The following is a 144,179-nucleotide window of genomic DNA, read 5'->3' on the forward strand; positions in this document are numbered from 1 at the left end:
ACATTTACCACTATAAATAAGGTTTATGTAAAAAGATATTCAATTTTGCTGTCTGTCTAACACAACCAACAAATAAATACATAGAAGAAATTTCTTTTTTTATTTTTATTTATTTATTTGTTTGTTTGGTTGGTTGGTTGTTTATTATGTACACAGAAGAGGGCGCCAGATCTCATTACAGATGGCTGTGAGCCACCATATGGGTGCTGGGAATTGAACTCAGGACCTCTGGAAGAGCAGTCGGTGCTCTTAACCTCTGAGCCATCTCTCCAGCTCCAGAAATTTCTTAAGGTGAAGGGAACATATGGTGTGTGTGTGTGTGTGTGTGTGTGTGTGTGTGAGAGAGAGAGAGAGAGAGAGAGAGAGAGAGAGAGAGAGAGAGAGAGAGAGAGAGAGAGAGAGAGAGAGAGAGAGAGAGAGATTAGTAGTTAGTTGACTGGTATCTTGAGTGGTGGATGACAAGTGTACCTATTTCCAACATTTTCCAATTTTTGTGTTCTTTTCTATGAGTCTTGAGATATGACTTGTTACCACAGCTTTGTGCTAACAGAAATGGCTACTTCTTTAAGTCAGGCCGCAACACAGTGAACTATGATCCTTAATTGCCACCATGACCTGAACAAAAACCATAAATAGCTACACTTGAATACTGCTAATCTATTTTATTATCTGAACTTTGAATTATTATAGTAATTTTGGTGAGTTCATTTCATGGAAACTCTTGTTAAGGAGCTTGTTTTAGTTTCTTAATTTATCCTCATGTGAGCCTGCCTGGTACAGGGTCTCTCCTCAGAAGTTTCAAAAAACCCTATCACAATCATCCTTTGTATATTAAATGATCTCATCACAGAAGAACAAAAAAAAAATGAAGAACATGTAAGGAATCATCAAATTAACTTGACATTGTGACTTTCAGATTCCATACTGAGACCAAACAAGTCATTATGATGGTGACAGAAAGAATTGTTGGTGCCTAGGGTTTTGATTAATTCTTAAGATTGAGAAGCTGACCCAAAGGATACGTATGTTAAATTTAGTTAAATTTGGCCTAAGATTGTTTATATATGTAGCAAACTCTAATCTAACAACATGTAAACATACTGCAACCTATTTTAATATACAAAAGTTCTCTTTAATCCAGTCTTTCTTTCAAGTTTTAGTCAGCTGCTGTCCAAAAACATTACTGTGGATGTAACCAACTGTCTTATTAAAATAAGAAACACAGAACCAATGTAAAAGAGAAGGCCGAGAGGTCAGAGCTCAGAGCTAAAATCTTTTGATACTTTAAGAAAAGTTTAAAGAATCACATTACAATTAAAATTTTAGGAATGAGCATTTTTAAAGTTTTTAATAATTAATATTTTAATTTGTCATATCATTTTAATTGTTCTATGTTACCAATATATTTGATTAGTATTAATTATCAATTTGATTGGATTGAGAGGTGCTTGGAGGTTAGGAGAGGCTAGACGATTCTCTGGGATCATCTGTGAAAGTTCTGACCTAACCAATGGCTTCAAGGATTCAAAATTTGAAGACAATTCAAATTTAATTGGAAGGTCAAAAAACTGTAAAATGGTGCCTAGTTGGAGGAAGTAGGTCACTGAGGGTGTCGCTGTGGAGGGTATATCTTGGCCTCTGTCTGGTCTCTTTCTTTCTCTCCTTCCTGGACATTATGAGGCAAGTGGCCTCTGCCATATGCTCTCATTTCCATAATACTCTGCTTTGTTTCATGTCCAAAATACTGGATCCAACCAACCATGGGCTGAAACCTTTGAAATCATTAGAAAAAATAAATATTTCTTTCTTTTGACTCTTCCCCTTAGGTTGCTGTTAATGACAAGTGTGACAACATGTATAGTTTTGAAAATACATAGAAACTATATATATGGTATCTGTCATCCACTGGGGATCTTGGAATACATCCCTTAAAGAAAAGGAAGACAACTGTAGTAATTTCATTCTTGTCATACCAGCTGAGGTTCAGACAGCTACAGGCTGTAAACTGCTCAGACAATGCCTGAACAACATAAACCACAAGCTGTAACCAAACATGCTAATTTTGTACATCACTCTCATGTTCTATTTACAAATAACTGATTTCCCATGTGGTGGGGGTAGAGCTCTCTATATCTTTCCTGATACTGAGAGCTGCCATATTCATGAATTGTTCTTCAATCAAATAAACAGTCCTAAACTTATTTAACTCTTTTATTTTAACAATTTTAAGGACCATTTTGACTAATACAAATGCAAATCAGCATATACAGCTTGAACTTTTTAAGAACTCTTAAGGTAGGGCAAAGGACATGGTCAATAAGACAAAACAACAGCCTATAGAATGGGAAAAGACCTTCACCAACCCCACATCTGACAGAGGGCTGATCTCCAAAATATATAAATAACTCAAGAAACTAGACATTAAAATCCAATCTAATAACCCAATTCAAAAGTGGGCTACAGAGCTAAACAAAGAATTCTCAACAGAAGTATCTCAGATGGCTGAGAGACATTTGAGGAATTGCTCAACATCCTTAGTCATCAGGGAAATGCAAATCAAAACGACTCTGAGATACCATCTGACACCTGTCAGAATGGCTAAGATCAAAAACACTGAAGACAGCTTATGTTGGAGAGGATGTGGAGCAGGGGGAACACTCCTCCATTGTTGGTGGGAGTGCAAACTTGTACAGCTACTTTGGAAATCAGTATGGCAGTTTCTCAGAAAATTGGGAATCAATCTTCCTCAAGACCCAGCTACACCACTCTTGGGCATATACCCAAGGAATGCTCAATCATACCACAAGGACACATGCTCAACTATGTTCATAGCAGCATCATTCATAATAGCCAGAACCTGAAAACAACCTAGATGCCCCTCAACTGAAGAATAGATAAAGAAAATGTAGTACATATACACAATGGAGTACTACTCAGCAGAGAAAAACAATGACATCATGAAATTTGCAGGCAAATGGATGGAACTAGAAAATATCATCCTGAGTGAGGTAACCCAGACTCAGAAGGACAAACATAGTATGAACTCACTCATAAGTGGATACTAGATGTAAAGCAAAGGATAACCAGACTGCCACCCACAGCTCCAGGGAGGCTAGCTAGAAGGGAGGACCCTAGGAAGGACAAATGGATCACCCAGCGAAGGAAAAATAGATGAGATCTACATAAGCAAACTGGAGGTGAGGGAGGATAATAAAGGGCAAGGGAAGGGGAATGAGAACATAGGGTAACAGGAGGTTTGAGCTGGAACAGGGACAGAATGGGAAAGCAAGGAAAGAGACACCATGATAAATGAAGACATCATGGGAAAAGGGAGAAACAGAGTGCTAGGGAAGTTCCCAGGAATCCACAAAGATGACCCTGCCTTGGACTACTGGCAATAATTGAGAGGGTGCCTGAGCTGGCCTACTCGGGTGATCAGATGGCTGAATACCCTAACTATCATCATAGAACCCTCCTCTAGTGACTGATGGAAGCAGATGCAAAGATCTATGGCCAGGTACCAGGCTGAGCTCCAGGAGTCCAATCGATGAGAGGGAGGAGGGATTCTATGAGCAAGGGCCATCAAGATCATGATGAGAAAATGTACAGAGATGGCCAGTCAAACTTGTGGAAACACATGAAGTGTGGGCCACTAGCTGAAGAGCCCATCCATAGTACTGGACTAGGTCCTTTGCATAGGCGAGACAGTTGTTTAGCTTGAACTGTTCAGGGGGCTCCCAGGCAGGAAGTGGGATCCGGACCCATCCTTGGTGCATGAGCAGGAATTTTGAAGCCCAATGCCTATGGTGAGACACCTTGCGCAACCTTAGTGCAGGGAGGAGGGGCTTGGACCTGCCTCAACTTAATGTATTAGGCTCTGCTGACTCCCCATGGGAGACTTTGCCTTGGAGGAGGTGGGAATGGGGGGTAGGTTAAGAGGGAAGGCCGAGGGGTAGGAGGAGGGAGGACAGGGGAATGTGTGGTTGATATGTAAAATGAATAGAAAATCTCTTAATAATAATAAAAAAAGATGAGCCGGGAAGTGGTGGCGCACACCTTTAATCCCAGCACTGGGAGGCAGAGCCAGGTGGATCTCTGTGAGTTCGAGCCCACCCTGGTCTACAGAGGAGATCCAGAACAGGCACCAAAGCTACACAGAGAAACCCTGTATCAAAAAACAAAAACAAAAACAAAAACCAAACCAAAACAAAACAAAAAGACAATTGAAATTTCAATAAGATGCTAATAAAATTAACATGTTAAAACAATACAGAAATAATATTAGCCACAAATAATGATCCCCATATATCATTCACTACAGTAGTGCATACAAGATATGATGGTAATTTTGCCTAGATCAAAAGTTGGCAATTTTTAAAAATCTTTTTTTTTAAGATTTGTTTATTCATTTTATGTAGGAGTGCTCTATCTGCATGTACACCTTTATGCCAGAAGAGAGCATCAGATCCCACTATAGATGGTTGTGAGCCACCATGTGGTTGCTGGGAATTGAACTCAGGACCTCTGGAAGAGCAACCAGTGGTCCTAACCACTGAGCCATCTCTCCAGCCCCCAAGGCAAATTAGAATCCATAGAACCAATCTTGCTTCCTGTTTCTGTAAATAAACTTTTACTATAAAACCTCCACACACATCCACTTATGTATTTTCTGTGACCCATGGCTACTGCTACTTTATAAATTAGAATTTAGTTACAGACAGATTGTATATGTCTCAAAAATAGCTGAAAATATTTACTATATGACTTTACAGAAAAATAGTACTAACCCCCGGCTTGGACTATAAGCAGTGAAGGGAAGAATAAATTAATGTGCATATTATATCTTGAAAGTTGAATACAAACAAGCTTAGTATGTTCTAGAAACAGAAGAATATAATTGCGGGAAATTTTTCTATTTAATATCCTACACATTATTTCTAGGTTGTTTGTTTGGACTTTGGTCTTTTGTTTTAGACAGGTTCTCATCATGTAGAAGTGACTAATCTCAAACTCATAATGTTCCTGACTGGGTCTTCTTAGTGCTGAGATTACAAGTATGTAAAATCATGCCCAGCTGTTCCTAGGTTTTAATCCATCCATATATTCACTCATTCCTAAAATATGCTCTGTGTCATACACTATGTGAGTTGCTTTACACACACACACACACACACACACACACACACACACACACACACAGAGAGAGAGAGAGAGAGAAGTCAACAAGTAAATAATTTCAATGCCTACTTTCTTTTCTTCCTTCCTTCCTTCCTTCCTTCCTTCCTTCCTTCCTTCCTTCCTTCCTTCCTTCCTTCCTTCCTTCCTTCCTTCCTTCCTCCCTTCTTCTTCTCCTTCCTTCCCTTCTTCTTCTTCTTCTTCTTCTTCTTCTTCTTCTTCTTCTTCTTCTTCTTCTTCTTCTTCTTCTTCTTCTTCTTCCTCCTCCTCCTCCTCCTCCTCCTCCTCCTCCTCCTCCTCCTCCTCCTCCTCCTCCTCCTCCTCCTCCTTCTCCTCCTCCTTCTTCTTCTGAGACAGGGTCTCTTTATGTAGCCCTGGCTGTCCTAGAACTCACGATGTAGACCAGGCTGGCCTTGAATTCACAGAGCTCCTTCTGCCTCTACCTTCCAAGTGCTGGGAATAAAGACATATGCCACCATGCCCAGGTGAAAATAAACTTTTCAAAAATTCTACTATCCATTTACTATTGATCAAATTGTACCTGGACTCTATCTTGCCTTCATACTTCCTCTCTTTCAGCCACTAAAATGCAGTAATCTTAACAACAGATAATACTGACACTGCTTGACAGGCAAAACTTTATATGGTCTCATTTAATCATTATAGTCTTATAAGATAGATATGATTATTATACCCATATATGAAGGAAATTGAAGCTCAGAGAAGCAAAGCCTTTTGATCAAACTTGTAGGTGTGCTCCACATAGTAGCATTCAGGACATCTATTTTTCCTCCCTTATTTGCTCTGTTTTCGGGGAGCATCATATACCAAAGGCACCCACCATCGTTGCTGCTAAGACATAGGTTTACAATAGTAATATTTGAGTCCAGTGTATTATTTTCTTGAAGCTCTTAGTATGATTTATTATAGATGGATGTCAAGTATCTAGAGCCAGTGAACATATTTTGTTGAAAGAACACTTTTTAGGTTTTTACTTGTGTTTTTATTATAGTTCTCATTTATATTATTTACTTAGGTTTTAATCTTATCTTGAAAACTTAACTTCCATGTGATCTTGGTAAGACTGACTAACTTATATGTGCGTTAGTTATCTTACCCCTAAAGTACAAATAATATAATCTGCCTTAAATGTTTATTATAAAACAGGTCAATATTCAGCAGTTACTGTAAGTTTCATAAATGTTCTTTACTATTATAATGGAAAAATTCTCTGAATTAAACCTTATCAACATCTTGCCTTTTCTTGGGGGACTTTATAATCAATTTCCTCTTATCTTTACTGATCTCATTTACTATTATCATGTTCCTTCATATCACTAGACATTAGATCATGCTTCCCTTCTATCTGGAATATTTTTCTTTTTCCTATTTGCCTGATCATCACTGATTTGTTCTTTAAGTATAAAATTATATAAGCATGAATTATGTACTGGTTTTGATCATCATTTTGTACTCAGAGATCAGTGCAAAGGTTGACATATAGTAAGACTCAATATTTGTTGCATGCATGAACACCAGCCAGATTAAATCTAGATTTTCATTTTATTTATCTATTCTTCTTGGCATTAATTCACATTTTGGGTATAATCTTTCATGTGTACATTCAGTGGTCTTGGGCAATTCTTAGACAAATATTCATTAAAGAATACATCTTATGCTTGAAAATTAGGTTTGAAAAATAAAAACGTTCTTTTGTATTTGAAAAATACAAAATTTCAAAATGCTGCTTGTTCACTGCAAGGTAGAGATATACAGAAAGAGAAATTATAATCCAGAATAATAGGTAAATGAGGCATATGGACTCAATGGAAAAGGAGAATATACATTTATATAGAAATTATAGTGCAGGAATCACAGAGGAATATCTAAATTGAGTTAAAAAAAGACTATCAATTTTTCAAATAAACAACTGTAGACAGGAAGAATTCCAAGATAAAAACCATAGAGGAATATTAAAAGCCTCAGTCATAATGAAAACTTTTTCTTCTTCTGTTGATGTTGAATCCAAAAACTAATTTCTTTCGTGCCTTTATGACAGATTACTTTACGATCCATTTCTTAGTTTTTTGATTATGCAATATTATTAAATTTCATTCTCACAAGGTTGTTCATTCCTTGTGGTTTATTCCTCTTCTAAGGCTCACTATATTAGCACTGTAGCTGGGCCTTTGATTCAAAATGTTCATCTGAATCTATGGAAATCCAGAAGTGAGGGATATGTGACAATGTGGAAGGTTAATGTAAGAAATTTAGTTCTGTGGAAAGTTAATGTAAGAAATTTATTTCTTAAAAAAAAATCTCAGTAAGTTACCGTTAAGACAAACAGCCAGAAGATTATAGAAGAGCACAGAAATAGCAGGCAGTCAACCCGAGTTTTACATGCATTTTAATATCCTGGACCCATCTTTCTCTTATTATACCTCCAAAATTGTTCAATGAAACTAGAGCAGTTGACTGATCTTTCTGGAACCTAGTCTTTAAATACGCCCCCGGTGACGCTCCCACTGTGCACGGGCCGGAAGGAGCGGGGCGGAGCCTTAAGGTTCTCTGCAAGGCTACAGTGGCATGGGGGAGGGGAACGGGAGCCAGACTGCCTTGCGGACTGGGTAGTAAAAAGCAAAAGGAGCGACAAGGCTTCACTTCAGCCTTCTTTGCTTGCTTTTGTCTCCGCAAACTTCTGAATCGCGACCTCCAGCCCAGGTAGGTGCCGCCCCTCGGGTCTGTGAAGGGGTGGGTGTCTTAGGTGGCCAGGACCCACGGGTTAACCTAGTCTTGTGCTTTGGGGCCTGGCACAGTGGGCAGTGGTGGCTTCAATCCCCATCCCAGAATGATAGTACTCACCTTACACTGGCTGAGGGAGACACTCCTGGCTTGCCGCAAGGCTATCGTCACGATTTGTGCTAGTTTTGCGATACAGTCCTCATGGAGATCAGTATAGGGCCAGTTGGGCCTAACTAACACTGTGAAAGAGCTGGAACAATCTAGGCTTGAGACTGACGCTCAGTATACATGGTTTCAAACTCGGTTAGACCTTCCAGCCTTGAATCTGTCACTCAGTTGGTCTCTAGAGTTCAGCATGCCTCACTTTGCTCAGCCATGAAGCTGAGGGAGGAACCCTGCTTTTGCAAGAATTTACAGCGCTGTCTTATTTCTATCTCATTTTTACTAATGTTCTCTGACCAGATTTTACCCTTAGTGTGCCCTCTCAGAGCAAGGCTGTCAACGTAGTGGCAGAATAAGTCTTGGGAGAAGGTAGGTTAGAAACCTTTCTTTCTGTCCCGAAAAAAAACTCTGAAGAACCTTTTAAAACTACTGGAAATGACATTTATTTAGTGCACGAATTGAATATTAACTCTGAATAATGCTCTTGTGAATACTTTATTAGTAAGGATTAGTAAGGATTTAGACAAAATTATTGTCCAAAATGTTATGTATTAAATGAACATAATACACCACCAGCAAGTTTCATGAAAAAAAAAGTTGGAAATTTTACTATTTCATTACTGAATAAAAACTCTGAGCTCTCCTATTTGGGAACACTTCAATAGTCTATTCCCATACAGTGGTCTTATTTTATTGTTGCTTTTTAGTAAGATGTTGACCTTGTCAGGATACACTGTGGTTAAAACTTAAAAGCAGTTCATTTTACATTAGGTAAGTGACTACAAAGCAGAAATAACATAAGCACTTTGGGCCAATATTGGGACTTCCAAGTCTTCCCTATTATAGAACAACCATGAAAAGAAAATATGATTTACCACAGTATTAAAGAAGTCATACATACATTGTCTCATAAGTAATGTGATGAACAGAATGTTCACTGGAGTGGTAGAGTCTGAGGACTTCTACCGTGTGTTCCTCCCAGTTCTTACTTGAAAATACAAAGCTGGGACAGATAGGTAGCTTCCTTGTCTTGGTGTCTGTCTCAGGAGTCTCAAAAGTAAAACTCTGCCCTTGTTTGTCAACTCTGAGAATAACAACAAAATATCCATTCAGTGTCTGTTGTCTGGCAGCTGTGTTTTCTGCCTTTCAAATCTAGGGCTTGAGGACTAAGCTCTGGAACAATAAACCTCTTTGCTCTTAGGATTCTTTACCTGGTGATCAGAGATCCACCAGTTGAGTCCCACTATGACCTTTTCTACAACACCAGATACCCCTCATGTTTATCTGAGCTGTACATAAAACTTCTATTGTCCTATGCAAAGACTAACAGCAATGAAAAAAATCTTGGAAAACCTATCCTGTGCCACACCTGCGGGTTCTAGGCAAGGAGTGGCTGATAATGAAGGAGGTGTTCTGAGTAAGAAAGGAAATTGATGGCTTCTCAGATGGTCTCAGGGGGTGTTGTGCATCTGTTGAGTGGCCTTGAGGGTGACTTTAGGCTTAGTTGTTTGGCAGAACCCACTGGTGACTGCTTTGTTAGTCATATTTTTGCTCTATTAATCTGTTTTCCTGTATTCCTCATACTGTTTAGTAATGTGCTAGGAGGACAACCCATTTGCTGCCCTTAGGAGCATAGAAACATAACATAAGAGGGAGACAAGAATTGAACTTTAAACATGCTCAGTTATGAGGCATCCTCACCCTTCTCCATCATATGTTTCTAGCTAGTATAGAGTCTTGTCACTTCCATATCATGAATATTTTAAAAATCAATCCATTTTTCTTCTATCTTCCAAATTTCAAGACATTAAAATGTAATCAAAATACATTATATTCATGTATACTTATATCGTATCGAAACCCCTTTGTATAATTTAATTCCTTGAATACCTAACTGTGGGTTATCTATTGCTTGTTCATATTATTATTATTGTTATTATTTATGTAACTTTATGTTTAATATTTTGCCAAACTTTTTGAAAGGGCTGTACCATTTTACATTCATCAGATTCACATAAACCACCATCCGTGTATGAGAATTTTGAATTAATTTCACCCTCCTCAATCTCATTATTTTTCTTTTTCAAAAACAATTACAGTTTTTCTTGTAGTATGAGCTATTTTACAGACAGATATGTAGACCAATGGAATATAATAGAGGATCCAGAAAGAAACATCTAAATTTTGCCAAAGGGATCAAAAACATATTTGGAGAAAAGACAGCTTCTTTGACAAATAGTGCTGGAAAAACTATCTGTTCACATGTAGAAGAATGAAACTAGATCCATATCTCTCCCCCTGTATGCAAATCAATTCAAAGTGACCCTAAAACCTTAAATATAATGCCTAAGAATTGCTGGAGAAAAACAAAGGGAAAATACATCAGGATACAGGTATAGGTAAGGACTTTCTGAAAACGACTCCAATAGCACAGGGAATAACTCCAGGAATTGGCAAATAGGATTACATGATACTAAAAAGCTTCTGTATGACAAAGGAAAACAAGTCCTACTGTATTTAGAAGGCCTTGTTTCCTTGGTGTCGTCTATCCTGTTGGCTCTTAGATTAGTGGTTTTACCCTAGCTCTCAGGTATGGGTTCCATCTCATGGAATGTGCCTTAGTTAAATCAGCTATTGGTTGGTTACTCCCACAAGCTTTGTGCCACCGTTGCCCTAGCATATCATTCAGGCAGGATACCATAGTATATCAAAGGGTTTGTGGCTAGATTGGTAATACATTTCTCTTTTGGTAATGTGCAGAGTGCCTTCCTGTGCCAAAGATGCTAGAACATAGGGGTGAAGGCTCTCTGTAGGCATCAGCTCACTTCTTCATGTTCAGTGAGTTGTGTAGGTGTTGTCTTCAGTAATGGGGCTGCTGTCAGTTTGTGGAGAACAACAAATAGCCTTGGCAGCAGCCTGGGTTGTTTGGGGATTCAAATGAGACCCTTTGGCCAGCAACTCAGTTAGATGTAAGCCAATCGCAGTACTGGAAGCTTTGGTGACAAGAGATGGCCAGTTGGGGGCTCTGTTTCCCCATTATCTGATGATTTCCTTTAGATAGCTTTCATTTATGTATATGTTTTAGGAAGTTTCTATTATATGAAGTGTCCATACTGTCCCTCAAATAACACTTAATTTTAGCTGTCTTTCCCCATATTCCTTCCCTCAGCCCCCTTGATCCTACTGTTCCAGCCCCAACCCTCAATCATAATTTTCTATTCTATTTTCCTTTTCTAACAAGAGCTATCTGTACTGTACTCTCTAGTTCCTTCCTCTATACCTAACCTCACTGGGACTATGGATTGTAGCTTGGTTATCATTTACTTAATGGCTAATATACACATAAAAGTAAATACATACCATATTTATCTTTCTGGGTAGGGGTTACCTCACTCAGGATGATTTTTTTTTCTAGTTCCATCCATTTGCCTGTAAATCTCATGATGTCATTATTTTTAACAGCTGAGTAATACTCCATTGTATAAATGTGTCAATTTTTAAAAATCTATTCTTCTGTTGAGGGACATCCAGTTTCTGGCTATTATGAATAGAGCAGCAATGAACATGATTGAGCAAGAGTCTTTGTGGTAGGATAGGTAGTCTTTGGGTATATGCCCAAGAGTTATATAGCTGAACCTTGAGGTAGATCTTCCTGAGGAACCATCACACTGATTTCCATAGTGGCTGTACAAGTTTGCATTCCCACCAACAATGTGTGCACTGAACAGCAAGAGACAATAAGACTAAGCACAAACCCTCACATCAAGGCTGGGCAAGGCAACTAGGAGAAAAGGATCCCAAAAGCAGGCAAAAGAGTCAAAGATACTCCCACTCCCACTGTCAGAAGTCACCCCCAAAACCAAGCCAACAGCCATAACATATATGCAGAGGACCTAGCATAGACCTGTGCAAGCTCTGCAATTGCCACTTCAGTCTCTGTGAGCTCCCATGAGCCCTGCTTAGTTGATTCTGCTGGCTGGGCTCTCCCAGTGTCTTCAAACCCTCTGGATCCCACAGTTCTTCCTCACCCTCTTCCACAGATGTACCCCATTTTTAATTGGATTCTTTGTTTTCTTGATATCTAAGTTTTTGAGTTCTTTATGTATTTTGGATATTAGCCTTCTATCAGGTGTGTAGTTGGCAAAAAGTTTTCCCATTCTGTAGGCTGCCACTTAGTTAGAATGACAGTGTCCTTTGCCCTGCAGAAGCTTCTCAGTTTCATGAGGTCCCATTTATTAGTTGTTGATCTTAGTGCCTGTTCTAACAGTGGTCTGTCCAAAACATCTTTTCCTGTGCCAATGAGTTTGAGGCTGTTCTCCACTTAATTCTTCTATCAGGTTCAGTGCATGTGGTTTATGTTGAGGTCTTTGATCCATTTGGAGTTGAGTTTTGTGCAGGGTGATAAGTATGGATCTATTTGCTGTAATGCTCATTATTTGTTGGGTTTTTATGTGGTTTGGGTATCAGGGTATCTGTGGCCTCATAAAATGAATTGGGCAGTCTTCCTTCTGTTTCTATTGTGGAATAATTTGAGGAGTATTGCTGTTAACTCTTCTTTGGAAGTCTGGTAGAATTCTGTACTAAAACCATCTGGTCCTAGGATTTTTTTTGGCTGGGAGGCTTTTAATTGGCCAGTGGCTAGGCAGGAAGTATAGGCGGGACTAACAGAGAGGTGAAAAGAAAGAACAAGAAGGCAGAAGGAGTCACTGCCAGCCACCACCAGGATAAGCAGCATGTGAAGATGCCAGTAAGCCACGAGCTACATGGTAAGGTATATATTTATGGAAATGGATTAATTTAAGATAAAAGAACAGTTAGCAAGAAGCCTGCCATGGCCATATAGTTTGTAAGCAATATAAGTCTCTGTGTTTACTTGGTTGGGTCTGAGCGGCTGTAGGACTGGCGGGTGACAAAGATTTGTTCTGACTGTGGGCAAGGCAGGAAAACTCTAGCTACAGGTACCTATCAAGAAAATTATCCATTTTTTTTTTTAGATTTTTTTCAATTTGATGAGGTACAGGTTTTTAAATTATGTCTTCATGATTCTGTGGTTTTCCATGGTAACTGTTCATTCATATGTTCTCCTTTTCACTCATAATTCTATTAACTTGGATATTCTCCTGCTGCTTTTTAGTTAGTTAATTTGGATAAGGGTTTGTTGATCTTATGATTTTCTTGGAGAGCCAACTCTTTGTTTCATTGATTCTTTGTATTTTTTGTTTGTTTTTATTTTATTGATTTCAGTCCTGAGTTTGATTATTTCTTGCCATATACTCCTTTTGTGTGTGATTTCTTTTTGTTCTAGAGCTTTTAGGTGTGCTGTTAAAATACTAATATGAGATCTCTCCAATTTTTTTTTATACAGGCACTTAGTACTATGATCTTGCCTCTTAGAACCACTTTCATTGTGTCCTATACATTTGTGTATGTTGTTATTCATTTTCATTTAATTCCAGAAAGTCTTTAATTTCTTAATTTCTGACTTGACCCATTTTTCATTGAGTAGAGACTTCAGTTTCCTTGAGTTTGTAAGCTTTCTGTTGTTTCTGTTGTTGTTGATATCCAGATTTAATATGTGGTTGTTAGATAGGATACAGAGTGTTATTTCAACTTTTTTGTGCCTATTGAGACTTGTTTTATATCTGAGTATCTGGTTCATTTGAGAAAGTTCCATGAGGTTCTGAGAAGAAAGTATTTTCCTTTGTATTTGGGTGAAATGTTCTGTAAATATCTGTTAGGTCCATTTGGTTTCTAACATTTGTTAGCTCCTCCATTTCTCTGTTTAGTTTTTGTCTGGATGATCTATCTATTGGTGAGAGTGAGGCATTGAATTCTCCCATTATCAGTGTGTGAGAGTCAATATGTGATTTAAACTGTAGTAGTGTTCTTTTACAAACTTGGGTGCCCTTGTATTTGGAGCATAGATGTTAAGAATTGCAGTGTTCACTTGGTGGATTTTTCCTTTGATGGTTATGTAGTGCACTTTCCTATGTCTACTGATTAGTTTTGGGTTGAAGTCTATTTTGTCAGATATTGCAGTGGCAACCCTAGCTTGCTTCTTAAGTCCATTTGCTTGGAATATCTTTTTCCATCCTTTTACCTTGAGGTGATGTCTATCCTCAGTGTTGAGGTGTGTTTCTTGGATGTAGCAGAAAGATGGATCCTGTTTTTACATCAATCCTGTTAGTTTGTGTCTTTTTACTGGATAATTGAGACCATTAATGTTAAGAGATATTAGTGAGCAGCATTTGTTGATTCCTGTTATTTTGTTATGGTGATGTGAATGTGTGTGTGCATGTGTGCATGCATGTGTGTGGTGTTTCCCCTCTTTTGCTTTGCTGGTCTGGGGTTATTTTTTTTCTTGTGTTTTCTTGAGTGTAGTGAACCTCTTTAGGTTGGAGTTTTCTTTTTAGCTCCTTCTTAGGGATGGATTTGTAGATAGATAATTTGTAGATTGCTTAAATTTGGTTTTATCATGGAGTATCCCATTTTTTCCATCTATTATGATTGAAAGTTTTGCTGGGTATAGTAGTCTGGGTTGGCATCTGTTGTCTCTTAGAATCTACAACACATCTGTCCAGGCCCTTCTGGCTTTTAGAGTCTCCGTTGAGAAATTGGATACAATTCTAATAGGTCTGTCTTTATATGTTACTTGTTCTTTTTAAATGCAGCTTTTAATATTCATTCTTTGTTTTAACTCTTATGTGCTAAGGGGACTTTCTTTTCTGATTCGATCTATTTGGTTTGGTGTTCTGTATGCTTCTTGTAAAGAAGGCATCTCCTTTATGTTGGGGAAGTTTTCTTCTATGATTTTGTTGAAAATATTTTCTGTGCTTTTTACCTGGGTTTCTTCTCCTTCCTCAATTCCTACTTTTCTTAGATTTGGTTTTTTCATACTGTCCCAGATTTCCTGGATGCTTTGTAGGATTTTTTTTTTTTTATAGATTTAACATTTTCTTTGACTTGAGTTTCCATTTCTTCTGTCATGCCTTCAATGCCTGAGATTCTCTCTTCCATCCCTTGTATTCTGTTGGTGAGACTTGCCTCTGAGGTTCCTCTTCAAGTTCCTAAATTTTTCATTTCCAAATTTCCCTCAGTTTGGGTTTTCATTACTGTTTCTATTTCCATGTTCAGGTCTTGAGCTGTTTTATTCATTTCCTCCCACGGTTTGTTTGTGTTTTCATAGATTTCTTTAAGAGATTTATTAATTTCCTCTTTAAGGACCTTTACCATCTTCATACAGGTGGTTTTAAGGCCTTTTTCTTGTGCTTTAGTTATGTTGTAATATACAGGGCCTGCTGTGGTAGGGTTGCTGGACTCTAGTGAAGACATATTGTCCTGGTTGTTATTGTGTTTTTACACTGGAATCTAAGCCTCTGAGTTTGGGAAGATTGTAATTCTAGGTGCTGACATCTGGTCTTGTCTTTGTTTGGTGGGTGTTTTTGTTCCTTAGTTTCTGTTTCTTAGGAGAGTATAGTTGCTGTGTATTGCCTGGTAGGGAATTCTTTTTGGGTCCTCATAGGTGTGGCCACTGGGGTTTCTAGGTAAAATTTGTTTCTAGGTATTGGAAACTGACACTTAACAATGGGGGTTGGCTGGGGGTGGGAAGCTGAGGGGGACCACAGGAGGGTGGAAATCAGGGTGTTCTACCTGGATCTTCTTAGTCCCCTGGTAATGGGAGCAGAGAGTGAGGAGAAGCCACAGCAGGTGGTATCCTACAGAGCTGGGGGTGAGACTTGGGCATTAGACTTGAAGGAATGGAGGGAGAGATAAAAATCTGCTGACAGGCTAACTGATTACCTGGAAAGAGTGGCCTGTCCGTTCAGAAGGATTGCCTGCTGGAATTGGGACTGGGACAATGGGATGAGTCAAGGGAAGGAAGTTTGAAGAAGGAGTTTTTTGTGATTTATTGGAGGTGGTGACAGAGAAGTGGAGGCCAGAGCAAGTAGTATGCTTCAGAGGTGAGGATGAGTGTGGGAGATTGGATTTTTATTTGAAGCAGAGGTTTAAAAACTGAGTATCTGCACTTAGCCTACCTGCTTCCCTGGCCAGAGTCTAATTAATGCTTCTTCGTTTATTGTTTCATTTTGGCTTATAATCTGATGTCATGAAGGGGTATTTTTGACAACTTTTCATTTTGTCTTTGCTTTTGGATAAGTGATTTTGCCAGGCTCTTGACTAGGCCACTCCAAAGCCCTTCAATAATTGCCTAATTTGAATGATTTTCAATTTCTTACTCTTATTCTTCGCTGTCCAAAAGTAGAATCTGTATTATCTTTACTACAATTCCTAATGCAGTCTGCTCAGATTTAACTATATCATTCAGTAAGTAAAATATTGTAGTTGTTGGTTAGCAACATTTCAGAAGTGGCTGTTTCTTTGTTGTATCCATGATATTGATATTGGCTCACGTGTGATTACATGTTCTTACTGGCATTTCCAGATGTTTATACTTTGGTATTTCTGTTTATTCTGTAACCAATAATTGTTGGAATTTTTAGTCACTTTTGTTTTATTAGCACAGTTTAATTATACATAAATGGCTTTTATTATGGTATTTTCATATTAGCATACAACATATTTTTAGTCTATCCACTTCCATCTGTCCTCCCTTCTCTTTTCCCTCCTCCTCTTGACTACTTTCTACTTCCATAATAGTCTTCCTTCTACTTTTACATCATCTTCTTTTCTGATACTAGAGGTTGAACCTAAGACCTTGTACATGCTATAGTAACATTAAAATACATCTCTAGTCCTTCATTTTTCCCCTAGATATCTCATATGAGAGAAAGCATATGCTTCATGTTTTTCTCAGTATTTATTATTTCACTTAACATGATGTTCTTCAATTCTAATCATTTTCCTAAAAATGCCAGAATTTTGATCTTTGTGGCTGAATTTTACTACATTGAACACATATGCTACATTTTTTTCATTCATTTACGTTGATTAGCATCTAGATTTATTCCACAACTGGGATGTTGTGAGTAGTACACCAATAAATAAGAATGTATAAGTATCTCTTTTGAATATTGACTTTGATTTCTTTGGTATATGTACTTGAATGATAAAACTATTTTATATGATAGTTCTATTTTTAGGTTTGTTAAAAATATTTTTTAATTGAAATAGAATTATATGATTTTTCCCCCTTCCCTTTCCTCCCATGACCTTCTCTCTCAAGGTGAAAGCTTCTTTTTCTTTGGTTATTACTGTTACATACATAATACATATTTATATATGCAGATGCACAAATATATATAAATACAACCTGCTGAGTCTGTTTTTGTTGTTTATGTGTATATGGTTTCAAGACTGACCACTGTGTATTAGACAACCAATAAAGGGGCTTGTCCCTGAGAGAGGCTAATTCTTAGTTGCCTGTAGTTCTTTTTCTAGAAATGGAACCCCATGAAAATTCTCCACTTCCATGTTGACATATCACTTAATATTGCCATTGTTCCAGTCTTGTTTATGCAAACATTTCAAGGAGAGACTTCCTGATATTCTGGGTCTTATAATCTTTCTTTCCCTTCTGCCATATTCTCTTGCTATAGATGCAAGAGCCGTGGTGTAGATGTATCCACTAGGAATGAGCTTCTCAAGATCTGTTATCTGTACATTATGTCCAGTTGTGGTTTTCTGTGATGGTTTCCATTTGCTGTAAAGAGAAGCTTCTTTGATGAGAGATGGTAGTTACACGTATCTGTGGGTATAAGGATAAGATTCAGCATGCAGTAAGGAACTATGTTTGTCTGGCAAAGTGGTGGTAGTAGATTCTTTTATCTAGCCCCAAACATTTAAAGGAGGTTTCTCATGCCTGGTACAGGGATTTTGTTAGTCTATGGTTCTTGTGGGAAGTATTGTCAGCCCAAGTGGCTTAACTTCCTTCACTTTTATTTTTAATTTTTTTTTAGAAATCTTCCTCCTGATTTATGCAATGGCTAGACTAATTTACATTTCCACCAACAGTATAAAAAGCACCCCCCCTCAATATTCTCACCATCATTGTTGCTGTTTGTTTTCTTCCTTTCTTTCTCTGCTGTACAGAAGCTCTTTAATTTCATGTCAAATCTCTGGGCTTTCAGAGTCATATGAAGAAAGTTACTGTGAATACTATATCTTGAAGTGCTTTGCTTAAGCTTTCCACTAGTAGTTTCAGAGGTTCATGTCTTATATTAAGGTCTTTGGTCCATTTTGAGTTGATTATTGTACATCGTAAGAACTAGTTTTATTTTTCTATTTGTATAGATCCAATTTTATCAGCAAAACCTATTAAAGGGGCTTTTTTAAAAAATGTGTTTTAGCATCTTTATCAAGAATCAGATAGCTGTAGCTGTGTATGTTTATTTCTTGTTCCTCTATTCCATTCCATTAGTTTGCATATCTGTTTTAATATCAATACAATGCTACTTTTGTTATTATTGCTTTTAGTGTATTTTAAAATTAAATATTGTGATTACTAGAAAATTACTCTGTTTGCTCATGATTGTTTTAGCAATCCCTAAATAGGTCTGTATGAATTTTAATATATTTCTTTTAGTTCTGTGAAAAAGGTCATTGGTATTTTCATGAGATTGCATCTGATCTGTATATAGATAGCTTTTTGTAATATGGTCACATTTAAATTCTTAATTCTGCCAATTTATGAGCATGAGAAGGCTTTTCCATTGTCTACAATCATCTTTGGTTTCTTTCTTCAGTGTCTTAAAGGTTTCATTGTATAGGTCTTTCATCTTGATTATATATATTCTTAATTTTAGATTTTTTTTCTTCAGTGCTCCAAACTGAACCCAGGGCCACAAAAATACCAGTAAGAGCTCTATAATTGAGTCATATCCCCAACCCATTTTTATTTTCAGGTATTGTGTGTGTATGTTATTGAACATTCATGCAGGTAGGTGTGTGTGTGTGTGTGTGTGTGTGTGTGTGTGTGTGTGTTAGATATGTAACATTATGTTAAATTTGTTGATTTGCATATGTTGAGGCATCCATCCATCCTGGGAGTTAAACAACTTGATCATAACATGTAATAGTTGCTGTGGGATGCCCTATATGCTGTGAATATATGTTGCTATGATTGACTGATAAATAAAACACTGATTGACCAGTAGCCAGACAGGAAGTATAGTGTAGGTGGGACAAGGAGAGAGGAGAATTCTGGGAGGTGGAAGGCTGAGGCAGAGAGACGCTGCCAGCTGCCAGGAAGAGAAGCATGATGTAAGATACTGGTAAACCATGAGCCACGTGGCAAGGTATAGATTTATAGAAATGGGTTAATTTAAGATATAAGAACAGATAGCAAGAAGCCTGTCACGGCCATACAGTTTATAAGTAATATAAGTCTCTGTGTATTTACTTGGGGAACGCGAGTGGGAAAGATTTGTCCCCACTGCTGGCAGGCCGGGACAAAAGAAAACTTCAGCTACAAATAGTTTTAATGTGTTATCAAACTTCATCACTATGTTATTGGGGATTTTTACATCTATGTCTACCAGCAATAATGCTCTACCGTTTTTGTTGTTCTTATATCCTTACTTGATTTTAATATCACATATGTACTAGACTTAAAGAGTACAGAAATGTTCCTTTCCTTTCTATTTTATGGAGTATTTTAAGGTGCATTGGCATTGGTTCTTCTTTAGTAAAATTGAGCAGTGAATCATTTTGATCCTGTGATTTTCTTTTTTCCCCAGAATTTATTTTTTAATGTTTTTAATTGAAATAGAACTACATCACTTTCTTCCCTCCAGCCCCTCCATGCTCAAGTTAATAGTATTTTTTCCTTTTATTTTATTTGGGGTGTGTGTGTGTGTGTGTGTGTGTGTGTGTGTGTGTGTGTGTGTGTGTGTGCAACTATATATACAAATACTACCTGCTGAATCCATTTTTATTAGTGGTTTTTTATATCATTTTACAGCTGACAACTCTGAATTGAACAACCAATAAAGGAGCTTATCCCTGGGAAAAGTTAATTCTCCTCCTAGAAGTCATTAGTTGCCTGTAGTTCTTTTTCTAGGGGTGTCACCCTGTGAAGTTTCCCCCTTCCATGTTAATATGTCTATTGATATTACCATTGTTCCAGTCTTTTTTATGTAGACATTTCTAAGAGAGACTGTTTCACAGCAGACTTCCTAGTATTCTGGTGCTTAGTCTTTCTGCCTCTCTTCTGCAATGTTCCTAAACCATAGATGCAGGAGCTGTGATGTAAATGTACCCACTGTGGCTGGGCTCGTCACAATCTGTTGATCTCTGTATTATGTCGAATTGTGATTTTTCTGTGATGGTCTCTACTTGCTGTAAAGAGAAGCTTCTTTGAAGAGGGGTAGTAGCTATGCTTATATCTGAAGATTTAGAACTAGGAACTGCAGATGAAAAAACTGTAGTGTTTGTCTTTCTGGATGTGGATCACCTCACTCAATATAATCTTTTCTAGGTTGATCCATTTACCTATAAATTTCATGATTTCATTTTTCTTTACAGTGAATAGTATTTCCGTTGTGTATATGTACTACATACTCATTATCCATTCATCTGTTGAAGGGCATTTAGGTTGTTTCCCTTTCCTGGCTATTGTGAATAGGGCCTCTGTCCTCCACATGTGCCCCCCTCACCTCTCTCACACACACATACAAAATAATAAAATGCATTTTTAAAATGTACCATTGACCATCAGGAAATATAAAAATCTGTGTAGTCCATGCAAGGTGAGGTTTGGAATCATCTTTGAAGAATGGAAACTTTATAAAGAGCAAACAGTAGGGATGAAGCTTCCAATAGAGCAACAGCTAGATTTCTTCATATTCTATGACTCAGGTATGTGATGTCTTCAGTACTATCTTCAGTAGGTCTTACTGATAAGTTCTGGGGAATAGGGGTTACCAATAGCATTGGTGAAATATAATGTTTGGGGATCTATGGGACCTCATTGGCCAACAGTTATAAAAGAGGTAACTTATTCTTGGTAGTAGGGGTTTCATTTGGTAGTGTCTGCTGTCTAGTTGTGATTGGTCCCCTATTATAGGGTAACTCCATTTAAACTTCATATATGAATATTTATTCTATCAGTTCTGTTCTTCTAGAGAACCTTGACAAATATATTTGTTAAGAAAGTTGTCAATTACCTATCATCTGTAAGTATTCTAAATAAAACATACATATCCAAATCTTTAAAGATAACATCCACATTTGAAGGAAAACATGATATGCTTGTCTTTCTGAGTCTGTGTTACCTCTCTCAGGATGAACTAATTAAGGGACCATGGGGGGAGAGGGAATCTTTCAAAGAATGGGAAATAGAATAAATATAGTGTTATAAAGGGGAAAGTAGGAAAGAGAACAGGAAGTATTAAATAGGATAGGGATGAAATGGCAAGATAGAGAAAGGAATATGGAGAGGTCTAACTAATACCAAAGGCCTTTTGAAAAGGCCATATGGAAATATAGTACTGTAGAAGCTTGTGTGGGGGGTTGAGATTTATTAGAGTAGCTTATGGGCTGTGGTCCTGCTAGTCCAACAATGGCTGTCTACCAATGGAAAGTTCAACGATCTAGTACTTGTTCAGTCCACAAGGCTGGATATCTCAGCTTGTCTTCAGTGTACACGGGAATCCTGAAGAAGTAGGCTCTAATGCCAGTGAAGAAATGGACTTGCTAGCCAGAATGAAGACAAACAGGCAAAGAGAGAGATAAAGAGCTTCCTTCTTCCAAGTTCTTTATATAGACCATCAGCAGAAGGTATGGCCCAGATTAAAGATGATTCTTCCCACCTCAAAGATACAGATTAGAAGTGTGTCTTCCTACTTCAAATGATTTAGTTAAAAAGTTTCTCACAGGTATACCGAGATGCTTGGGTTTTAGTTAATTCCAGATGTAGTCAAGTTGACAAGAATAGCTACCACACCATGCTTCAGTTGCCACTGCTTTTCACACCCATTTTTTTTAGCTGATATACAAAGTAATGGGTATTATTGTGACATTTTTATACATATATTTATTTGGACTTTGTGTTCATTCTCTTCCCCCCATGCTTCTTCCCCCCACCATTGGCACCCTTCATCTCTCAAAACAGTTCCCTTCTGCTTTCATAGTGTGTGTATGTGTGTGTACTCTTAAAGTACTTCTCTCATAGTAAATTCTCCTTTAGAATGAAAATTTGCATTTTTCTAAGGATGATGAACATTTTTTAAAAGAGATTTCTTAGATGTTTTTATTTCTTATTGTGAGAACTATGTTCATATTTTTAAGTTAGGATCATTATTTTCTAATACTTTGGGGTTTTGTTGTTCTTTGTATAATCTATATATTAATCTCTATCAATATATAGTTGGTCAACATTCTTTTCTACTCTTTGGACCTCCTCTTGACCCCATTGATTATTTGCTTTACTTTAAGAAGCTTTTTAGTTTTATGAGGTCTTATTTTTCAATTATTGGCTTTAATTGCTGAGCAAATACAGTTCTATTCAGAAAGTTCTTTCTTACACCTTTATATTATAAGGTCCTGTCTATGTTTTTTTTCTATCAGTTTCAGTGTTTCAAGTTTCACATTGAGATCTCTGACCCATTATCCATTTGGAGTTGATTTTATGCAAGGTGGTAGACATGGTTTTAATTTCATTCTTCTACATATGAACATCCAGTTTTCCCAATATTATTTGTTGAAGATAATGTGTCATTCCTCTAGTGTGTATTTTTGGCATCTTTGTCATATCAGAGGATTCTAATTACATTCACTCATATTTGAGTATTCTATTTTGTTCCATGGATCTACATGTCTTTTTTGCTACTACAATGCTCTTTTTTTCTATATTATTACTATAGCTCTGTATATAGCTTGAAATCTGATATGGTAATCCCTCCAACATTGGTCCTTTTGCTCAGAATTGCTTTGGCTGTGCAGGGCCTTTATTGCTTCCATATGAATTTGGGTTTTTTTTAATTTCCTTTTATATATTTTATTTTTCATATTTGCTTGTGTGATTTAATTCCTCTACTTTATCTTCAAGTACTAATATTCTATCTTCTACCTGATTGATTCTTGCAAAGCATTCCTCTGAGTTTTCTAATTTAGTTATTGATGTTTTTCAACTTCTTCATTTCAGCTTGAATTTTCTTCAGTATTTCTGTCTCTTTATTGAATGCAGTTTTAAACTCCTGAATTGTCTTTATCATTTCCTGGTGTACATTTAGGCCAGTCTTTCTCAACCTTCCTAATGTTGCAACCCTTTAATGCAGTTCCTCCTGTTTTGGTGACCCCCAACCATAAATTTATTTCATTGCTACTTCATAACTGTTTGCTACTGTTATGGATTATAATATAAATATCTGATATGCAGGTTATCTGATATGCAACCCCCAAAGGGGTCACAACCCACAGCTTGAGAACCATTGATCTAGAAAATTCTCATTGAGGGATATTTCTACAGGACTGGTGGATATAGAGATGAGCATACTATCTTGTTCTTTCAGTGTGTGTGTGTGTGTGTGTGTGTGTGTGTGTGTGTGTGTGTGTGTGTGTGTGTGTGTTGATCTGGGCATGTAGACTTCTTTCATTGCTTGTATGTCTGATGTGAGATTCTAGGCTGACTGTTGTGTGGAAGTTTGGTTTGTTTTTGCTGTTGTCCAAGCTTGGATGATTTCAAATCTGGTATGAAGAGTTGGTACATTAGTCCTTTAGGCACTTAGTGCTGATTTTTTTATTGGAGTGGTGGGAGTCATTCCAGTTCAGTAGTAACCAAGAAAGCATACAAATGTGACTCCCGGGTTGTTCTGCCTGGGCTCATGCACAAGCTGTGCTATATGATCTAGGCTTGGGAGTGTGAGGAAAGTTTGGGTAGCAATCTGGAACACTCACCAGGCTGAGCTGGTACATAGTGTGTGTGACCAGGGCTAGATCTGAGAATGGGGAAACAGCTCAGGGTTGGGATATGGCATTGCATTTTAAATCCAAATCAGTTAATGCTTTTTGTGTTCTAATTTTGTACCTTAAACCTTACTCCTTGTACATTGATGGTGAAGCATTTATTAGTGGCAAGAACAGAGGTTGATAGCTACCCATATTAGCTATATATGCATATAGCTTTGAAGATATGCTTTTGGCCCATAGTGTTCTGGCAACCAGTTTTAAATTTAGTTATTGTGGTGTCCACCACAAAGTGCCTCTAAAATGTCTAACCAAAAGGAGTGTAACTGGCCAAGTGCCCAACTGCTGCATTCCTTAATCCATTATTATTTTTCTGCCAAAGCCACAGTTCCCATGGACGGCTCCCAAGTACTGAATGAACAAGGCAAGAATACTAATGAAGACCATTCCATGGAGACCTGGATTCTTCTAATGGCCATTTTTGGCTTGAGGGCTCTCCAACAATTTTGCTGAAACTGTACAACTGCATTGCAGTCTAAGATCTTGCTTACATCTCCTTCTTCAGGAATTAGTCCTGCATCGTGATATGATAGTTGTCCCAGTTTTTTAACTCTCTCTGCATATTCCTTCACATGGGTTTACCCCAATAACTTTCTTGCATATGTATTTCTATCTTGGCAGCTGTTTGTTTTGTTTATTCCCCTTTTTATTATTATTAACAATTTTTCTATTCATTTTACATACCAACCACAGATTCCCCTCTCCTCCTTTTTCCCACTCCCCAGCCTTCCCCCTTAACCCACGCCCCTTCCCACCTCCTCCAAGGCAAGGCATCCCATGGGGAGTCAGCAGAGCCCGGTACATTCAGTTGAGGCAGGTCCAAGCCCCCCCCCCCCGCACCAAGGCTGCTTAGGCTGTCACACCTTAGGCACTGGGCTCCAAAAAGCCTACTCATGTACCAGGGACAGATCCTGATCCCCCTGACTGTGGGCCGCCTGAACAGTTCAAGCTAAACAACTGTCTCACCTATCCAGAAGGCTAGACCACTACCATGGGGGCTCCACAGCTATTGGTCCACAGTATATGGGTTTCCACTAGTTTGGCTGGCCATCTCTGTACATTTTCCCATTGTGATCTCAGTGTCCCTTGATTATAAAATCCCTCCTCTCTCTCATTGATTGGACTCCTGGAGCTCAGCCTGTCGCCCAGCTGTGGATCTCTGCATCTGCTTCCATCAGTCACTAGAGGAAGGTTCTATGATGACAGTTAGGGTATTCAGCCATCTGATTACCAGAGTAGGCCAGCTCAGGCACCCTCTTGACTATTGCCAGTAGTCTAAGGTGGGGTCATCCTTGTGGATTCCTGGGAACTTCCCTAGCACTCTGTTTCTCCTTATTCCCATGATGTCTTCATTTATCGTGGTATCTCTTTCCTTGCTCTTCCACATTTTTCCTGTTCCAATTCAAACCTTCCATTTCTCCTATGTTCTACCAACTCACAAACCCCTCACTCTATGCAGCCACTCATACTCAAACTTACTTTAATAATATTCAGTTTGGATAACAGACTGCAGTCAGCCAGTGTTAGTTGATCTCCATCCAAGAACAGACTTCTGGAAACTGTGTGCTTCCCAGCACTGTCTTGATCAATTTTGTCCAGAAGTGGAATATTTAAGTTGTCATTCAGATGTTTAAATTCTCTTAGCAGAGATTTTTTTTTCAAAATTTGAGGCAATGAAGTAATAAGGTCACTTATAAATGTATTATCTTGATAACTAAATATGTTCTTAATAAGCTTTCATGGTGTACATGCTGCTTGAACTAGCTCTTTTCCACTAATACCCTGATGAGACAGAGTCAGCTCAAATGGTGAGTGAAATATCTTGGACATAAGGTCCAAGAGAGGAGACTATGTTTTTATGACTCAGAGGAAAACAAACCTATTCAAGAATGTTTATTGGAGATGCTAGGTCCTTGGGAATTGAACTCAGGACCTCTGGAAGAACAGTCAGTGCTCTTAACCTCTGAGCCATCTCTCCAGCCCCAGTTTAAAGAACTTCAAAGGCATAGTTCTTCAGCTAGTTCACAGCTAGTCAACAAATGTTCGATTTGTTTTTTTTCTTTTATATTATTATTAACTTTTAAAATTTATTTTACATACCAACCACAGTTTCCCCTCCCTCCTCTCATCCCATTTCCTCCCCCACCTCCTTTCAACCCCTTCCATCAACTCCTCAAAAAGGGTAAGGCATCCCATGGGCGTCAACAAAGCATGGCATATCAAGTTGAGGCAGAACCAAGTTTTCCCCTCCCTAGATCAAGGGTGAGCGAGGCATCCCAGCAGAGGGAGTAGGTTCCAAAAAGCCATGAATTCTGTATTTGAACTGTGTTGGTAATTAATATATTGAATCTTGGATTCTAAATATACTAAAACTCAATGCAAGCGAATTTCAGAGGACAGAACAGAAAATGAAGGGGGAAGTGGGCTGTTCCCTAAAATGCACTATATTTTTGTGAAAATTCTGTTTTAGTTGAGTGATGATGGGAGAATGAGCAAGTATCTGAGAAAAATAGAGTTTGAAAAAGAATTCTTACTCTTATTTGCTTTCTTTTTGTATATTCTTAATATATGCAGAAAACTTGGCAAAGAGATTATAGCCCATATCAAAAGATTCCTTGTACTTGGGACTCAGGTGAGGATATCTTAAAAAGGAATGCAGGTGACTATAATTCCCAAACTGTATCACAGATCCATAGTGTCCTAGACTTTACAAAGAATAGAAATTTTCTAAATTTCTAAATTGTACTGAAAATTTAAGGTATTCAGAAACCTCTCAGTAGAAATATATTTTTCCTCAAACTGAGAATATTTTAGTTTCTAAAATTCAGAGGAAATTATGGCCTGGGATTTAAACCTTATATACCTATAACAACGATGCTTTAGATTCTTGATTATGTTCCTATTTGGTGCAAGGAACAAAAGCAATACATTTTCAGAAAGTAGTTGGGAAACAAGCAGGTATAATGTCTTGCTTGTAGACTCAAGTACATAAAAGGCATGTTCATCTCATTAGGCACAGAAAAGACCTTTGACAAAAATCCAAATCCCTTCATTATTAAAGTCCTAGAGAGACTAGAGATAGAAAAGACATAACATAATAAAGGCAATTTACAGCAGCTCCATAACCAATATCACGCTAAATAGAAAAAAAACTCAGTATATAACAGTTTAATCCAGGCAGGATGACAAAGGGCATAGAACCTTTAGGAATGGAGGTATGGGTCACTGCTCCAGGAAAAGAACCAAGGTGTAGATGTAACCAACTGTCTTATTAAATAAGAAACACAGAACCAATGTAAAAGAGAAAGCCAAGAGGTCAGAGCTCAGAGCTAAAATCTCATCCTTCCTCCTGCCGTGGTCCTAGCTTCCCGAAAGTGAGCTACTTCCTGTGTGTACGTCTTTTCATAGTCTTTTTGTTCTGCCTTCTCATTGGTTGTAAACCCAAACACATGACTGCCTCATCACTGTCTGTATGTACAGTCCCCCAAGTCTTAAAGGCATATGTCTCCAATGCTGGCTCTATCCCTGAACACACAGAGATCTACCTAGATCTTCTACCAAGTGCTGGGATTAAAGGTGTGTGCCACCACCGCCACATTCTTGCTATGGCTCTAATAGCTCTGACCCCTGGGCAACTTTATTTATTAACATACAATCAAAATCACATTTCAGTACAATTAGAATACCACCACACCAAGACCTGCTGGGGTGCTTGCCAAGGGTGAAGGAAATACAGAATGGGGTAGTAGAGGAAGGTAGTTCTAAATACCAACTAAAGCTATGTGACCAGTTGCAGAAACAAGGATTAGAATGGACATGAGTGTTTCTTTCATATTTTGTTAAGGATATGTTTGCACAGATATTTGTGTTTTCTTTCCTCAATTGCCTTATCATGTAATGTAACATCAATTAAGAGAATACCAGTGATTATCATATTTAAATTTTGAGATACCAAAAGAATGTCCCTCAAGGGACATTGCCACTTATTCTAAAACTTATAATGTGTTGGTGGTTGTACGTGGGATAGTTATATCATGTTAGGTGTAATTATGACCTGGATATTGTTTTCATTTGAAAACAAAGCATGACATAAGAATATTGGTGAAATTATTAAGGCCACTCAACGTAGTTAAAAGGGAGGCTTATTTTGTGGGGTAACTTACAAGTGAATGGATAGTTTACAGAGTCTGGGAAAGGGGTAGCACAGTCTGGCGGTGTTCTTTCGAGAACTCCAGCGTCCAGGGTCCAGGAACCAAACAAGAGAGCTGGCGCATCTGGATCTCAGGTCTTCAGGCTCCTCTCTTGGCCCTGCCTTGTAGGCGTGACAGTTACCGAAGCTTCAATGGGGGTTGGAACTTCCAGATCAAAGCTGGAATGGCTACCCACTACATAAGAAGATATGATTGTGTGTCATGTTTACAAGAGGTGGACTTGTAATAGCTATTCTTGGTGTCAATTTGACTACATCTGGAATTAGGTAAAACCCAAGCAGCTCAGTACACCTGTGAGGGATTTTTCTTATTAAATCATTTGAAATGGGAAGACCCACCTTTAATCCAGATCCACTTTTAACCTGGGCCACACCTTCTGCTGACAGCCTATATAAAGGACACAGATGAAGGAAGCTTTTGCTTTTTTCCTACTTGTCCTCACTCTCACTGGTGAATTCACTCCTTCGCTGGCACAAGAGCTTACTCCTCCAGGATTCTGGCATATACTGAAAGTTAGCTGAAGCATCCAGCCTCATGGTCTAAAACCTACTGGATTCTTGGACTTTCCTTTGATATACAGCTATTGTTGCAGTAGTTGGACTACAGCCTGTAAGCCATGCTAACAAATCCCATATATTCTGTCACTTCTGTTCCTCTAGAGAACCCTAACTAATACACCCCTGAATAATCTATCTCTTTGCCTCTGTTAGCTCTTTCCTCTTAGCTAATGAATACATTCATGTCCTGTTAAACCTAAAATCATCTTCCCTTCCTCTCCAAATATCCTCTCTTAAAGTACCATTGGGTCTTATTCCTTTCTATGCTGCAAGTTTCTTCACAGGGGAACCCTCTCTTTTCTTGCTCTGCTTATTCTCCTAAGCTGATTCCATCCATTTGCACATCACCAACAATTGTGACATTCCTTTGTCATCTATTCCCAAGGTGCTTCCAACATCTCCAGTTTTATGCACATATACCAACCAAAGAGCATGGTGTTCCTCCATGAACCAGCTAGCCTTCCTCCTGTCCCTCTTCAATGCTGGATAATGCTGTCATAACATGCAATCTGCCACTATGCCTTTGCTCTACCATCATCGACTCTAACCCTCTGAACTGTAAGCCCAATTATATATGTTCTGTAATAAGTTGCCTAGGTAATGCCATTTTGTCACAATGGTAGAAAACTAATTAATATGGAGGACAGTTTCATATAGAGAGGGATGGATGAGGGATAAAAAAGAAATGATACTTGGAAAAGCCACTGGGGAAACCTATTATATTTATATTGTAAGATTACTTAGAAGTAGTTATTCTATGTGTTAGGGTAATGGTCTCCCCAGGAGTGATGGACTATCGAACAAAAATGTCTGTGCTAGGCAGATGATTAATACTTCTCTTCAACTTGTTGGTCACAGGAGTCCAAAATACTCTCCTAAGCCAGATGACTAGCACTCATGAATTATACAGTGTTAGTACTCTGTCTCCTCACTCCCATCCCATGAGTTCTTTATTTCAAGTTTATAGAAAATTTCCTGTTTTGAAATATGCTATGAATTTAAAAAATCATTTGGATCATTCTATCTATTATGTATTTGAAGTTGAAGGAGGAGGTTTATGTATGTGTCTTATTGTAATCCCAGATTCCCAAACCACTTTCGAGTTAGCAAGAATCCACAATCTGGAACTGGTAAGATGGCTCAGTGTATACAGGTACTTGTCACTGAATCTGAGGACTCGAGTTTGATCCTTGGGACCCAATTGATGGAAGGAAATATCCGACACCCACAAGTTTTTCTCTAGTCTCCACACATGTGCTATGGCATGCATGTGCATGTGCACAAAAACATGCACACACACACACACATACACATCAATTAATCAATCAATAAGTGTAATTTTAAAGATGAGAAAAATCAATCTGGAATAAATAGACCAAAAATTATCATAAGCATAATAATATCCTATAACATGTTGTACCTTGGAGGAGCCAGTGTCTGCTCTAGAATTTCCTCATTTTTAATGAAGTCTGTTTTCAACTCCTTATTATATACCAAGAATGGAGGATTGGTACCTGGGGCTAAGTTCTTCAGTTCTTCAGATTTTCTATGATCATTGAGAATAAGAAGAGTTATATCTCTATCAAATACTATCAAATACCAACATTATATTGTTGTCTATCAATATCAAGCACTAGAATCCAATATATCCTGATTTATCTTACCTGGTCATGTCAATAGTAGTCACATTAAATTTAACTCCTTTAAGCCAGAGTATCATAAAAAGGCATTGGCAAAAGGGACAATTTCTGATACTTTCCCCATCACTTCCAGCCTAGTAAGATAAAGAAAGTCCTCAATGTACTCATTTTCTTGTTACACAAGCATGTATTAAGTGCCTATTGAGAAATTGGAAGTGCTTAATCTCCTGGATTCTGATAGAGACAATAAATGAAATAATATAAAATTTTCAAATGTGATCTTATACTACCATAATTTATATAACAATTTTCCTACTGTGTATTTTAGCAAGAAACATGAGCATATAACTTGTCTCACTTTTGAGATTTAAGTAAAAATATACATTTTCTTATAGATCCTTTCTAATTTTCTTCTTGAAAAGATTCTTTCAATATTTCTAGTAACCATTTCATTTATTTTTTGTGTGAGTTATTTGTTCATAACATTTTTCCATTTTTCTTTTTTTTACAGCATAACATTTTTATTTTTTATTTTTTATTTTTTTGTCATTCAAGCAAGAGCACCAATTATCTTTCTTTATTGATACAATTTCAATGGATTGTATGAACACTTTTACAACCAGTTTTACTTCATTTTTCCCTTTTTCTATTAAGGTTATTTTTTCCAGATCAATAAGGAAAATATTATACACATGAATGAAACTGTACAGCAGCTAAATAAATAAAAATAATGTTATTTAAAATTTAAACTTACTCTATCATGGTATCTCTTTCATTGCTTTCCCACTCAATGCCTGTTCCAGCTCGACCATCCTGTTTCTTTATGTTCTCATCCCCTATCCCCTACCCTCTATTGCCCACCCCTCATGCCCAGTTTACTCATGGAGATCTCATCTATTTCCTGATAGAGGGAGATATCATGGGGATAGAGAGAAACCGGGTACTAGGGAAGTTCTCAGGAATCCACAAGGATGACCCCAGCTTGGACTACTAGAAATAGTGGAGAGGGTGCCTGAACTGAACCGGCTTACCCCAGTGACCAGATTGGTGAATATCCTGTCATCACAGAGCTTTTCTCCAGTGACTAATGGAAGCAGATGCAGAGATCCACAGCCAAACACCAGGCAGAGCTCCAGGAATCCAGTCAAAGAGGGAGAAGAGGGATTCTATGAGCAAGTATATCAAGAGTGTGATGGGGAAACCTGAGGAGATGAAAAAACCAAACTAGTGGGAACTGGTGAAATTTGAATCAACAGCTGTGGAACCTTCATGTGACTGGGCTGGCCTCTCTGCATAGTGAGACAGTTGTGTAGCTTGATCGGCTTAAAGGGGCCTCCTGGTGTAGGATCAGAATCCATCCCTGGTGCATGAGCAGGTTTTTGGAGCCCACTGCCTATGATGGGACACCTTACACAGCCTTGAGGCAGGGGGAGAGGCTTGGACTTGCCTCTTCTAAATGTAACTCTCCATGGGAGGCCTTACCTTTTTATAGGAGGTAATGGGAGGTGGGTTGGAAAGGGGAGGCTGGAGGGGCAGGAGGAGGGAAGAGGGGGATCTTTGATTGGTATGTAAAATGAATAAAATTTTTTCTTAGTAAAAAAATTTAAATTTACATAAAATTTATTATTATCTATTTCTATACAGCCTGTTTTCCTGATCTGCATATTGAAGATTTAAAAAACTTCATAGTCTTACCTTGTTTAACCATAAGTATCTTCTATGATATTTTCCTCTAGGAACTTTTATTGTTTAATTTTACATGTGCTTTATCTATTTAGAATTTTTGGTGTAAGGCATAGCGGGACTTCTGCTGTAGTTTTTTTTAATTATTTTATATTTTTTAATACAATATATTTCAATTATATTCTTCCCCTCCCCCAAGATCTTCCCCACCTCCCTATATCCACTCAACTTTGTGTTACTTCTCTCAAAAACCTCCCAATCTCCCAAACTCCAATAAAACCAAGACTGAAAAGACAACAAACACCAAATCCTATCAAAAATAGGCACACACAAAATACATGGAGTTTGTTTTCTGTTGGTCAACCACTCCTGAGTATGAGCCTGCCCTGGAGTGTAGCTGATATACCCAGTGCCACTCCACCACAGAAAAATAAATTTTCCCTTTCCCATTAGGTATAAATTATAAACAGCTTCTTGGTTAGGGATGGGACTTTGAGCCCAGTTCCCCTTCTCCATCTGGGTATTTTTGTCTAGTTTGAACTTGTGCAGGTTTTGTGTGTACTGTCATAGTCTCTGTGAGTTCATATATGCACCAGCCTATTGTGTCTGAAAGATGCTATTTCCTTAAAGTCATCCATTACTTCTGGTTCTTACAGTCTTTCTACCTCTTCTTCTGAGTAGATGTCTGAACCTTCAAATGAAGGGTTTGATAAGACATCCCATTTAGGATTGAGTTCTCCAAGGTTTCTCATTGCATGTTGGCCATTTGTGGATCTCTGTGTTAATTACCATTTATTGCAAGAAAAAGTTCTCTGGTGTGGGTTGAGTGATGACTGGTCTACATGTAAAGCAATATGTCATTAGAAGCCAGATTATTACTATGTTTCCTTAGCAGAATAACTGTAGCAGGAATTTTAAAAGTTCTTATTAATAAAATCAAATCCCGAGGTGAGTAATTGGGGTCCATGCTGGTAGATCAGAGAGACAGAACAAGCCACAGCTATCTCACCTCGCCGGATCCTCAGCTGGTCTTGTCTCCTCAGACTGGAGGCCTCTGAGTCCTCATCCGGAATGGGTCTCAGCTGAATTACTGCTCAAAAGCCTGAATGCTTAACCAGCCAAAATCTTAACCAGCCAAATGCCTCTAGTTTCTGGTCCTCACGCCTTATATATCTTTTTGCTTTCTAGCACCACTCCCTGGGATTAAAGGCTGGCTTTCTGGGATTAAAGGCGTGTGTCACCATGCTTGGCTATTTCCAATGTGGCCTTGAACTCACAGAGATCCAGAGGGATTTCTATCTCTGGAATGCTAGGATTAAAGGTGTGAGTGCCACCATTTTCTAGCCTTTGTATCTAGTGGCTGTCTGTTCTCTGACCCCAGATAAATTTATTAGAGTACACAATATTTTGGGGAACACAATACCACCACAGAATAACAGTATCAGGTTTTTCTCCAAGGCCCATAATCTATATAGTCTTCAGTGAAAGATGTGAGTTCCATCACACGGAGTGGTCCATAAAATTCAATTTTATTTGTTGTATTCTTTTTTCATTTTTTTATTATTAAGAAATCTTCAATTCATTTTACATACCAACCACAGATTCCCCCACTTTCTTCCCACCCCCAGCCTTCCCCCCCAAACCCTCCTCCCATTCCCACCTGCTCCAAGTCAAGGTCTCCCATGGGGAGTCAGCAGAGCCTGGTACATTCAGTTGAGGCAGGTCCAAGCCCCTACCCCTGCACCAAGGCTGCACAAGGTGTCACACCTTAGGCACTAGGCACTAAAAAGCCCACTCATGCATCAGGGACAGATCCCGATATCACTGCCTGGGGGCCCCCTCAAACAGTTCAAGCTAAACAACTGTCTCACGTATCCAGAGGGCTAGTCCAGTCCCATGGGGGCTCCACAGCTATTGGTCCAAAGTTCATGCATTTCCACTAGTTTGGCTGGCTGTCTCTGTACTTTTTCCAATCATGATCTCAATGTCCCTTGCTTATAGAATCACTTCTCTCTCTCTCTCTCTCTCTCTCTCTCTCTCTCTCTCTCTCTCTCTCTCTCTCTCTCTCTCTCTCTCTCTCTCTCTCTCATCAATTGAACCCCTGGAGCTCAGCCTGGCACCCGGCCATGGATCTCTGAATCTGCTTTCATCAGTAACTGGATGAAGGCCCTATGATGACAGTTAGGGTATTCATTAATCTGGTTACCAGAGTAGACCAGTTGAGACACCCTTTCAAATATTGCCAGTAGTCTAAGGTGGGGTCATCCTTATGGATTCCTGGGAACTTCCCTAGCACTCTGTTTCTCCTTATTCCCGTGATGTCTTCATTTATCATGGTATCTCTTTCCTTGCTCTTCCACTCTGTCCCTGTTCTAGCTCGAACCTCCCATTTCCTTATGTTCTCATTCCCCATTCCTTGCCCTCCATTTACCCCCTCAATCCCCAGTTTTCTCATGTAGATCTCATCTAGTTGTCCTGTGCTGGGCTACATGTTTCCCTCTTAGGGTCCTCTTTGTTAGCCAGTTTCTCTGGAGCTGTGGGTTGTAGTCTGGTTATCCTTTGCTTTACCTCTAGTATCCACTTATGAGTGAGTACATGTAGCTGAATTTTTCCTGTGTCCTACCCGGTCTGCAGCTGCTCAGACCCAAGTAAACACACAAAGGCGTATATTAATTAAAACTGCTCAGCCATTAGCTCAGGCCTACCCTTGACTACCTCTTACACTTAAACTCAGCCCATTTCTGTTAATCTGTATGTCACCATGTGTTCCTTTACATGTGGCTTTACCTTTGTGCCATTACATGCTGGTCCCTGGATGGGGGGCTGGTGTCTTCTCTCCCACCCTTCCTGTTCCCAGAATTCTCTTCATCTGCCTATCCCGCCTATAGTTCCTGCCTGGCTACTGGCCAATCAGCATTTTATCAACCAATTGGAGCAACACATATTCACAGCATACAAAACATCCCACAGCACCTCCCCTTTTCTGTTTAATTAAAAAGGAAAGTTTTAACTTTAACATAGTAAAATTATATATAACAAAACACTTATCAAGCAAGAATTACAGATATAATATCTAGTCTATTTATATTTGGCAAATCCAAAGAAAATATTCTATCTATCTTATATTTGTGAGTCTAAAATTTTATATCTAATTTATCTTTTATCATAACCAAGGAAAATTATAACTATTTAGTCTTCAAATACATCAAAGACCTCAGAAGGATATAATATTACCTAAGTAAACAGGAAGAGCATTGTAAGCAACTTCCAAAAATCTAGAATAACAGAGACAGCTGCCTGCCAGGACAGATGTTCAAAGTTCCTCTGCAATGTTGGAGCATCTATCTTCAGCCCATTGGTCTAGTATCCCAGTCATTTTTCCTGTGTCCTGTAGAATGTCTGGCAGTTTCTTCTGTGAAGGAGGAACCTGAAGGGCCATCTTGCCTTGCAGAGTTCAGGGGTCACCTTCCTATGGGTCTTGCATGTCCAGTTTATGCAACATGTTATCATCAGTCAACACAAGGGCACTTTTTTTGCTCAGTGGTTAACTTTTGCCACAAAGAAAGCAATCTCCATAATGAGTTTCTTCAATGCCCATTATCTTCTCTGAAGTAGACTGGTGCTGCCAGGAGCTTACATGTCTCAATGTTGAAAAAGTCAAAATTCTTAAAATATTTTAAATGCCATATTCTGTAGGTCTTTGAAGTATTTGAGGATTACCTACCTAATTGAAATATATTTATGTATATCTAGAAAACTTAACTAACATGACTATGAATTTGATTATCATAGGTGATTAACTATTAATCTGTATTTCTTAATTATCCATTACAATTTAAATGAGTTACATAAACATAATACCTTAAACTAGAGTAGAAATATATATACAGTATAACAAAATTAACTTTAAATTTGTATCAATAAACTAAAATTTATAGAGACATAAAATATTTATCATGTATTTCTATACCAAGTACATACCATGTTTGTCCTTCTGAGTCTGGGTTACCTCACTCAGGATGATATTTTCTAGTTCCATCCATTTGCCTGCAAATTTCATGATATCATTGTTTTTTTACTGCCGAATAGTACACCATTGTGTATATGTGCCACATTTCCTTTATCCATTCTTTGGTTGAGGGCCATCTAGGTTGTTTCCAGGTTCTATCTATTACAAATAATGCTGCTATGAACATAGTTGAGCATGTGCCCTTTTGGTATGATTGAGCATTCCTTAGGTATATGCCCAAGAGTGGTATAGCTGGGTCTCGAGGTAAATTGATTCCCAATTTTCTGAGAAACTGCCACACTGATTTCCAAAGTGGCTGTACAAGTGTGCATTCCCACCAACAGTGGAGGAGTGTTCCCCCTTGCTCCTCATCCTCTGCAACAGAAGCTGTCATCAGTGTTTTTGATCTTAGCCATTCTGACAGGTATAAGATAGTGTCTCAGAGTCATTTTGATTTGCATTTTCGTGATGACTAAGGTTGTTGAGCAATTCCTTAAATGTCTTAAATATCTTTCAGCCATTTGAGATTCTTCTGTTGAGAATTCCTTGTTTAGCTCTGTAGCCCATTTTTCTAATTGAATTGTTTGGTATTTTGATGTCTAGTTTTTTGAATTTTTTATATATTTTGGAGATTAGCCTTCTGTCAGATGTGGGGTTGGTGAAGATCCTTTCCCATTCTGTAAGCTGTTGTTTTGTCTTACTAACCATGTCCTTTGCCCTACAAAAGCTTCTCTGTTTCAGGAGGTCCTATTTATTAATTGTTGCTCTCAATGTCTGTGCTATTGGTGTTATATTTGGGGAGTGGTCTCCTGTGCAAATGCATTCAAGACTACTTCTTACCTTCTCTTCTATCAAGTTCAGTGTGACTGGATTTATGTTGAGGTCTTTGATCCACTTGGACTTGGATTTTGTGCATGGTGACAGATATGGATCTATTTGCAATCTTCTACATGTTGATATCTAGTTATACCAGCACCATTTTTTGAAGATGTTTTCTTTTTTCCATTGTACAGTTTTGGCTTCTTTGTCAAAAATCAGGTGTATATAGGGGTGCGGATTAATGTCATGGTCTTCAATTCAATTGCATTAGTCCAAATGTCAGTTTTTATGAGGTAATCTTGTTTCCTGCCACATTACTGAAGGAGTTTATCAGCTGTAGGAGTTCCCAGGCAGAATTTTGGGTGTCACTTATGTATACTATCATATCATCTACAAATAGTGAAAGTTTGACTTCTTCCTTTCCAATTTGTATCCCCTTGATCTCCTTTTGTCTTATTGCTCTAGCTAGTACTATTTTGAACTACTATAATGAATTAATATGGGGAGAGTGGACAGCCTTGTCTTGTTCCTGATTTTAGTGGAATCGCTTTGAGTTTCCTTCCATTTAATTTGATGTTGGCTGTTGGCTTGCTGTAAATTGCCTTTTTTGTGTTTAGGTATGTTCCTTGTATTCCTGATCTCTCTAGAACCTTCATCATGAAAGGGTTTTAGATTTTGTCAAAGTCTTTTTCAACATCTAATGAGATGACCATGTGGTTTTTTTCCTTTCAGTTTGTTTGTATGGTGTATTACATCAACAGATTTTCATATGTTGAACCATCCTTGCATCCCTGGAATGAAGCCTACTTGATCATGGTGGATAATTTTTTAATGTGTATTTTATTGAGTATTTTTGCAGCAATGGTCATTAGGGAAATTGGTTTATAATTCTCTTTCTTTGTTGCATCTTTGTGTGGTATGGGTATCAGGGTAACTCTAGTGATGTGGATATCACTCTATATAAATAAATCACTGATGGCCAGTGACCAGACAAGAAGCATAGGCGGGACAAGGAGAGAGGAGAATTGGGGAAACAGGAAGAAGGAGAGGAGACACTGCAGCCACCACCAGGACAAGCAGCATGTAAAGACGCCAGTAAGCCACCAGCCACGTGGCAAGGTATAGATTTATAGAAATTGGTTAATTTAAGATATAAGAACAGTTAGCAAGAAGCCTGCCACGGCCATACAGTTTATAAGTAATATAAGCGTCTGAGTGATTATTTTATACGTGGATTGTGGGACTGCGGGACTTGGTGGAACCTGGAGAGAAGGTCGCCGGCAACACTCTAGCCTCATAAAAAGAGTTTGGTAATGTTCCTTCTGTTTTTATTGTGTGGAACAATTTTTAAGGGTATTGGAATTAGCTCTTCTTTGAAAATTTGGTAGAATTCTGCACCAAAACTATTTGGTCCTGGGCTTTTTTTTGGTTGGGAGATTTTTAAAAAATCTTTCTATTTCCTTAGGGGTTATTGGTCTATTTAAATAGTTTATCTGGTCTTGATTTAACTTTGGTATGTGGTTTCTAACCATAAAATTGTCCATTTATCTCAGGTTTTCCAATTTTGTGGAGTACAAGTTTTTGAAGTATGACCTGATGATTGTCTGGATTTCCTTGTTCTCTTGTTGTTATGTCTCCCTTTTCATTTCTGATTTTGTTAATTTGGATGCTCTCTCTCTCTGCTTTTTGGTTAGTTTGGATAAGGGCTTGTCTATCTTGTTGATTTTTTTTTTTTTCAAAGAACCAACTCTTTGTTTCATTGATTCTTTGAGTGTTCTCCTTGTTTCTATTTTATTGATTTCAGCTCTCAATTTGATTATTTCCTGGCATATATCCCTCCTGGGTGAGTTTACTTCTTTTTGTTCTAGAGATTTTAGGTGTGCTGTTAAGTCACTAGTGTGAGATTTCTACATCTTCTTTATGTGGGCATTTAGTGCTATGAATTTTCCTCTTAGCACTGCTTTCATAGTGTCCCATAAGTTTGGGTATGTTGTACATTCATTTTCATTGAATCTAGAAGTCTTTAATTTCTTTCTTTATTTCTTCCTTGACCCATTGGTGATTCAGTTGGACATTATTCAGTTTCCATGAGATTGTAGGCCTTCTGTAATTTTTGTTGTTGTTAAAATCTGACTTTAAGCCATGGTGGTCCAATAAGATACAGGAGGTCATTTCAATTTTTTTTTGTATCTGTTGAGCTTTGCTTTGTGACTGAGCATGTATTCAATTGTAGAGAAGGTTCCATGGGATGCTGAGAAGAAGGTATATTCTTTTGTGTTAGGGTAGAATATTATATAGATATCTATTAAGTCTATTTGACTCATAATGTTTCTTAGTTCCCTTATTTCTCTGTTAATTTTCCGTGTGGCAAACCTGTCCATTGGTGAGAGCGGATGTTGAAATCTCCTACTACTAGTGTATGGGGTTTGATGTACGATTTAAGCTTTAGTAATGTTTCTTTTACAAATGTCGGTGTCCTTGTTTTTGGGGCATAAATGTTCAGAATTGAGACTTCATCTTGGTCGATTTTTCCCTTTGAGAAATATGTAATGTCCTTCCCAATCTCTTTTGATTGTTTATTTTATTATAGAATAAATCGATTTTATAAGATATTAGGATAGCTACACCTGCTTGCTTAAGTCTGCTTGATTGGAAAGTCTTTTTCCAGCCTTTTACTCTGAAGTAGTGTCTGTCTTTGAAGTTAAGGTGTGTTTCTTGTATGCAACAGAAGGATGGATCCTGTTTTTGTATCCATTCTGTTAGCCTGTGTCTTTTTATAGTTGAACTGAGACCATTTATATTAATGGATATTAATGACCAGTGATTGTTAATTCCTGTTATTTTTTGGTGGTAGTGTTTTTAATTCCTTCTTTGGTATTTTTTTGGTGCGGGATTATCTATTGCCTGTGTTTTCATGTGTGTATCTAACTTCCTTAGGTTGGATTTTTCCTTCTAGTGCTTTCTGTATTGCTGGATTTGTGGATAGATATTGTTTAAATCTGGTTTTATCATGGAATGTTTTGTTTGCTCTCTCTATGGATATTGAGAGTTTTGCTGGGTATAATAATCTGGTTTGGCATCCATGGTCTCTTAGTGTCTGCATAACGTCTGTCTAGGATCTTCTAGCTTTTAGAGTCTCCATTGGGAAGTCAGGTGTTATTCTGATGGGTCTACCTTTAAATGTTACTTGTCCTTTTTCCTTTGAAGCTCTTAATATTTTTTCTTTATTCTGTATGTTTAGTGGTTTGATTATTGTGTGGTGAGGGGACTTTTTTTGGATCTACTTTATTTGGTTTTCTGTAAGCTTCTTATATCTTTGTGGGCATTTCCTTCTTTAGGTTGGGAAAGTTTTGTTCTATGATTTTGTTGAATATATTTTGTGTCTTTGAGTTGGTATTCCTCTTCTATCCCTATTATTCTTAGGTTTGATCTTTTCATGGTGTTCCAGATTTCCGGGATGTTTTGTGTTATGACTTTGTTGGCTTTAGTGTTTTCTTTGACTGATGAATCTATTTCCTCTATTGTATCTTCAATGCCAGAGATTCTCTCTTCCATCTCTTGCATTGTGTTGGTTATGCTTGTATCTGTAGTTCCTGTTCATTTATCAGATTTTCCATTTCCAGCCTTCCCTCAGTTTGTGTCTTCTTTATTGTATTGATTTCAGTTTTCAAATATTGAACTGTTTCCTTCACCTGTTTAATTGCTTTTTCATGGTTTTCTTGGCTTTCTTTAAGGGATTTATTGATTTCTTTCAATTTTTTGTTTGTGTTTTCCTCGATTTCTTTAAGGGAATTTTTCATTCCCTCTTTAAAGATCTCTATCATCTCCTTAAAGTCATTTTTAAGGTCAATTTCTTCTGTCTCTTCTGTTTTGGGTTTTTCAGGCCTTGCTGATGTAGAACCACTAGGTTCTGATGGTACTGTATTTGTCTTTATGTTGTTGACTGTATTTTTGCACTGGTGTCTACCCATCTCTTTCTCCACTTAGTGCAAGTGGTGTCTGTGTCTGAGGGAACCTCTCTTGGTCCACTTGATACTCTTGTTCCAATGGGAGCTCTTGGTCTAATCAGAGTTTTTGGTCCAATCGGTGCTGATGAACCCTGTGTCTCAGGGAGCAGCTCTTAGTCCAATTAGTGCTGGCAGGCTGTGTCTCAGGGAGCAGTTGCAGTCTCCAAGGAAGGGTGGGATTTGGGGGAGGTGGGACTTGAGGGTTACAGGGTCTGGTGGGGGATGGTGGTATTCTGACATGTCTGCAGGAAACCTGTCTACTGGCCTGAAACTGGGACTGCAATGGGTGGTGGTGTAGGGACGCAGGGTTGTTCCCCTGGGCCCAAAGCCTAGAGGAGGCAGAAAGATTGTAAAAGTCAAAGGATGGGAAGAAGTGATATGAAACACTGTCTTCTGGATATCATGTTGCCATTGCAATCATAAAAACATAGTAGTCATGGCTATTTGAATAAGATATGTGCCAAAAGAAGAAAAAGACATGAAAGTAGGATAACTAGTTGAGATGAAGAAAGAATTCAGCAGGAATGGGCAAGGAATAAGAAAGAATGATATGGGGTGAATTTGATAATAGTACATTGTATACCTGGATGAAATTGTCAAAATTTTAAATGAAAAATTATGAATTGTCTTCAATTTTTTGTAATATAATTGTATGGTTCTCAGGTATAAACTTTATAGATGGCTAAGAAAACAAGAGTTTATATCTGTTTTATTCACTGATATATAGCAAGTGTTAGATGGAAACAATACTGGATACTATTTATGTACCTAGTAAGTTAAATTAATTGACTAATTTTATATATTTATTTTTAATTTAAATTCAGTTTCAATTATACATAAAATACAAAATTGTACATAATTGAGTGGAATACTATGTGATATTTAAATACATATTGATATTGTGTAATAAATTTAGTGAAGAATATTTTCTCAAATAATTAGTTAATGAGAGTGTTAGGGAAAGTTTGTCAGTAAATTGATGTTTAATCTGAAACCTGGAGGATATGTAGAAAGAAAGAGAGAGCAAGATAGGTACAGTAAACTGTAGCAGAAATCTTAAAAGTCTTATTAATAAAATCAAACCTGAGCCCAGTTATTGGGGTAAACACTGGAAGATCAGAGAGCCAGAATAAGCCACAGCTACCTCACCTCGCCGAATCCTCAGCTGGTCTTGTCTCCTCAGACTGGAGGCCTCTGAGTCCTCATCCAGAATGGGTCTCAGCTGAATTGCTGCTCAAAAGCCTGAATGTTTAACCAGCCAAATGCTTAACCAGCCAAATGCTTCTAGTTTCTCGTCTCCACGCCTTATTATCTTTCTGCTTTCTACCACCACTCCCTGGGATTAAAGGCCTGCTTTCTGGGATTAAAGGTGTGATGAGTCACCATGCCTGTCTGTATCTTTAAACACATGGATTTCTGCCTCATGGAATGCTAGGATTAAAGGCGTGTGCTACCACTGCCTATCCTCTATGTTTAATATTGTGGCTGTTCTTTCTCTGACCCCAGATAAGTTTATTAGCATGCACAATATTTGGGGGAATATAATACCACAGTAAACAATATATATAATAGTCTTGAGATGGGCCGAACTATGTGAACTCTTCAGTGCCATTGAAAAGGGATAAACCAAACCTTGTGTCCTCTCTCAAGGATCTCACTGAAAATGGCAAAAGAAAATTGGGCAAATTATTGTTGAATAAGTTGAAAGTTCAGTAATACAAGTGTATGAACAGAAAGTCCTGTGAAGACACTGAGTGGGGAGTTACTTTTCCTAAGAGAGCTGGGAATATGTTTTAAATACGGTGACATCTAAGCTAGTTCTTAGGCAGGAGAGTGACATGATAGAAGTGTTTTAAGAAGATTAATCTGGCAATAATATAGAAAATGGATTGGAATGTGGATGGACTGGAGGCAGAAAAACCATCTAGTTTATGGCAGTAGTCCAGGTATGAGGTGATGAAGGTATCTAGAGAAATGGAAAGAGAAGGGCAAATCTGAAAGACGTTTAGAAGAAAAAAATTGACAGGAGTTAAATGGTTTCTTGGCTTGATGCCTTTCAGGAGATAATGGTTCTTCCTTCATAATAACCAGATTGACCTATTATGTAATTGCCTACCCTGACTAGAATTTCTAGCTATGGCTATTTTCCAAAAACTTCTGTTATTGTGATTGATATTTGTTGGACCTTAATTTACATCAATATGATTTTAGTCCCCCAAGTTAAGAAGATCTCAAAAATAATTTGGAATACAAAATAGAAAATCATTCCATTAAAATAAAAAAATACAATTATAGGATTGGGTAGGAAGTTTATAATAATCTCATAGTTCCATGTCTGTGCGTGTGTGTGTGTGTGTGTGTGTGTGTGTGTGTGTGTGTGTAAACACAAAGATGTAAAATAAGGATAAATATAAGTGACATGTACCCAAATGATTAGTATTTGGAAGAATAAAATTCCAAATTACCTCATGACTATAAAAATACAGATTTTAAGACAACAAGAAATATTCTATGATCTTGGAAAAATTACTAGTATATTTACTAGTATATTTACATGGGTAACTTTTAACTCATATGATGCTATTAAACTACTCTTATTGAGCAAAGGAATTAAGTAAATGAAGAAATGTGCTGCATGACTGGATTTCTGTAAACATATTACCAAATCTAACAAAAAGTATGAATCTTCAGTCTGTTAACCAAGTGAGCTGAATATCACCTGATTTAAATTTTAGAACATATTTTCAAGTAAAAGTTACAAGAGTATTGACAAAGTCAATATAAACCTTATTTTCATTTGTGACAAGTTTACTATAGATTGTTTATGGAAATGTGGCATAATATATATGTATATACATATGTATATATAATGAATAAGTAAACATAATTTCTTTAACATGTCTTTCATGATAACCCTCTACGCAACAGAATACAGATTATATAATTGATATAATTGTGTGTTAATAAATTATTATATTCAGATTGTGCTAATTAACAGCCTATAGGCAAAAGAAGAATTTGTTGATGACCTGTTGGAAACCTTACCTTGGCTTGACCAGTATTTTTTATCACTTTTAAGGTAAAGATTAGTGCAAACAGTCTATCAGTTTTAAAGAGACCATGAAGCGAGAAGAAGAGTAATTCAGTCCAATTCCCATAGACATATTAATTACTAGAAACAACGTTAGGTGTTTGAGTACAGAAATGAATGAGGTGCTGAGGAAATGGATCAGTAAATAAAGTGCTTGCTGTACAAGCATGAGAACCTGAATTCAATCTCCAGTATCCGTGTTAAAGGTTAGGCACAGTGACGCCTATCTGTAACCCCAGTGCCACATATCTGTAACCCCAACGCTGAGGAGACAGAAACAGGAGGATTTACTCACGGGCCAGCCATTCTAGACAATCAATGAGCTCCAGATTAGTGAGTGGGAGACCTAGTCTCAAAAAATAATGTAGAGAGTGACTGAGGAAAACACCTAGCATCCTCACAGGCTTTGATTGTAAGAAAGCAGGGATTGGGGTACTTGGGAGGGGTTAGAGGGAGAAAAGCAGAAAGGAAATGATATAATTATAATTGCAAAAAGTTATTTTTAAAAGAAAGGCTATAATGTATCTTGGGATAGGTAAATAGGCATAATGAGATAATTAGAAAGATGTGAGGCTTATAGTAGCCCTGGGCTATGTAGTAGGTGGTACTAAAAAGATATAAGAACATTGCCGGGCGGTGGTGGCGCACGCCTTTAATCCCAGCACTCGGGAGGCAGAGCCAGGCGGATCTCTGTGAGTTCGAGGCCAGCCTGGGCTACCAAGTGAGCTCCAGGAAAGGCGCAAAGCTACACAGAGAAACCCTGTCTCGAAAAACCAAAAAAAAAAAAAAAAAGATATAAGAACATTGGATCTTATCCTAAAGGGCCTAGGGATCCCTTCAGGGGGATCTATTTTAGTTTAGTTTACAATTCCTACATGTATCTGTTCAAATATATCTATTTTAGTTTAGTTTATACTTCCTATATACGCTATACAAAATAAGAAGGAAAGAGTGGGTAATAGATCAGTTTCAGCCTTTTGGGGTGAGAAATCATGATGACTCTGGACTAGTATTATGACAAGTAGTGATATAAAGTACTGTATCAGGGTTGAGAATCATTCAATGGGTAAAAGTTCTCATAACTGGATAATTGCTTTACAGAAGAAATTTTAAAAAAGAATGTTCCAGGTGTGAAGAATTGATTTCTGACTTATATGGCTGATTGAAATGAATTATAATTTACTTAAGGAAGAATTCTGTGATGATGCCAGTTTATATGTAGAGGAGATTATTAAAAGTTATTTCATTAGTGTATGTATATTTGTTTTACTTACTGATGTAGTTCCAGTAGCTGTAATGGTTCCTAGCAACCAGTATGTCTAAAGTTCTGATATATTTGTAATAGATGGCTAGAACTGACAGGAGAGAAAATGGTATAGAAACAATTACTTGAAGAGGTAAGTGGCTGCATTATCAAGATATCGCCAAGGATTCAAGGATACAGGATTACATATTACATTAACATTTAAAAATCAGTTCAGTGCACCAATTCATGTGAAAAGGAAACATGTACCTCATGTTCTGAATTTTATTTCAAGTCTTTTATTAATTGCTTTCAGCCTTAATTTCTTTGGTTCTGATGAATTCCTAATGTGAATTCTGAACCAAAAAGACTAGAATGTAGGGGATGAAGGCTCCATGCAAGCACGAGCTCAACCTCTCTATGTTCAGTGATCTGTGTGGATGTTGTCCTTAGTAATAGGGCCCTGCAGTCAGTTCTTAGAGAGTGATTCTCTGTCCTAGCATCAGCCTGGGTTGTTTAGGTATCTCTTTGGGACCCTTTTGGCCAACAGCTCAACCAAATGAAACCCAAGGCTGCCACTGGAAGCCTTGCTTGTCCATAAAAATGGACAGTTCAGATTCTGTATCCTCCATTACTAGGAGTCTTCACTGGGATCACCCTCATAGATTACTAACTCCATATCTGATAGAGGTCCAATATAAAGAACTCAAGAAACTAGATATCAAAAAATAATCCAATTTTAAAAATGGGGTACAAATCTAAACAGAGAAGTCTCAATTGAGGAGTCTCAAGTGGCTGAGAAACAAAGAAATGTTCAACACCCCTAGCCATCAGGGAAATGCAAATCAATACTAGTCAGATTCCATCTTAACACCTGTCAGAATGGCTAAGATCAATAATACAAGTGACAGCTCATGCTGGTGAAGATGTGGAGTAAGGGTAAGGAGAACACTCCTCCACTGCTGGTGGGAGTACAAACTTGTACAGCTACTTTGGAAATCAATATGGCAGTTTCTTAGAAAATTGGGTATCAATCTACCTCAAGACCCAGCTATACCACTCTTGGCCATATACCCAAAGGATCCTTAATCATACCACAAGGACACTTGCTCAACTATGTTCATTGCAGCTTTATTCATAATAGCCAGAAATGGGAAACAACCTATATGTTCATCATCATTCTTTCTTAAAGTAAACTATGCCATATACATGACCTAATTATGCAAGTGAGATCTCATATTTACAGTCCATCTCACATTTCAGGGGTAAGTATTATACAAGGGTAAGGGACACTGGAAGTCATCTTTGAATTCTACCTATCACAAATATGAAATCATAAATTCAAAAAATTCTATAACACAAAGCAGAATAAATGTAAAGAAAACTTCATCTGGTTGTATTTATTTTTAAGGTCAAGCAAAGAAATCTTTTATTCAGCTGAATCCCAGTCACAATGGGTCGGGGAAACCCTGCATTATTTTTTTCAGCTCCTCCATATAGCTAGCATTCTTTCATATTGTTGTTCAAGACTATGTAATCACTTTGGCAGCTCAGACTGGAAGGGACAGTGCAAACAGGTGGAGGTGAAAATGTCACCATTGTTGTGAAGGTTTTTTTTTTTTTTCTTTGACATCCCCCACCCCGCCTTTCCCCCAGCCCATCCCCCATTCCCATCTCCTCCAGGGCAAAGATTCCCCTGGGGATTCAGTTCAACCTGGTAGATTCAGTCCAGGCAGGTCCAGTCCCCGCCTCCCAGGCTGAGCAAAGTGTCCCTGCATAGGCCCCAGGTTCCAAACAGCCAGTTCATACACTAAGGACAGGTCCCTGTCCCACTGCCTGGAAGCCTCCCAAACAGATCAAGCTAATCAACTGTCTCACTTATCCAGAGCGCCTGATCCAGTTGGGGGCTCCTCAGCTACTGGTTCATAGTTCATGTGTTTCCATTAATTTGGGTATTTGTCCCTGTGCTTTTTCCAATCTTTGTCTCAACAATTCTCGCTCATACAATCCCCCCTCTTTCTCGCCAATTGGACTCCTGGAGCTCCACCTGGGGCCTGGCCATATTTTAATAAAATTTCTGGAAAATAAAAAAATTAAAAGCAGTTAGAATCTCAGAACCATGCACCAACCTTGCAGTGAGGTAGTACCCTTTCCTTTCTATTCCCTGGCCTTCCCAAGACCTCATATGCCTCCCTCAAGATCCCAGAGCAAACATCATGTATTTCAGAAAAAGACTAGTAAGAGAGGCATTGATTGGGATGGGAAAGAGATTAGAAAGAATAAAAGGAAGAATAATCAAATGCATTATATGCATGTATGAAATTGTCAAAACAAACTTCATAAAAAAGCAGTTAGAAAAGAAAATATATATTTCTATAAAAAATGACAATTAATGACTTTTTGAGTTCTCAGAATCAATATGAAGATAATAGAGCAACACTTCTCAGCATATGAAAGTAACTGCAAACCTACAAGTCTATCTATGCCTGGTGAACTTTGTATAAAGGCTTTAAATACAGATGTAAAATGGATGTTTTTTAGATAGTCCTTAATCTGTGGAACCTATAACCAAGAACTGAAGAAAATATTAAAGATCCTCAGGCAGAAAAACAAAATGATCCTAAATGAAAACTTAGATACATAATGGAATGAAATACAGTAGAGAAATTGCACATCGATATAGACATGAATGCTTAATAATTGTATAAAGTGTCAGTAACATATGAGGTATGTGTATATGTAATTAAAAGAGAGAGATAACATGAAGTTGGGTGGGTAGGGAGTTTGAGAGCATAGAGGAGTTAGGGGAGCCAAAAGAATATAATCAAAATACATTGTATGAAAAAAGCATTTAAATAAAACAAGACAATAATAGCATTTGAGGAGAGGAGAGTAAATGGAGTTAGTATAAATTTTCTAATTTTCATTACATTTGATTTTTATTAGCACATATAAATGTTGTATATAAATGGGATTCACTGTGATATTTCCATATATGAATACAGTTTGAAATGATGAACTCCAACCTTTCCTATCCATCTTCCCCTACATATATACCCTTCCAAACCTTAATTAATCACTATTCTCAAAATTTAGATCAACTATGTTTGGCCTCCACATATCAGAGAGAACATGTGTCTAGTTTTACCCATTTTTCCCAAAATGACAGAATTTCTTCCTTCTGTTTGGTTAAAAATATTCCTCTGTGTGTGTATAGTAGGAAGGTTTCTCTGGTCCTGCCAGGCCCCCACAATCCTGTGGCCCGCTTACAAAATAATCACTCAGAAGCTTAAATTAATTATAACTGCTTGGCCATTAGCTCAGGCTTATTACTGACTAGCTCTCACACTTGAATTAACCCATAATTCTTATCTATGTTTAGCCACGTGGCTTGGTACCTTTTCTCAGTTCTGCCTTGACATCTTGCTTCCTCTGTGTCTTCCTGGTGACTCCTGACTCAGCCGTTCCTCTTCCCAGAATTCTCCTCATCTGCTTATCCCACTTATAATTCCTGCCTGGCTACTGGACAATCAGTGTTTTATTTATCAACCAATCAGAACAACACATATTCACAGCGTACAGAATGATATCCCACAGCATGTGTGCATATCTGTCTGTCTATCTATCTATCTTATCTATCTCTCTATCTATCACATTTGCCTTATCTGTTCATCATTTTAGGACCACACAGTCTGATTCAATACCTCAACAGTTTTTAATAACTGCAGCAATGATTGTGGGTATGTAGCTATATATGTTGTGTGCTGACTTTAGTTTGGAGTTTCATTTTTTTAGTAAGCATAAAAATAAATTTCATTAGATTTTAATACATATAAGTCATTGTACCTTGTTCTTATTTACCTCATTACCCTTAGACATACCTACTAATCCCCTATATTTAAACATAGAGTCAGCATATAAATATAAACAGAATATTTTGGTTTTTTCTAAAATGTCTATCATGTTCTTCCTCCCTATTGCTTTTAAGCCTCTTCTTGTCCTACTGTTTAGTGCTCCTTCTACCTTCCTGTCTTATGTGTGCATGTCCGTGTGTCCATGTCTCTCTGTGTGTGTCTGTATCTGTGTGTGTGTGTTTGTGTGTGTGTGTGTGTGTGTGTGTGTGTGTGTGTGTGTGTGTAAATATAACAAATTCAAGGGAGTTTGCTTAAGAGTGATAAGGAATTTTTAGGAGACAAATCGGAAAAGACACCTCACTAAACAGACTAGGTGAATCATCGCAGGGTTCTGGAAGGCTGAGTTATTGTCCCCCACTGCTCCCACTGCTCCCACTGCTCCCACTGCTCCCACTGTTCCCACTGCTCCCACTGCTCCCACTGCCCCCACTGCCTGAGCCAGTCCCACTATCCAAGCCCATGAGGGAGAGAAGAGTGTGGCCTACATGTGTCTCAGGTCTTAAGGGTAGGCCCAAGGCCACGCCTCAGGGGTTGGTACTTCAAGGTCATAGGTAGGTAGATCATCCACTACATGTAAATATAAGAGAAAACATGAAATATTTGCCTTTTTTTGAGTCTGGCATATTTTGCCTAACATGATTATCTTCATATCTATCCATGTTCCATAAGCAATGTTATATGTAGCTGTGTAGAATTACTTCTGGTCCTTCTATGCTATCCCATTACACTGTCTGTTTTTCCTGTCAGTGCAATGCTGGTTTTGTTACTATGACTCTCTGGTATATACATCCTTGGATGGACATGGTATGTAATATTAATATGTTTTTAATTCAGTTTGTATTTTATTGAACAATTTTCATCTATATTCATCAAGAAAATTGGTTTACAATTTTCTTTTTTGTTGTATATTTGATTTTTATATCATGTTAATGATGGGGATATCTCCTGGAGCTGCCCCCTCCAAACCCCTCTCTCAGAAAGCCTACCAAGAGTTAGCCCCTCCCCTGGGCTGCTCAAGGCCACACCCACAGATCTGGCCACCATATTTGCCATGTGATTCCTCCTCTGCCCTCCTGTGAGTCACCCAGGAGTTGCTTTGCTCTGTTCATTAAACCTGGATTTATCAATTTGGCCTGATCTGTTTTAGTCATCGGCAGGGGCAGATATCCAATAACCAGGGAGTCAAAACTTATCAGTTAATATTGACTTCTTGGAATTAATGCATTCCTTTCCTCTGTTTTATGGAAATTTTGAGAAATGTTGGTATTAGCTCTTCTTTAAAGGTTTGGTAGAATTTAGAGGTGAAATCTATTTGGTCCTGGGTTTGTTGTTGTTCCAATCTCACTTCTTTTTAGGGTCTGTTTAATATTTTATATCTTCTTGATTTAATTTTGGTAGTTCATATATATCTTGTATTTTATCAATTTCTTCTAGATTTTCTAGTTTTTAATGCAGGTTCTCAAAATACTCATGGTATGCTGATTTCATTGAAATCTATTATAGTGTCCCATTTTTCATCTCTAATTTTCTTAATTTGTGTCTTCTCTGTTTTCTTTAGATTCACATCCTAGTGTTTTCTGTTACTGTGACAAAACACTATGACAAAAAATAAGCTGGAAATAAAGGGTTTATTTGGCTTATACTTTCCAATCACAATCATGGTCTATCATTGAAAGAAATCAAGACAGGGATTCAAGCAAGGGCAGAGTCAGGAACCATTTAAGAAAACTGCTTACTAAGTTTCTCCCACTGGCTTGCTTGCTCGCTACCTTTCTTGTATAGTCATTGTGTAGCATGAATCTTAAAAGTTCTTATTAATAAAATCAAACCTGAGGCCAGTTATTGGGGTGAACACTGGAAGATCAGAGAGATAGAACAAGCTAACCTCACCTGGCCAACTTCTCAGATGATCTTGTTTCCTCAGACTGGAAGCCTCTGTATCCTCATATCCAAATGGCTCTCAGCTGAACTGCTGCTCAAAACCTAAAAGCTTAACCAGCAAAATGCTTAACCAGCAAAATGTTTCTAGTTTCTGGCCCTCACACCTTATATACCACCACTCCCTGGAATTAAAAGCTCGCTTTCTGGGATTAAAGGCATGAGTCACGATGCTTGGCTGTATCCTTGAACACATGGATTTCTGCCTCTGGAATGCTAGGATTAAAGGCATGTGCTACCACTGCCTAACCTTTATGTTTAATATTGTGGCTGTTCTGTCTCTGACCTCAGATAAGTTTATTAGGGTGCACAATATTTTGAGGAACACAATACCACCACATCTTTGCCCAACTGCCTATGGATAACACCACTCACAGTAGGCTGGGCCCCCCATATCAATCTTTAATCAAGGAAAGTGCCCCCACAGACATGCCCACAGGTCAGATGAAGATAATTCCTCAATTCAGTTCTCATCTTCTAAGATCACTTCAGTTTGTATCAAGTTAACAAAATCCTATACAGTTGACCCCTTGTCAGCTTGGTACACAAAGACATTGCTATTCAACCTTCAACTTCTTTGTCCACAAAATCTCATGTTAATATCATAATCTAGGGCACAGTCCAACTTTAAAAATCCAGGAGTCTCTAAAAATTTTAACACTTTAAAAGCCAAGTTCTATTTTAAAAGTAAATCTATCACTTGCAGGATCATCAAGTGCTTGGCATCTGGGACTTCCTCACAATCTTCTAGGCCTCAAAAGGTTCACTTTTCTGGCTCTGCCATCCACAGAACACAGCTTGTCTGGTAAGCTCAGTCTGGCTCCACTCCATACTTGCTGTTGTCTTTAGTGGTCATCTCATGGTCATGACATCTCCAGTATCTCAGTCTCCACTGCAACTAAATATACACCTTCATCAGTGGCTTTCTGCTCTTTCCAAAGGGGCTACAACCCTGTCGTATGGTTCCAAACTTCAGTTTCTTGCAATGACCACTTCAGTGCTTGTATCTCTACTACAGCTAAGGTTGCACCTTCACCAATGGCCTCTTCTGGCCCCTTGAAGTGCCCAGCCTCAGCTGTTTTCCATGACCCCCTCACTTCTGCAGCTTTCATGCCACCAAAATCAGTACCACTTGGGAAAATTCTTACAATATTTGCCAAATTCTACTGCCATTTTGATGTGCATCCTTGCTGTTCCTTTCACACCCCACCACCACTGAACTGCAGCTTCTTTATACAGACCCTGAAGAAACAACTTCCCAGAAAATTTTGCCTTGGTGATACTGGTCTCTTATTAATTACATCTGATTTTTCTACTCCAGCTGACCAGCATCCATTGTCACAGTAAAGCATACTTCCATAGACTGTTAATTCAAATATATCATATAAACAGCCCCAAGGAGTCTTTAAGGAACTCTGAAACTTCGTAAACCAGACCTCCACAATCTGCATTTTTCTCAGCATTACCTTCCAAGTTCCCATAACAGCTTATTAAGCTCTGATCACTCAGTAGCTTTTCTTTCTTTTTTTAAAGGCTATGTATAATTTTATTCCAATAAATTGAAAAGTTAGATGAGCTATTAAAATGCCTTTGAAGTCACAAACTACAAAAGTTTGCCTGAGAAGAGACAGGCAACTTGACTAGCCTATTAACACCAGTGAGAGTCAGTGAAGCATCTTCCCTTGAAGAAAACCCCAAACCTGGACAACATCCCCATCGAGGCCACCACCAGGCATGTGATCTAAGGAGACTGGACACTTCCACACAGACTTTCAGAAAATCAAAGAGGGAACGTGGCTGAACTCATTTGGACATTAGAAGCAAAACCAAGCAAAAAGCCTGAACTCACTCAGTAGCTTTTCAAGACAAAAGCTCCAAACTCCTCCACCTTCCTCCCACAAAACAGTCCAAGGCATAAAAGCTACATGGTCAGGTCTATCACAACAACCCCCAAGTTCCTGGTACCAACTTCTATATTAGTTACTTTTTTGTTACTATGATAAAGTGTCACGACCAAAAGCAACTTATGGAAGAGATTATTTTGGCTTACAGTTCCAGAGATAGAAGAATACATCAAGTCAGGGGAGAGTCATGGCAGTGAGCAGCAGGCATGGGAGCAGGAACAGGAACAGGAAGCTGAGAGATCACTTTAACTGCAAACATGGAACAGAAAGTGAACTAGAAGTGAGGTGAGACTATCAACTCTCTACCAGTGACTGTATCCTCCAGCACAACTCTACCACCTAAACCTGCCCAAACAAAACCACCAATGAAGCATCAAGTGTTCAGACATTTGAACCAATGAGACATTTCTCACTCAAACCACCATAGATTGGCTAGGGTGTTTGTCACTCTTGAATTTTCAAAGAACCAACTCAGTTTCATTAAGTCTGTGTATTATCCTTTTAATACCCATTTCATTAATTTCCACTGTGATCTTCATTATTTCTACTATTTTTAAAATGATTTTTATTGTTTTGTGTGTGTGTGCATGCGTGTGTGTGTGTGTGTGTGTGTGTGTGTGTGTGTGTGTGTGTGTGTGTGTGTGATGCACGGGCAACACACACACACACACACACACACACACACACACACACACACACACACACACACACACATTTGTGCCTGTGCCTGTGAAGGCCAGAAGAGTGCATCAGATCCCCTGGAACTGGAGTCACAGACAGTTAAAAGCCACCTGATGTGGGTGTTAAGAACCAAATCCAGGTCCTCTGTAAGAGAAGAATGTGCTCTTAACTGCTGAGTTACTCTCCAGTCCCCTACTTCTACTGCTTTTGAGTTTTGTGACATGGATCCTAATTGGTCTTGATAAAGACCCAGAGCCTGATATCAGGCTAAATGCTGAAAGATCAGAGAGAAAAAGGAACAAGCCACAGCTACCTCTCACCTCACCAACTCCTCAGCTAAAAAGACTGAGCTCCTGTCTCCTCCCACCTTATGTTCCTATAACACAAATCTTAAAAGGTCTTATTAATAAAAAAAAAAAACCTGGAGCCAGATATTGGGGTGAAAGCTGAAAGATCAGAGAAACAGAACAAGCCAGCCACATTCTTACTTCTATGAAATCCTCAGCCTCGAGAGTTCTTGTTTCCTCACACCTTATATATCTTTCTTTGTCCTGCCATATTACTTCCTGGGATTAAAGGCGTGTGTCCTTCCCAAGCAAAGACATGAGATCTCAAGTGCTGAGATTAATGGTGTGTGCAACCATACCTGGCTCTATTCCCAGTCTGGCCTTGAACTCACAGAGATCCAGAGTGATCTCTGCTTCCCTAGTGATAGGATTAAAGGTGTGTGCCACCACTGTCTGGCCTCTGTGTCTAGTCTATTAGCTGTCTGTAGCATAAATCTTAAAGTCTTATTATAAAATCAAACCTGAGGCCAGTTATTGAGGTGAAAGCTGGAAGATCAGAGAAGCAGAACAAGCCACAGCCTCACCTTGCTAATTCTTCAGCTGATCCCGTTTCCTCAGACTGGAAGCTTCTATGTCCTCATCTCAATGGCTCTCAGCTGAACTGCTGCTCAAAACCTAAAAGCTTAACCAGCCAAATGCTTCTAGTTTCTGGTCCTCACACCTTATATACCTTTCTGCTTTCTACCATCACTCCCTGGGATTAAAGGCTTGCATTCTGGGATTAAAGGTGTGAGTCACCATGCTTGGCTGTATCCTTGAACAGATGGATTTCTGCCTCTGGAATGCTAGGATTAAAGGCGTGTGCTACCACTGCCTATCCTAAGTATCTAATGGCTTTTCTGTTCTCTGACCCCAGATAAGTTACACAATATTTTGGGGAACACAATACCACCACAGTTGGCTCTGTCCTCTGATCCCCAGAAAAGTTTTATTGGTGTACACAATATATCACCACATATTCCTTTTTTCAACCAGCCATATTACTTTCTGTCTCAACCTCCTTAGTGCTGGGATTAAAGGCATGTGTACCTCCCAAGTATCAAAGGCATGAGACCCCAAGTGCTGGGATTACAGGTGTGTGCCACCACTTCCTGGCTTCTAGGGCTAACTAGTAGCTGGCTTTGCCCTCTGTTCTTCAGGCAAGATTTATTTGTTAGAGCATACACAAAATATCACCACATTTCCCCTTTTTTGTCTAAAATATAAAGGTTATAACTAATATAAGAAAAACTATATACAATAAGTACAATAACTATATATAGTATATACAAGCAATAATTACATCAATAATGTCTAGTCCATTAACATTCGATAAATTCAGAGAAAATACTGCATTATTTATCTTATTTTGGTGAGTCCAAAGTGTTGTACCTAATCATTTCACTTACTATCCAAACTTGTATTACCACCCGAAAACTGTCTTTTGATGTCTCTCAAACTTATACACTTTACACCTCTTTAGTGAACTTCTTTTCTGAATCTGGTAATAAAGAAGACTATAAATATAACTATCTAATCTTCAACCCCATCAGAGACCCAAAAAGGAAATAATATTAATTGAGTAAACATGAAGTGCAAGCAAGTGACTTCAGAAACATGTTAGAAATTACAGAAACAGCTGGCTACTTGGACAGTCACACAAGGTTCCTTTGCAATAGTGGGGCATCCATCTTCGACCTACAGGTCTAGCATATCTGAAAGACTTTTCTGTGAAGCAGGATATTCTGAAGGGCTGACCTACCTTGTCTTGCAAAGTCCAGTAGTCCTTTTTTTTTTTGTTCTGCTTGTCCCATTTGGACAGCATACTGTCAGCAGTTGAGGCATTTTCTTGCCCAGTGGCTAACTTTTGCCACAAAGAAATTAAACTCTATGTGGAGTTTCTTTGATGCCCATTGTCTTCTCTGAAGTAGATTGGTGAGAGCAGACACGTCTCATTATCATAAAAAAAGAACGTATGTTTTTAAAACATCTTAAATGCCATATTCTATAGATCTCTGAAGTGTTTGAAGATTACCTGTCTATTTAAAATATATCTGTTTGATCTTGAAAACATACTTAATATGACTACAAGTTTAATTGTAATAGGTAACTAACTACCAACTTGCATTTTTTATATCTCAGTTTAGTTGGTAGTAATAATAACTTTAAAGGACTAGCAATTTGTATTACATTGTTAAATACGCTCTATAGGTACAATATCTTGAACAAGAATAGAAATGTATGTACAGTATGTTCTAACAAAAATAATCTCAACTTTGTATCAATATACATACAAAATTTGTATACAATATACATAAATCCAATCCAATGTAAAATATTTAAAACTAGTAGTTGCTTTTTAAAAGTTTCAATAATTTACTTTTTTTTTTTTTTTTTTTGGTTTTTCGAGACAGGGTTTCTCTGTGTAGCTTTGCGCCTTTCCTGGGACTCACTTGGTAGCCCAGGCTGGCCTCGAACTCACAGAGATCCGCCTGGCTCTGCCTCCCGAGTGCTGGGATTAAAGGCGTGCGCCACCACCGCCCGGCTTAATAATTTACTTTTTATCTTAACATATCTATATTCTCCCTTTTTCAGAATAGATTCAATAATCTACCCTTTTATCCTATCATATCTGTATCTATTTTTCCAGAGTAGAATCAATAATCTACCCTTTTATCCTATCATATTTGCATTCCCCCTTTTTATTTTCAAAACAAGAACCCTGAATCTAATCTCCTTTGTTTAGTTTTTTCCTTGACCATTACTAATAACAACTACACTAAGCAATGACAATTATCTATGACCCATTGAAAGACCGAAAAGCACGCACCCCACCTCTTGGGAATGTGGGTGTTGTGTTCTTAAATTTACTTCCTGCTGTTTAGAGGTGATGGCATCTTTAGGGGATTCTGAAAAGAAAACTTTGAGTTAATTGTCAGGTCTTGGGAGAGGTAGCTGCATTATTTGTTGTCCAATCTCTGGGTAATGGGAAAGTACAGGGCTCATCTCAAGTCCTGGCTAGAATAGTCTGTGAGGCTGGATCATCTCAGCTAGCCACCTTGAAATTGTCCTGAGCAGTTTGTAGTACAAAGCTGACCTTTGGGTGGTAGTTGTCAGCTTAGTGGCATTATCATAGTCCATGTGGAATCATTGCTGTGGGTCCCCATCATCATTTTTGAGACTATGAAGGTTGCTGCTAGGCATGGTCATGGTTTGTTGCAGAAAACTTAAACATTTTAAATGTCAAATGCAGTAGATCTCAAAGAGGGTAAATGATCAATATTTGTTATGTACATACAGAGTATAAAAACTTAATTCCTAGTTACCTGATAGAGACTCAAACCTGAAATCATGTACAGGAAGCTTGATGAAGCCTTCTTCTAGAATTAGTTAGTGCTTTATATGACCAGTAATATCATGACGAAAAGTTTAAAATATATATTATTCTTATAAATTTTGAGATAATATTCATCCCTTTTAAAGAGTCAAAATAAAACCAAAGGATTATGAAGTTAGTGGCAATAAATTAGTTCCTTAATTTTTGTTTTTCTTCTGTTCCATGTCAGGTGGCTCTTTTGATATAAGACAAGAGATTTTGGATTTTCCTTTTAACAAGCATGCTTGAGTTTAGAGAAGGAGTGAGCCACAGTCCAACTTTAAAGCTAGCTTTAATTTTTAATTGGACTAGGACTTCAAAAGACCATTTGCATTGTGTCTATAGGGAACAGCAGAAACAAACATTTGGGAAGATTTATGAAATTTTATCCTGTTGGAGAGGTGATATACCAATAAGCCAATTTACTCTTTTCCTTGGGACATTTTTTTCTGGATGATTTTTCCTTTTTTTTTTTTTCAAATATTTCATTTGTCGAGTATTCCTCAGATTCCTTAGCCTTCATTCTTCTGAAAGGCAAAAACAAAAACCCTTCCTCCACCTTAACTTTGAGGAGGCTCCCTTTTTGCAAGTTGTATCTGATCAGTTGAAAAGCATTTGTTAGTGGTATAAGTTAGTTTACACTGAATGGTCATGCTGGTTGATGAACTATCACCTCTTCTAATTAAGAGGTCTCTCTTGTTCAAATCGAACCTTTATCAATTTTGATGTTATCCATAACTTTTCTTCTCCTGTAGAAACAAAAGCAAAACCTTGTCCCCAATATAACACATATCCTGGTTTCCATTCTGAGGTCAGTACATCTTTAAATTGTATAGGCTGACTTAATTCTGAAGGGTTTTTTTCTATTATTCAGTGTCTCTCTGCAGCTGTTGTTCCTTTCTCATTAGCATTTAGAAAATTCAAAGTTAATAAAGCAATATGCAATCTATTTCTTGGGGTCTTTATTACTCTTTTCTGTTTATTTAGCATATCCTTTAGAGTTTGATTTAATCTTTCTAAAGTGCTTGGCCTATAAGACTATGTGGTATACCTGTAATATGCTTCATATTGAAATAAGCAAAAAGCTGTTTCATTTTACTAGAGATAGATGTTGGAGCATTGTCGATCCTAATTTGTACAAGTATACCCATGATGGCCATAACTTCTAGCAAATATGTAATTACAGAATCAGTCTTTCAGAACTCAAAGCAGTTGCCCATTTAAATCCCGAGTAGGTATCATTGGTGAGGTGGACATATTTCATTTTTCCAAATTCTACAAAATGAAAGACATCCATCTGCCAGATGTCATTCCTTTGAGTACCCTTTGAGTTACTTCCTGCAGGTAGTGGAGTTTGGTTGTATAAAGAACAAGTAGGACATTTCCTAATAATTTCCTTGTTTCCAAGTGATAAAAAAAATCCTTTTTCAAGCCCTTGCTATTGACATGGTGTTTTTTTATGAAACTCTGAGGCGTCCAGCACATTTCCTATCAATAGTTGATCAATTTTATCATTATCTTGTGTTAGGGGGCCTGGAAGACCCATTTGGGATTGGATGTGTGTTATATATAAAGGATGATTCCTATTCCTGATTATTTCTTGTAACTGAATAAATAACAAAGTTAATTCTGACTCATCAGGAATAAATTCTACAGTTTCAATGTGTAAAACAATTCTTCCTGCATACTGAGAGTCAGTAACTATGTTAAGAGGTTCTGTAAAATCAATTAATATCATCAAAATAGCATAAAATTCTGACTTTTGGACAGAATCATAAGGGATTTGAGCCACCTTACTTAAATTTTCTGATTTGTAACTTGCCTTTCCTAATTTATTTGCATCAGTTTAGAATTTAGGGGCTCCAGATATTGGTGTTCCCCATACAATGTGAGAAAGGATCCAGTTAATTCTCTTTATAGATTGAATTTTCTTGCTTTTGGGATGTTTGTTGTTAACCTCTCCCAAAAAATTACTGCAAGATCTTTGCCAATGTTCACTTTCTGCCAATAATTTGTCAACTTCATCATTAGTAAAAGATACTACAATTTCTGCTGGGTCTATTCCTACTAATTGACAATGTCTCAATTTTCCTTTTGAATCAACTTGGAGACCTTTTCCACATAAGTTTTTAATTTTTTACTCTGTTTATATGCTAAAAAGATCCATTCTAAGATAATATCTTTCTTCTGCATTAATATTCCTCTAGAAGTGTAGCTAGAGTTTTCCTGCCTTGCCCACAGTCAGGACAAATCTTTGTCACCCGCCAGTCCTAAAGCCACTCAGACCCAACCAAGTAAGCACAGAGACTTATATTGGTTACAAACTGTATGGCAATGGCAGGCTTCTTGCTAACTGTTCTTATAGCTTAAATTAATCCATTTCCATAAATCTATACCTTGCCACGTGGCTTGTGGCTTACCGGTGTCTTCACATGCTTTTTGTCATGGCAACAGCTGGCAGTGACTCCCTCTGCCTTCCTGTTCTCTCAATTCTCCTCTCTGTTAGTCCCGCCTATACTTCCTGCCTGGCCACTGGCCAATCAGTGTTTTATTTATTGACCAATCAGAGCAACAGATTTGACATACAGACCATCCCACAGCACTTCCCCTATTTTTTTTTTCAAAAAGGAAGGTTTTAACTTTTACACATCTACAAAGCCAGCTTGGTATATTTGGGAATTTGGGCATAGCTTCTCTTACTACTTCCTGCTGGAGGGGGGCACTGTATCTTATGGGGATACAAGGAAAATTTTAGGAGTATGGAGTAGTCCGTGAGGGTGTATCATCTGAGCCAGTTGCCTTGAAACGATTCTGGATGTTGGATCATCTGGGCCATGGTGTCATCAGAGACCTTTCAGGTGGTCTTGGCTGGTCAAATCTGATGTATCTTAATCTGGAACAAATCCATAGCCTCTTGCATTCTGTAGAAACAAAAGCAGAGTCTCTTTTCCAAAGCAACATATCTTTATATCTAAATTTTGAAGTCAAGTTACCTTTAAAATACACATTTTGGCATAACTCAACAGCTTTTGTAATCAAATGTTTTTCTTCAGTTACGAATATCAAAGAGAACATAATCCAGATTCCCTCTGTGCTAGCCATCTTTACATGGCTTATTTTTTATATTACCTTGAGCCTATTGCTTTAAACTGCAGCCTTCTAAGCCTGAAACGGCACTGTGGCTGCTGGTTCCACCCACTTCAGCTTCCCAACATGGTGGTGGTACATTTTCCGCCAGCTGCCGGGAGCCATCAATTCTCAGAAATAGTGGGTCTGTGCTTCTATCAAAGCAGCGTGCAGCCCAGAAACCTCTTTTTGTTTTGTACTAGCAAAGGCTAAATCCACCACGCAGCTTAATGTGCCACTTGCAGAGGACTTATTCCCGCCATACTGCAGGTCGAGCATACCAGGAACCCACCATAGTAGATAGTAGCTCAAACACGCACACTGCCTCTAACTTGAAAGAGACAACTAGGAACTGTTTATAGCTCCATTTTATAATCTTTTTACTCAGGTTTTAGGTGGAAACTCGCCCCATGATGGGCACCAGATGTAGATGTAACCAATTGTCTTATTAAATAAGAAACACAGAACCAATGTAAAAGAGAAAGCCAAGAGGTCAGAGCTCAGAGCTAAAATCTTACCCTTCCTCCTGCAGTGCTCCTACTTTTCCAAAAGAGAGCTACTTCCTGTGTGTTTGTCTTTAATATAGTCTTTCTGTTCTGCCTTCTCATTGGTTGTAAACCCAAACACATGACTGCCTCATCACTGCCTGTAAGTACAGCCCTCCAGGTCTTAAAGGCGTATGTCTCCAATGCTGGCTGTATCCCTGAACACACAGAGATCTATGGGATTAAAGGCGTGCGCCACCACCACTACCACCACCACCACCACCACCACCACCACCACCACCACCACACTCTTGCTATGGCTCTAATAGCTCTGACCCCCGGGCAACTTTATTTATTAACATACAATGAAAATCACATTTCAGTCCAAATAAAATACCACTATATAGAAGAATGTAGAGTAAAATGACCAAAATGCAATCACGCTCTTGATCCAAATGATCTACATGTGCATTCTGTAATTTCTTTTCCACCAAAGCCAATTCTCTCTCAGCTTCAGCTGATAATTCTTTTGGACTATTTAAGTCCTTGTTATCATCTAAGATTTTGAACACATTTATCAGTTCTTGATTTTTCTACTCCAATAGTGAGCCATAGATATGAAATGCCTCCTAGCAATCTTTGAAAGTCATTAAGAGTCTGCAGTCCATCTCTCCTAATTTGAACCTTTTCAGGTCTAACTTTTTGTAAACCTATTTTATATCCTAAATAATTAATAGAATCTCCTCTGTATTTTTTTTTTCAGGATCAATGTGTAATTGTCAGCAAGGCAAAATTTTCTGTACTTCTTAAAACATTCTTTCTAAAGTATCTAAATTTGAGTCAGCTAGTAAAATATTATCCATCTAATGGTAAACTGTAGATTGAGGAAATTACTTATGTATCACTTCCAATGGCTGACTTACAAAATATTGGCACAAGGTAGGGCTATTTAACATTCCCTGTGGGAGAACCACAAAGATGAATTTTTCTGTCTTTTTCTTGTAAAGGTATAGTGAAGAAACAATCTTTTACATTGATAGCTATAAGAGGCCATTCTTTAGGTAACAGAGTATGCAAAGAAATTCCAGACTGTGGAGAGCTCATTGCCTGAATCACCTTATTAATAGCTTTTAGATCTGTTAGTAATCTTCATTCTTCAGATTTCTTTTTAATAACAAATATAGGAGAATTCCAAGGGCTAGTTGATTCTTCAATATCCTGAGCATTTTAGCTGCTTCTGTACCAGCTGTTCTAAGGCCTGTAATTTCTCTGGTGTTAAAGGCCATTGCTCAACCCATACAGGTTTGTCCATCAAGCATTTTAATGGTAGGACTATTGGTGCCTTTGAAAGATCAGCAGCTGTTGTGTCCTGTTCTTATACAACCTGAATCGTTGGTGACTGTTCTTTATAATTCCTTCTAATAATTTTCTCAGAAACATATGTTAATTTGTAATTTGTTTCTGAGATTGGAGGAATGTTAATCTGGTTAATCCATTGCTGTAACAAATCACGTCTTCATATGTTCATTGCTATATTAGCAATATAAGGCTTTAATTTTCCTCTCTGTCCTTCTGGCCCTATATATTTGACCCATCTCGCACTCTGTTTTACCTGAGATAATGTTCCAGTCCCTGACAGCTGAACCTATACCTCCTGAAGAGGCCAAGATTCTGGTGCAATTATTGTTATATTCACACCTATGTCTATAAGACCTTCAGTAACAATGTCATTTATTTGCATTTTTCAATTTGCACTTTGTTCATTTTGTAGAGGTTTGCCAAAATACTTGCTTTATGCTTTCTCTTGATTTATTTTGTTCTTTCTTCTATAGCTGTTCTATCATCCAGAGCAGTGTGGTTTCTTACATAGGCATCAGGTTCTTTAATTGCTCTGGGAAGGAGTTTCCTCCACAAGGACAGGAAAGGACTGAATGGAATTTGATGTGGGGGCCTGCTAGAGGCTCCCCAAGACATTTCCTGATAACAAAGGGTTACCTTGTCTGTCCCTTGTTGATGTACATTCATAAGTCCAATGCCTGCCTTTGCTACACCTTCTGCATAGTCCAGAAGGAAGGGGCATTCTGATGAGATTATTCTTAGAAAAAACATTGTTTCCAGGAGTTCCCTGTTTACAATACCTTTTTAGGTTACCTTGTTTACCACATTGAAACACTTGACATTTCCATTTTTCTTCAAACCTCTGGAAATCACCTGTCCTATTTAAGCATCATCATGATCATGAGATTCAGTATCAATTCTATCTCAGATCCATCCCTCCAAAGGTGCTGATCTTGTCTTTAACAGCCTAATTACCCTTTGCATTGGGTATTAGCATTTTCAAAAGCCACAGATTCAATTATTATTTGTCTTGCTTTTGAATTTGCTATCATTCTATTTACTGCTGAAGTCAATCTTTGTAAGAAATCAGTGAAGGTTTCTTTGGGGCCCTGTATAACTTTAGTAAATGATTCATTTTTCTTTCCTACTTCTTCAATTCCATCCCAAGCATTCAAGGCTGCTGTGTGGTCTAAAGCCAGGGTGTGATCATCATATAGAGATTGCCTTTCTACATTAGCATAATCTCCCTCTCCAAGAAGTTGGTCTTGGGAGATTTCCATACCTCTGGCCCTACTTCATTGTTCAATGATCTTAGCCTCATCTTTCCACCAGGTTCTCCATTGTAATTGAGGACTAGCCTCCAAGACTGCTGTAACCAAATGTCTCCAGTCTTGAGTGATAATTCTATTACAAGTTGACCAGAGTTTCACATTTGCTTCACAAAAGCTAAATGCATGTCCTATGAGACTATAGCTTCTTTGAATCTCCTCAAATCTAACATTTGCACATGAATCCATTCAGCTTTTACATAGCCTTGAGGATATCTATTTGGTAGTTCCTGGAAGGTTACTGGATAAATTAAGGTTGGCTATTTGAAAGTCTTAGGCTGTTTCTCTGTAACCTTATAATGCAATGCTGAGATTGGTTCTCCTTTAAATTCCTCTGTCTGGGTCTGAATATCTCTATGATCTATTTTAACAAGTTTTTCTAAAACCTTTATCTCAGCACTCATATTAACCTACTTTTTTAATGATAAAACAAAAATGATCAAACAGATATTTATAATTAACATTACATAAATTCCATCTAAATTAATTTTCCTCTTATTTAATTGCTCCATTTTCAAACTGTCTAGTGTATTATCAAACAGAGACCTAACTCCCTCTATTGTAATAATGTTTCCCATTTTTTAATGTGGAAAAAAATCTCACTCTTGTCTTTTTTAAAATTATTTCCCCCTTTAAGAAATCCCAATTGACTCACCAAATCTGCTGACGATGATTCAGATGACAGTGTAGTGAGACAGCTACCTAGTGTGGCAGGAGCCCTAGAAGGGGGTCCATTGAAAGCCCATGAGCCACCAGGAAAGGGAAACCCCTGTCTGAAAACAACTGGCAGGGTAGTGACTCTGGCTGAGTGTAGCTCTGGCCTGTACCAATAGCTGCAAAGCCACAGGCAAGCTGCTTTTTCATGAATTCATGCCCCAAAAGTTGGACACCAGGTGTAGCATGAATCCTAATTGGTCTTTGTAGCATGAATCTTAGAAGGTCTTATTACTGAAAATAAACCTGAAGCCAGGTATTGGGGTGAATACTGGAAGATCAAAGAAACAGAACAAGCCACAGCTTCCTCACCTCGCCAATTCCTCAGCTGATCCTGTTTCCTGAGACTGGAAGCTTTTGAATCCTCATCTAGAATGAATCTCAACTGAACTGCTGCTGCTAAAAGCCTAAAAGCTTAACCAGGCTAGTTCCTGGTCCTCATGCCGTATATACCTTTCTGCTTCCTGCCATCACTTCCTGGGATTAAAGGCTCTTGTTACCACATCTGGCTGTTTCCAGTGTGGCCTTCAACTCACAGAGAGCCAGATGAATCTCTGCCTCCAGAAGGCTAGGATTAAAGGTGTGAGTACCATCACTTTCTGGCCTCTATATCTAGTGACTGTTCTGTTCTCTGACCCCAGATAAGTTTATTAGGGTGCACAATATTTTGGGGAACACAGTATCACCACACTTCCCCTTTTTTGTCTAAAATTTAAAAAGCTTATAACTAATACAAGAAAAACTATATCCAATAAGTACAATAACTATATACAATATATACAAGCAATAAATACTTAAACAATGTCTAGTCCAGTTGCATTTGACAAACTCAGAGAAAATAATTCTATTATCTATCCTATTTTGGTAAGTCCAAAATGTACCTGATTCACTTTCTATCCTAACTTATATTACTAACAGAACTATCTTATATCTTTCAAATTTATGCACTTATACCTCTTTAGTGAGTTTCTTTTCTAAAAATGTCTAGTCCATTAACATTTGACAGATTCAGACAAAAAACTCCATTATATATATTAACAATGTCCAGTCCAGTAATATTTGATAAACTCAGATAAAAATTTTCATTACTTATCCTATGTAAAACAAGTAGTTCCTTTTAAAAAGTAGATTCAATAATCTCCCTTTTTATCTTATTATATCCATATTCTCTCTTTTTTTCTTTTCATAATAGATTCAATAATCTATGTTTTGTCATTTTTATATCTTCCCCTTTTTCTTTTTAGAGTAGATTCCCATTTATCCTATTATTTCTTCATCTTTTTTTCCTCAGAGTAGATTCAATGATCTTCCTCATATCTATATTCTCTTTTTTCTTTTTTAAACAAAAACTCTGAATCTAATCTCCTTGTTCAGCCTTTTTCCTGACCATTAACAATTAACAACTTGTAACCAATCATCATAAACAATGACAATATCCATAACTTATTAAACAACCAAAACCTCCCATCCCACATCTTGGGAATGTGGGCATCATTTTCTTAAAATTACTTCCTGCTTTATGGGGGTGAAGACATCTTTAGGAAATCCTGAAAAGAAAAATTTTGGGTCAATTGTCAAGTCCTGTATCATGTGTTCAGTTTCTGCATAATGGGAAAGTTCAGGGCTGTCTCAAGTCCTTGCTCCAGTAGTCGTGAATTTGAACCATCTCAGTTACCCAACTCGAAATTGTCCTGAGCAGTTGGTAGTCCAAAGTTGATCTTTCCACAGTGTTAATCAGCTTAATGGCTTTACCATAGTCCATGTGGAATCATCTTTGTGGGGTCCCATCATCCTTTTGAAGATTTCAAAGTTGCTGTTAGGCATGGTCATGGTTCCCTTTAGAATTTGTGTGTGTGTGTGTGTGTGTGCGTGCGCGCGTGCCTCCTCTGTGGTTTGGAGCAATCACAGTCTGATAAATGTCTGTCTCTTGGAACCATGAGTGTTCTTCCTTAGAAAAGAAAATCTTCACAGCAATTTCTCTCCACCATTTGTCTTGCCAAATTTTCCAAACTGACCTTTGCAAATGCTTTCTTGTAACACAATGGTCCTGGCAATTGTTCTCTGAACAAGCAGCAGTAAACCCTTTGTCCCAGGTAGCAGCATCACCGCAGTCACCAACATGATGAGAAGAAGCCAGCAACTCAGAGCAGCAGCCGCTGCCTCCATGGTCCTACCACCACCGTTTGTGGCTCAGCCCCAGCCACAGCTTCTTCTTAGCAAGCCTCCCAGGCTGGCCTCAAACTCAGGATCTTCCTGCCTCTCCCTTCTTCAGCAAATCCTACCAGGGTGCTCCTCCACTACAACCAGCTGAGGGTAGCTTAGGTCTGAGCTGGAGCCCAAAAGGCCACAGGCAAGCAGCTTTTTCGTGAATTCATACCATGAACGTTGGGTGTCAGGTGTAGCATGAATCTTAGAAGGTCTTATTAATAAAATCAAACCTGAAGCCAGGTATTGGGGTGAATACTGGAAGATCAAAGAAGCAGAACAAGCCACAGCTTCCTCACCTCGCCAGTTCCTCAGCTGATCCTGTTTCCTCAGACTGGAAGCCTCTGAGTCCTCATCCAGAATGAATCTCAGCTGAATTGCTGCTCAAAAGCCTAAAAGCTTAACCAGGCTAGTTCCTGGTCCTCATGCCGTATATACCTTTCTGCTTCCTGCCATCACTTCCTGGGATTAAAGGCTTTTGTTACCATGCCTGGCTGTTTCCAGTGTGGCCTTTAACTCAGAGATTCATGCCTCCATAAGGCTAGCATTAAAGATGTGAGCGCCAGCATTTTCTGGCCTCTGTATCTAGTGGCTGTTCTGTTCTCTGACCCCAGATAAGTTTATTAGGGTGCACAATATTTTGGGGAACACAATATTACCACAGGTCTTAATAAAAACCTGGAGCCAGATATCAGGTTAAATGCTGAAATATCAAGAGACAAAGGAATAAGTCACAGCCACCTCTCACCTCACCAACTCCTCACCTGAAAAGACTGAGCTCCTGTCTCCTCCTGCCTTATATTTCTTTTTCTGCCCAGCCATATCACTTTCTGTCTCAACCTCACTAGTTCCAGGATTCAAGGTGTGTGTGCTCTCAAGTACTGGGAACAAAGGCATGAGATCCCAAGTGCTGAGATTAAAGGTGTGTGCCACCACTGCCTGGCCTCTATGGGTTACTAGTGGCTGGCTTTGCTTTCTGATCTTCAGGCAAGCTTTATTTGTTAGAGCATATACAAAATATAACCAAAGAGTTTGACTTGTTCTTGTTTTTCTGAAATCTTGATATGCATCATTAAATTATTTTTTTGAGATTCTCTGATTTTTAATAAAAGCACTCAAAAACTTTCCTATTAGAAATGCTTTTGTTATATAAACAAGGTTCTGTTAAGTTGTGCTTTCAGTTTTATTTGAATTTAGGAATTTCTTTGAAATTTCCATAGAATATTCAGCAGAATAATCCATGTTCTACTGAGAAGAATGTATATTTTGTTTCTTCGGATGGAATACACAGTATACATGTGTTAGGCTCATTTGAACTATGTTGACTTTTAGTTTGTATGACCCATTTGTAAATGAGAATGGAGTGTAAAATTACTATTATTTTAGAGTACCTCTGAGATTTTATATTCATTGATATTTTTATGAAATTGTAAACCCCAACATTTAGTCCATATATTTGTGATTGTTGTATATTCTTGATTGTTTTCTTTATAAATATGGTTTCTTTATCTCTTCTAATTTTGGTTTGAAACCTACTTTTTTTCTGATATCATAGTGGCTACAATAGCTTGTTTTTAGCTTCTATTTACTTAACAGATTGATTTTTATCTTTTCATTCTCATTCTGTATCTTTTCCAGTGAGGGATATTCTCAGAGACAATAGATAGATGGATCCTGTTTTTTAATCCAGTCAGCTAGTCTGTATCTTTTATTGAGTTAAAATCATTTACATTTTTTTTGAGTTTTGATAATTTCTATGTTTGGGGGATTGGTTTTCTGGTTTGCTTGAGTTTTTTTTTTGTTGTTGTTGTTGTTGTTGTTGTTATTTTCTTTCTCCCCTATTAGTATTAAAAGTTTGTTGGATTACTGTGTTGTGAAATGATCTTTTTGTACACTGTGAGTATGTGTCTTTGCCAAGGCACATTCTGATTGGTATAATAAAGAGCTGAATGACCAATAGCCAGGTAGGAAGAGGTTAGGCAGGACTTCCAGGCAGAAAGAGACAAGAAAAGGAGATAAATCTAGGCATGGGAGAGATACCAGAAGACCTGCAGAAGAAACAGGAGGTGCAAGATGGAAAAAAAGGTAAAAAGCCATGAGGCAAAACATAGATTAATATAAATGGGTTAATTTAAGTTATAAGAGCTAGTGGGACAAGCCTAAGCTATATGCTGAGCTTTCATAATTAATAATAAGTCTCCATGTCATTATTTGGGAGCTGGCAGTACAGAGAAAGACTTGCTACAGTACTGTGTTGGACACTGTGGTAGTTTGAACGTAATTGACCCCTATAATCTCATAGGTAGTGGCACTATTAGGAGGTGTGGCTTTTTTGGAGTGGGTATGGCCTTGTTGGAGGAAGTGTGCCACTGTGGGCCAGGCTTTGAGGTTTCTTATGCTCAGGATACTGCCCAGTGTTTCAGTTGACTTCCTGTTGCCTACTCCAGCACATCTGCCTGCATGCTTCCATGTTCCTCATCATGATGATAATGGACTGAACCTCTGAAACTGTAAGTGAGCCACCCCAATTAAATGTTTTCTTCATAAGAGTTGCTGTGGTCATGGTGTCTCTTCACAGTAATGAGAACCCTAACTAAGACAGACATAATGGATTCTTAGCTAGTAATTCATCTACTCCCATCATAAAATTATTTTGTGCCCTTGTGATTGAGACTCTATTTTATGCTTGAGGGTCCTTTACACACTACTGTAAGCTTGCTGGTCATAAATTGCTTTAGGTTATTCTTGTCTGGCATATCTGTATCTTTATTTTAAAAGTAGATTTATGAAGAGAATCAACACAGAGGAATATGTACTTGATGCTTCCAAGTGAAGTCAATAGTCCAGTGAGGCCTTTGGCTCATTCTCAACAGATGGAGCAACTGATTTTTGTGTGTTTTTAGAGGCTCCTTTCAAGATAAAATGACTCCTAAGGACAACATTCTCAACTGGCCTTGATAACCAAAAAGAAAAAAATGGTTAATTTTGGTCATCTTCATGGCCTTAAGCACCAAACATGAAATTATAACCAAAGATGAAAATGACTGGTTTTTTTTTTAGCAGTTCATGAGATCACAAACCTGTATGAGGTAATATTTAGGCAATATTTTCTCATTGAGGATTTTCTTCTTGATATGGAAGATGCTGCTCAGATATAGAACATTATGACCTTGCAGCCAAGAGAGACGTTCCTACTATTGTTTTAACTTAAAAGTCAAATGATGGCTAAATCTACCCTCTCTCTCCTCCTCTAGAAGTTACCTGAGAAAGATTTCACACTGATACTAGCCACTCCAACAGCTATCAAAATGCCTGAAAACTAATCCTGAGTTTATCACTCAGGAGCCCAGCTTTGGAGACCAAAGAAAAACCCTTGAGAAGAGTCCCATGAATAGATGTTTTGAGCCCATCAAGAGATGCTGATGAACTTTAATTCTGACATTTTAAAATGTCCTTTCTTTGGGCCTCTCTTGGTTCTCTGCATAGGATTTAGAATGCTAATAACCTGTTTTTCTCTTATAAAGGAAAACAGTTAATTGAGACCAACTTATAGTTAAGAGTTTTAAAAGTCCATTATCATCATGACAGGAAGCATGGTGTCATGCAGGCAGACATGGCCCTGGAGAGGTAGCTGAGAGTTTTACATATGGATCAGCAGGCAGCAGGAAGAGACATTGAGCCACTAGGCTGTGGCTCTCCCTTTTCTTTGCAGCCTGTTGGCCACCAGTCCACAAGGACAAGGGGCAGAAGTAATGACAGAAAGCCTTGGACAGCCTGTGAACATGACAGAGACAACTCTCTGGGAGACAACTTAGGTGAATCTGCTCAGCTTTATCCCAGAGTATAGGGAATATATAGGATTGGGAATAGTAACTAGGGAATCACCTAATTTGCATTAAACAGCACACTCCTATCATAAAGCTCCTAGTACAAGTCTTAGTTATCATATGTGGAAGCATAGTCCTATCCTAATGTTCCTAGCACAATGTCTAATTACCATATAGGCAACGGGGGGGGGGGGGGGGGGGGGAGAAAAGCTTCTGCAGAGAAATGCATCCAAGATCACACTATAGAGAAGTCAGGGATCTGGGCCTAGAGACAGTCTCCAAATAAGGTCAGGTAGAGAACAGGGTGCCTTCCCCCAGGGGGAGGGAGTAGTCCATGTTGCTGAGCTCAGAGAGAGTTGCCAGGCCATGGTAGACTGCAACCTCCAACCAGCAGGGCCTTCCAGCACTAGGCCTGGCTTGAGCTTTTGAAACCTCAGTGCAGCCCCCATGCCCCAGTGGCACACTTCCTTCAACACAACCATACCTACTCCATCAAGGCCACACCTTCTAATAGTGCCTTTTCTCATGGGCCTATAGGGGCCATTTTTATTCAAACCACCACATTCCACTACTAGCCTCCATAGGCTTGTAGCCATACCATAATGCAAAATGCATTTAGTACAACTTCAAAAGTTCCTATAGTCTATAACTTGTTTAAACTCTCAAACTTGTTTAAAAGTGTGAAGTTCAAAGTCTCTTCTGAGATTCATGTAATCTCTTAACTGTAACCCCTGTGCAATCAAAATGAAAAAAACAGATCATATATGTCCATCATATAATGGCATAGGATATATATTACTGTTCCAAAATGGAGGAAAGGAAACATAGTGAAGAAATACTGGACCAAAGCAAAACCAAAAACCAGCTGGGCAGATTTCAAACTCAGCATCTCCATGTCTGATGTCAAAATGCTCTTCAGATATCAGACTCCTTTCAGCTTTGTTGACTGCAACACACTTCTCTCTCTCTTGGCCTGGTTCCACTCCCTGTTAGCAGCTTTCCTCAACAGGCATTTCACGGCTCTGGCATCTTCCACAATTCAGGGTCTCCAAGGCAATCCAGGCTTCAACTTCACAGGAATGCTAATAACTCTTGTCTTTACTTTCTTATATCTCTTTACAGGCACCAGCCAAGGACTTCCTTTCCACCCTACATCTGACAGTTATTCAAATAAAACCACTGATGAACATTCAAGGTCCCTTGGATAGACCCACTGCAGGAGTACCAAAACTGCTGCACCTGACAACCCTACTCAGCTTTAAAAGGCCATGTAGATCATGACCCCAATTCCCTAATGGCAACTAAGGTTACTTCTTCAGAGGAAAGAATGATGAGGACAGGAGATTAAAAAAAAAAAAAAAAAAAACAGGACAGACAGTTTAGGTGTAGGGGCTCCAATTCATGCCCTTGGCCATAAACTAAAATTGTCCTTGGTCCCGTACTACTGGATGCCAGAATTGCTGAAGTATTTGTGGGCTCTGATCCCTTGTCTGACTCCTAATTGATTTCAGGGTTACTTCTTTAGATGAGGAGAATGATGAGAAGAGGAGACAGAAACTGGTCTGGTAGGGTAAGGACCTCAAAGCAGCAGTTCCAAAAATGCCCTTACTGGAAAAATGCCAGAAGAGGGTTCTAATTCTTGGTGTTTTTTTTGTTGTTGTTGTTGTTGTTGTTTGTTTGTTTGTTTGTTTTATCTCCTAAGTGAGTACTTTTGCCTAAAGCTTCCATGTGACTACATGAGAGGAGGCACCTAAACACCTTGCTGGGACAACTGGACTAATCAGCTCATACCCCTCCCCATACTTCATCCTTGTTTCTGCCATCAGTCCTTTTCAAAAAGGCCCCAGCAGCTTGATAGTATCCTATCTCCTAGGACCCCTCCTCTTATGCAAGAGCCCTGTTCTCTATAAACATTCTTCCCTCCCTCTTTCCTGCCTTCTTTTACTCCTACTTATGAATCTATAATAAACTTTCCTATTTATATGAAACTCAAAAAATACGGTTTTTCAATATTGCAATCTTGATAGGCAATTGTTTACTTCTAAGGATTGGCTATACCATTCCATGCTTTCCTGGATTTTAGCATTGCTGATGAGATGTATACTATTCTAATGTGCTTGCCTTGTAGATGAATAAGTGCTTTTCTTTGTTTTCTATTATAGCCTTTAATGTTACAGATTTGCTTTGTATTTTTGACATCTTGACTATAATATGTCATAGAAAGACCTTTCTCTGGTTATGACTATTTGGGATTATAAATGCATCTTGTTTTTGGATGTCCCTTTCATTCTCTAGATTTGTTTTTCTATTATTTCATTGGATGGATTTTGGATGCCTTTGGTTTTTTTATGCACGCACATATACGCACATGTAAAGGTCAGAGAACAACTTGCAGGAATCTCTTGCTAACATGTATGTCCTGAGGATCAAACTCAGGTCTTCAGATTTGGCAATAAATGCCTTTACACACTGCACCATCTTACTGGCCCTACATTTAATTCTTAAAATTGCGTTTTACTTATTTTATGTGTATGTGTACATGTACATATGCCACAACATGTATGTGGAGGTCAGAAGATAACTTGAGAAAGTTAATTCTTTCCTTCCACCATGTGGATCTTAGAGATCAAACTCAGCTGAGTCATTTTGTCCTCCTGCATTTAGTTTTTTGTCTAGGAAATTCTGCTAAACATTGAAGGAAGGAATATGGGGGATGAAGAGTTGGCTCAGTACTTAAGAGCACTGGCTACCCTTTCAGAGGACCCAGGTGCAGTTCCCAAAACCCACATGACAACTCACAAACATCTGTAACTCCAATTCTAGAGGATCTGATGGTCTCTTTTGGCTTCTATATGTACTGCATGCATATTATGATGCACAGTACAGGCAATACATATACAAAATGCTAATACCTATACAATAAAAATAAATAAAATCTCAAAAAAATAGGAAGAAACATTACCAATATTTTGCATAACTTTTTAAATAAAGCTAGAGAGATAACACTTAATAATTTATTTTGTGAAATCAATATTTTGATAAAATGCCTGATAAACATGCCTCACATATCTGCATACAAGGTACACATATGTCGCTAGAGTTTTCCGCCTTGCCCACAGTCAGGACAAATCTTTGTCACCCGCCAGTCCCACAGCCGCTCAGACCCAACTAAGTAAACACAGAGACTTATATTGCTTACAAACTGTATGGCCGTGGCAGGCTTCTTGCTAACTGTGCTTATAGCTTAAATTAGTCCATTTCCATAAATCTATACCTTGCCACGTGGCTGGTGGCCTACCGGCATCTTCACATGCTGCTGGTCATGGCGGCGGCTGGTAGTCAGTCCTTCTGCCTTCCTGTCCTTTTATTTCTCCTCTCTGTTAGTCCCGCCTATCCTTCCTGCCTAGCCACAGCTGATCAGGTTTTATTTATTGATCAATCAGAACAACTTGACATACAGACCATCCCCCAGCACAGCCAAGTGCAGACCATCTCAGACACCTGCACTCAGGCCCATGGTCCTAATCATCCTCTATGCGGACCTGCTGGGTAACGCCACAAAGAACCCAAGAAGAGCTCCCACAGGACATACAGAACATCCCATAGCACACATACATGCATACAGGTAGAAGATTCATGCACATAAAGTAAAATAAATAATTCTAAATTGTAGATGAATTTCTAAACAGTCTTATTAAATAAAAAACACAGAGCCATTTCTCTGATCTCTATGGCTTTCACCCCGGTATATGGCTCTGTGTTTCTTATTTAATAAGTCTGTTTAGAAATTCGTCTACACTAAATATTTTATTTTATTTTACAATACTATTCAGTTCTACATAACAGCCACAGATTTCCTTGTTCTCCCCCTTCCTGCCCCCCTCCTCTTCCCCCCAGCCGACATCCCATTCCTACCTCCTCCAGAGCAAGGCCTCCCCTGAGGACTGAGATCGACCTGATAGACTCAGTCCAGGCAGGTCCAGTCCCCTCCTCCCAGATTGAGCCAAGCGTCCCTGTATAAGTCCCAGGTTTCAAACAGCTATCTCATGCAGCGAGCCCAGGACCTGGTACCACTGCCTAGATGCCTCCCAAACAGATCAAGCCAATCAACTGTCTCACCTATTCAGAGGGCCTGATCCAGTTGGGGGCCCCTCAGCCTTTGGTTCATAGTTCATGTGTTTCCATTCGTTTGGCTATTTGTCCCTGTGCTTTATCCAACCTTGGTTTCAACAATTCTCGCTCTCTTTCTCACTAATTAGACTCCCAGTGCTCCACCCGGGGCCTAGTCGTGGATGTCTGCATCCAGATTCCTCAGTCCTTGGATGGGGTTTCTGGCACAACTATTAGCGTGTTTGGCCATCCCATCACCAGAGTAGGTCAGTTCTGGCTGTCTCTCAACCATTGCCAGCAGTCTTTTGTGGGGGTATCTGTGGATTTCTGTGGGCCTCTTTAGCACTTTGTTTCTTCCTTTTCTCATGTGGTCTTCATTTACCATGGTCTCCTATTCCTTGTTCTCCCTCTCTGTTCTTGATCCACTCTCCCCATACTTATTCAATATAGTACTTGAAGTTCGCCTACACTAAATTTTAAAATAATCCAAAAATAAAATTTTATTTAAAAATGAAACAGGATAAGCCATGTATTCCTGTTTAGTATTGTACTTGAATTCCTAACTCTAATATATATATAATTTACAAGAATACAAGAAGCAGAAATATGAGGCACAAAGTTTAGAAAGCAGGATATAAAACTGTTGTTCATACATGTCATCCCTTATATAGGAAATCCTAAGAAATCTCCAAAAACAGTTACTAGAAGAAAAAGTGATTTTAGCAAGGTCAAAATACAAAAATCTGTTGTATTTTATATATACTATCAACTGCAAATTCAAATTCCTAAATGCTCTTGTAGTAGCATAAAAAACAACTTATTAATTAATTTAATAAAAGTTCTGAGGGCTCCCAAGTCCACAGTGGAAGGGCAATATCTCGTGAAGGTCTTCTTGTTCTATCATCACATGGCAGAAGGCATTATATATTGAAGAAAACAAGAGAAATGGAAATATGGTGCCAACATTTCCTCTTTCCTAAGTGACCTGGTTGTGTTGGTAACTTTTCTCATTGCTATGACAAAATATCTGACAGAACAACTTTTAAAAGGAAGGATTTATTTTGGCTAATGGTTTGAGGTAGCCCATCGTGATAGGGAAGGCTTGGCAAAAGTAGCAACTAATTGTAACTTTGATATCAGGAGCAAGCAAGCAGAGAGAGATGAATTCTGGTATATATAATATATAATAATATAGATGCACTCTCTCTATATATATAATTAATATATGTTAATATTTATTGGACAAAATGAATGAATTTACAGCTGCTTAAGAGTGGATTTGGAAGGACTTATTTTTATATTGCAGGGTGTATTTGAGTAAAAACTAAGTATTATACTGTGGGTTAGGATTTTTTCTTTGAAGAGACAGCAAATATTTTAGACTTTACAAATCACATATTAACTTAATCTGCATTCCTTTTTTGTGTTTTCAACATTTTAAAAATAGAAAATCCATCTCTCATTTATGGGGCCCATCATAGATAATACCTGTTTGCAGGAGGTAAGAAACAAGAAACAGAGAAGAAAATAAATATAAGCCATATGTATATCAATAGAGCCCTTTCATTATTCTCCTCTTTGCTCTCATCCACAAAAGCTCAATAAATTTAACTTTAGTTACCAACTTCGTAGCCTCTTATTTCACAATCCTCCCAAGAAATCACTAAATTCTTTTGAGTCTCTAGCTATGGGCTTTTTATGTTATTAGTTTCATCCCATAAATCAGCATAAAATTCAGTCCCTATTATCAAACCCACATACATATATACACAAGTCCACTCAAAATTAGCATTTTGTTTTTAGTAACTTTACTACTTATTTGTCAGATCATTAAATAAGTTCACATCAAGAGCCACATAGATTTATCTTGGTTACATGGCTTTCTCCCTCTCTTCCCATACAACAAATTTAAAAAACTGTGCTTTTCAGATATCTGGTTTGTCTAATTGAGATCATTAAACCTATTGTTTTATAATACTTATAGCTATAGTTATCATTGTAGCATTATTTCCATGGCCTCGTAAAATTATGTTATATTGTTACTCTCTCTTGTCTTCTAGGATGTGGTGCCATAAGTTGTTGCACCTACAAAGCAGGCTCCAGAATTTGATGAAGAGAGGAGACATAGGTCAAGCTCTTCATCTGTCCAACTTTAAAAGTTTATTTTCATTATCCATCCATTGGTGCCATACAGCTTCCAAGTCTGTGAATTGTACTTGGCACCAACGTGAAGATCATTTGGGTAAGAGATGTGTGAGGAAATACTATTATTTTTTAATTATGGTAAAAATAGATAACATAAAATATACCATATTAACCATTTAAATACACAACTCAATACTATTAAATGTTTGTTTTTGTTGTACCACAAAAAATACTTTTTGTGTAGTTTGAGCATGCTTTCAGTAGAGTTGAAATGTTATCTGGAGACTTATCTCCAAGATTATTGTAGAAATCACAAGAAAGACAAAATCCCAGGCAACACTAAAATCCCAGCTTAGTAACAGATAACTATGCAGTGCTCCAGCCACACTCCATACCCTATATCATTCTAGGAAAAAAAGAAAGCCTCAATATTCATGGAAAAGTGTTTAAAGCACATAGACTAGGAATATTACAACCACAGAAAGTACTACAAGGTAAAGGAGTAGAGAGAGCTTTGCCTCTTGTATTGATTCCTAAGGCTCCTGAAAGGATTTCAAACTGGATAGTGTCAGAACACAGTCCAAGAATGGAGTCGTGTAAGGGAAATTCTGAGTGCTTGTGAGAAAACTCCAAGAAAACAAAAGTCTTGTGACCTCAGTTTGTTCAAAAGCACAGAATTGTTCTTGGAATGTGCTTTTGTGCCCCTACCAGGTGTAGTGAATAGGTATGAGTTTATTTCAGCTGTTGTTACTCATCCACCTCTATGGAAAAAAAAAAGTTTTTGCCACATGTGGCTTGTCCTTGTAATTGTATACTTTGCTCAGGTGAGCCTTCTTAACCCTCAGAGTATAAATTATCTGATGTTCTGAATAAAGTTGGCTTTTGCATAAGACTTTAGAGCACCTCATTTTTAGGCCCACTCTCCCAGGTTGACATGGCTAACTAGAGCAGTAAACAGATCGAATGAAACATGGAAATATATTTTCTCACAATTTTAAGGGTCTTTGGAAAACCACAGTATTGGAAAGGCTGCACTCCTTTCAAAGTTCTAGGAGAGAATTTCCTTTACCTAACCTATTCTGTTTTCTTTCACTTGCCAGCAATTCTTGGCTTTTTGGTTTGTTTGCTTGCTTGCTTATAAAAGCATCACTTCAATCCTTGCTTCCATCTTCATATAGTTCTGTACATTATTTTGAAGTCAGCCTCTTCTTATAATGATGGCAATTATTATAACTTTTTAAACTTGACTATATCTGCAATGACTATAGATGCTCCAAAGATGTATTTATTCTGTCTTCTCAAGTTTCTTTTGTCAACATTTTATAGTTTTGAATACAGAGATGCTACTTTGTTGGTTAAATTGATTTCTAAGTATTTTATTTTAGGAGCTAATATGAATGAAATATTTTTCCTGACTTTTTTGTAGCTAATCAGCATCAAGCTAATTTTCTTGATGTTGGTAATTTGTTTCTTTTCCCTTTTATCTTGATTAACATGGCTAAAGATTTATCAGTTTGATTTCTTTCAAGGAAGTCATTTTTGGGTTCATAGAGTTTCTTGTCTCCCATTTTCAATCTGTTTCTTGCCAATTTTTGACTGCTCATTAAGTTTAATTTGCTCTTGTCCTATTTCTTAATGTTATAACTTAGGCTATTAATTTTAGACCTTTTTTTCTACTGTATGTATTTATTGTAATATATTTCCTTCTAACCACTACTTTAATGCTTTCTAAATTTTTTTGTTAACTGTATACTCATTTTCATTTAGTTCAGAATGTTTTTATTTTACTTGAAACTGTTAAATAGTATATTTAAATGCCTATAGCTTAATTTCTAAGTGCATGGAACTTTTGTATTTTTCTGCTATTTAATTCTAGTTAATTCTATTATACTGAGAAAACATTCTGTCTTTAGATTCCTTTAACCTTTTTTGAGCTTTGTTTTATATCTCAGAATGTGGTCTATCTTGGGGGATTTTTATGTGTACTTTAGAACAATGGCTCTCTATTCCACTGGTCAATTTGTCTATTTTTATAGCAGTTATATATACTGTGTTGATTACTGTAGCTTTGTAATGTCTTTTGAAATTAGGTGGTATGATGTCTCTACTTTTGTTCTTTCTGGCCAAGATTGTTTTGACTATTTGGAGGTCTTAAGTTGAAATATTTCTTCTAAGATCATAAACAAGACAGAAAGGTCACAGTTGCTGTTTCTATTGAATATAGGACTAGAAATCCAAACCAGGGTAATTAGATGAAAAAGAGAAATGAAGGTATGATTTTGAATATAGAAAACCATGAGGGTTCCACACAAATACTGAATAACTAATACATTAACTAAGGCTGTAGGATATATATATATCCTATATATATATATTATATATATATCCATATATAATGAGCAATTGGAGAGTGCAAAACTTTCAGTGTATGTATCATAGTTCTGAGATTGAGAATCCCTGGAATAGGTTATAGGCATCCCAACTGTTATTCAAAAGTCATTCTTAAAAAACTTTAAACCATCAATGTTTATGCCCTTTGCCAATAGATATATGTGTTAATTGAGTCACATTAAATATTCATATTTACAAATCTCTCACAGTTTTTACGTTCTCATTTTCTCATGTCTTCTTTGTGCCTGCACAATGCTTCATTTTCTTCCAGGGACAAGTAGAATACACTTGCAATTTTCCATCTTTTTTTCAGTGTGCATACAGACTTGCAGAAGTATGCATCTTTCCAAACATAAAATGCACATTGGAGCTTTTCAAGACCCTTTATAACTACCTCATTCTCTGGTTCACCTTGTTAGATTTCTGGGTATTCTTTTAGTGTGTTTCTTGCCTCCACAAAACCCAGGGCATGAGCTTCTCTGAACTGTAGTTAGACACTTTTCTCTGTCCTGCCCCAGTCCCACAGTCCTACAGCAGCTTTTAAAATAATCACTCAGAAGCTTAATAATTACAAATCGTTTAGTCTATGGCTCAGGCTTATTGCTAGCTAGCTATTACACATTAAATTAACCCATTTCTATTCATCTATATTTTGCCATATGGCTGCGGCATTACCGGTCTGCTGTGTTCCTTGGGCAGCTGGATGGTATCTGCTCTGACTCCTCCCTCCTCCCTGGCTCTTTCTTTGAATTTCCTGCTTGGCTATAGCCTGTCTTGCCATAGGCCAGAGCAGCTTCTTTATTAACCAATGGTAGCAGCACATATTCACAGCATACATAAAGACCATCCCACAGCATTTCCCCTTTTCTGTCTAATCAAAAAGGAAGGTTTTCATTTTAACATAGTAAAATTACATATAACAAAACAGTTATCAAGCAAGAATTACAGTTATAATATTTAGTCTATTTGTATTTAGTAAAATTAAAGAAAATACTCTATCATCTATCCTATATTTGTAAGTCTAAAGTTTCATGTCTAATTCACCTTTTATTGTAACCAAGGAAAACTGTAATTATAACTATCTTGTTTTCAACTCCAGCAAAGACCCCAGAAGGATATTATCTGAGTAAACCAGAAGTGCATTGCAAGCAACTTCCAAAATTCTAGAAATGACAGAGACATCTGGCTGCCTGGACAGTCACCCAAAGTTCCTCTGTAATGTTGGGGCATCCACTTTTGGCTATAGGTGTAGAATATCTGACAGACCATTTTCAGAAGCAGAATATTTTGAAAGACCATTATTGCCCTGTCTTGGCAGGGTTCAGCAGTCACTTTTCCTTGTGTGTTGATAAATAATTAATATCAAGCCTCTTGGTGAGTATTATAATAATGGCAGCTGTGGTACTGAGCAGGACTGGGCAACTTTCGGCTACACTGAACTCTTTTCCAAATCAAGTTAGTTCACATTGACAGCATAGTTGCTGGTTTTCTTGGTTTGTCTACTCTTACAGATATACAGATAATGGAGCTAGAGTAGGAATAAGGAATGTCTAAAACAGTAGATATTTTCTTGAACAAATGTTTCTTTTTAAAATAAATTTTATTGTGTATATTTAATGTAAGTAACATGGTATTATGGGATACATGTAGACAATAAAATGATTATTAAGCAAATTAACATTTATAAACTATTATTAACTATACTCACATTGTACATTAAATTTATAGTCTCGATCATCCTACTCCTCTGCTACTGTGTATCTCCTGATCTATATTTCCTATTTCTCCCCAGTTGTCTTTTTCCCAGTAGCTACTTCTTTATCCTCTATCTCTGTATAGTTGAATTTTTTATTTTCCACATAATATGTGAAATCAAACCACATTTTTCATTCCATACTTGACTTATTTCATTAAGCATTATATCCTGTAGAGCCATCTGTTGTGGCAAATGGCAGGATTTCCTTAGTTGTCTGCCTGTCTATCTATGTATCTATCTATGCATCTACATATGTATGTATGTATGTACGTATCTATCTATCATCTATCTATCTATCTATCTATCTATCTATCTATCTATCTATCTATCATTTTTAAGGCATTGTATCACTTTGTAGTCAAAGCTAACCCAGCACTCATTATGTAGCTTTGGTTGGCCTCAAACTCAAGATCCTTTTGTCTCAGCTTCCTGAGTGCCAGGATTACAGACCCATGCCTTAGAGAGTTAGCTCTGATGAAGAAGAAAAGTGACAGTTGGAGGCAATGAGGACTTAGCTAACTGTGCTGGCTAGTTTGATGTCAACTTGATGTAAGCTAGAATCATTAGCGAGAAGGGAAACTCAATTGAGAAAATGTCTCCTTAAGGGCTGTAGGCAAGCATGTAGGGCATTTTCTTAATTAATGATTAACAGTGAACCCAGCTCATTGTGGGTGGTGCCACCTCTGGGCTGGTGGTCCTGGATTCTGTAAGTAAGCAGGCAAACCAGTAAGCGGCACTCCTCCATGGCCTCTGCATTAGCTCCTGTCTCCAGGTTCCTGCCCTGTTTGAGATCCTGTCCTGATATCCTTTAATGATAAACAGTAATGTGAAAGTGAGCCAAATAAACCCTTTCCTCCCTAAGTTGCTTTGGCCATGGTATTTCATCACAGCAATGATAATCCTAAGAAAGAAACTGGTACCAGGAGTGAAGTGTTGTTATGACAGACTTGACCATGTAAGTTTGGGGAGGATTGTAAAAGTACTTTGGATCTTTGGACTAGAAAATCCATTGAGTGTTGAGATTTCAGTGGGCTGTTCTGTAGGAGTCTTTAAGATAAAGAATGTTGAGTGTAGTCCAAACAATGAAAGCCTGGCTTTAAAGTTTCAGATAAAAGCAAAGACTCTATCAGGCCATTTGTGTAAAGAATCTGGTGTTTGGTCAGCTGCAGCTGAAGAATTGGCTGTGATTAGGAAGAGACCAGCATCATTGAGGTTAAGACTTCTTGGAAGTATTATCACAGGGTCTGCATACAGGATCTGTGTTCCAGAGGAGAACAAGGTTTTACCTTGTGCTAGTAGCCAAACTTGATAGTTTAAGAGTCACCCAGATGGTACTGGCTGTGAAGGCATGAGGGGTCATGGAGAGAAGCTCTGAGTGACAGGGCTGTAGTCCCTGATAGAGCCCAGGAGGGGCTATTGGCAAAAATGCAGCCCAGTTGCTGCAACAGACCCCAGAATTTTGAAGATGCCAATACTATGGGATGACCACCAATAACAACAGCAGTAGTGAAGAGGAGCCAGCCAGAGACTATAAAACAAGCTGTGTGCACTACACAGGGTGAAGCTAGAGAAATGACCCAAGGCCTTTGGAGGAGTCTAGAAGATCATGAGTGGATCCCAGATATTGGATGTTGAATTATTTATACTGTTGGAGTTTGACTGAACTTTTAAAGAGAGTTTGGAATTTCACAGAAACTTTGGATTTTAAAAGAGACTGGATATTTTATAGACAATTTTTAAGTGTTTAATTTTTAAATATTATAGGACTTTTAAAATTTGGAATATTTATATTAATGTGTAATCTTGGGGATAAACAAGAAAGGAAAGGCCTTGCCTTAACAGTGATGGAGTGTAATATGGATCATACGGTAGACTTATTTTTGGCTTATTTGAGAATTCTCTATACTGATTTCTAGAGCAGCTGCAGTAGTTTGCAATTCTACCAACAGTGAATGAGGGTTTCTCTTTCCCCACATCCTCACCAGCATTTGTTGTTCATTGTTTTGTTGATCTTTGTCATTCTGGCTGGGGTAAGATGAAATACCAAAGCTGTTTTAATTTGCATTGCCATAATTTCTAGGAAGGATGAACACTTTTTGAGATACTGCTTAGCCATTTTTATTTTTTTGAAAACTCTGTTCACCCTTTGATCTACAATGGTGTCCTGCCTGCAAGATATGGTGGCATAAATCTTGTAGGACTAACCAACCAATATCTGATTTGATTTAAGGCCCACTCCACAAGATAGACCCATAACCAACAATGCTGCGATGACCAAGAAGCTGAGACTAGATAGCCCAGGACCTAGGGCAAAACCAAATATTATTCTTCTACTAAAAAAACATAGCAATAAAATGACTCCTAATGACATTCTGCTATACTCAAAGATAAGTGTGCTGTGGGGTATTCTGTATGTTAAATGTGTTGCTATGATCAGTTAATAAATAAACCACTGATTGGCCAGTAGCCAGGCAGAAAGTATTCTGGGAAGTGGAAGGTTGAGGCAGGGAGACCCGCCACCATGACAAGCAACATGTAAAAGATACCGGTAAACCACAAGCCATGTGGCAACTTATAGATTAATAGAAATGGGTTAATTTAAGATATAAGAACTAGATAACAAGAAGCCTGCTGCGGCCATACAGTTTGTAAGCAATATAAGTCTCTGTGTGTTTACTCGATTGGGTCTGAGTGGCTGTGGGACTGGCGGGTTGAGAGAGATTTATCCTGACCGTGGGCCAGGCAGGACTGGAAAACTCTAGCTACATAAGTGCCTTGCGCAAATACCATCAGAGAAGCTTTAAGAGCCAGAGGGGATGGAGAACGCCAAGAAAACAAATCCCTCTAATGATCAAAACACATATGAACTCAAAGAGACTGAGTCAGCATGGATCCTGTATGGGTCTGCATCAGGTCCTTTATGTATATATTATGGCTTCCTTTCAGAAGAGGAGACAGAAAGAGTGTAAGTCTTGTATAATATTAGGGGAACCAGCCTCAATATTATACATCCCAAGGGCTCAGGAGAGAGAACTACTAACGGCGAGGACTATTTTCAGGAAATAGAATCTCAGCACATTGAGCTCTATAGTCCACTTGCTTTAATTCCTCTGGCATAACATCATTTATACACAGCTTCAGTTCTGTTCTCATGTCTAGCTCCTTTCTTGCCTGATTTCTCTATATTTATCTACTGTCCCCTCTAGGTTCTATCTTAATTCCTTCATATAGTTCTGTCCCTTCTAGGTTCTCATCTATCTAATTCTTTCCCCTATCAGCTCCTTTCCCGTCTCCTTCTCTCTCATCTGGCTCTTCCTCATCTTGTTCTTCCCCATCTGGCTCTTCCTCATCTTCCATCTCATTCCTCTAGTCCTCTCTTTTAGCCCTTCAATCTAGTTCTTCCCCATCTCAGTTCGTTCCTCTCAAGTTCTTGTGCCCTGGAAGTCCCGGTATATAAAGGGAGGGCCCGAGCTAAATTGTGTAAAGCTATTACTTAACGTCCACCTCTCCTAGGCGGTGTCTCCTTGTGGAATTTACCGTAAGTCAGGAGACTTGCATGTGGGCTGTTATTGTTAGTCCACCTGGGACTAACCTGGATGCCCACCTGGGTGGTGTTTCCTGTAGTCTTTGAAAGTGGCTAAGGGAGATAATCTGATTCCAGAGAAAGCCTTTCTTGAGGCTGTTCTCCAAATACCTGGAATGTGTATGTCCAAAGAGTGATCAATCTACACTGTTAGTCCTTCTTAGGGGAAAGTCAATTGGAAAAACTATGAAGGCACACATGATTTTCATAACAGCATTCAGCTGATATATAACAAGCCAAGTAACACCAAAAACTCCTTGGGATTTGGCTTCCTCTGGAGGAATTCCCTGATCCCTCCAGGTAGTGACTTTGCCATAACCAGCTGAGTTATTATGATATATTCCTGCGGCCTGCAGCATGTAAGAGCCAGAGGAGATGGAGGATACCAAGGTAATAGGGCCCTCTAAATTAACAGGATTGACACACATATGAACTCACAGAGACTGGGGCAGCATGCACAGGGCCTGCACGGGTCCATACCAGATGGGGTCCTACAGTTGAAAGGAGAAGTGGACACATGCCCTCATTCCTAACCCTGAAGCAGTCGCCAACTGATAACCATTGGCAAATAAGAAATTAGTTTTCTCTAAAGGAGTCTCACTGGGGGAAACAAACTACTCTTAAGGGTAGGCTGCATGCCCAGCAGTAGAGGGTCAACAGAAAATGAACTCAATGGCATCTTTAGAGATTTTTTTTGTCTCATAATGTCATGTCAGGGATTTTTAATTTTTTTTTATTTTTATTTTACTTATGTTTTTCCTCTATCTTTTTACCCCATGGGTCTTTTGTGTATATATTATGGCTTCCAGTTTGGTGTTTTTATGGGATTCCTGAGTGTACAAGTGAGTAAGTCTCTGCATCTGTATACATTTCTTGTGTCTTTTCTTAGGCTCTTTTCCTTCTGTTTGTTTTGTCCTATTCTGATGAGTTAGTTTTTGTTTTACCTTATTTATCTTATCTTAATAATAATTTTTATTATTATTCCTTAGAAGCCTGTTTGTTTTCTAATGACAGACAGAAAGAGGGTGGGCTGGATGGGAGAAGTGGTGAGAGGGAGGAGCAGGGGGAGGGGAAACCATAATAAGGATATATTATGTGAGAAAAAAATCTATTTTCAATAAATGGGGAAAAAGGATTAGAAAACAAAAGCTAGAAGTATTGAAAAGACGTGAATAGTCTGCATGAAACAGAGGGGGACCACACTGGCCTGGAGAAAGAGTCAGAAAGAGAAAACACAGAAGTATGCCATGCTTGGAGCCCAGCAGCTTCTACACTACAAGGAAAGATTGAGTTCTTGTGCTATCTTTTTTACTTAGTCCTTATAACTTCAAATTAATTGGAGTAGTTTTCTTTTACTTCTTAAACAAAAGCTTTATTGCTTTTACTGTTGTTTTTAAAGCTTCTCATCATTTAATTTTAATACATTTTAATTAAAATAGAATTGTACCACTTTTTCCCTTCTCTTTTCTCACTCCAAGTACTCCCAGGTGCCCTCCCTCCAATACCTCTCTCATCCCCCACTCTCAAATTGATGGCTTCTTTTTCTTTGATTATTATTATTATATGTATACATATATATGTATGTATGAATATATAAATACAACCCTGAAAAAAAACTCTCTATTCAGATCCATAGCCCATTGTTTTACTTGGGTTCTTTGTTTTCTTCACTTTTTGTAGTTCTTTCCACATTCTGGATATTTACCCACTGTCAGATGTATAGCTGGCAAAAATTCTCCCCCATTTTATGGGATTCCCCTTTATTCAATTAATTATTTCCTTAGTTGTACTTTTTTAGTTTTGTGAGGTCCCAGTTGTCAATTGTTGGCCTTAATTCCTGGGCAAATGGAGTCCTATTCAGAAAGACCTCCCCTACACCTATGTCAATTAGGGTACTGCTTATATTTTCTTCTAACAGTTTCAGTGTTTCAGGTTTCACATTGAGGTCTTTGATCCACTTGGAGTTAGATTTGATGCACAGTGATGGATATGGGTCTGATGTCATTCTTTTACAGTATACCTCTAATTTTTCCAGCATCATTTTGTTGAAAATGCTGTCTTTCCCATGGTATATGTTTTTTTGCCCCTCTGTCAATATCAGATGGCTATAATTACATATACCCATGTTGGAGTCTTCTATTTTGTTCCATTGGTCTATGTGTGTGTGTGTGTGTGTGTGTGTGCCAGTACCATGCTGTTTTTATACTCTGTAATATCTCTTGAGATCTGGGATGGAAATCTCTCCAGCATTTTGCTGTTGTTGTTATTGTTGTTTTGTGTGGGAGCCCGTTCTGGGGTTCCTCGTGGCTTTACCCAGCAGGTCCGAATAGAGGATGATCAGGACCACGAGCCTGAGTGCAGGTGTTTGAGATGGTCTGCACTTGGCTGTGCTGGGGGAGGAGGTCTTTTGCTCCACCCCTTGGCGTCTCTATAAAAACCCTGGACCAGAGACAGTCCGGGCCCGTTGGAATAGGTTCCAGGCCCTCTCGAGGCTATCCTTTATTTTCTATCTGTTTATCTCCGCAACATTCTCCGCTATAAATCCTTCTATCTAATATTTCCTGCTGCTCGCACTCAAGAAAACTCTGGGAAGCTGTGGGGGTTGTGGGTAAACGCCCCACAGAATGGCGCCGTGAACAGGGACTAAAGAAAAAAAGGGACTAAAGAAAAAAAGGGACTAAAGAAAAAAAGGGACTAAAGAAAGGGGAAAAAAAGGGACTAAAGAAAGGGGGAAAAAAGGGACTAAAGAAAGGGGAAAAAAGGGACTAAAAAAAGGGGAAAAAAGGGACTAAAGAAAAAAAGGGACAAAAAAAGGGGGGACTAAAGACAAATGAACAGGGACTTAAGACAAAGTAATAGGGACTAAAGATAAAGGAAAATAGTTTTATTACAGAGTTTTTGGTGAAAGTGCTGAGTCAGCCCTGCCAGTGGAAAGGCATGCCGGTGTTATGGAATATATATATTTTTATATATATATTTTTTGGGAAGGCAGGGGTTTTATCCTCGAGAGAAAAGGAAAGCGGACTGGAAGGATGTCCGATGCTGCAGCGAAATTCTCTTCTGTCAAAATTTTCTATCTTCTATCCCTTTCTCAATTTCTATCTGTGATAAGTATAAGATATAGGGTAGTAATATAGTTTAGGAAAAACTTAGAAGTATAAGATTATGTAGGAAAAAATAAGTAAGGCAACTAGACAGAAAAACTCAATTTTCTAACTTTGGGGGCTTTGAAAGCAAACTGGGGAAAAAATCTTTCTTTGGGCTTTTCGGGTAGTAAAAAAAGCTCTTCTTTGAGCTTATGGGGAAGAAAAAGTTTCCTATGGAAGCTTTTGACCTGGGGACAGCTGAAAAGCCAAATCCAAGCATCAGGAGAAAGTAATTTCTCCCTGAAGCAAAAATGGGAGTGTAAGAAGTCAAAGTTTAAAGTTGGGAAGTTTTGGGAAAAGTTGGTCTTTCTCCTGGGGGTAAAAAAAAATCTTTCTCTTAAACTATAAAGCTTTTCTTGAAAAAATTCGGGGGAAAAAATCTCTCTAAAAAGCCTTAATCTTTCTCTCTTAAGAAAAACTAAAGCCTCTAACCTCTCTCAGAAAGAGGAGAGTAGAATCACCTGAAGATATTAGTATGGGGACCACCTGTGATTAGCTCTAAGGGAAAACAACAAACCTCTTAAGACAGCAAAACCTCTAAGTTCTTTCAAGCTTTAAAAATCATCCCTGCAATGCAGGAGGCAAGGACAAGTTTCTAAAAACCCCTTCTAAGCTCTGTCTCTTCAAGCTAGTAAAAGACAGTGGGTCAGAGTACCCTGAGGGAAACGCTTGGGGAGAGTGTGGGGAAAGAGCTACAGAGAGCCCAAAGAGGCAGGAAACTTTACCTGAGAAAAGCAGAAAAACCCAAGCTTTTCAGTTACAGCCGAGCTGAGGCAGCAAAGGTTTTGAGTGAGCATTTCAGAATGAAAAGGTGCTCCTAATCTTCCTAAAGCAAAGATCCCCTGAAGCAATGCAAACTGTTAGCATTGTATCCTCGCTTCTGACCAAAAACCCAGAGGTGACTGGCCAGTGTCTCTGAGTTGGAGTGCATTTCGGGGATACTAGGGTTCCTGCAGTGGTAAACTTCCTGGAGTGCACAGCTGAGGCAGGAAGGTGCAGGACCCAGGGGAAGATTACTAATGAACAAACAAAGCTAAAGCCGGTGGGAACGGCACAGTTGTCCACTTTCCTACAAGTCCCGGGTTGAAAGGTCCACAACTACAAAAAGAAATCTGAGAAAAAGCTTTCCTATCAGAGAAAGGACCTTTCTGGGAAAACAGTAAAGCTGAACTGTGTCTGAAGCAGTCATGCTGCCGAGTCAGAACGCTGTCTGGGGAAAGAGCCCAGCCAGGGCAGAACAGACCTATCCAGGAGTAAAGTTTTCTTTTCTGTCAGAGAAAGCACCTCCTTGAGAAAAGCTTTGTTTCAACTGACTCCCGATGAGATGAGATGAGATGAGATGAGATGAGATGAGGGAGTGTTGCCCTGAGGGGTGATTGCCTCTGGCATAAGCTCTGTCCTTGAGCACCCAGACAAGCAAAGACAACCCACTGGGGGACTGGGCCAGGTGAAGGCCTGATGAGGCAAAACACCTGTCCTAATGGGAGTTGAGAAATGGCAAAAACCTCCGTTGTTAGATTTTCAGTCTGTACGCAAACCACACAGACCCTGAAAACAGAAACGGACAAAAAGCCCCTACCTTCAGTAGCAGGGAAAGCCACCGCTCTAGTGTCGGAAACTGTTTTCTGGGGTAGAGGGGATAAACTGAGACCAAACTGGGAACTGTTTGGGAGAAAGACTCTGAAGAAACATAAGGGACAGATTCCTCCCCAGAAAATGCATGACCTGACAAAGCTGCTAGAGTTTGAGGCAGATTCAGGGGGAGAAAAAAAAGCCCCTACCTCCAAAGGCAGCTAGCAGAGGTACAGAGCCACAGATAGATACCTGAAGCTCTGCATCTGGGGGGGAAGGAACAAGCAAAATGAGAATAAGATCAGTGGGAGAAAATCTCTGAAGGAGCTATGGAAAAGCTGTTGTAAATGATCTTGTTTTTCACTGACTGGCTAAGACAAACACAAGCCCCGAGGAAAGTTGCTATCAGAAATGCCAGCCTCAATGCGTGCTAACGAGGCAGGTGCGGTTCTGATTCGGGGGCCAGTGTCTGATGAAGGAGAGACACCTGTTGAAGCCAGCTGAGGAGAAACCAGAAACCTCCCAATGTCCCATAGCTGAAAATGTAAAGTGCTTGTTCAAATCTCCCGTTGCAAAAGCAAAAAACTTTGTTCAAACCTCCCGGGCAAGAATTTGTAAGCAAGTCTAGTAAAAGAGAACCAGTTGACTCTCAGACCGGAAAAGAAACATGGGAAGTGACTGATATAAGGAAACTGATATGTAAGGGAATGATATATGGGACTGATATTATTATGGACTGATATAAGGGAAATGCATTCTGGGAAATGTAGTTTTTCCGCTAAAGATGGCGACATTGCCCTGAAACACTTTTGTCAGCTCTAAAATTAAAATACAGCTTTTAAAAATAAGGAGGAAAATCGTCTAAGAGTTTGGGTGTCAGTTCCAATGAAAAATTGAAAGAATATGGAACTAGGTGCTTCGCGATTTGGGGCTCCGTTGGTAAAATGCCTTATTTAGCCTAATAGCTGTGCAAAGTTTTTACGGTAATTGGATGACAAAAAAGCTACCTATAAGAGCAAACGAGTCACTTTAAAATCCTTAAAATACCACATAATAGCTGTTCAGTTTTTAGCAAAGAGCTTTACAGCAGCTAAATATGATAACTTCACCCTCAGCATAAAGTTTTTCAGTAGAACAAACCAAAAGTACTGCTGTGATAGAAACGTTTGTTTGAATTGAAGTTCTTAGGGGAACTACTATGAATTTGGGTGAAGGGACAGCCTCTAGTTAAAAACCGTTTACCGCTGACAGTGCATCTCTGCCGGTCCGGAAAGGCTGAGAGAACTGGCAACTTTGGGATGTGGCTTTGTCCTGAGAATGTTACAATCCCCTAGCAACAAGTATCACAACTCTATAACGACAACACTCACTAAATCCCAGTGCTTTATAACAAAGCTGACTATAAACTCTAAACTTGAGAAATGATGTACGTACTTCCTGTCTAGTTAAGAGAATTTTTCTGATAGAGATGGTGATAATAATTAAGAGTAAGAAGTAGAGAGACGAATATAAGATATGTGAGTTTGTAAAATTCTGTCTTGTTAGATCTGTGTTAAGAAATCTTTAGGTGTTTGCTAAGTTAGATATATGCTAATGGTAGCCTATATAAGTTTGTAAAATAGATCAATAGAGTTCCTTTAAGAATATAAGCTTGTAAGAAGTATCTAAGGTAGTCTTAAGACATGTAGTAATAAGCTTGTAAGATGCTAATTGTAAATGTAAATTTAAATAAGAAATAAGATAAGTATATAAGAATTAATAGGAAATATATTTGCTAAAGTAGTTCTATAAAGTATAAATAAGTAGATGTTAATATGTTGTATGTGAGTTTGTAAAAATGTGTAAATGTTGAATATGAGTCTAAATGCTTTGCAAGGCAAAAAAATGTTATATGTGAGTTTGTGAAAAAGTGTAAATGTTAAGTGTGAGTCTATTAATGTATATGGTGAAAACACCTGAGACACAGGAGATAGTGTCCTAGTAGACTGCAAAGTAGGCAGTCTAAATGATTTCAAAAGCTCCAGAAGCCGCTAAGAAGCTAAGAATGGCGGACGCCAGAACCAGCACAAGGCATCCGCAGCTGAGATCCGTGGAATATCAACGCAGCACAGAAAAACCTGAGCTAACAGCAAAAACGGTGCGGTTTAAAATCTGTTCAAACAGATAAGTTTGGGTTCCTCTAACTAGGTTTGAGACTGTTTTAAAAATTATAAAGAAAAGGAGGAGTTATGAGATTGAATTATGTTCGCAGAAACCTATTGATATTAATGCACCCTGGTTTTGTGGAGTTAAGAAAATGTTTAAGTTTGATGTGAATACATCGAAGTTTTTCCTATGTTCTGTTAACAAGAAAATTCAAATGAGTGAGTTAAAGTTGTAAGACGGAGAAAATTGTTAACTATATATAGCATCATATATGCTAATTCTAATGGTTCTGTTAAGAGTTTGCTTTGAGGTATAAGATTGAGAGAATTGTGACTATGTATAGCAATATTTATGTTAACCTGTTAATGGTAATGATGAAGCTAAGGGATTCTTTAAGTTTGTAGTTGCCTTAAGAGTTTTGGTTTAGAAAGGGCTTGAGGCAGCTAAGACTGCTGTAGTCACCTTGGACCTAATTCAAAAGAGAAATGCCATCTATATCATCCTCTACTCCCATACTGGGAGGTGTAACAGCTATGGAGATTGCTGTAAGCCATTAATAGTTATTTTTTTATATATTAAGAAGGGGGGACCTGTGGGAGCCCGTTCTGGGGTTCCTCGTGGCTTTACCCAGCAGGTCCGAATAGAGGATGATCAGGACCACGAGCCTGAGTGCAGGTGTTTGAGATGGTCTGCACTTGGCTGTGCTGGGGGAGGAGGTCTTTTGCTCCACCCCTTGGCGTCTCTATAAAAACCCTGGACCAGAGACAGTCCGGGCCCGTTGGAATAGGTTCCAGGCCCTCTCGAGGCTATCCTTTATTTTCTATCTGTTTATCTCCGCAACATTCTCCGCTATAAATCCTTCTATCTAATATTTCCTGCTGCTCGCACTCAAGAAAACTCTGGGAAGCTGTGGGGGTTGTGGGTAAACGCCCCACAGTTTTGTTTTGTTATTTTGCTCAGGATAGCTTTGATTATCTGGGATCTTTTGTGGTTCTATACGAATTTTAGGATTTTTTTCTATTTCTATGAAGACTGCTGTGGGATTTTGATTGGAACTGTATTGAATCTACAATAACTTGTTTTTGGTAGAATGGTCATTTTCACAATATTGAGTCTACCAGTCTATGAACATGGAAGGTCTTTCCATTTTTCTAGTATCTTCTGCAGTTTCTTTCTTTAGAGATTTAGTTTTCATTGTATATATTTTAACCTATCAGAAGTTGATTTTTTAATAATATGAAGAATTTTCTATTCCCAGATAATTTTTTGTATACCATATTTCCATGTATTTATGGGTCTAGTTTGGAATACCATTTTATTTTCTTGATCTATTCTATACTAATACACTTAAAACTATAATTTTATAATGTGTTTTTATTTTTTTTGGTTGTAAGCCTAGCCAGCTGAGCCATCTCTCCAGCCCTATAATGTGCTTTTATAGCTGGTGTCTTATACCTTCTTTTACAAAATTGTTACTTTCTCATCTTTCAAAATGAGTTTTAGAATTATTTTGTCTAATATATGAAAATTTCTAAGATATAGATTGATATTACATGAAATTTGTCCATTAATTTCTAAGTAAATTTATCTTTACTAGTTTTGAAATTGCCTATCTGTGAACATGGTATTTCTACCTATTGGCTTCCTTCAAATCTTCTAGAATAGTTTAATAGATTTCTTCATATTACTTCTCTACATGTTATTTCCAGTCATATTATAGTTTCTATTGCTTTTGTAAATTTTGCTTCATTTTTACTTTTGCTAAATAGGTAAACTGGTGTATAGGAAAGTCATTAACTTTCTGTTGATTCTAATTTTTTTACTACTTCAACATAACAGAAGAATTGCTACAAAATAGTACAAAATACATCTTGTGCACCCTCTCCTATTTAGTTATATATCTAAGCCTTTTATTCTCTTATGTGTTTTATATTCCAAAATCATACCATTTGTATCATAGAAATTGTTGATATTTTTAACTGTCAAGGGGCTATCCTTTGTTACTCTTACTTGTTTGTTAGCAAAAGTCTTTTAGTAAGAATGTTTTTTACTGTTGGTGTTTAGTTTTCCTAAATAAGTATTTCTGTTAAATCTGATCTTTTCCCTAGAACTGCAATATGCTAGCACTGTGATGCGCTTTGATTATGTCTGGCTTCGAGACCACTGCCGCTCAGCATCATGCTATAATTCTAAGACTCACCAGCGGAGCCTGGACACTGCCAGTGTGGATTTATGTATCAAACCAAAGACCATTCGTCTAGATAAAACCACACTCTTTTTTACTTGTAAGTATACAAGGGTTTCTTGGATTTTTTTTTTTGAGGTAGTCTTTTAAAGAATAATGATTTTATGAAAATAATGGTTTGGCTCTTTTCAAAATAGGGAAATTTTTCTGTTAGTTTTCCCCCTTGCTTTGGAAGCAGTTTCAATAGCCTTTTGATTTTTTTGGTTTTGTTTTGTTACAGCTAACATCATACTTAATTTTCAGACAGGATAATCTCTAAGCTAGGAAACATTGCAAGGGTGTCTGCTTTCATCAGTGTTCTGTCTTGATTTGTTTTGCATTTTGTTTTGAGACAAGGTCTTGTAAAATAGCCCCAGCTGTCCTTAAATTCACTATGTAGATCAGACTGGCCTCATACTAGTGATTCTCCTGCCTTAGCCTTCTGAGTGCTTGGGTTTCACGTATAAGAATTAACATTCTCAGAAGAAAGTAAGGAGACCTGGCTTCCCTTGCTTAGGCCAACCCATACCTCCCTGGGAACCCCCTGTACCAGGAGACCAGCCTGAATGGCCTCCTGCATACCATTTCCCCTGCTGAAGCCCTCCTATGCCTCCTGAAAATCATGCTCCAAGTGCAAGCCACTGCCTCCTGTCCAGGCCTGCCTATAGCTCCCAAGATTTTTGTTCTGGAATCCCAGCCTGCATATCCCCTGTAGCAAGAAGGAGACCAGGCTTTCCCTACTTAGGCCTATTCACATTGTCCAGGAACTTCTTGCACTAGAGAAGAAACCTAGGCCTCCCCTGCTTAGGCCTAACTATATATCCAGCCACACTTCAGGCAAGGACCATGGGCTCCTACACCATGCTGACCTACAGCTCCTAAGAATTTTGCTTCAGAAGTACAACCAACACATCCTTCTTCAGAAAGAAGAAAATCTGGCTTAGTCTACTTGGGCCTGCCTACACCACTCCAGATCTTCTTTCACAAACCCCACAGAGGAAAATGAGCATCTCAACCTTCTGAACATTGTAAATTTCTCTGTTAAAGAAAAAAGAGAAGTTTTAAAAGAAAGACCTAAGGGAAGAAAGGAAAAGCATTAACCAACAAACTATTCAAGATGTGCAAGTCCCAGAACAGGCAAAAAGCAAAACAAGACCATATGTCTCTTCCACAAACTAATCACATAATAATGGCACCTAAATGTAAGTTACCTGGAAAAACTTCCAGACAGAGAACTTAAAAGAATAATTACAACTATGTTCAAACAATTCAAAGACATGAATATACTCCAAAAGAACAAAAACAAAGACATGACTGAAATGCAGAAATAAACCCAAGATATAAAAATATAATTTAACAAAAAGAATTGCTGAGCAAAAGCCAAGCTGATATGGTGCTGGAAATGAAAAATTCAAAAAATTAAAAACTTCAGTGGAAAGACTCACCAACAGAATAGATAATGTAGAAAACAAAAGACTCAGGGCCAGAAAAAAAAGTAGAGAAATTAGATCACTCAGTAAAAGTCAATGAGAAGATTTTAGAAAATATATTAGCAAGTATGAGCTAGAGAAACAGGGAGTTTGTTGTGAGATCCTTTCTCTTAGGCACAGAATGATTTTCTGCTTTCTCTCTCTCTCTCTCTCTCTCTCTCTCTCTCTCTCTCTCTCTCTCTCTCTCTCTCTCTCTCTCTCTCTCTCTCTGAGACAGGGTTTTTCTGTGTAGCTCTGACTGTCCTGGAACTTACTCTGTAGATCAGGCTGGCCTGGAGCTGAAAAGTCCATCGGCCTGCACCTCCCAGGTGCTACCACTGCCTGGCTGGAAGTGACTTTCTAAACAGGACCCCAATAGGGCAGCCGTTAAGACAAACAATTAATAATTGGAACTTCATGAAACTTAAAAGCTTCTGTATAGTAAAAACACCATTATTTGAGTGAACAGTCAGCCTATAGAAAGAGAAAAAATTACTAGCTCTACATCTGACAGAGTTTTAGTATATAGAATATATGAGGAACTAAAAAAAAATAAAATAAAATAAACACCAAGAAAACAAACAACCCAATTTAAAAAATGGGAGCATGAATCTAAGCAAAGCTCCCCAAAGAAGAAATAAAAATGGTTGATAAATCATTTTAATACTTTAAAAACATTCAGCGTTCTTAATCATCAGGGAAAGACAAAGTAAAACTACTTTCAGAATTCATCGTACTACCCTAGTCAATATGACTAATAATTTTTTAAAGAGTACTAGATTGAGCCGGGCGGTGGTGGCGCACGCCTTTAATCCCAGCACTCGGGAGGCAGAGCCAGGCGGATCTCTGTGAGTTCGAGGCCAGCCTGGGCTACCAAGTGAGTCCCAGGAAAGGCACAAAGCTACACAGAGAAACCCTGTCTCGAAAAACCAAAAAAAAAAAAAAAAAAAAAAAACAAAAAAAAAAGTACTAGATTGTGTGTAAAGGGAAACAATTATTTACTGTTGATGGAGTTCAGACTGGTGTAGCACTATGGAAATATACAGAGGTTCCTAAAATAGCTAGAAATAGATCTACAGTATAATCCAGCTATACAAATTCTGAGCATATATCCAAAAGACTTTCTGCCCTACTACAGAGGTACTTGTTCATTGCTGCTCTATTCAATATAGCTAAGAGATGGAAACAGTCTAGATATCTATCAGATGATGAATGGTAATTAAAATGTACATATATTCAACAGAATATTATTCAGTTGTAAAAAATGAAATTCACATATAAATGGATACAGCTGGAAATTACCATTCTGAGTCAGATTACCTAGATGCAGAAATACAAAAGCTGCATGTTCTCATTTGTGTGGATGCTAGCTTTGATTCATTTGTATGATACATGTGTTTAAACTGGAGTAACCATAGAAGTCAGAAAACTAGTAAAGGGACAAGAGAGGAGATTTCAAGGGAAGGGTGATGGGTATCAGGTATGAAAGGGGTATGAAGATAAAGGAACAGGAAGGTTTAGGTGGGATGGGGACTAGAGCAGCTGGGTAGGAAGAGGGAGTAATGAAAAGGGTAACTCACATTTGAAAAAGCCATATGGAAACCTACTACTGTAGAAGCTTCCTAAGTATATAATAAACAAATATAAAAAATAGTTTAAATAGTTATAGCAGAGGGAAGAATACCTATCCCACATAGTATAGGCTCTGAAATTAAAACTTCAGTGCCAGGTATAAGTTAATGTTTTATGCTGTGGGATGGTCCTTCTGTACACTGTGAATGTGTGTTGCTCTCATTAGTTGATAATAAAGCTGTTTGGGCCTATGGCAAGGCAGGATAAGGTTAGGTGGAAGAATGTAACTGAGAACTCAAGAAGAGGGACAGAATCGAGGCAGACCTGAGCCAGCCACCCAAGGAACAAGATGTCAGAGGATCAGTAAGCCACAGACCACATGGCACTACATAGATTAATAGAAATGGGTTCAGTTCAATGTAAGAGCTAGTTAGTAATAAACCTGAGCAATCTGCCAAATATTTATAATATATATAAGCTTCGGTGTGTTTATTTGGGGTTAGGCAATTATGACAGAAAGGCCCCACCTCTGGTTACACTTTTATAGTTGTTGGTTAGTGGAAAAGAAGTAATGGACTAGAGGCTTGGTTCTATGTTAGCACATTAAAGGGCTTAGCTTTGTCTTGTAGTCTACCATGAATAAAGTAGAATTTGCAGTCTCCTACAGGACATCTCCAGACACTGTCAGAATCAGTTGGTAGCACAAACTTGATAATGAGATGGAAATGGATTTCACATATGTTTTATCATCCTGGAAGAGTTGTCTCCATCTAAATCATCTCTCAAGAAATTAAATTAGGAGTCATGACAACTCTTTTGGAATAAAGCCATCATCAGTTTGGTGTTTACAAGAGGAATAATTGCAGACAGATTGCAGAGACTTTTGAGGTCTCATGTAATTCTTAGACACACACACACACACACACACACACACACACCACTGAGAGTCCAAAGGGTTACTGGGTTTGAGTATTCAGGGAACTCATCATGATAGATAGTGTGCCTCCAGAGTACTTGGTATTACTAAGCAAACTTGTATTTTGGCAATTGGATAGCATTTACAAATATAAACTCTCTTCCTCCGTTTCTGCTGATCCTTTCATATTCCTTCTCTTAAAATATTATACAAGTTAATTGCAAAAATTTGCCAGACACAATTTAGTGCTTTGCTTCCTTTATGCTTTCAGTGGTGGGGGGCATAGGCATATGATGATTTTTTAAAATATTCTTTCATCATTTGAGAAATGTATATAATGTATTTTGATCATATTTACCTCCCCATACCCATTACCCTCACTTATCTCCGTCCTACTTCAGCCAAACCCCTTCTCCTTGCCAACAAGTCCTCCTCCTCCTCTCATGTCATCATTGTGACCCATTGAGTTTAAGGTTAAGTGGAGTGGGGATCAGATAGCAAGGTAGAAGAGAGAATATTGGGTGGGATAAGTAACACTAAAGACCTTTGAAAAAGCCATATGGAAACCCCCTACTGTAGAAGCTTCCTAAAATACAAGTGTGTATGTGTGTGTGTGTGTGTGTGTGTGTGTGTGTGTGTGTATGTGTGTGTGTGTGTGTGTGTGTGTGTGTGTGTGTGTGTGTGTTTAAATTGAGTTACCTATAATAAGGGAGACAGTGTCTCTCCCAGGTACTGTAGCAGGAATCTTAAAAGTTCTTATTAATAAAATCAAACCTGAGCCAGGTATTAGGGTGAATGCTGGAAGATCAGAGAAGCAGAACAAGCCACAGCCACCTCACCTTGCCAGTTCCTCAGCTGATCCCGTTTCCTCAGACTGGAAGCTTCTGTGTCCTCATCCCAATGGCTCTCAGCTGAACTGCTGTTCGAAAGCCTGAAAGCTTAACCAGCCAAATGCTTCTAGTTTCTGGTCTTCATGCCTTATATATCTTTCTGTTTTTGCCATCACTCCCTGGGATTAAAGGCTCACTTCTTGGGATTAAAGGCGTGTGTCACCACACCTGGCTGTTTCCAATGTGGCCTTGAACTCACAGAGATCCAGAGGGATTTCTACCTCTGGAATGCTAGGATTAAAGGTGTGAGGGCCACCATTTTCTAGCCTTTGTATCTAGTGGCTGTTCTGTCTCTGACCCCAGATAAGTTTATTAGGGTGCACAATATTTTGAGGAACACAATACCACCACAAGGCATTAGATGCCATGAAATAAAAACCTCAGTCCCAGGTATGGTTAACACTTTTAAAGTTGTAGGTCAGTGGAGTCCCTTAGATAACCTCCCCCTCCCCCAAACATTATTTGCTATTGCCATTGCTCCTGGTTAACCTCCAGAACTAGATTATAAGACCCTATTGCTGAAGACACCACATACTTGAGTTGTAGAACATATAGAAATCAAGCTTTTACTAACTGTGAAGCTTCAACCCTACTGGCTAGCTTTTATAGTGCTGGATGGTACTATGCATGCCTCCAGGGTACAAAAAGAATCAATAGTCTTCCCCATATGTTAACTCTACAAGCTACAATAATGACTGACCTGGCAAGATAATCCCACTGTTTTAAGTGGCACAAATGCTAAGTCAACCACTTTCTGCTTGTTCTGCTTGGATTTAATACCCACTCTACAAGATGGAACTCATGCCTGGTATCATTATTGGTTAAAAGAAGAAGAAGAAGAAGAAGAAGGAGGAGGAGGAGGAGGAGGAGGAGGAGGAGGAGGAGGAGGAGGAGGAGGAGAAGAAGAAGAAGAAGAAGAAGAAGGGGAAGAAGAAGAAGAAAGAGAAGAAAAGAAAAAAAAGAAAAGAAAAAAAGTGACTTGCTAGATCTTTGTCCCTTGGAGAGAGCCTAATACTACTATTTTACAAATAGATATAGTAATAAACTGCCCCATAATTTTTGTCTTTATACTCACAGATTAGTGTATCCTCCAATCCTCATCAGAGAAATTTCTTTCTGCAGTAGGTGGTGATTAATACACAGAGACCTACAACTGGTCAACATAGAAAGCAAAATCACCTATGGAAGTCTCAGCTCCAAGTAGAACAACTATATCACACACACACACACACACACACACACACACACACACACACACACACGCATGCACAAGGCTCAGGAACTATCTAGGAAGAGGGGATTCTTGCACTCTTTACGAACTTTGTAAGAAAAGTACTTGCCAGACATGACAAAGCCATTGCACACAGAACTCACAGTTGTGATTGTTTGCATATGATCAAGCCAGCCAAATTTCCCAGCATGGATGAGGAAGAGACTCATGAAATAGTCTCAGTGGATTTAAAAACAGAACACATAAAGTTTGAGGGTAAAGTGATGGGCAAGAGGAATTAGAGGGGAGTGAATGGGAGGTAGATTTGATCAAAACATGCATCTATGAAATTCTTAAACCATTAAAAATGTAAAACTAATGTCAGAAAAATAAATGAACATTTTTAAGTAGTAAATTGCCAGTTTTTCTAAATTTTAATTTAATGCTTTTTTTCTCTTAAAAAGGGCCAGATGGTCATGTGACTAGATATGATCTGGATTGGCTGGTGAAAAATAGCTATGAAGGGCAGAAACAAAAGGTTATCCACCCTAGAATATTATGGAATGCTCAACTCTACCAGCAAGCCCAGGTTCCATCTGTTGATTTCCAGAGTTTCTTAGAATCAAATGATGAACTGAAGAAGTTTCTGCAGAACTTTCTGCTATATGGAATTGCATTTGTAGAAAATGTCCCTCCCACTCAAGAACACACAGAGAAGTTGGCGGAAAGGGTCAGTTTAATCAGGTAATTTACTAATTTTCTGAAATCCACAGTAACTAATTTCTAGAGTGTGAGCACCAATTAAAAGATGTAAAAAGATCTAGTTTCATGGAGCATCTTCCTCAAATGCGTTAGGCCTAGGTTTAGTATCCAGTACTGCCACCTCCCCCCAAAAAGTAATCTCTCTCCTCCTCCCTTTCCTCTCCATCATTACTTCCTCCCTGTACTATATTCTGCTTAAAAAGGGCCTGAATTTGTACTATATTTTAACAATATAGAGAATCTAAAAATTACAGTTTTTATCTTTATAAATTCCTAACTCTCTATCATAGATTGGTTGTTAATGCTTCATTGGATACATTTTATTGCATTTAATTAGCATATTCACACACTATATTTTATTTTGGTCATTACAGCAACCTTTTAATCATGTTTTATTGTCTGTTCCACTGATAAGCACCTGGTGCTAAGATACAATCAGTGACTTTTTCAGGATCACTGTTACAGTAAGCAGTGTACCTTGGGTTTCCTTATCCTAAATAAAGTATTCTTTTCATTACTACTCTCCATTTCACATATAGCTTGATCTTCTGTAGCATTAAATGCAACATAAACTTACTTCATTACAAATAGTATTTTTTTATTTAATAAAATTCACGTGTAATTAGTTCATTGTGTTACCCAAAGTACCAAAGTATGCTGAGTCATTTGAACAGTGCTAGTAAAGCATAATCAATAGCATTTGTGAGCCATTCAGTTTGAAACACAATTCCAAAGCTCTAAAATAAAGGAAATTGCTGCTAATCAAACTATTGAGAAGGCTTGGAAACTTTTATTTCAAAAGTAAAAGCATTTCCTGTTTGCTCTTGGATTTAGGTGTTGTAGCACAGTCCTTTAATCCCAGAATCTTGGAGGCAAGGGCAGGTGTATCTCTGAGTTCAAGGCCAGCATGGTCTACAGAGTGAGTTTCAGGACAGCCAGGGCTACACAGAGAAACCCTGTCTTGAAAAACCAAACAAAAAAGTATCCTTTCCTCAGATCTGAACCCACTGAGAAAATAAATGCAAAATCTAATCTATTATTCTACAGGAGAAATACAGCAGGTCTCATAATTGCAACAAAAATATCATTTTCTCTTTTTCTTGTTCCTCTGTGTTCAAAAGATTAAATGAAAAAAAAAACCTCTATGATATATGAATAAGGAAACTTCTGTCACCCTTATTAGATTATCTACTATATTAGAAAAGGACTGTTGTTGGAAAAAATCTGAATATTAATGAAAGACTGTAGTTCTTATATTAAAATTGTGCTTACTATAAGCAGCCACCTCATTGTTTCTATAAGAGGAAAGTAAACAAAGGGAATAGCCTTGAATGAGGAGGCTATTAAAATAATAATATAAACAACAGGCAGTGATCTCTGAGCTTTCAGAATGTGCAGTATTTCAATGGTTTTCAGTTCACATTCCCAGAGTGTCAATCAGTGACAGAATTTTTAAGACTGGTATTTTTAACTGTCAATTTCACCTTATAGATAGCAATCTGTAACAACAATAACTATTATACATATATATGTATATATATATATGTTAAGAGGAAACAATGATGAATAAAATTACAAATACTGCCGGGCGTGGTGGCGCACGCCTTTAATCCCAGCACTCGGGAGGCAGAGCCAGGCGGATCTCTGTGAGTTCGAGGCCAGCCTGGGCTACCAAGTGAGCTCCAGGAAAGGCGCAAAGCTACACAGAGAAACCCTGTCTCGAAAAAACCAAAAAAAAAAAAAAAAAAAAAAAAAAAAAATTACAAATACTACAATTAAATATTACATTAAGTATTACATTAAAATTAATTATTACAAATAAATATAGTTTTTTTTCTTGATTTTACTTGGCAGAGAAACCATCTATGGAAGGATGTGGTATTTCACTTCAGATTTTTCCAGAGGTGACACTGCATACACTAAGCTAGCTCTAGATCGGCATACTGACACTACCTACTTTCAAGAGCCCTGTGGGTAAGTATATTATACTTTCTAGTGTACTCTTCTTCTAGTTGCTGGTCTTGAATAGTTTCTTAATTGTCTTCCATTCTATTTCAATGAACATCATGCCTACTTACTGTGGACTTTATGAGTATTTCTTTGTCTTCCTCTGGAAACATAGTCATTTAATAATATTCTAGTTCAGTCTTCATTAAACTTTTAGGAATATAATTTGTATTTAAAATACAACACATACACATGTGTGTATGTGGAAAGAGACAGACACTGGCTTACACTGTAGCCCTGGATGTTTTGTCCTAGAACTGGAATTCAGTATGTAGCCTAGCCTTGAACAATTCTCGTACCTCAGCCTTCCAACCCACTATACAGGATTACAATATTTTCTCAAAGTAATTACAGCTCACCAAAAAAGTTAACTAACTATTATATAAGCTTTAGAAATTATATATTTGGCATGATGACAGAGGCCTTTAATTCCAGAACTCAGGAGGCAGAGTTCAGAAACAGCCAGGGCTCAACAATAAGAATTTATCTTTTTAAAAAAATTGCATCTTCTTTCATTTAGTTACTGTGTTATAGCAAAGAGGTCAGTCCTATAAACACTGCTGTTATTAGTATGCTGTTAAGAAGACTCTGAATCTAACAAGAAGTTGAAGAGGAGAAATGGCAGAAAAATAACTTTTTTCATATTAAAGCAATAGCTATACACTAGTAGTCATATACTATATTCAGATTCCCTACTATTTGCTACTTAATAGAGGCCTCTATGGTTGTTGCTTTGTCATTGTTGATCTTGCTTCTGCATACAGATTATGAGCCTGAAGCAATGATATTAGTTAAATGATTGTACATGTGCATGTGGTGTTAAAAAGATAGTAGGAAAGAGTGAAAGTACCCAGCTGATTATTGTTTTATTAGTTTATTTGAAGAGTTTGTATCTTAAGAATATTCTGGGCCAGTGAGATGGCTCAGCTAGTTAAGACACTTGTCAACAAACCTGGTGACCTGTGTTTAGTCTCTGGGACACCCACATGGTGGAATGGGAGAACCGTTCCCCAAAAGTTTTCCTCTGGCCTCCACACATGTACTATGGCATATACACATGTGCATGTTCTACCAACATCAGAGATAAACAACTATATTTCCCTTTTACCTTTTCTAGTCAATTATAAAGACTGAGTAGATTTGCAGGGTAGTGATAGTGGTGAAGAGTTAAGGCTGTGACATCAACTAGACCTCTCTCTGCAACCCAGTCTGAACATGCATTATTAGCTTTTTGATGCTGAGCATGTAAATTAAAATCTCCAAGCTTCCTTATCTTCATCTGTAAAATGAGATTAGCAATACAATCTATCCATTAATGTTGATAAGGGATTAAATTTTGTAATAAATTTAAAGCATTTAACATTCTTCTCAACACATACTAAATATTCAGTAAGGATTAGTTGTTATTACCATTTTAGTTATTGTAATCACCACTATCATCTTCATTGTTACATGCCTATCTTTTCTAAAGCCAGCTTTGCTCTGGATGTCATCATTTCTTCAACTGGAGATTTTCCTCTATCTTTAGCCTTTCCATACCTGTTGACTTCCTATCAGTCAAATTTTATTCTCTGCTTTTGTATATTTGTCTAGACTCTGTATTCCTTTTTCTATCTTTTTATATCTAAGCTTTTTTAAAAAATCTGTATTTAATATTTCATGAAAATTATTATTATTAGCATGCATTAAGTGTAAGAGTGTCTCATGATAGTTTCATACATGTTTATAATATAATCATATTCATCCTTTCTATTATTCTTACCTATCTATACTCCCTTCTCCCTTTCTGTTTTATTATCCTTGGTAGCCAGCCCCCTTTCAGTTTTATGTCTTTTTTCTCTGTATCTGCCATATGTTCAAAAAAACATGTAATACTTGTGTTTTTATGGGATTGACTTACTATGCATAACATATTGATCTCTAGTTCCATCCATTTTCCATCAAGTGACATATTTTCATTCTTAACAGCCAAAAACCTATTAATGTGAGTGTGTGAGTTGTATCTCTCTCTCTCTCTCTCTCTCTCTCTCTCTCTCTCTCTCTCTCTCTCTCTGTCTGTCTCTGTCTCTCTCTCTCTCTCTCAGAGAGAATTTCTTTATTCACTCCTCTACTGGCTAGGCATATTTTATAATTCAGCTGCTGTGAATAGTGTGGCAATAAACACAGATCTGTAACTGTCTCTGTGGTACACTGACTTGGTTGCTTTGGTTATATTTCCAGGAGAGATATAACTAAATTTTTATTTTCCTTCTATTGAAAATAGATTTTTTTCTCACATAATATATCCTTATTATGGTTTCCCCTCCCCCTGCTCCTCCCAGGTCCTCTCACCACCTCTCCCATCCAGCCTACCCTCTTTCTGTCTGTCATTAGAAAACAAACAGGCTTCTAAGGAATAATAATGAAAAGTTATTATTAAGATAAGATAAATAAGGTAAAACAAAAACTAACTCATCAGAATAGGACAAAACAAACAGAAGGAAAGGAGCCCAAGGAAAGACACAAGAAATGGATACAGATGCAGAGACTTACTCTCACACTCAGGAATCCCATAAAAATACCAAACTGGAAGCCATAAGATGTAGTGGGTAGCCATTCCAGCTTGGATCTGAAAGTTCCAACCCCCATTGAGACTCTGGCAACTGTCACGCCTACGAGGCAGGGCCAGGGGAGGCGCCTGGAGACCCGAGAACTGGATGGGCTAGCACTCTCTCTGTGCTGGGACCCTAAACGTTGGAGGTGGACTGAACAGAGCTCCAGAGAACACTGCTGGATTGCGATACACCTTCCCCAGACCCTGCGACCCCCTTTCCCTTTTTGTAAGTCACCCACTAAATAAATCTTCCTTTTAACTAAGTGGAGTGGCCTTAATAATTTCACCAATATCTGGTGCCCAATGTGGGGCCCAAACCCACGACCCTGAAATTAAGAGTCTCATGCTCTACCGACTGAGCTAGCCGGGCTGGGGGTCGCAGGGTCTGGGGAAGGTATATCGCAGTCCAGTGGTGTTCTCTGGAGCTCTGCTCGGTCCACCTCCATAGTCTAGGGTCCAGGAACAGAGAGAGCGCTGGCCCATCCAGATCTCGGTTCTCCAGGTGCCTCCCCTGGCCCTGCCTTGTAGGCGTGACAGTTGCCAGCGTCTCAATGGGGGTTGGAACTTCCAGATCCAAGCTGGAATGGCTACCCACTACATCAATATATACACAAAGGACCCATGGGGTAAAAAGATAGAGGAAAAACATAAGTAAAATAAAAGATAAAAAAAATTAAAAATCCCTGACATGACATTATGAGACAAAAAAAATCTCTAAAGATGCCATTGAGTTCATTTTCTGTTGACCCTCTACTGCTGGGCATGCAGCCTACCCTTAAGAGTAGTTTGTTTCCCCCAGTGAGACTCCTTTAGAGAAAACTAATTTCTTATTTGCCAATGGTTATCAGTTGGCGACTGCTTCAGGGTTAGGAATGAGGGCATGTGTCCACTTCTCCTTTCAACTGTAGGACCCCATCTGGTATGGACCCGTGCAGGCCCTGTGCATGCTGCCCCAGTCTCTGTGAGTTCATATGTGTGTCAATCCTGTTAATTTAGAGGGCCCTATTACCTTGGTATCCTCCATCTCCTCTGGCTCTTACACTCTTTCTGTCTCCTCTTCTGAAAGGAAGCCATAATATATACACAAAGGACCTGATGCAGACCCATGCAGGATCCATGCTGCCTCAGTCTCTTTGAGTTCATATGTGTTTTGATCATTAGAGGGATTTGTTTTCTTGGCGTTCTCCATCCCCTCTGGCTTGTAAAGCTTCTCTGATGGTGTCTGTGCAAGGTACTTACTTATCTTTGAGTATAGCAGAATGTCATTAGGAGTCATTTTATTGCTATGTTCTTTCAGTAGAAGAATAATATTTGGTTTTGCCCTAGGTCCTGGGCTATCTAGTCTCAGCTTCTTGGTCATCGCAGCATTGTTGGTTATGGGTCTATCTTGTGGAGTGGGCCTTAAATCAAATCAGATATTGGTTGGTTAGTCCTACAAGATTTATGCCACCATATCTTGCAGGCAGGACACATTGTAGATTGAACGATTTATAGGTGGGTTGGTGTTTATTTACCTTTCTCCTTTGGTAGCATGCAGACTACCTTCTGATACCATGAACACTAGTTAGGAGGGGTGAAGGCTCCATGTTGGCACCAGGTCATCTTCTCCATGTTCAATGAGTTGTGTAGGTATTATCTTCAGTAACACAGCCTTGCTGTCAATGTGGAGAGCAACCCATTTTCTTGGCAACAGTCTTGGTTGTTTGGGGATTCCTATGGGACCCCTTTGTCCAAAAATTCAACTTGATATAATCCATTCCCAGTACTGGCATCTTCATTTGGTGACAATAGATGTCCAGTTGGGGCATTTTCTCCCCCATTATTTAGCAATTTCCTTTAGATCACCTTCATATATGTATATATTTTAGGAAGTTTCTACTATATTAGGTTTCCATTCTACCCCTCAAATGGCTCTTAATTTTACCTGTCTCCCTGTATTCCCTCTCTTATCCTCTCCCCTACCCAACTCGATCCTTCCCTTCCAGTACCTCCATCCATTCATAACAATCCTATTTCCCCTTTCTAGGGAGATCTGTCAGTCTCCCCTAGTCCCTTACTCTATGCCTAATCTCTGTCGTTCTATGGATTGGAGTTTGGTTATCATTGACTTAACAGCTAATATCCACATATAAACAACTGTATACCATATTAGTCTTTCTGACATAACTAGATTATCTATTAGTTCTAATTTTTAGTTTTTTGAGAAACCTCCATAATGATTTTCATAGTGATTGCACTAATCTACATCCAAGAATGAAGTAGTTTAATATTAGAGTTCCTTTTTCACTACATCCTCACTAGCATTTGTTGTTTGTTTTCTTGTTTTAAAATCACTGTATTAATGCTTTAGAATTTTATAGTGTGTATTTTTTATCATATTCAATTCCATTGCCTCCATGATCCACCCCTAACTCCCTATCACCCCAATTTTAGGGCTTTTATAAAAATAGCCTATCAACTCCAATTTGTGCTGTCCATATACTAAGAACTACACTATTAAAGACAACTGTCTCTCCCTCCCATAGAAGCCATCAGCTGTCCATACCTCCTCAGTTAGGGGTAGAGGTTCATGAACCCCTTCCTACTCCATGCTGGAATCTTGTTTTCTTGATAGTTACTCTGACTGAAGTGAAATGGAATGCCAATATATTTTTAAATATAAATTTTATTTTTATGTATTTATTATAAATAGTAATGAGTTTCATAATGGTACTATTCCTCAAGGCTTTCATACTTAAGATAAGCCTTCCAAATGACTGCTTCCATCTTGTTGCTTTTTATCACCTATAGATCACAAAATCTACCTCTCTTCTGAGTTAAACATTTTTAAGTGACTACTAAATAATAAAGACCTATAAGTTTCACAGAAAGTTTCATATGATTAAAATTACTTTTCACATTTTAATTATATTTCCTTTAGATTCTTCTTGATTTTATTCCTTTATCTTTCCTTATATTTCTTGCTTGTTTTACTTTATGGTATATTTTCCCATATTTTTACATGTTTCAATAAATTGCTGTTAAGTTATATATTAAAATATAATTACATTGTTTCTCCCTTCCTTTTCTACCCTCCAATCCCTCTGATGTACCCCACCCCACTTTAAACCACAGCCTCTTTTTTTTGTTGTTATATAAGCATTGAACTAGAGTGGATTAGAATGATGCTTCCCTCCATAGGCTCATATATTTGAATCCTTGGTCCCAGTTGATAGAACTGTTTAGGAAGGATTAGGATACATGGCCTTATTGGAGGAAGTACATTACTGGGGTGGGATTTGAGATTTAAAAAGCCCATGCCATTCCTACTTATCTCTTTCTCTTTGTGTGTATGTCTTGTGCTTATACATTAAGATGCAAGCCTCTCTTAGCTGCTTCTCTAGTGCCATGCCTGCCTGCCTGCTACCATGCTCCTTACCATGATGGTCACAGCTCTTAACTCCCTGGAATCATGAGCCCCAAATTAAATAAGTTGCTTTATCATGGCAATAGAAAAGTGACTAACATGGTCCTACTGCAGCCATGGTCTGTGTAAATGCCCATGGCCCATGTTGCCACCAAAGGCCACAAGGATGCCTGGCCTCTGGGCTTCCACCTGTGGCCATGTTGGGTCCGAGGAATGTGCTGCTGCCAGGTCCATGCGAACCTGAGTGGTCTGCCCTGCCACCCACGGCCATGGCATCATCCAGACCTGAGCTGCTGCCAAGGGCCATGTTTAGGTCCATAGCCCTACTACAGCCAGTGTCTATGTTGAGATCTGTGGCTTCTGTTACCATTGAAAGCCATATGATTGCCCAGAGTCTGGACCACCACCTAGGGCCATGTTGGTGTCCACGGACCACACTGCTGCTGAGCCCATGCCAATCTGAGAGACCTGTGCTGCCACCTGGGGCCATGTTTGAGTCCAAGTATCATGCTGCTGCTGAGCCCATGCCAATCTGAGTGCCTGTGCTGCCACCTGGGGCCATCGTGACATCCAGGCCCAAGCTGCTGCTTCTGGCCATATTTGGGTCTTGGTTCCATCACAGCTGGGGTCTATGTTGATGTCCATAAACATAAAGAGCTTTGCTTAGTCTTAAATAATGAACAAGAATTGAACTGGAATGATACTGAAGCATGGAGAAAGGACCCTAGGAAGAGGCAAACCATAACCAAATATAGTGGTATAAATCAACAAGGCATATTCAAGGAAAAGAGTATGCAGTTCCTGTTATTGTAGCATAGAGAACCACAGAATACTCTTAAATTGTTAAATATTGGCATTTTTAAAGTTGAGTGTGGCTGGCAAGATGGCTCATCAGGTAAAGGTTCTTGCCTCTAAGCCTGGTTACCTGAGTTTGAGCCCTAAAAACCATGTAATATGTGGTGGTTTGAAAGAAAATGGCCCCCAAAGAGACTGGCATTATTAGGAGGTGTAGCCTTGTTGGAGAAAGTGTGTCACTGTAGGGGCGGGCTTTGAGGTCTCTTTTGCTCAAGCTTCCCTCAGTGTGACTTTCATTTGACTTCCTGCTACCTTCTTGTCAAGATGTAGCATTCAGCTTCAGCACCATGTCTGCCTGCACACCTCCATGCTTACCACAATGATGATAATGTACTGAACCTCTAAAACTGTAAGCGAGCCACCCCTGTAGTCAGAAGGCTCTCTGACCCCACCTGTGGATAGACTAGATTTAACTGTAATTCTTGCTTAATAACTGTTTATAAATATAATTTTTCTATATTAAAACTAAAACCTTCCTTTTTGATTAGATAGGAAAGGGGAAGTGCTGGGGGATGTCTTTCTGTATGCTGTGAATATGTGCTGTTCCCATTGGTTAGTAAATAAAGCTGTTTTGGCCCATGGTAAGAAAGCTTACAGCCAGGCAGGAAATCCAAGCAGAGATAAAGAGAGAAGAAGGGCAGAGAGAGAGACGCTAGCTGCCACCATGGAAGGAGCATCAAGATGCCAGCAGACTGGTAATGCCACAGCCATGTGGCAACTTATAGATTAATAGTTATGGGTTAAGTTATAAGAGCTAGCTAGCAAGAAGCCTGCCATAGGCCATACAGTTTGTAAACAATATTAAGCCTCTGAATGATTATTTTATAAACAGCTGAGGGACTGCAGGACTGGGCAGGACCAGAGAACCTTCCAACTACACACCCCAATTAAATGTTTTCTTCATAAGAGTTGCTGTGGCTGGGCAGTGGTGGCACACGCCATTGATCCCAGCACTCAGGAGGCTGAAGCAGGTGGATCTCTGTGAGTTTGAGGCCTGCCTGGACTAGAGTGAGTTCCAGGAAAGGTGCAAAGCTACACAAAGAAACCCTGTCTCGGAAAAAAAAAAAAAAAAAAGTTGCTGTGGTCATGGAGTCTCTTCACAGCAATAGTAACCCTATTTAATACATAGTGGAAAGAGACAAGTGCCTCTCACAGGTTATCTTTTTACCTACCCTTGTGTGCATTGGCACACAAAATCAAATCCCCCCCCCATTACAGAAAGAAGTAAAACTAAAACAAAATTTTGTTTTGTTTTGTTTTAAGATGTAGCTCAGTTGGTAGAATACCTGCCTACCATACACAAAGCCCAGGGTTCAGTCTCCAGCACCTTCATGATTGATGTGTGGTGACATATGCTGTAGCTAGAGTCTTCTCCAGTCCTGCCTGACCCACGGTCAGGACAAATCTCTCTCTCCTGCAAGTCCCACAGCTGCTCAGACCTAACCCAGTAAACACAGAGACTTATATTGCTTACAGACTGTATGGCTGTGGCAGGCTTCTTGTTATCTTGTTCTTCTATCTTAAATTAGCCCATTTCTATAAATCTATACCTTACCACATTACTGGTATCTTACATGTTGGTACTCATGCAGCGGCTGGCATCTCCTGACTCAGCCTTCCTGTTCCCAAAATTCTCTTCTCTGCTTGTCCCGCCTATACTTCCTGCCTGGCTACTGGCCAATCAGCATTTTATTTATACAGAGCGATATCCACAGCAATATGCCTGTAATCCCAGAACTTAAGAGGGCTATCCTTGTCAGTTCCATGGTAAATTTGAGACCAAGTTGGTATACATGGGACCATGTCTAAACAAAATAAAACAAATGGAAAAACACACCACCAACAACAAAAACCCCACCTTTCCTACTAAAATAAATATTTATCTTTTTTATGGAGCTCACTACAACTTGTGTAAAACTTTATTTTTTTATTCAAATGTTACTCGAGCTCACTACAACTTGTATAAAACTTTTTTTATTCAAATGTTACTTGCTTTAGCTTCATCTCTTCTTACTAGATTATGATCTTCTTCAAAACAGATACTATATCTTGTTCATGTCTATATTCCCATGTCTTTCCTGGCATATATATACCCTAATACATATTATACATTTTTGAAATAAATATGTAGTAATATTATTTAAGAGTAAAAAAGGTACAACTTTCTATAAGGGAAAACCAATTAGGAAATAGATTTCTTTCTTCATTAAAATTACCAAAGTAGGTTCAGTAGTCATTTCTGATATAATATACTATAATTTCATTATGTTTTCTTTTATCCACTGAACAAAAGAATTTACTTTGCTTTCTTTAGCATTCAAGTATTTCATTGTCTTAAACATGAAGGAACAGGTGGCAGGACACTGTTAGTAGATGGATTCTATGCAGCACAACAAGTACTTCAAAAAGCACCTAAGGAATTTGAACTCCTCAGCAAAGTGCCATTGAAACATGAGTATATTGAAAATGTTGGAGAATGTCACAACCACATGATTGGGGTTGGGCCAGTCTTAAATATCTACCCATGGAATAAAGAGCTCTATTTGATCAGGTGAGTACCAAACAACTGTTCTCCCATGTGATATATTTATTATACATCAAGCTCTTGACTAATATATCCACCTATCTCCTAGAATCATCATTTGGCTGTCTTATAGAACATACAGTGTATCATATTCAAAATCTAGTTTAGAGTCTCCACTCACCTTAAGCTCACCTGTCTACATATTTGCTCATGTTTCATTGAATGATACATCCACCAAATTGCCCAAAGAAAAAACTAAAAGCCACCTTCAACCAGTCTATCTCCCTCACACTATTGCAACCAGTCTAACTAGATTTACCTAATAATTTTTCCTCAAAGTACCCAGTGCTTCCTATTCACAATACCACCTTTTGTGTGAGACCACCATCACCTCTACACAGTACCATTGATTTCACCCTTACCCACCTTCTATACATTTTGTGTTGTAGCTAGAGAAATCTTTTAAAATTTTATTTATTATTGTGTGTTTATGTGTGAAAATATGTAAGTGTATATATACCATTGCATATGTGTGAAGGTCACAGGAACACTTTTCAAGGGTTGGTTCTCTCAGCATTGGATCAAGAAATCGAAGTCAAGCCTGTGTGTGTGTGTGTGTGTGTGTGTGTGTGTGTGCTGTGTGTATGTGTAGATGTATATTATATAATGTATAAATATAATGATATATATATATATATATATATCATATAAGTTGTCATCTCTATCCTTTACCCTGGAAGGCAGAAGGAATTATGTCAATAGTAACTCATTTTTCTTGGATAAGTTCTTCCCAGAAATACTCCCTCAGTCATCTCTTGTATACCCACTATATAAAATAAGAAGTATGTCCAACATTTTATTATGAACACCTTAACACATTGAAAATTAAAATCAATGTGGAAAAGCTCAGCCTTCCACCAACTTCTTACCATTAAGATATTACTATTCTTGTTTTATCATGGAACCCTCCATTTCTCTGCCCATCTGTCATGATTAGTTTTGATGTCAACTCAACACAAGCTAGAAGTCACCTGAGAGGAGGGAATCTCAATTGAGAAAATGCTTCCATAAGATTGGCCTGTAGACAAACCTGTAAGGCATTTTCTTAATTAATGATTGATGTGGGAAGGTCCAATCTATTGTGAGTGGTACCATCCCTGGGCTGGTGGTCCTAGGTTCTATAAGAAAGCAGTCTGATGCCATTAATCCCAGCACTCGGGAGGCAGAGCCAGGCGGATCTCTGTGAGTTCGAGGCCAGCCTGGGCTACCAAGTGAGCTCCAGGAAAGACACAAAGCTACGCAGAGAAACCCTGTCTCGAAAAACCAAAAAAAAAAAAAAGAAGAAGAAGAAGAAGAAGAAGAAGAAGAAGAAGAAGAAGAAGAAGAAGAAGAAGAAGAAGAAGAAGAAGAAGAAGAAGAAGAAGAAGAAGAAGAAAGAAAGCAGGCTGAGCAAGTCAGGGGAAGCAAGCCAGTAGTAAACAGCACTCCTCCATGGCCTCCTGCCTCCAGGTTCCTGCCCTGTTTGAGTTCCTGTCCTGATTTCCTTCAGTGGTAAACAGAAATGTGGAAGTGTACACTGAATAAACCCTTTCCTCCCCAAGTTGTTTTGGTAATGGTGTTTCACCACAGCAAAAGAAACCCTAAGTCACCATCTATCCACCCATCAATTGATCATGTTTTTTGAAGCATTTTAAAGTATATTGTAGATATATCTCACACTAAATATATTGGTGAAATTATTAAGGCCACTCCACATAGTTAAAAGGATATTTAATGGCGTAACTTACAAATTAATGGATAGGTAGGTTGCGGGGTTTGGGAAGGTGTATCGCAGTCCAGTGGTGTTCCCTGGAGCTCTGCTCAGTCCACCTCCACCGTTCAGGGTCCCAGAACAGAGAGAACGCTGGCCCATCCAGATCTCGGGTCTCCAGGCGCCTCCCCTGACCCCACCTCATAGGCGTGACAGTTGCCAGAGTCTCAATGGGGGTTGGAACTTCCAAATCCAAGCTGGAATGGCTACCCACTACAAAAATACTTTAATATTTATATAAAATAGAGTTCAGTATGGTTTTATACCATTTTGTTTTCAAGTGAAAAGTATATATAATAATGTTTTAAAATGTTAAATATAAACTTATGGTGATCTGAGAAATGAATATACTTCTGTGTCATGAATCTATATCAATATTTAAAATATTATCCTCAGTAGGGGAAGTACCTTTCTATTTTCCTGTCAGACCCTGCATATATAGCCCCAAAGGAAGCCACTGTTTGTTTTGTTGGTTTAAATGATAAGATATAAATAAGATATAAAAAATTATATCTAAGTTGTTTCTAATTTAGTTTCATTATGATTAAAATTGCTATAAAATTTTCCATAAAAGTACTTTTGTGAATGTATATTTTCATTTCAACCACATAAGTACATATGGATGTGTATTAGTTACTTTTCTCATTGCTATGACAAAATACCTAACAAAAGCAATTCAGGGAAGGAAGGGTTTATTCTGGCTCATAGTGGGAGAGTGAGGTAGCAGGTTACAAACCACAGTCGGGGAGCAGAGAGATATGAATGCTGGTGCTCATCCAACTTTCTCCTTTATATTTAGTTCAGGGGTCTGGCCCATGGAATGGTGCCATCCACATTCAGGGTGGGGCCTCCTTATTGAGTTACACCTCTCTGGAAACACCCTTAGAGATTTGCCCAAAAGTCTGTCTCTCAGGTGACTTTAGATTCTGTCAACTTGAAAATCAGTGTTAATAATCACAGAATAGCACAGATATGTCATAGAATCCAAGAATGTTTAGTTTCAGTAAGTAATGTTTTGCCAAACTAGTTGTACCATTTTATACCCTCATAAAGAAAGGATGAAAGTTGCATCTGCTTCAAGTCCTTACCAGTACTTGGTGCTGCCAGTTGTATTAATTTTAGCTACTGTTATAGATACTTTTTAAGGAAAGCCTTATGAGCAAGTGTTCACAGGAATTGGATAATTCTATCTGCATGGTGCTATCAACAATGAGTAAAATATTAGAGAGATCCAATTACCTAAAATAGTAAGCTGTGGCAGATTTATTCTTTCCAAGTTTCAGTTGCCTTATGTCTAAAAGGTGGTTAATAACAGTTTTCCTTCTGAGATAGAGAAATAAGCCAATAAAATAGTATTTATACAACTTCCAAGTATATAGGACTAAATCCTCTAGAAATAGTATTGAGTGTCAACACCATGTTTCCTCACTGTCTTCCTCATATGGACATGGCTCCTAAAAGCCTGGGAGGAAGCATTACTCATTATGGTCTTTCATTTGATTCACTGATAGTGGTCCTGTGAGGTCCGCTAAGCAAGTATTTATTTAACATATGAGAAAAAAGAATATTGGTTCTAATTATGCTATATACTAAAGGCAACAAATGCCATCTGAAACCATTATTTCTCTTTGAAAGGAAGACCTTTAGCAGTGTCTACTAAAATCTGACAATATACATACCTGTAGTAAAATGTAGTTTGTTTTTTTAAACACTGTGGCGGCCCTCCAACCAGCTCCCAAATAAATACACAGAGACTTATTCTTACTTATGAATACCCTGCTTTAGCTTGGCTTATTCCTAGTGAGCTTTTCTTAAAATATCTCATCTATCTTTTGCCGCTGGACTTTTACCTTTCTTTATTCTATATGTCTTTTTTTCCTTCTTACTCTATGGCTGGTTGTGTGGCTGGGTGGCTGGCTGCTGGCATCCTCCTCTCCTTTTCTTGCTCCTCACTCTCTCTCATTCTTCATTCTCCTCCTATTTATTCTCTCTGCCTGGCAGCCCTGCCTATCCCTTTCCTGCCTGGCTATTGGCTGTTCGGCTTTTTATTAGACCAATCAGGTGTTTGGGGCAGGCAAAGTAACACAGAGGTAAACAAATGCAACATGAAAGAATACAACATATCTTTGCATAATTAAACAAATATTCCATAGCATAAACAAATGTAACACATCTTAAACCAATTTTCCACATTTCCCCCTTTTGTCTAAATAAAAGTAAAAGGTTTTAACTTTAACATAATAAACCACATACAACAAAAACAGTTATCAAGGAAGAATTATATTTAAAATATTCAGTCCATTTGTATTTAGCAAAGTCAGAGAAAATACTCTATTATCTATCTTATCTTAGTGATTCTAAAGTTTTACACCTAATTTACTTTCTATCGTAACTAAGGAAAACTATAACTCTAAATATTTAGTCTTTAACTCCACCAACAACCCCAGAAGGATGTAATATTACCTAACAACAGAGACATCTGGCTGCCTGGAAGTCACCCAAAGTTCCTCTGCAACATTGGGATATCCATCTTCAGTCTACAAGCCTAGAATATCTGGTAGATTTTTCAGTGAAGCAGAAATTTGAAGGACTGTCCTGCCTTGTATTGGTAAATCTCATCAGTTGCTTTCCTCTGTGTCCTGCAGAATATCTAGCAGATTCTTCTGTGAAGCAGGAATCTCAAAGAACTGTCCTGCCTTGTCTTGGCAGAGTTCAACAGTCCTTTTCCTGTGTCTCTCTTATCCAGTCTGTACAGCATACTGTCAGCAGTCAAGGCAAGAACAATTTCTTGCCCAAATGGCTAGCCTTGTGACATTGAAAGCAAACTCCATATGGAGTTTCTTCAGTGCCCATCATCCTTTTATAAAGTTAATTGCTGCTGCCAGGAGTAGATGTGTCTCATTGTCATGAAAAACCTTAGGTTATTGAACATTAATATCTTAATTGCTATATTATTAAGTATCTTAAATACCATATTCTGTAGGTCTTTGAAGTGTTTGAAAAAACATCTATCTGTCTAAAATATATGTTTGACCTTGAAAACATACCTAATGTGACTACAAGTTTGATTATTATAGATTAACTACTAACCTCATTTCTTAATTATACATTTGCATTTTTAAATGAGCTACATAAGTACAATACCCCAAACAAGAGTAGAAACATATGTACAGTATAACAAAAATAACTTTAAATTTGTAACAATATACCAAAATCCATGCCAATGCATAATATCTGAGATTAATAGTTGTCTTCTTATCCTATATTCCTATATTTTCCTAAATGATAACAAACATCCATATCCTACCAAATAATCAACAACCATCCATCCCATCTCTTGGGAATGTGGGCATCATGTTCTACAGATTGCTTCCTGTTGTCTGGATGAAGGCATCTTTAGAGGTCCCTGAGAAAATTGAAATCATGTTCAGGTCCTAGGAAGACCAGGCTTTGTTGACAGATATCACCTGTCAAGATTCAGGAGATTATCCCTGATCAAATCTGATCCATATCAACCCTGAAGGAATCCACAGCCTCTCATTTCCTGTGGAAATAAAAGCAAAACCTTCTCCAAAGCAATGCATTTTTTTTAGTTCCATTTTAAAGTTAAGGCATTCTTAAAATATCCAGGCTGGTTTATTTCATCAGTCCCTCTTTCAATTCTATGTCTCTTAGCAGCTGTTGTTTGCTTATCAGCAATCAAAAAATTCAAAGTCAACACAATACTATATAGGATCCAGACTCCCTGTGTATTTCCCACTGTTATGTGGCTTTTTTCTTTTATATTACTTTTACTCTTTCTTTAAAGACTTTATTATTTTTAAACTCTTCCTTTTTCTATGACTGTTTATACTCTTTCTCTTTTCTTTCTTAAGCCTGTGCACATTTTTTTAGATTTATTTATTATGTATACAATGTTCTGTCTGCATGTATGCCTGCAGGCCAGAAGAGGGCACCAGATCTCATTATAGATGGTTGTGAGCCACCATGTGGTTGCTGGGATTGAACTCAGGACCTCTGGAAGAACAGCCAGTGCTCTTAACCGCTGAGCCATCTCTCCAGCCCTCCCTGTGCACATTTTTAAACACACTGGAACCTGTTGAAAGTTTTTTTTCCCATCTGAATCTACCTTTACTGCATATCTCCCTCATTTCTCTTCTTCTTCTCTTCTTATTCTCTCTGCCAGCCCCCACCTATTTATCTCTCCTGCCTAGCTATTGGCCATTCAGCTCTTTATTACACCAATCACGTGTTTTAGGCAAGCAAAGTAACACAGCTTTGCAGAGTTAAACAAATGCAACATAAAGGAATGCAATACATCTTTGTATCATTAAACAAATATTCCACAGCATAAACAAACGTAACACATCTTAAACTATTATTCTACAGTATAAACAAATGTAACACATCTTAAACTAATATTCCACAACACATACCTTACAACCCGAAATTCCATCCTTAAGTTTATACCAAACAAAGTGAATACATACATTTACCAAGATAAGTAATAGAATGTTCATGGAAGCACTACTTATAATAGTTCCAAAGTGGAAACTACTCAAATGTTCATTAACAGTAGAATGAATAAATTATGTTATGCAATTAAATTCCATACAGCACCCATAATGAATACTACTAAATGAATTTCATAAATATAATATTAAATGAAAGATGCCAGATACAAAAGAGGAAATACCAAATGATTCCATTTTTATGAAACTTTTTATAAACAACATTTAGTAATAGAAATCAGAATGGTAGTTACCCTTGGGTAGGAGAAAGAGTGTGACTGGAAAGAGGCTCAAGAAAATGTTAGTGTTCTGGCAATAATTGGTGTATCTCATTAGTAGTGATTTGAATGTCACGCCATCATAAAAATTCATCAAGATTTATTTGTGTGTTTTTCTATATGTAGTATACTTCAATAAAAATTAATTTCCCTTATCCAATGTAGAAATACATTACCTTTTCTTTTAGACATGGTACAACTATGTAGCCTCAGCTGGCCTCAAACTGAAAGAAATCCACCTGCTTGTGCCTCCTTAGTGCTATGATTAGAGGTATGTGTACCACAGCTGAACAGAAAAACATCGTACTTAAGTATTTTCAGTGGTCCTCATAGTAAGCAGATAAATTCCAAGGCCTTACCACACCCTTCATGACTACATATATAATCTTGCCCCTGGCTACTTCCTCTATTTAATTTCTTCAGTCATAATTATCCTTGCTTACTTAATACAAGCCACATGGCCTGCTTGGTGGTCTGTAAACATAATAAAATGCCTTTGTATCCCAAAACTGTATTTGCTATTCTCTCTGCCTAATGCACTTCCTTCAGCTTGTCATATACTTGATTTCTATTCATACAGGCACCAGCTCCAGTGCCACTTCTCCAAAAATTCCTTCAGCACCCAAAACAAATTTTCCAGTTACCCTTAAACACATATCACGGTATTTTCACACAGCATCTGTAGCTAGCTGAAATTATCTTATTTATATTTGTTGCATTTTTAAATTTGCATCTTTAATAGAATATAAACTTCCCAAAAGCTGGGATCATGTCTCGTATGTTCATCATTACATATTTATTTCCTAATAAACTACTTGGCAATGGCAGGTGCTCATGTAAGTGCTAGTGTTGAATGAATAATAGACTGAATAAAGATCTCTGAGTAAAATTGTCTACTGCTCTATATTTGCTCTGTAAATACTCTAGTATTTCCCATAAAAGGAAATACTTGTGGAATTATCTTATTCTGTTTTTTTAAAGATAGCTTTGTTTATACAGCTTATGTTGTCCTCCTTATTTTAATGTAAAAAATTCAAATCTGCTATTGATTTCGTACCCTTTGACCAGTAAGTACTTACTCCATGAAACACACTTCAGATAAAACACCATATCCTGAGATGGGAGAAATCAGCTGAAATTTAACTTTGACTCCCCACCCCCAGAGTCTCCAAAGAAAAACCAAAATATGACCAGCCGATGGTGGAATTCCTATCTCTGATGCTGTATTCCTAAGAGTGTATTGATTCACTGTTGTTTCAAGTATAGAACAAACAGACAGCATTATCTAAAACAGTTCAGTAAACAGTAAATGTCTTTATCATGTGTCGGAGATCTTTATTTCTCATGATTCCATATAAGGTACAACAACTATGACCGGGCTGTCATCAACACCGTGCCTTATGATGTTGTCCATCGTTGGTATATAGCACACCGAACCCTAACAACTGAGTTGAGAAAGCCTGAGAATGAGCTCTGGGTCAAACTGAAGCCTGGAAAGGTAGGCCCTAAACTCTATAAAGGTATCAAGTAAACTTGTCACAAGAAATCAGTGAAGAATAATACTTGTTTAATATGTGCCACCATATTACAAAGGAAAAAGATTTTTTAAGTCCTAGATATTGTTCCTGGTCCTGCCATTCATTCATTGATGATCTGGAAGCAGGCACCATACCATCTCTACACATCAGACACTTACTTTAATGATGAAGGGATTTAGCTAGGATCCTTCCAACTTAATAATTCCATTTTAAACCTTGATATGCTCTCTAACTAAATAATATCTTCAGCTTTACACAAAATATAATTGAGAAAGAATAAACTGAGGATTATAAAGAAAGAAACCTGAATTACTTTGAAGAAAAGATAGTTGCTCAAAGAATATAAGCTCCCCAGGTGCAGAACGTATAAATTATTTTCTTTTTAATTGCTATTTAGCCTGCTATAGGGTTAGACACAACTTATTTTCCCTTTAATTTGCTTAACTTCAAAAGAAAAATATTTCACCAAATGTAACCCATAGAACAATCTTTCAGTGATCTCTTCTGATTTAGATTCCCTATGATTTGCCCTGGTTCTGATTGTTTTCTCTTTTTATACACTCACAGGTACTATTTATAGACAATTGGCGAGTCCTTCATGGCAGGGAATCATTCACTGGTTACCGCCAACTCTGTGGCTGCTATTTAACAAGAGATGATGTATTGAACACTGCTCGTTTCTTGGGGCTTCATGCTTAAAATTGAAAGCACTGGGATTATGAGTACACTTAGTACCCTGCTACCAGAATTTTGTATCAACACAACAGTATTGTATAAAAATTTGTTTCACATTGTCTCCTTCCCATTCCATAAAACAGAAGCTTTTACTTACTTTACTAGGAGAAACCTGTTAAAGAAAGGGGACTTCTGAGTTATCTAATGTCAGCCATCTAGTAGGGTAGCTATCTTCCCAAGTTATAGTATGATCCTACTCTTTTCCTAAACTTTTTGATGTAATTATAAACACTGTACTTAAGAAATGTATTCGCCATACTAAAAGGAAACCAATAATATTATGTAATTTGTCTTCAGCTAAATCAGAATGCAATGCATTCTAGAAATGATAAAGTATTGATAAAGCAACATATGTAAAAAATTTTTCATCTTTTATAATTCATTTGACTAATAATATGTGCTTACTTTTATTTTGAATATATCCTATGATATTTTCCAGTTCCAGTTTCAACAGATGATGGGATATTGCTTTTCTTTTTAATGAATAAACTGAATAGTATTCCATTGTGCCACATTTTTGTTGCCTGTTAATGGAAAACAAGGTTGATTCCTTATTTTAGCTACTATGGATAATATATTGACAAACATGGATGTGCAGATATGCTGTGACACACAGGTTTAATTTTCCTTTGGTATGTAATATACCCAGAAAGGGCATATGGATAATACAGTAGTTTTATATTTTAACATTTTTGAAAGCTCTGTACTGTTTCCCATAAAGACTATACTAATTTACATTCCCACTGTGTCCTGGCCAGTGGGATCTTCAGCAGAGACCCTAGAAGGGGGAATGGTGAATGAAAGGGACAAGAGACACAAAGAATTGACAGCAAGACAGTATTCTGATCAAGCTGCAAAATTTTATTTTTCTCAGGTGGGTTTTATAGTAAGCAGACCAGGAAACTTTCTTTGGGAAAAGATCAGGGGACTGTTGAGTTGCCAAGCAACCCAACCAAGCAACCTAACCACAAAACATTGTTACTAATGGTCACTGTAGCAGAAAGATAAGGAAATGTTAAGTTATTTTCTAATAACTCAGGACTTGTCCAGGCATGTCAAAAGTTTCTGGTTATTGGCTCAATGCTGGACAACAGAAACTTAACTCAGGCAGGCAATATGGCATGGCTCTTACAATTGTCCTCGGCACCACTGATAGTACAATAGCATTATTTTCACCATATAGCCTCACTAACTTTTGTGCTTTTTGGTGCTGATTATTGCAATTCTAGCTAGATCAAAATGATATCTTATTGTGGTTTGAATTGGCTTCTTCCTGAGTACTAGTGATGTTTAGCAACTTTTCAGATACCTCTTGACCATTTTATGTGTTCTTTTGAGAAATGTCAGTCTAGAATTTTTGCCAACTTTCACTTAGTTGTTTGTACTTTAGCTATTGAATTTTTGAAGTTCCCTATATATTTAAACAGCCTTACCATTTCAGAAGTGTAGTTAACAAACCATTTATCTCATTCTATAGGTTTTCCTTTACTCTGCTATACTTCTGTATCTTTTGCCATGCAAAAGCACCTTAACATTCTTTAAGTTATTGAGGACTTTAAGTTATCAAGGACCCCAAAGAATATGGATGACATCAAATACTAATTATATTTGACACTGAGAGCAAGAAATGTTTAAAAATTAAAAAGACAAAATTACCAGTCCATTAGTTAGCTGGTACATGCCATGATAACATGTCATGCCACTGAACTGGCAAGACAATGGGAATGAAAAAAAAGTAACACCTTAGTATTGCTATAAAAATAGTTTTTAATCTCAAAAGCCCACTAAAAAGGGTACATAGAAACCCCATTGCATGTATCTATAGACAGTACTTTGAAAAGCAATGGACTAGAGGCTTGGTTCTATGTTAGCACATTAAAGGGCTTAGCTTTGTCTTGTAGTCTACCATGAATAAAGTAGAATTTGCAGTCTCCTACAGGACATCTCCAGACACTGTCAGAATCAGTTGGTAGCACAAACTTGATAATGAGATGGAAATGGATTTCACATATGTTTTATCATCCTGGAAGAGTTGTCTCCATCTAAATCATCTCTCAAGAAATTAAATTAGGAGTCATGACAACTCTTTTGGAATAAAGCCATCATCAGTTTGGTGTTTACAAGAGGAATAATTGCAGACAGATTGCAGAGACTTTTGAGGTCTCATGTAATTCTTAGACACACACACACACACACACACACACACACACCACTGAGAGTCCAAAGGGTTACTGGGTTTGAGTATTCAGGGAACTCATCATGATAGATAGTGTGCCTCCAGAGTACTTGGTATTACTAAGCAAACTTGTATTTTGGCAATTGGATAGCATTTACAAATATAAACTCTCTTCCTCCGTTTCTGCTGATCCTTTCATATTCCTTCTCTTAAAATATTATACAAGTTAATTGCAAAAATTTGCCAGACACAATTTAGTGCTTTGCTTCCTTTATGCTTTCAGTGGTGGGGGGCATAGGCATATGATGATTTTTTAAAATATTCTTTCATCATTTGAGAAATGTATATAATGTATTTTGATCATATTTACCTCCCCATACCCATTACCCTCACTTATCTCCGTCCTACTTCAGCCAAACCCCTTCTCCTTGCCAACAAGTCCTCCTCCTCCTCTCATGTCATCATTGTGACCCATTGAGTTTAAGGTTAAGTGGAGTGGGGATCAGATAGCAAGGTAGAAGAGAGAATATTGGGTGGGATAAGTAACACTAAAGACCTTTGAAAAAGCCATATGGAAACCCCCTACTGTAGAAGCTTCCTAAAATACAAGTGTGTGTGTGTGTGTGTGTGTGTGTGTGTGTGTGTGTGTGTGTGTGTGTGTGTGTGTGTGTGTGTTTAAATTGAGTTACCTATAATAAGGGAGACAGTGTCTCTCCCAGGTACTGTAGCAGGAATCTTAAAAGTTCTTATTAATAAAATCAAACCTGAGCCAGGTATTAGGGTGAATGCTGGAAGATCAGAGAAGCAGAACAAGCCACAGCCACCTCACCTTGCCAGTTCCTCAGCTGATCCCGTTTCCTCAGACTGGAAGCTTCTGTGTCCTCATCCCAATGGCTCTCAGCTGAACTGCTGTTCGAAAGCCTGAAAGCTTAACCAGCCAAATGCTTCTAGTTTCTGGTCTTCATGCCTTATATATCTTTCTGTTTTTGCCATCACTCCCTGGGATTAAAGGCTCACTTCTTGGGATTAAAGGCGTGTGTCACCACACCTGGCTGTTTCCAATGTGGCCTTGAACTCACAGAGATCCAGAGGGATTTCTACCTCTGGAATGCTAGGATTAAAGGTGTGAGGGCCACCATTTTCTAGCCTTTGTATCTAGTGGCTGTTCTGTCTCTGACCCCAGATAAGTTTATTAGGGTGCACAATATTTTGAGGAACACAATACCACCACAAGGCATTAGATGCCATGAAATAAAAACCTCAGTCCCAGGTATGGTTAACACTTTTAAAGTTGTAGGTCAGTGGAGTCCCTTAGATAACCTCCCCCTCCCCCAAACATTATTTGCTATTGCCATTGCTCCTGGTTAACCTCCAGAACTAGATTATAAGACCCTATTGCTGAAGACACCACATACTTGAGTTGTAGAACATATAGAAATCAAGCTTTTACTAACTGTGAAGCTTCAACCCTACTGGCTAGCTTTTATAGTGCTGGATGGTACTATGCATGCCTCCAGGGTACAAAAAGAATCAATAGTCTTCCCCATATGTTAACTCTACAAGCTACAATAATGACTGACCTGGCAAGATAATCCCACTGTTTTAAGTGGCACAAATGCTAAGTCAACCACTTTCTGCTTGTTCTGCTTGGATTTAATACCCACTCTACAAGATGGAACTCATGCCTGGTATCATTATTGGTTAAAAGAAGAAGAAGAAGAAGAAGAAGAAGAAGAAGAAGGAGGAGGAGGAGGAGGAGGAGGAGGAGGAGGAGGAGGAGGAGGAGGAGGAGGAGGAGGAGGAGGAGGAGAAGAGAAGAGAAGAGAAGAGAAGAGAAGAGAAGAGAAGAGAAGAGAAAAAAGAAAAAAAGTGACTTGCTAGATCTTTGTCCCTTGGAGAGAGCCTAATACTACTATTTTACAAATAGATATAGTAATAAACTGCCCCATAATTTTTGTCTTTATACTCACAGATTAGTGTATCCTCCAATCCTCATCAGAGAAATTTCTTTCTGCAGTAGGTGGTGATTAATACACAGAGACCTACAACTGGTCAACATAGAAAGCAAAATCACCTATGGAAGTCTCAACTCCAAGTAGAACAACTATATCACACACACACACACACACACACGCATGCACAAGGCTCAGGAACTATCTAGGAAGAGGGGATTCTTGCACTCTTTACGAACTTTGTAAGAAAAGTACTTGCCAGACATGACAAAGCCATTGCACACAGAACTCACAGTTGTTGTGACTGTTTTCAAATGACCAAACCAGCTAAAATTCCCAGCATGGATTAGGGAGAGAATCATGAATTCCAACCTATACCTGAAGTGTTATTAGCAATTGTTAGCTGCTTGGGGAGGAAGAGAGAGTTTTCTTTTGCTTCCTGGGGGACCAGCCTCCAGCAGCACAGGACTTGAAGGGAATCCATGGAGTTGGCTTACTAAGATGTTTTTTATCTGAGGGGTAAAGGGAAAGACACTCACACACTCTCTTGATGGTTTTCTGCTTTATTCTTCTTCTGTATTCTCTATTCTTTATTTTCCTGGTGATTTCCTTCTCTCATTCTTGATGTTTTCCTTCTAATTCTATCTTTACTCTTGATTTTTTTCTAACTCATTTTAAGTCTATCTTTATTCTTTCCCTTACAGCTTATATACCCCAGCAAAATCTTTCAGGCAATCTAAAAATTACAATATGGTTACATTCTATTTTTCAAGTAAATGAATACAAGTAAAAAAACCAGCATGCTTTCCATATCCCTTAACATGATTAAACATTTTAAGTATTACAGGTGAAATGCAAATTATCCCAAGAACCCATGTACATCCATACCCAAGCAACTTGTTATATATTAACAGTGTAAGCAAGCAAGGTATTCTTCTCAGTCAGTTCTTTTATTGGCAGACTGCGTTTTGTGGTTGCAAAGAAAGGACCAATCACGTTATTACTTATCTTGAAAGTAATCTTATAAGGAATCTTAAAGGAATCACAAATCTAAACTTTTGTACATGAAAGACAATCAGTCAGCTCTACTTTAAATCTTTAGGGTGCATATCCACTCATTAATAGCTTTTTTAATATGAGGAGATTGAGGGCAGAAATGGGTATAAGAAATTAATCATCACCCTTGGTCATCAACCAATCCTAGCAAGAAAAGTGTGTTAACTAGCAATAATTGGGCTGCTTTGTTCTTGTTCCCTGACCTTAATGAGTTTCTCATTCAACTATGTGCCTTTCTAAAACTTTAGATTGTCTTCTTGGGTTTTTCACCTCAAAAATGTTTGACAAAAACATCTAGTCTAATCTTAAGTTATTTTCAAAGCTTTGTTTCTGCTATGATGCACTTTGAAAACTATGAACACAACTCCCAACATTAAGGGTAGAAGAATTTAAACTAGCTGGGCCACAGGGACTCAATTGTTTTTCTTAATCATTAACCTAAGGCACAGTCTATATGGCTACTCAATAGAAACTAATGTGTTCTAGCTCTGTGACACTTCCTTGTTTTATTTTTAATCATCAAAACTATTTAAACTAATATTATCAATTAGTACAACTTAAGAAGAAATCATCTTCATACTAATCCACAGGTAAAAATGCCCAGTAGAATGGGTTATTTCCACGAGATAAACACACTACATTACTGGCAGTGGGGATCTCCTCATACCCATTACATCATGCCAGATACCAGAGAAAGATAGCAGCAGCAAACATGTAAAGGCACAGCAGAAGCAAAAGACATTCTGTAATCTGTGATTTGGGGGCCTTGCCTCTCTGAGATTCACCCATTAGGGATTTTCTTACTGGTGGGCTGACACCTCGAACTTCAATTCCCACCTGCTGTTCCTCTGACATGGCCACTGGCAATTTTCTTCAGGAATATGGTCCCTGAGAGGCTACCCATGCCCCAGTAGATGGTCCTTCTCCCATGCACATACAAATAATACTAAGTAGACTCTGGATTTAAAGACAGAACACATCAAGGTTTGAGGGGAAAGTGGTGGGCAAGCAGAATTGGATGGGAGAGAATGGGGGGGTGTATTTAATCAAAACATATACATCTATGAAATTATCAAACAATTAAAAATGTAAAACTAACATTGAAAAAAGAAAATAAGAAAAAAGCTAGTTAACTCATAATCTGTTAGTGCACTTAATAAAATTTATTAGTTTTTTGAAACTGGAAAATCCCTCACAACTTGGGAATATTGGCCATTTATCTCACCTTCTTAATGCTATATGTTTTTCTTTACTTTTTTATCAGTTACCCTTTTGTGTGCAAATGTCTACAGATTGTAAACTCTGTACTCCATGGTGAAAAGAAATAAATGCTTAATGAACTCTGGTATGCTGTGAGAGATCCTCAGGCTAGCTATATCATCATTTGAGGATGTAGGCAAATGTGCCACTCCTACCTCTCTTTTTTCTTTGTAATTTATTCTTCTCTCATGCAATATATCCTGACCACAGTCTCCCCCCTCTCTACTCCTCCAAGTTCCCCCAACTCTCTAAGAATAGACACCAGCAATACCCTCCAGGGAATTCTGATACACTCCAGGTTGTTTGAGAATCACTCAAGCACAGAGCCCTGTGCTGAATCCTTACTCCCTCCCTTCTCTACTAAATGACCTGAGGCATGCTCCAATCCTATGCTGAGCTACAGTTTGTTCTGTGAATTTGGATTAGACAGCCTGTAAGGATTCTGCTGCTGACTCAGGAAACAGAAAAAAAAAACCAGAAATTAGGGGTTAGTTAAAATCCTCAAAGCCCACCACCAGTGGCATACTTCCTCCAGCAACACTCTACCTCCTAAAGGTCCCACAACCTTCCCAAATAGTGCAACCAACTGAGAATCAAGTTTTCAAACACTTAAGGCTATAGAGCACATTTTATATTCAAACAGCAACACCGCTCAAAATGCTTTTAATGGGAACAACAGCCCCATTCCTATTCTATAAATGGAAAACACAGGTAAAGAGAGATTAAGCACCTCAGCTAAGGTCACAGAACAGAGTTTTAGAAACCTGACACCAAAGCCAAATTTTCTAATTAGCATGCCATATCATATAATAAATGTTAACTTCCTCCCATCTCCACATTTACACAGTCTATCTAACCATTCATAGTATAACAATAATCATCAGATCCACTTTCAGTTTGTTTAGCAAGATCTTTTAAAATGTCCCATGATTATCTAGTTTGACAAATAGTTTGCAAACATTAAAAAAGTGATAAAAAGCATTTTCTAAAAAGTGTTATTCAACTCTTCTAGGTTTACTTCTTCCCAAGGTGGAAGCTTGGTAGAAAGAAATCAACTCATTCAGCATTTTCCCCTCCTAACTAGACTCCTAAATACCAGTCAGTTGTTAGATTCAAACCCATTGATTTTGGCATTTGGGAGATCTACTCAGAGCCAGCTGCTGGTTGAACTTATCTCCTAGTTGTGAGGCCAGGCTCTATCTGTAGCCTGACCTGCATAACCTTGTACCTAGTCAGAGCTAAAGACCCTGGAAGTTTCTGACTTGACAGTGTTTCCTTTTTTACCACCCCCTCCTTATTTTTGTAAGACCAATGGATAAGGGTTAGTGAGTTTGTAAGTACCTTCACTTTAAACAATGAACCTGGCCTATGACCAGCATTTTACAAAGAGTATTTTTGGAACATTCTGCCTTTCAGGGGATTAACTGCTGTCTACCACAGTTTGCTTCTAGAGCAGTAAGCCTGACACTTCAACATGGAGATAATTATATGGTCTTTTTGTTAATTTTTTATCATTGTTAGCCCTTTTCAGCTTACATTTTATATTTTGCCCATCATTACCATGTGTTTGGAACTGTGGGCTTTCCATTATCATGAACATGACTGAGAAATCCATACATTTCTATGTAGATTTTACTCTTCCATCATTCCTTGAATTGGACATACAAAGTATGACTGTATACTTCCTTGATCTGGGCTTATCTTTATAACTGCTTTTGCTCCAGGCTATAAAGCAATATAAAAGACTTAGATTGAATAATAGATTCCAAATTTCCTTTCCGAAGAGATAAAAGAGGCAGGCATCTTTTACAACTCTGATAAACCATCTTAATTCATTTTGACATGTAGCATGCAGATTAACAGTGGTATTCTAACTTTCTGTGTCAGCAGATAACCATTCCATTTAACTGAAGATACAGTCTGGTTAGTTTTTTTGCCAACTTGACATAAGCTAGTGTCATCTGGGGAGAGGGAACTTCAACTGAGGAATTTCATCTGTCAGGAAGGGCTGTAGGCAAGTCTGTGGGACATTTCTTGATTAATGATCCATGTGGAAGGGCCCAGCTCACTTATAGGCAGTGCCACCCCTGGGCAGGTGGCCCTGGGTTGTATAAGAAAGTAAACTGGGAAAAACCACAAGGAACAAGCTAGTAGGCAGCATTCCTTCATGACCTCTGCTTCAGTTCCTGCCTCCAGGTTCTTCCTGGAGTTCCTGCCCTGGCTTCCTTTCTTGGTGGAGTGTACAATGTAAGCTGAGATAAACCTTTTCTTCCCAAAGTTGATTTTGGTCAGTTTTAACACAGCAACAGAGAAACCAAACTAGGACAGAAATTGATACCAGGAATATGGAGTATTGCTGTAAATAACTTAACTATGTTTGGGAGAGAATTGTGAAATGTTTAGAACTTTGGGCGGAAAGCCATTGAGTGGTCAAAATTTAGTGGGCTGTTATGTAGAATATTGGAAAATATCAGTGTTAAAAAATGCAGACATGGAGGTCTGGCTTGTGAACTTTCAGGGGGAAGCAAAGACTCCATTGGTATGATATATTTGAATTAAGAATCTCTGAGTTTTGGTCAATTGGCTCTGAAGGATTAGCTGTGATTAACAAGAGACCAGCACAGATCACAAGGGTTAATGTTGTACAAATGTATGAAGTTAGTGAAAGTTTTTTTCTCCATTAACCCATTCTTCACAGTGTACCCTTTGATGGTAGCCACTCACTCCTTCCAATTCTAGTAATTGGTATCCTCTCTTCATCTGCTTTCTACCTTTTCTGATGCTTTCATTGAAGTAGAATAGTTTCATGGGAAGAACAAAACCTTGGACTGACCTAGTCTTGAATTCCATCTCTGTCTCTTATTACCTTTTGAGATGCTCTTTTCCTCCCATTAGCCTGTGTCTTCATGTTCAGGAGGGAGCTAATGAATGCATTTCACTCAGGATCTATGATAAAGAACAAAACAGTCATATGTATAAATTACATACTACAGTGAGCAGAACACAATGAATAGTACATAGTAATTTTTTACTATTGTTGCCAATTTTATTAGAAAGGGTATAAGAAAATGCTGTATATACCTCAGAGATGATAAATGGTGATGAAGCACAAATATGGTAAGCATCTGAACGTCTAGGCCAGAGGACATAGAGATAGGAAGTTGTTTGGAGGTTTTGGTTACCTTAGGGTTGAAAGCTTAAAGAACAGAAGAGTAAGAGGCTAGTGAGACAAGCAAACTCTGAAGAGTATTGGGGAGAGTGGCCTGTAAGAAATAGGCTTTAGGATGAATGTGACAGGCAAGAAGATGTGAATGATTATGATTAAGATATACTGCACAGGGGGCCTATAAACTCACATGTGACTTCATGTCCTCGAGAAAACTTTCTTAATTAAGCTCTTATTGCTCTATTTAAACAGATGGGAAGGACAGGATTTGAAGGAAAAGATTAGAACAGGAGAGGAGGCAGCAACTAAGATTTACATATTAAAGAGCAGATGAATGAGTCACAACTGACTTAGATCTGTGTAGGGCACAAATGAGGAATTGTGATTTCTCAGTGAAAAAAATGAAAAAAAAAAACAAGCAAACAAAAAGACCAGTCTCATTTACAGGCTAGCTCTAAGGATCCTTCAAGAATGCAAAGGTAACTCTGGGAGTAAGCATGAAGGTGATTGGACAGCAAAATAATGAAGGCTGTTTGAAAAGTGTTTCAGAAGTATATTCATCCCAGATCCCTCTGGTAAGCAGTACTAGTATGTTGGTGGCCACTGCCTTCTCTGAACATAAGTCTAGAGGGTTATTCCATGACAGAAAATAAGTATTCTGGAATAGAAGCCCTGTATCCAGCCTAGGGTTGGACTTCCATACTGAAAATGCATTCTTCAAGCTATGAATGTCCACCCTTCCTCCCTGATTCTGCCTGTATTCTGGCAGCTGAAAGAGTCTTTTGTGAGTCACCTAATTAATCAAAAGGAAAAGGATCTAATGATGGTACTGACATTGAAGATTAGCCCAGTAAAGAGTCCATATACATTATGATCAGATAAATAATTTGCATACTGTGAGGGAGAAAAGGACCATGACACCCAAGTAGTTGAGAGTATTTAACACCTGGATGCCAGTGACCATTTCAGAGGAGCAGCAGATGGCAGTTGACTTTGGGGTGTCAGCCCACCAGGAAGAAAATCCCTGATGGGTGAATCGTAGATAGACAAGACCCCAAAACCACAGACCCCAGAATGTCTTTCGCTGTAGCATAAATTCTAATTAGTCTTAATAATAAAAACCAAAAGTCAGATATAGGGGCAAATGCTGGAAGATCAGAGAGACAAAAGAACAAGCCACAGCCACTACCTCTACTTTGACAATTTCTCAGCTTGAAAGACGGTGAGCTTCTGTCTCCCCCCCACCCTATATTCCCTTCCTCAGCCATATCACTTCCTATCTCCACCTCCCACTGCTGGCATTAAAGGCGTGAGATCCCAAATGCTAGGATTAAAGGTGTGTGCCATGACTGCCTGGTCTCTATGTCTAACTAGTGGCTTAGCTCCCGACTCTGATCTTCAGGCAAGCTTTATTTGTTAGATCACAAACAAAATATCACACTTTGCTTCTGCTGTGCCTTCACATTTTTGCCACTGCCATCTTCCTCTGGTATCTAGCATGATGAGATCCCCACTGCCAGTAATGTAGTACGTTTATCTCATGGAAACATCCCATTCTACTGGGCATTTTTACCTGTGGATTAGTATGAAGACATTTTCTTCCTAAGTTGTACTATCTAACTGATAATAACAACAATAATGTTAGTTTAAATAGAGTTTTGATGATTAAAAATAAAACAAGGAAGTGTCACAGAGCTAGAACACATGAGTGTCTATTGAGAAGCTGTATAGACTGTGGCCTAGGTTAATGACTAACAATTGAGTCCCTGTGGCCCAGCTAGTTTAAGTTCTTCTATCCTTAATGTTGGGAGATGTGTTCACAGATTTCAGAGTGCATCATAGCTGACACAAGGCTTTGAAAATAAATTAAGATAAGACTAGATGTTTTTGTCAAACATTTTTGGGGTGAAAAACCCAAGAAGACAATCTAAAGTTTTAGAAAGGCACATAGTTGCCTTAAGGTCAGGGAGAAAATACAAAGCAGCCCAATTGTTACTAGCTGATGTACTTTCCATGCTAGGGTTGGTTGGTGATCAAAGGTGATGATTATACCCATTTCTGCCCTCAATCTCCTGAAATAAGAAACCATTGATGAGTGGGTATGCACCCTAAAGATTTAAAGTAGAGCTGACTGATTGTTTCTTCATGTATAAAAGTTTAGGTTTGTGATTTCTTTAAGATTCCTTATAAGATTACCTTTCAAGATAAGTAATAAAGTGATTGGTCCTTTCTTTATAACCACAGAATGCAGCCTGCCAATAAAAGAATACCTTGCTTGCTTACACTTTTAATCTATAACAAGTTGCTTGGGTATGAATGTACATGGGTTCTTGGGGTAATTTGTTTCTCACTTGTAATAATGTAAAATGTTTAATCATGTTAAGGGATATGGAAAACAGGCTTTTTTTTATTTGTATTCATTGTAATCATTCACTTGAAAAACAGAATGTAGCCATGTAGTGGTATTTGCTCTGCCCATGACCTTGGGCTATACAGCCCAAAGGAGGCGGTGCTTCCTGCCATTGTACATGACTTCTTATAAGGAGTTGGAGAAGGGTCACATGCCCTTTTCTCCCTGCTCCTGCCTGCAAGGTGGATTTGCTCCCAGTCAGATCAGAGGACGATTTCTGCTGTCTACTCCATTCTGTAATTGTGAGTGTAATTCCTCAATTTATATCTTAATAAGTTCTGTTCCCCATTTAATAGACTCACATGTATTGATTGTAATATAGCCACATTGTAATTTTTATATTGCCTGAAAGATTTTGCTGGGGTATATAAGCTGTAAGGGAAAGAATAAAGAGAGTTAAAATGAGTTAGAAGGAAAACATCAAGAATGGGAGTTAAAAGGAATTAGAAGGAAAACATCAAGAATAAAGATAGAGTTAGAAGGAAAACAACAAGAATGAGAGAAAGAAATCACCAGGAAAGTAAAGAATAGAGAATATAAAGAAGAATAAAGAAAAGGTCTGTCTGAAGGAAAGAGTCAAGAGAGTATGTGAGTGTCCTTGTCCCTAAACCCCTCAGATAGAAAGATCTTAGTACTCACAGATGCCTTGGATTCCCTCTGAGCCCTGCACTGCTGGAGGCTGGCCCTCTTGGCAGCAAAACCTGGACTAATGTCAAATCATTGTATCTCTTATTGCTGTCAGCCTCCCCTCTTAATAGTAGTGGGGAACACAAACTCAAGAGAATACAGCTCACCACACACTCACATAAAATAAAACAAACAGAAAGAGTGGGGAGAGGAGGGAATTAAAAACTGTGATACCTCAGTAAAACTCCCCACTCTATCCCCTACACACAAAGAGAAGCTTAAACCAGGATTCGTAAGTGTAGATAAGAACTTAGACCCCTTTTCCCCAGGTGGCTGTATCTGCTACAGGGACTTTGGAAAACACAGTCAGGATATTCGACCAAAAGACTAAAAAGGGAGGCGGGTTAAAATAAATTCTATGGTCTGTGCCTTTAAGAACTAGCCTCACAGCCGGCCGGTGGTGGCGCACGCCTTGCCTTTAATCCCAGCACTCGGGAGGCAGAGCCAGGAGGATCTCTGTGAGTTCGAGGCCAGCCTGGGCTACCAAGTGAGCTCCAGGAAAGGCGCAAAGCTACGCAGAGAAACCCTGTCTCGAAAAAACCAAAAAAAAAAAAAAAAAAAAAAGAAAAGAAAGAAAGAAAGAAAGAAAAGAAAAGAAAGAGAAAGAAATGAATCTACATACACAAAACTCCTAGTCCATATATTTTATTATTCTGTGTCAGTTCTCTCTCTACAAGCTTCTATTCTGCTCTCATGTCTAGCTCCTTTCTTGCCTGATTTCTCTCTACATTTATCTGCTGTTCTCTCTAAGTTCTATCTTAATTCTCTCATCTCAGTTCTGCCCCATCTAGGTTCTCATCTATCTAGTTCCTTCCCATCTTAGCTCTTCTCTCATCTCCTTCTCTCTCATCTTGTTCTTTCCCATCTGGCTCTTCCTCATCTTCCATCTTGTTCCTCTAGTACTCTCTTCTAGCCCTTCAATCCAGTTCTTCCCCATCTCAGTACATTCCTCTCCAGTTCTTACCCATCTAGTTCTTCCATTCTCTTTTTTTCCTCTCTCTCTCCTCCTCTCAGTCTTCTTATTCTCTCCGTTCTCCCCAAGTCTCTCAGGAATCCAGTTATAAACCCAAGCAATAGCAACCCTCTGGCAGAGCAAGGTCACCAGGCTTGAATTCTTACAGGGTCATAAAGGCAGACAAGAGTTTTCCTCAGGCAGTGACCACCAGGCTTTCTTTTATAACCCAAAAGGGAAGTGGTAAAGGAGGAGGTCAACTGAGAACTAATGATTGGTTAGTATATCAAAAAGGGAATTTATGTGCTCAATCTACATTCCTAGAAGTGGTTAGGTAAGAAGTTAGGAGTCTATAGTGTTAGTAAAACTGTATAAGAAAGGAGGTTCTCAGCTTGAATTGCACAAGAAATAAAGACAGGTCTTGTTTCTGTAAGGGTATTACCTTAGTTCAGGAGATCGTTTGGCCTTGGATGCTTGATAGGTATTTTAGATAAATACATTGTTAGGAGTTCTTGGAAGCACACAAGAAAATCATTTTAGGAACCAGCTAATATATATATACAAAAGCTAAAATATCACCAAGACTTCTTAAGCCATGGCTTGACTTTCGGAAAAGTCCTTGACTTTTCCAAGTAGTAGCTTTTGTGATAGTAGCTGAATTCCATTACATTTTTCCTGTGGCTTGCAACATGGAGGGAAAAAAAATCAACAAGGAAATTGAGACTCTGAGGGAAAATAGAAAAAAAGAACAGAAGTGTTGGAAATGAATCAATCAAATGAAAAACACAGTGTAATGCACCATCAACAGACAAGACCAACCAGAAGAATGAATTTCAGGGATGGAAGGCTGGTTGAGACAATAATATATTCAGGCATAAATAAAGAAAAAAAAAACAACAATAATGAGCATGACCAAGTCTTTCAAGAATTCTAGCATATGTTCAAGGGACCCAATCTAAGAATCTACATGGTAGAAGGAGCTGAGATAAAAATCTAAAGGCAAAGACAATTTATTCAGTGGAATTATGATGGAAATTTCCCCAAACTTAAAGAAATAAATGGACATCCAAGTGCAGGAGGCATTTAGAACTCCAAATACTCATGATCAGAGACAAACCTCTCCACAACATATCATATACAAGATGTCAAAAATACAAAGCAAAAAAAAACAAACAAACAACAACAACAACAACAACAAAAAAAAACATTAAAAGTTGTAAGGTGCATGCCAGTAATCCCAGCACTCAGGGCAGAGGGTGGGAAAGATTGCTGTACGTTGGAGGTTTGGCCTGGTCTACACAGGAAGTTCCAAGCCATCCAGGGGTACATGGTGAGATTCTGACTCAAGCAAACCTGTAAGGGGGGAAAAAAATCCCAACTCAGCAACAAAAGCAAACACCACACTAAAGAATAGCATCAGATCTCTGGTCAGCAACCCTTGGAGACTGAGCAATACACCGCTGGGAGAACAATGAGTCATTGAAGAAATCAAGGAGAAAACTTTAAATTCCCACTGCCTGGGCGGAGGATATGGCTCAGTGAGTAAAGTGGTGGCTGTGCAAGCACAGGGACCTGAGTTCGAATCCCCAGCACCCAGGTAAAAGCTGAGCACGGCAACTTCACCTGTAACCCCAGCAGTGGCAGAGGTGTGCAGGGACAGGTGGGGCCTGTTGGCCACCCAGTTTATCTGAAATAGCGGGCTCCATGTTCAGTGAGAGACCCTGTCTCAAAAAATGAGATGGAGAGCAACCGAAGACACCTGGCCAAAGTGTTGAGGTGACCACAGCAACCCTAGCGAGGGCTGCCTGGGAGCCATGACACACGACACGTCATCAGTGGGAGCTGGAGTGGGAGCACGGAAGAGTGACCTTCGACCGTGAGGCGTCGCTAGGATACGCAGCCAGACGCAGAGGGGGCCGTTGGGATCGGCCTGGAGGCCCAGAGCCCAGCGGGCCAGCAGAGAGCAGCCAGGTGGAGCGGAACCAGCCTGTGAGGTCGCGCTCCGAGGCCAACATGCCCAGGACCAGACAGGGCAGCCGTCGAGGGTCGTCGTCGTCGTCGTCGTCTCGCCGCTCCCGCACCTCCAGAGCCGAGCTGACCTTCTCTGTGAGCCTGGTGGAACACCATCTTCGGGAGAGCGGCCATGGCCGGCGGCTGAGCGAAACGGTGCCCATCTTGCTGACCGCCATCCTGGAGTTCCTGACCCGCAGGCTGCTGGAGCTGGCAGGCAATGAGGCCCAACGCCGAGGCGCACAGAGGCTCATCACCCCAGAGCTGCTGGACATGACTGTCTACAATAACACGATGCTCAGCGAACTGTTCCAGTTCGCCACCATCTCCCAGGTGGCCCCGGCTGGTGGCCCTCATCGTGGGCGTCGACGTCAACGCTAGCTACTACCCGCAGCCGTTGCTGCTGCTGGCTGGCTCTGGGTTGCTGACCTGCCCATCCGCCCCAGTCTCTCCGCCGCCGAGCATCAGTTCATCCCGCCCCAACTTCCCCACAGACAGCCCTGCGAGGCTGGTCAGCCTCGCCCCTTCCTTCTCCCTGTTGTGCTCTTATTAAAGCTTTAGTTCGAGAACCCCGTAGGTTTGCTTCCCTGGCTTTTCCTTTGGCACGGGGTGGGCTGGGGCTGGGGCTGGGGCTGGGGGTGAGGGCGGCGGTGGGGGCAGAGGGTGAGGTGGGCCTACTTGGAGGAACACAGCGGGTGGGAGTGGTGCTGGGGTGCGGGTGACCTACAGGCTGGTTTCCCTCGTTTTTCCTTTGGGCATGAGGTGGGAGTGAGTGGAAGGTAGGGGAAGAAGGTCAGGGTGGCCTAGTGCGGCAACACAGTGGTGTTCGGGGTGCAGGTGTGGAAGGCAGGCCGGGGTGGTGGGGGAACCGCCGCTTTGGAGGGAGACAGGGGGGACCTGGGTGGGGGTACCCACGATGCACCTCTTGGCCCTGAACACGCATGCAGGGCCAGCCTGGCCAGCTGCATCAGAAAGATGGCCTTCTCATAGGAGACCACAGAGCAGAGACGACCCACGTGCCAAGGCGGCCTTTTGGCTGGGGATGCAGACGTGAACAGAACAGAACAGTGGCATGTCAGGAATAGGGTCATGGAGGATCACGATGCTAGTTTTTGTTATGACTGATCCTAGGATGGTCCGAAAGATCTGCCAGGAGGCTGCCTTGGCAATGGCTGTAAATGATGTGAAAGCTAGCAAAGGCTCCCGCCGGGCCAGGGCCAGTTTTAGCCTGCACAGGCTGGTCTCGGGTTTGTGGAGGCCACAAGGGTCCCCGTGCACGGCCCCGCACCACACACAGTCATTTACATACTTGGCGGACACTGGGCCCCGTCCTCCTCTCAATCAGCGTCACCCAGGCCCCGCCTCCACAGGCTGTTATTTACATACGGGTCCTGTGGCCAGATACCATCCGACCTCCCTGACTAGGTTACTGCAGTGGCCCTGCCCGCCTCATCAGCTCTCTTTGCATATCACCGTGGCAACGGGTGAGCACTGGGGCGCCTGCTGCAGCCACAGAGGAGAGGGAAGTGACGCAAGCCCTATCCCAGTCTGGGTGGTGGCTGTGCCCGCCCACGCGCCCAAACCGGAAGTTAGGGGGCGGCTCTGATCCGTGGTCCAACTCTGATCCTTAGGATTTCTTGGACCGCTTCTGGCAGTTGTCCAACAATTTCAAGAAGAGCTTCCAATAGGATGCTGTGGCCCTGCCCAGAGTCTGTCAATCCCAAACATGGTGGGAGAAAGACCACCGGCACAAATATTCTTGGCCAAGTTAATTAAAACAAACCTTTTATTTCTGTGGACAGGCTGACTCCCCGCAAGGTGGGTTGCGTGAGGTCAGCATTGGATGTGAAGAAGACAGACAATGCTTTTGTAGCTCAGGGGGAGGGGGTTTTAAATTGTGGATTTGGAGAATAAAATAGGTGGAGTTACAGAATATAAGCCTAACAACTTAGTCCTAACGACTCACGGAAACAAAGACATGGCTGCCAGGTATCTCAAGAAGTCCAAGGCATCTAAGACAGGGCACAGCAGTCGCTGAGCCCCACATTGTGTTGGCCTCCAGCTGCCAGCTGCGCCTCCTAACTTCCGGTTTGGGCGCGTGGGCGGGCACAGCCACCACCCAGACTGGGATAGGGCTTGCGTCACTTCCCTCTCCTCTGTGGCTGCAGCAGGCGCCCCAGTGCTCACCCGTTGCCACGGTGATATGCAAAGAGAGCTGATGAGGCGGGCAGGGCCACTGCAGTAACCTAGTCAGGGAGGTCGGATGGTATCTGGCCACAGGACCCGTATGTAAATAACAGCCTGTGGAGGCGGGGCCTGGGTGACGCTGATTGAGAGGAGGACGGGGCCCAGTGTCCGCCAAGTATGTAAATGACTGTGTGTGGTGCGGGGCCGTGCACGGGGACCCTTGTGGCCTCCACAAACCCGAGACCAGCCTGTGCAGGCTAAAACTGGCCCTGGCCCGGCGGGAGCCTTTGCTAGCTTTCACATCATTTACAGCCATTGCCAAGGCAGCCTCCTGGCAGATCTTTCGGACCATCCTAGGATCAGTCATAACAAAAACTAGCATCGTGATCCTCCATGACCCTATTCCTGACATGCCACTGTTCTGTTCTGTTCACGTCTGCATCCCCAGCCAAAAGGCCGCCTTGGCACGTGGGTCGTCTCTGCTCTGTGGTCTCCTATGAGAAGGCCATCTTTCTGATGCAGCTGGCCAGGCTGGCCCTGCATGCGTGTTCAGGGCCAAGAGGTGCATCGTGGGTACCCCCACCCAGGTCCCCCCTGTCTCCCTCCAAAGCGGCGGTTCCCCCACCACCCCGGCCTGCCTTCCACACCTGCACCCCGAACACCACTGTGTTGCCGCACTAGGCCACCCTGACCTTCTTCCCCTACCTTCCACTCACTCCCACCTCATGCCCAAAGGAAAAACGAGGGAAACCAGCCTGTAGGTCACCCGCACCCCAGCACCACTCCCACCCGCTGTGTTCCTCCAAGTAGGCCCACCTCACCCTCTGCCCCCACCGCCGCCCTCACCCCCAGCCCCAGCCCCAGCCCCAGCCCACCCCGTGCCAAAGGAAAAGCCAGGGAAGCAAACCTACGGGGTTCTCGAACTAAAGCTTTAATAAGAGCACAACAGGGAGAAGGAAGGGGCGAGGCTGACCAGCCTCGCAGGGCTGTCTGTGGGGAAGTTGGGGCGGGATGAACTGATGCTCGGCGGCGGAGAGACTGGGGCGGATGGGCAGGTCAGCAACCCAGAGCCAGCCAGCAGCAGCAACGGCTGCGGGTAGTAGCTAGCGTTGACGTCGACGCCCACGATGAGGGCCACCAGCCGGGGCCACCTGGGAGATGGTGGCGAACTGGAACAGTTCGCTGAGCATCGTGTTATTGTAGACAGTCATGTCCAGCAGCTCTGGGGTGATGAGCCTCTGTGCGCCTCGGCGTTGGGCCTCATTGCCTGCCAGCTCCAGCAGCCTGCGGGTCAGGAACTCCAGGATGGCGGTCAGCAAGATGGGCACCGTTTCGCTCAGCCGCCGGCCATGGCCGCTCTCCCGAAGATGGTGTTCCACCAGGCTCACAGAGAAGGTCAGCTCGGCTCTGGAGGTGCGGGAGCGGCGAGACGACGACGACGACGACGACCCTCGACGGCTGCCCTGTCTGGTCCTGGGCATGTTGGCCTCGGAGCGCGACCTCACAGGCTGGTTCCGCTCCACCTGGCTGCTCTCTGCTGGCCCGCTGGGCTCTGGGCCTCCAGGCCGATCCCAACGGCCCCCTCTGCGTCTGGCTGCGTATCCTAGCGACGCCTCACGGTCGAAGGTCACTCTTCCGTGCTCCCACTCCAGCTCCCACTGATGACGTGTCGTGTGTCATGGCTCCCAGGCAGCCCTCGCTAGGGTTGCTGTGGTCACCTCAACACTTTGGCCAGGTGTCTTCGGTTGCTCTCCATCTCATTTTTTGAGACAGGGTCTCTCACTGAACATGGAGCCCGCTATTTCAGATAAACTGGGTGGCCAACAGGCCCCACCTGTCCCTGCACACCTCTGCCACTGCTGGGGTTACAGGTGAAGTTGCCGTGCTCAGCTTTTACCTGGGTGCTGGGGATTCGAACTCAGGTCCCTGTGCTTGCACAGCCACCACTTTACTCACTGAGCCATATCCTCCGCCCAGGCAGTGGGAATTTAAAGTTTTCTCCTTGATTTCTTCAATGACTCATTGTTCTCCCAGCGGTGTATTGCTCAGTCTCCAAGGGTTGCTGACCAGAGATCTGATGCTATTCTTTAGTGTGGTGTTTGCTTTTGTTGCTGAGTTGGGATTTTTTTCCCCCCTTACAGGTTTGCTTGAGTCAGAATCTCACCATGTACTCCTGGATGGCTTGGAACTTCCTGTGTAGACCAGGCCAAACCTCCAACGTACAGCAATCTTTCCCACCCTCTGCCCTGAGTGCTGGGATTACTGGCATGCACCTTACAACTTTTAATGTTTTTTTTTGTTGTTGTTGTTGTTGTTGTTTGTTTGTTTTTTTTTGCTTTGTATTTTTGACATCTTGTATATGATATGTTGTGGAGAGGTTTGTCTCTGATCATGAGTATTTGGAGTTCTAAATGCCTCCTGCACTTGGATGTCCATTTATTTCTTTAAGTTTGGGGAAATTTCCATCATAATTCCACTGAATAAATTGTCTTTGCCTTTAGATTTTTATCTCAGCTCCTTCTACCATGTAGATTCTTAGATTGGGTCCCTTGAACATATGCTAGAATTCTTGAAAGACTTGGTCATGCTCATTATTGTTGTTTTTTTTTCTTTATTTATGCCTGAATATATTATTGTCTCAACCAGCCTTCCATCCCTGAAATTCATTCTTCTGGTTGGTCTTGTCTGTTGATGGTGCATTACACTGTGTTTTTCATTTGATTGATTCATTTCCAACACTTCTGTTCTTTTTTTCTATTTTCCCTCAGAGTCTCAATTTCCTTGTTGATTTTTTTTCCCTCCATGTTGCAAGCCACAGGAAAAATGTAATGGAATTCAGCTACTATCACAAAAGCTACTACTTGGAAAAGTCAAGGACTTTTCCGAAAGTCAAGCCATGGCTTAAGAAGTCTTGGTGATATTTTAGCTTTTGTATATATATATTAGCTGGTTCCTAAAATGATTTTCTTGTGTGCTTCCAAGAACTCCTAACAATGTATTTATCTAAAATACCTATCAAGCATCCAAGGCCAAACGATCTCCTGAACTAAGGTAATACCCTTACAGAAACAAGACCTGTCTTTATTTCTTGTGCAATTCAAGCTGAGAACCTCCTTTCTTATACAGTTTTACTAACACTATAGACTCCTAACTTCTTACCTAACCACTTCTAGGAATGTAGATTGAGCACATAAATTCCCTTTTTGATATACTAACCAATCATTAGTTCTCAGTTGACCTCCTCCTTTACCACTTCCCTTTTGGGTTATAAAAGAAAGCCTGGTGGTCACTGCCTGAGGAAAATTCTTGTCTGCCTTTATGACCCTGTAAGAATTCAAGCCTGGTGACCTTGCTCTGCCAGAGGGTTGCTATTGCTTGGGTTTATAACTGGATTCCTGAGAGACTTGGGGAGAACGGAGAGAATAAGAAGACTGAGAGGAGGAGAGAGAGAGGAAAAAAAGAGAATGGAAGAACTAGATGGGTAAGAACTGGAGAGGAATGTACTGAGATGGGGAAGAACTGGATTGAAGGGCTAGAAGAGAGTACTAGAGGAACAAGATGGAAGATGAGGAAGAGCCAGATGGGAAAGAACAAGATGAGAGAGAAGGAGATGAGAGAAGAGCTAAGATGGGAAGGAACTAGATAGATGAGAACCTAGATGGGGCAGAACTGAGATGAGAGAATTAAGATAGAACTTAGAGAGAACAGCAGATAAATGTAGAGAGAAATCAGGCAAGAAAGGAGCTAGACATGAGAGCAGAATAGAAGCTTGTAGAGAGAGAACTGACACAGAATAATAAAATATATGGACTAGGAGTTTTGTGTATGTAGATTCATTTCTTTCTCTTTCTTTTCTTTTCTTTCTTTCTTTCTTTCTTTCTTTTCTTTCTTTTTTTTTTTTTTTTGGTTTTTTGAGACAGGGTTTCTCTGTGTAGCTTTGTGTCTTTCCTGGATCTCGCTCTGTAGACCAGGCTGGCCTCGAACTCACAGAGATCCTCCTGCCTCTGCCTCCCAAGTGCTGGGATTAAAGGCGTGTGCCACCACCGCCCGGCTTAGATTCATTTCTTATCCTCAAAGATTAATTATCAGCTGGTTGTAGATTCTTCCCGAACCCTGCGAGGGGACTATCGAGGGGCTGGACCCCCATAGTCCCCAATACCTCCACATCTTTGAATTTGTACTCCAAACTGCTGAATTTCATCCACTTAGCTAACTATTGCTTGTCTCTGTTTTGGTTTGTCTCTGAATTGGTTTCCTTACTTTATTCACCTGTTGTTTTGTGCCTGCTATGTGTCTTTTGAGCCCTTTTAAAAATTGGGAATCTGGGTGAGTTTTCTGGCATTTCAGCTATCTCAGTATATCGTTCCCTATATTGAGGGTAGTAACTTTGTGGAGGGGTCCCACTGGCTTATTTTCTTCCTCTGCCCTCACTGTCTTGTGTGTTTCTGACTGTACTTGCACATCTGTTGGGAAGGATGTGTCCCTCTGGTTTTTGTTGTGCCCAGATCGTAACCCCCAGAGAGACCACCAAGGACGAGCATACCAGAATGCAAAAGCAAGGTTTACCTGTTACAAGTCATGACAGGGAACTCATCTCAAGTGAGGCAGAGAAGAGTTACTCTTTCTTGGGGAAGTTAGTTTTTATAGGCAAAACCCATAAAATTTCTTAGAGGGGAGGGGGTTAGTACGGGTCCATCCTTGATTGGTCCAGTTTTCCCGGGCCTGGACTTTATCTTATTCTAGCTTATCTGTTTGCCCTGTCAGGAGTTTTACAACTCCTCTCCGGGGTCTGGTCATGTTATCTCCGGAGAGGGGCATCTCGTGGTTAATTGGTTACCATCAGACATCCTGACTCTGTTCTTTTGTTCCTGGGGCTGGCACCATCATTTCTGGGGACTTGAAACTGGCCTGAGTCTATCTATATTGAGATATCTTTGTCTAAGGCCCCCTTTTTGAGACAATAGAGTGAGGGTCTTGTTGTGCCTAGATCACATCCCCAAAGCTGCCACTGGAGACTTTAGGTACAGAATGCAAAAGTTAGGTGTTTTCTAAGTTTATAAGCCTCCAGGGAGGCTCTTCCAAATCTCTCTCACTCACAGCAGGGAGGTTGGAAGGAGCGCTCCCCTTTCTTTGTGAGGCTAGTTCTTTTTTTTTTTTTTTTTTTTTTTTTGGTTTTTTTTTTTTGGTTTTTTCGAGACAGGGTTTCTCTGCGTAGCTTTGCGCCTTTCCTGGAGCTCACTTGGTAGCCCAGGCTGGCCTCGAACTCACAGAGATCCTCCTGGCTCTGCCTCCCGAGTGCTGGGATTAAAGGCAAGGCGTGCGCCACCACCGGCCGGCTGTGAGGCTAGTTCTTAAAGGCACAGACCATAGAATTTATTTTAACCCGCCTCCCTTTTTAGTCTTTTGGTCGAATATCCTGACTGTGTTTTCCAAAGTCCCTGTAGCAGATACAGCCACCTGGGGAAAAGGGGTCTAAGTTCTTATCTACACTTACGAATCCTGGTTTAAGCTTCTCTTTGTGTGTAGGGGATAGAGTGGGGAGTTTTACTGAGGTATCACAGTTTTTAATTCCCTCCTCTCCCCACTCTTTCTGTTTGTTTTATTTTATGTGAGTGTGTGGTGAGCTGTATTCTCTTGAGTTTGTGTTCCCCACTACTATTAAGAGGGGAGGCTGACAGCAATAAGAGATACAATGATTTGACATTAGTCCAGGTTTTGCTGCCAAGAGGGCCAGCCTCCAGCAGTGCAGG

At 39.0% G+C, this 144,179-nt stretch overlaps 3 protein-coding genes across 8 annotated transcripts; 2 read left to right on the forward strand and 1 right to left on the reverse strand.

The window, feature by feature from the left end:
- The first annotated feature begins 7,728 nt into the window (after positions 1-7,728).
- On the forward strand, positions 7,729-121,087 carry Tmlhe (trimethyllysine hydroxylase, epsilon). 6 transcript variants are annotated; one of them, XM_076562257.1, is made up of 9 exons: positions 7,729-7,896; positions 74,685-74,801; positions 76,596-76,777; positions 93,382-93,558; positions 100,019-100,298; positions 102,171-102,290; positions 111,492-111,728; positions 119,660-119,798; positions 120,406-121,087. In XM_076562257.1, the coding sequence occupies exons 3-9, from the start codon at positions 76,597-76,599 to the stop codon at positions 120,535-120,537; spliced, it is 1,266 nt and encodes a 421-aa protein (XP_076418372.1). In that variant the 5' UTR covers positions 7,729-7,896; positions 74,685-74,801; position 76,596; the 3' UTR covers positions 120,538-121,087. The 6 variants fall into 6 exon arrangements, with proteins under 6 accessions (XP_076418372.1, XP_042124711.1, XP_042124709.1 ...); XM_076562258.1 differs by lacking the exon at positions 74,685-74,801 and adding an exon at positions 8,380-8,448 and having other exon boundaries at positions 7,770-7,896; XM_042268775.2 differs by lacking the exon at positions 74,685-74,801 and having other exon boundaries at positions 7,763-7,896.
- Positions 121,088-133,839: 12,752 nt separating this feature from the next.
- Positions 133,840-136,818, forward strand: LOC143271040 (histone H2A-Bbd type 2/3-like). The gene has a single exon (XM_076562879.1). The coding sequence runs from the start codon at positions 136,246-136,248 to the stop codon at positions 136,621-136,623; it is 378 nt and encodes a 125-aa protein (XP_076418994.1). The 5' UTR covers positions 133,840-136,245; the 3' UTR covers positions 136,624-136,818.
- A 2,519-nt stretch (positions 136,819-139,337) lies between these two features.
- On the reverse strand, positions 139,338-142,310 carry LOC143270688 (histone H2A-Bbd type 2/3-like). The gene has a single exon (XM_076561563.1). The coding sequence runs from the start codon at positions 139,908-139,910 to the stop codon at positions 139,533-139,535; it is 378 nt and encodes a 125-aa protein (XP_076417678.1). The 5' UTR covers positions 139,911-142,310; the 3' UTR covers positions 139,338-139,532.
- Positions 142,311-144,179: the final 1,869 nt, after the last annotated feature.

This window comes from Peromyscus maniculatus, chromosome X (assembly GCF_049852395.1).
Source record: "Peromyscus maniculatus bairdii isolate BWxNUB_F1_BW_parent chromosome X, HU_Pman_BW_mat_3.1, whole genome shotgun sequence".
Classification (NCBI taxonomy): domain Eukaryota; kingdom Metazoa; phylum Chordata; class Mammalia; order Rodentia; family Cricetidae; genus Peromyscus; species Peromyscus maniculatus.

What these genes read in the sequence shown, in the direction of transcription:
- Tmlhe (XM_076562257.1), top strand. Translation starts at nt 76,597, where the DNA reads ATGTGGTGCCATAAGTTGTTGCACCTACAAAGCAGGCTCCAGAATTTG. An exon ending in CCAACGTGAAGATCATTTGG is followed by an intron (nt 76,778 to 93,381) that starts GTAAGAGATGTG and finishes TCTTTTCCCTAG; the next exon opens with AACTGCAATATGCTAGCACT. An exon ending in TCAAACTGAAGCCTGGAAAG is followed by an intron (nt 119,799 to 120,405) that starts GTAGGCCCTAAA and finishes ATACACTCACAG; the next exon opens with GTACTATTTATAGACAATTG.
- LOC143271040 (XM_076562879.1), top strand. Translation starts at nt 136,246, where the DNA reads ATGCCCAGGACCAGACAGGGCAGCCGTCGAGGGTCGTCGTCGTCGTCG.
- LOC143270688 (XM_076561563.1), bottom strand. Translation starts at nt 139,910, where the DNA reads ATGCCCAGGACCAGACAGGGCAGCCGTCGAGGGTCGTCGTCGTCGTCG.